At 32.9% G+C, this 144,179-nt stretch overlaps 2 protein-coding genes across 3 annotated transcripts; one reads left to right on the plus strand and one right to left on the minus strand.

The window, feature by feature from the left end:
• Positions 1-5,261: 5,261 nt before the first annotated feature.
• MS3_00007613 (uncharacterized protein) lies at positions 5,262-49,576 on the plus strand. Its single transcript, XM_051215931.1, has 16 exons — positions 5,262-5,563; positions 12,564-13,107; positions 14,430-14,503; positions 18,281-18,355; positions 27,686-27,780; positions 28,883-28,994; positions 29,483-29,583; positions 31,032-31,251; positions 32,318-32,425; positions 33,262-33,511; positions 37,347-37,438; positions 38,968-39,096; positions 39,994-40,464; positions 46,946-47,052; positions 47,094-47,238; positions 48,774-49,576. Exons 1-16 carry the CDS (start codon positions 5,512-5,514, stop codon positions 49,034-49,036), a joined length of 2,838 nt encoding a protein of 945 aa, XP_051066475.1. The 5' UTR covers positions 5,262-5,511; the 3' UTR covers positions 49,037-49,576.
• A 3,872-nt stretch (positions 49,577-53,448) lies between these two features.
• ARIH2_4 (E3 ubiquitin-protein ligase arih2) lies at positions 53,449-74,714 on the minus strand. 2 transcript variants are annotated; one of them, XM_051215933.1, is made up of 8 exons: positions 74,428-74,714; positions 74,278-74,389; positions 70,770-71,004; positions 68,916-69,457; positions 62,480-62,761; positions 60,040-60,085; positions 56,838-56,965; positions 53,449-54,627 (listed from the first exon to the last, which is right to left on the minus strand). In XM_051215933.1, the coding sequence occupies exons 1-8, from the start codon at positions 74,517-74,519 to the stop codon at positions 54,259-54,261; spliced, it is 1,806 nt and encodes a 601-aa protein (XP_051066477.1). In that variant the 5' UTR covers positions 74,520-74,714; the 3' UTR covers positions 53,449-54,258. The 2 variants fall into 2 exon arrangements, with proteins under 2 accessions (XP_051066477.1, XP_051066476.1); XM_051215932.1 differs by lacking the exons at positions 68,916-69,457; positions 70,770-71,004; positions 74,278-74,389; positions 74,428-74,714 and having other exon boundaries at positions 53,449-56,965; positions 62,480-67,430.
• Positions 74,715-144,179: the final 69,465 nt, after the last annotated feature.

A 144,179-nucleotide genomic window follows, 5' to 3' on the forward strand; every position in this document is an offset into this window, starting at 1 on the left:
AAAAAAGGAAATAACTGAAACTGGTCTACATGTTTTTTCCCTCAGTTAAAAGTAAATATAGATAAAGAGCGTTTTAGAATTGAATAGTTTTAAATTATGATATAAACATTGGGATATTCACTTGTTGTTTTGTTTGGTACTAACAAAAAGCGTTGAGATTTTATAGATAAATGTTTAGACTGGAAAGTTATTAAATAACATGTTATGCAGTATGTTAAGTTGAAAATAATAATGTTGCTTCAAAGTTTACATACCTAATCGTTATGTAATTATTCCTGTAAAAAAATAACTGTTAGTTATAATAAACAAATGCAGCCAATTAAAGTACAAGAAGTATTTGATATGACGCAGAAATAAAGAAAAAAATACGATGAAAAACGTTTAACAAATCAAAAATTGTAACATTCATTAACAGGTTTCAGTTGTTTGACTAAGGAAGAGTAGGTTCTAAATAAATAAAAACATTCTTTGATACAGTTCAAGCATATCTTCTATGCAATAGTTGTCTATCTTTAAACAGTATTAAAATTTTAAGCAGTGGAATCCAGGATTCATAATTCATCCTATTTGAGATTCATCAACTGGATGTACTTGCATCCAGAGTTGATATTTACTCCGCATGCCATTGTTATTCACTATCCAACTTTGCATATAATGATTGCGACTTAAGGCGATATCGAGGCAATCTGCGCTGGATGCACATATGTCAATAAGAGACTGATTAATTGCGGCCCTAAACACCAATGAGAAGATACAAATCAACAATACAAACTGAATTAAGTATTTCCATTTGACCTTATGTTTTCTCAAGAACGACATGATTTACAGTCAGTTGTTCTTCAGTAATTGATTTTGTTATATTGATGCTAATGATCTGCATCTTATCCATAAATGACACAGTAAGTGAATTGATTCCTTTTGTATTCATTCTATCAACTATTATTTAGTTGAATATACACACGAACAGAAACCATCAAAGACTGTTTCCAAGTTATTTATTCATATAGCCTAATCCAGGCAAGTTTTGTGCCTTATATGCCTGAACATATTTTAGTTAAGGAAAAAGCTTGATAGTCTTGATGAATTCTAATAAATTAAAAAAAAGATTTATGAAAGTAATAAATGTTTGTTCAGCACATTAAAAGTCGTAATCTCTGTAATAACATGGGAAAATGAAGCATTCACAAACTTCTCAGTTGTATTAAACAATTGAGATCAAATTAGAAATATTGATAAATTCCTTATCTCAATGGTCCTTTGAAATTTGATATTGTTCACTTTAAAAAATACATTTATGAGCACATAAAAATGGGTGTTTCTTTTTTCATGGTAACTCAGTTCATATACTACTGAACAGAAAGAGATAATTTCAAAAAAGTTATCGATCCTTATAAATAGTTGAGCAATCACTTTTTAATATATATGATAACATCTTATCTGTTATTTGGTCAATTAACCAATATTTTGCTTCTAGAATGTATCTTTTCCAAAGTTCTTTGGATTTTTCTCTTTGACAATGCACGTATTAGGTTTACTGTTGTTACTCAGTCACGAAAATCTAACAAATAGTGTCATTATTGTTTATATTCGTGCTGAAATATCAGCCATCGAATTTAAAACTCATTTTGTAAGCTACTATATTTGATATCATAGGATGTTTCGCTTATCAGACTCATTGTAATAATGAGAAAACACTTATTATTCTGAAAGTGAAGAATTTTCTTCGTAATTGTATAGACAACTGATGACAGATTTGTTTTTAAGGTAAAAATACTTGCGTTATATCCATGGTTGTATTTATCACAAATTGATATCGTCTGGTGAACCACTGAATAACAAGGCACAATAGATGTCTGTTAATTATTTGTATTTGATTTATTGAAAGATCTTAACTGTAACCACTTGTTCGATAAAATCCTAAATTTTTACTTCTTGAAATGCTTAATGAAGAGCTGGTCATCCATTTTTTCAGTAACTATTAAGTCGATATTCTTCAAGTTCTTTTCGCAATTCTACTTGAAAGTTTTCCTCCTTAGAGAAGGGACATAACTTAGAAGCTCCACGACGAAATTTAAGAGTTTTCGAAAGCCAGTAGGTTGATGTCCTCCTGATAACCAGAGCAACCGTTTATATTACGTATGTTGAAGGTTTGGACAATTTAGGTGCCCTGAAGGGTCATGAAAACAGCAGGAAGAATTCGGGATATGTATGTGTGGAGTTAGCGAAACCTATTGAATAACAACTGTACTAAAACGACTGACTTCAAGATGTCTGTTATTGATTCTGATTACTGTGAAATAAATGACCCCACCCCCTCAACACACAAGGAGTAGCTCTGACGCTATCCAAAAAGCATGAAAATCGCCTATGGGATGCGGAATCTGTGACGCTAGGGACCTAAAACCACTCTTCAAAGAAAATAAGAAGAGAACACGTGAATCTCATCCGGTTCAATACACCTACCGGTGATACAAAAAAAGATGATAAAGATTAGTTATAGGGAAGATTGTGGCATTATGAAGGCTTAAGAAGAGACAGAATAAAGAGTAGATTCCTGTAGACAGTCTGCAGAAATAAAGAATAACAAGATAGCAATTAATAACTCATAAATAAGAACAGAATAAACGAAGCCACAAATGGAAATATATAAAAGACCTGACAGAGACAGTAAACTAAGTTATAAGAAAAGGAAACATTTACGAATTAAGTGATGCAGCCAAAAGGGTAGGAAAGGGACGCGAAATCCACCAGAGATAAGAGCAGCACACGCAGACCTGCCGTATATGTCACTTCACCGACGATCGAGGAGATTGGGTTGGCCACCAGGCAAATCAAGAGTGGGAAAGCAACATGACCTGACAGTACACCAGCCGAGGTACTAAACTCAGACATTGAAGTAATTGCAAACATGATTCACACTATTCAGGATGATTTGGAAGAAAGAACAAGTGCTGATGGACTGGAAAGAAGGATATCTCATCAAGATACCAAAGAAAGGTGATCTGATCAAATGTGACAAGTACAGAGGCATCACATTACCATCGATACCAAGAAATTTCCTCAACAGAGTGTTGTTGAACTGGATGAAAGATTCAATAGACATCCAACGTTGAAACCAACCATCTGGTTTCCGTAAGCGTAAACCACAAAATGAATAAATCGTGATACTTTAGACCATTGTACATCAATCATTTGAATAGAAATCTTCGTCCTTCATTATGAGAAAGCATTTGACAACAGGGATAAGGTAATCTTCTTCGGCACTATGGTGTACCTGAGAAGATCTTCAAAATCATATGCAATGCTTATGACGAACAACACTTGAAATTCGTGGATAAAGATCAAACAAGGCTTCTTTCTTTTTCCCCGGTGATCGACTGAATTATGAAAACGTCCACGCTGAATACAATGGACAGCTTGCAATGAAATAAAAGATTCAGACTTCGCAGATGACCTGGACCTTCGATCCTGAAGACATCAGCAAATGTAGATGAAGACGACTAGTGTAGCATTCTCTACATCAGTAGGCCTCAACATACACATGGGAAAAACCAAGATTCTGAAGTACAAAACGAAGAACATAAACCCAATTAAACTTGATGGAGAAGCTCTGGACGAGGTGAAAAGATCTGCGTAACTAGCCAGCACCATCTATACACAAGGAGGACCTGATGCAAATGTGAAAGTAAGGATTGACAAAGCAAGGACAGGATTCCAACATTTGAAGAACGTATAGAAATTAAAACAACCATCAGCTGACATCAAGGTCCAATCTTCAATACGATCGTTAATACAGTTCTACTGTATGAAGCTGAAACATGGAGAACGACCACAACTATCATCGAAAAAGTACAATTATTTATAAACAATTGTCTAAGCAAGATACCATCAACAACAACCTACTGCAGAAGAGAACAAACCAGCTTCCAACTGAAGAGGAAATTATAAAAAAGACTCTGACGTTGGGTAGGTCATCACATAAATCGCTAAACTCCATTGAGAAGCAAGCCCTGACTTGGAATTCGCAAATCAAAAGGTAAGAGTCGAACCAAAAGACATATTGCGACGGGAATGAGAAACAGATATCAAAATATTGAAGCGTAATAGAAAACAACTAGAAAGTCGAGCCTGGGAAAGAGTTGGTTGGGGATCCCTGGTCAGAGGCCTAAGACCCTCATGACGAACAGATTTAATAGGTCAAGTACTTTTTATATTTATTATTTCTTAAGGAAACATTTGTACGAAACGTAAGAAAACTACTATATACAAATACATTACTTACTAGAAATCATTTATAAATATATAACTCAAGTATACGAAGATTATTTGTTAGACTGAACGGTTTGTGATATAAACAGAAGGCCAATTATATTAAACAGAATTATTATTAAAATAAGAACAGTTAAGCTAATCATTAAGATAAAGTAACATTATATGTACTACTGTTTTATTTAAAGTAAAAGTTATCATCAGAAGGGGTTTTGTGGAGATTTTAGAAATTTCACAGGTTGAAATCGTGAGTCAATTGAAGCTAGACCACTATGGAAAACTTGGAAGCACTGGACGGCCGTTTCGTCCTAATATGGCACTCCCCAGCACTGCGCATCCACGATCCCGTCCCTCGAGAGATTCAAACCCAGGACCTATCAGCGCTTTACCACTAAACCACTGAGCTGGCATGCAACGGTTTTAATGTCTAACTTCAACCAATCCACAAATCTCGCAGAAAGAGTGGGATCGTGGATGCGCACTGTTGAGTCCCATACTATAACGAAACAGCCATTCATTGCTTCCAGGTTTTCCGTGGAGGTCCAACTTCAATTGACTCATCATTTCAATTATTGTAACAACTATCTATTGACAAGTCTCAATAAACCAAGTACAATGGACCAATTTTATTTTATTTTATCAATTCATGTATATCAGTTTTATTCTGATGTTTCAGATTATTATTACTAATTTTGTCTAAATATTATTATTTATTCTAAAAATAGAAATGACTTAATTTGCTTTTCTTCTCCGTTTTTTTCTCTTTTTCTTAATTTTTTTTTCTTTTGGTTTCTTATAAACCTACAAACTTTGAAAAAATATACACAGTGTGTCTACCTTATTATAGTTGATTTTTATATTATTTGTTACATGTGTATAAAAGTGAACAATTACAAGTTTTTTGATTGGATAAATTTAGATAGTTTTATTTATTTTTTACTTTTTCTCTATTTCATCTATATTACTTAAATGTGTTTGTAAGTGTATGTGTTGAAAATTTCTACTTCAAGTTTGATGTCAACTAGTCATAAAAGAATTTCTTAAAAGAATCTATAAATTCTTAGAAAAATTACGTAGGAATCAACAGTTGTCAACGAAATATTGAACATTTTAATGACAATAAATTTATAAATAAATCATTTCTTATGGATCAGTTTTTGATATGATACTGATGATTAGAATGAAGTTCAATTTGGACTAAATAAGAAATATTAGAAATATATATCAAAGATTATTTTCATTATGAATATATTACATTACACAACATTGACTAGTTTCATATATGTTTATTCCAGTAAGTTTGTTTTTTTATATGTGATTAACCAAATCTACTCAATTTTCACTAACATTGTTGCTTTAATTATAAACATTATGTTTACTATTTACTGACAATAAAATAACAACGATGTATTACAATTGAAATGTCTACATTCTAATAACTTATATGTTTATTATACTGAAAAAAATCTATTTAATGATGTTATTTAGTTATCAGTTTACAAATATTGGCTTTCTCTATTGATAGCCTCTATTTATAGTTATAAGATGTCAAACGAAACAGCTTTCATGGATGGTAATTAATAACCCCTAAAAAATTGATTGCGATCTTATAACACATAAATTTTTGAGTTCATTGATGAGAAAAATGTTTTTAATTTTTGGAAATTAGTTACTGCGTAGCGCAAATATTTTCTCAAGTGAGAATACAATTTATGGATGACCCTCCAGTGACCTTGAGAATGAGGGTTATAAACTAGTATGAGGAATTATGATCAATATTTACAATTGATAGTTAGGGTTAAGAATTAGATTTAGGTTAATCATCAGGAACCGATTTCAATTCTAATGCCAAAACTCTATTCAGTCAAATGAATCGATTAATATTGCGCGAAAATTCAAGACCTGTTATCGTAAATCTGATTGTTTCGTCCATAAGTTATAGCTTCGTCTTTTCTCATCAGCTTATTCTTATGACCGTATAGTCAAATGTTCAACCAATAATAAATATTCGTTAATTGTGCATGAATGGTTAAATGTTGAGAGGCAAAAAAGATTTTGAAACTTGCGTTTTCACTTAGATATTAAGTGTCAACCTAATAGAACAAGTGTCAAAAATGAATTGTACTAAACTATTGATATTTCCTGCTCAATCTGAATTATTCATCCTATTGATGCAAATGATGATTTGAATACTAGTTATTCTTTCTAGAGTTTACCTTTCTTTCTAATACACAGAAAGCAGATAAACACGCATAAAAAGCATATTTTAATAGTCTGACAAATGATTTATATTGCCATTTAAGTCTACTAAAACGGAATAGTTAAACGTTACATAATTTTACTGACTTTCTGATAGATAAAATTATAGCCATTTCTAGTCTATAATGTATAAGATTTGTTGATAAATAAAGATGTTTGAAAAATATGATCATTATGCCACTATTTATCAATTTGCCAAATAGACTTTCAAATGAAGAAATAAAATTTGTGAATTAATTTGATTTGATTGAAAAAAGATTTTACAAAATCTACTCATCAGAGGTTTGAAAAGGTGTTGAGCTAAACTGAAATACAAAATCTGAGTGGGATCCATTGTTTTTATTACAAATAGTTCTTTAGGTATTCTAATAAAGTTTTTAGTTATAAGGAATATAGAATTATGCACATTTATTTTACAAATTATGTTTCTAAGAGAAACAAAATTTGGTCTATTCATGATCAATGTCTATTAATACGAGTCTACTTCAAGGTTACTTTTTCAATGCTTCACCTGATTTGTACATAGCATGTTGAACATGTCACTTATTGACATGTTAAATCTTACCGGTTACTACCAAAATAAACGTAGTATATCCTAAAGTACACTGGTTATGCATAATCTCAAATATCTTTCTCAAATAATTTTATTAGATGTTTTACAAACACCACATTGTTTTCCACTTGAAGTCTTTATAAGTCAAATCATTTCACTATAGTTCAATGTTAGGCATGTTGAAATCTCTACGTAGAAAAAATCATCTTCCACAAACAGAATTAGACAGTTGTTTTATGACAATTAATATGAACAACCTAGCAACCAACTTTCTCTTATCACGTGTGATTGGGTTATATGATGTTTACATACGAAATTGTAAAAATGAATCACAAGGTTTTTTTTCTTCATCACTCTAACAATTCCGGCATGACGTAGGAAGTTTTATTATTGAGGTGGGACTTTATCAACAATATCAAAAGTCATTTAACTGGATTTATTTTCACGCAAACTTTTTTTAATTCCATTGGGTATACTGAAACCAATAATATCAAACTGATGGAATATGAGCAATATGCTTGTATTGAAAATGCAAAATTATCTCGATAGACATACTATTTCAGAGCAAACAATGAATAAACAGTTGGCATATATACATATATAATATTAAGAATTAAATAATAAAGATTTTCTAAAAATTTATGGTATAAGTATAATATACTGGCGACCTTGAATGACTTGTCAACCAATGAGGAAACGTTGCGCAGTTAGAAACTAATGAACAATAAAAAGCAATAAACCGACGGCGGAATAATAGCTTTGATCTGAATAGTTAATCTTCACATGACAAATTATTTTATATGGTAAAGGAAGAAGGTCAAAAGTACATATTGGGAGTCAGGATACCATTCTGAATTCGGGTTAGGTATTGATAAGTTTAAATGTTGATGGTTAACGCAGCAAGATACGATTTAGTAACTTGTGTACACATAATTCATACTTGACACTTAATCCTCTAATTACAGAGTCAGGGGTATGTGCTTTGATTTTTATTTGAAAAACAATAATTTATGATTGAATTTTACCTTAGAGACTAAAAAGTAAAATACCTAAAACCATTCACTACGGTATTTATTTGTTTATATTTTCACAATATTTGAAAAAAAATTAAAATGCATTACACAACGAAATACATAAAATTGCAAAACGAAACGGGACGCATTATTTGTTTTCAACTAATAATGCTTATGTTCTAGTATTTATCCATACCTGATTAACTTTACAGTCACAACTAGACATCATGTCTTTATGTATGAAGATAACTTATTAATCTTGAAAATGATTTATTATCATCTTGAATAGTTTGACAAGTACTTTTTGACGCTCTATGTTTCATTTTCCATTTTTCAAAGATTATAATTAGATTTTTACTTACATTGTTTCTATAAAACAAATTTTATTAAATGTTACACTGGTGGTTTCATATTAAAATGTATTATTGTATGATCGAATGCGGATAATTTCATTATTCCTTTCTTAGATAATTACTTTCAAACTAACATTCATGGAATGACTTGTGTGAGATTTTTCAAAACTTTTAGATTATTTTAACCACATAAATGACCTTTGACTATTTTATCTAACATAGTTCTAATGTATGGTTGAAGTCATTTTTCATTTTCCGTTTGTTCGTTAATAACATAGTGGAGGTAGCATAAGTTTAAGTGGCTGAGAACTCGTTATTATAAGCTTTCGATGCTAGCCCCCAAATGCCCTGGTACGGTCAAGAGTGAGGAGGGTCCGCTCTTCCTTTTGAAATGCTCTCACATGACCACGCGTATATAGCCTCTGCTAGGGAAGTCCTACTCACTATCTTCTCGTGGCTGGGAGGGTTGTTTACGAAATTGAGAGCACGAAAAGCGAATGTCTGGCGCTTTAACCGGGTTGGTGGACATGAAGAGTCCACCTAGGGGAGTTGGAAAACCCTGATTCTAAACCAATGGTGCACACGGGGTCCAAGATCCTGCGGGAACAAATGGCGTATGAACCAATTGTTGGTCACCGGCTACCATCAGACTGCATCTCCCGACGTTGCTCCATTGCCTTGTGGATCAGACCTTTGGGCCGAAGGCTCCGGGTATGGCCCCCTAAGAAAACCACCTGCTTCGGTCTGGGCACCCGGGCAGTATCACAGCCCTCGCACATATCAAATGAGATTTGTGTGGCGCATACATATTTGGTCCCTCCCTGTACCAATATCAATGTGTTAAAATAAATAAATAAATTTCGATGCTATTGATTATATTCACGAGAACCACAAGTTAAATAATATAGCTTCAAACAACTCACAATAATATCTCATTGATAGTTATAAATTTTTATACATTTATTAGACGGCCTACCACAGTAGAACTATACGTTTTAATGAGAAAGTATGTGATCTTGATCAATAAATTATTTCTTTAATTATTTCATTGTAACAGAATAATTTTGTTTCGTCTATAGTTAGTTCATATAATCACAGATGTTTAGTCATTCATAAGGATGGAGTGTATAACTTATTAAAAACTAAAGATTGAAATAACTGTCTTTTTATACGTGAGATACTAAGAACTAGTTAGTGAGTAGTTTGTGATGAATCTTTAGATATGAAGGTTTCATTTGCTATTTGGGTTTATTTTTTTTCATTACTTTATACTCTCATTTGTGCTTCAGTCCATTTTAACTATGCATGAACCTAATTTCCACACGCCTTCACATAAATGTACGATATAGCTGCATATTTATATATTTGTATAATATACATACATATATGATTATTACCCTTTTGTTTATATCCGGCAACGCCCATTTATAAGAAAAGAATAGAAATTTGCTTCTAGAGACAAGATTATAACAAACAAAACTAACTTTATCTATGTAATAAACAATTACAGAGCCAAGTTAGTTAAATAAAACATTTCATGAAATAAATATAACTACATATTGTGTATGTAAAATTGACCGGAAATCATTGAAATTAAATAGATATATTTTATGTTAACACTAAGAATTGATTAAAACTGTATAATGATGAGGTGAAAAATAAGTTCAAATGTGATTGAATTTAGAAATAAATTAGGTTATTGAATAAATAAATAATCTTGTTTTACAATTAAGTATATACAAAAGGTTATTGATAAGGTGTTTCCGAATAATTCAACAACAACAAAAATACCCTTCTCACAATAGATGGCTAAAAAATGGTTGCTGTTTTACTATAGTACAGGCCAGAATAACTAAAAAGAAATAGAGAGATGAAATAAATTCTTAATGGTTATGATCATGAGTCAGTTGAAGCTAGACCACCATGGAAAACCTGGAAGCGCTGGACGGCCGTTTCGTCCTATTGTGAGGCCCCTCAGCAGCGCGCATCCACGATCTCGCCCTCTGCGAGATTCGAACCCGGGACATACTGGTTTCGCGCGCGAGCACTTAACCACTAGACCACTGAGCCGGCATCCAACGGTGTTAATGTCTAACTTCAACTAATCCACGAAATTGAGCGACACATCCACCAATGTCTTCAGTGAGTTACTATCTCACAACAGACCTGGTTGAACTTCACTGGTCACTACTTCTCATTAGGACTCCAGGATATACCTGGTGAAGCCAGTCACTGAGTTCGAATCTCGCAGGGGGCGAGGTCGTGGATGCGCACTGCTGAGGGGCCTCACAATAGGACGAAACGGCCGTCCAGTGCTTCCAGGTTTTCTATGGTGGTCTAGCTTCAACTGACTCATGATCTTAACCATTGAAATTACTACAATCTCCACAAAACCCATCTGAAATAAATTCATTTAATAATCCAATTTTCTAGTATGTAATAAGTATATATGAATTCATCTGTTACTATTAACAGTAATTTTGCTATAAAATTATATAAGTATGCATAATGAATTTCGACAGTCATTCGATTCAAAACTATGAAATTAAACCTTATATGAATTATACTCAATGCTTCTACTTATCTATTTCCAATAAAAAAGAGCCTGTATCAAGTATCGAATTTCTTGACGAGACTATAATTTATGAACGAACCAATCAGATTTAAAATAACAGATCTTAGATTTTGGCGCGAGATTCATTCATCCATTTATCAAAATAGCGTTTTGGCATTTTAGCTTATATCAGTTAGTGTTGAAAACCACAAAACTAATTCCTAACCCTGACCATCAATTGTAAATTATAATCCTTATCATTCAAACTGTTTTATAGACCACATTTAGCACTATTCAGTAGGTGGACATAATCAGGGTCACATTGGCGTCGCTCAAGTGTCATCCATAAATTATAGTCTTAACAAGTTCTTCTTTTACATTTAAAATTATTGTATTTAAATGGTGTAATTACAGAGTTCTCGAAAATGCTTTATAAATTAGTCACAGTAAAAGTTAACAATGCAAACTTATTAAAGTAGATCCATCACTACCAACAAAAGATATTAAGTTTACTTAAATTAAATCTGTTTGTTAATACAAGCAACACAGTGAATACTGAACTGCACTACACAACTTTGGATTAATTTAATTTATATTATAAAATATCTTACAGTATTTAAGCTGTATTGTGTGGTATAAAGCAATTAAGTATTATGTTTTGTTTAGAAATCTTCTAACAGATAAGAAACTGTTTATTCGGGTTTTTTTACCGTTGTCACTGCCTTTGTATTCCAATCCAATGGTATATTTAGATTATTCCATGTTGACGGCTGAAATAAATTATAAACCTGTTTTTCTGATGTTCGACTTAATACAATCAAAAAGCGATCATATGTTCAAATTTTGAAAAGCTTCATTTATACCATACTTTAGTTTATTTAAACAAATTGATAAAATTACTATCATTAATATGAAATTCAACTAACCATAACTTAACTAGACAATGTCAACATGGAAAATTATCAATCAAAAGAATGATTTTAATGATTTTTGACTGAAGATTACTTTAAGCTATCGCTTACATTTAAAATGATTACGTTTACAACATAAACCAAAAAGGAAATACTGATATTGTGAGGCTTAATGTAAGTGTTATTGAACAATTAGAGAATTGAGTCCATCAGTCATAATTTCTAGTATTTGTGTTAGCATTCCTAAATAAAAGTACATTATCGCTCAGTAAGTCACTTATATATGCTAGAATTCTATCAGTTATTTCTCAAAATTAACAGAATTTTGGACCACAAATGTATGTTTGAATCACAAAAACAAATATTAATGTACTATTCTGTTAGATGTCTAAACACTTGGTATCAGATCACTTGATTGTTTTACTTCGCTACAGAGACTGAAAAGAAAATCGTTTCTAACCTGGTTTATTCACCTTTGAATAGACGGAATAGCAGTGGATGGCGTATATAAGTTGAAATTACTAAATTCTTAGTAACTGTGGGATTCTTGAAGTTAAAGTTCAATTTATTCACAGGTAAATGCTATTTTAGCAAAAAGATATTAAATAACTTATATTACGGTAGATTATTTTTTAATTTTTTTTTCTTCAGTGCATTTCACTTTTCTTTTCCACAAAATTCAACTAAATGAAGCAAAATGCCAGTTTTCTGAATATTCAGTTCTTAAACCAAATCAACTTTGGTGGACACATGATGGTCAACGTTTACCACCTGTTTCATTTAATCTTAACGATTACTTACGTAAATTTGTTGTAAAACAGGGTTTTGATTTAACCGCTGCCGCCGAAGGATGGAATCAAATGCTTGTATCATCAAATACTGATTTATTGTGGGTACAGCAACTGTGTTTACATCCATATCAACGTTTGACTGTTAAACAGAATGGATCTTCCTCATCATCATCTCTATTAATAGGAAGAAGATTTATTCAACTGTCACCACTATTTAATGGTTTGATTGCATTTGATGAAGATGACTGGTGTAGTCGTAATACAGTATTATGGGATTCAGATGAAGAATCTGATAAAACGAATGACACTTTTGTTCATCTCATACATTATAGCATTAAATGTGAAAAGATTATTTATCGTAAACATTATAAATTTATAGTACAGTTAGATCTAACAAATTCAGGGTGAGTTTAATAATTCTTTTCGTATTATTCTTATCATTAAAATTTGATCAAAAATAGGTTGATTTGGATTTATTTCATATTTTTTCACTGTTCTTCATAAGTCTTGGGAGTTTATTGGCAGTTTTGAAACTAATGCTTCTTTTTTCATCAGGTTCTTTCGTCAGCAGAAAGATTCCATGTGCAGTTTTATAAAAATACTCCGATCATTCGGAGATACGTTGAGAAATAGTTCAAAATGCAAAATTTACTATGATGGTGATATTTCTTCAATAAAATATCACAATAGAGCGTAGTCATGTAATTATGATAACGGACAATGTACATAAGCTAAATGCCATCTAATATGCATTTCAGACTTTTCGATACCTTCGGATCGAGTCTTGAGAAGTACATCATCATGTTATATGTGATCAATAACGATTCGAAACATTCCCTTTCCAAAGTGATTATCAGAAAGTAAACTTGAATGAGGATCTTCTATTCTCGTTCAAGACCTAACAATATTTAATCTACTTTTATCAACTACTTCTTGCATATGGTAAGTTAAAATATCTAGTTACGCATTGCAGTGCTTAATTGGACAAAACCGTGTCAGTATGCAATGAAAACTTGTTGTTACTCATGGATTTGATAAACAGGATTACCTAATATTTACAATAATAACATATTGTTGCGAATTTAAAATGAGACAGATGAATGTAATGCTAAAATAATCTATGTGGAAAGCATATTTATTGCAGTACCAAATATATCATGTATGTTTCGTCTCATATTTTACGTACATCCAGCAAGTAGCTTACATGTTTTCATATATATTCAGGCATCATACTTATTCATATTTGTTTTGTCGTTCTTAAACGTAGATGAAAATATTATAAGTTTACTTATCTGAGAGCCCTGAAAGTACATGAATTAATGTAAAACTACGGTTAGTAATTGCTTAAGCTTATTTTTCTACCACTCCTTATAATATACTATTACGGTTTAATTGAATAAATTAAGAGTTAAAATACTTTCTTTAATGTAACAATCCGTTAGAAAGCATTAATCGCACGATATGCACCCCTTCTTAATGTATAATACATTATTGTAATGACATTTCTTTATGGTGTTTAGACTGTTTTCATAAATAACTAGGATATCCTTCCTAGCAACTATTTGTATGGACGGTATTGAATGAAGATCTAGCTTAAGTAACAATTCTTATTCTTGTAACTCTATCATTTATTGTAAATATGATTGATATTATTGTTAACAATGCAAATCACATTGTATTCTTACTGTAATGTTATTTTTTTTCAAAAATCAAAATTACATTTCAGTCCAGTTTATCAATGTTTGTATTTTCAACTGCTTAACAAAAATGATCCAATAAAAATTATCAACATTCTACAAAGTAAGTATTTCTATACTTGATGCTTTCATCAAGTTTTTATCATTTGGCTATTAAGAATACTGATATGATATAGACATCAATTTTCAAGTCAGGTATACAGTAATCATATAAATACATCCATTATGAAGTTGAACAACAGAAGAACAACAATTGAAGCAGAATATTCTAAATTCATTAAATATCGTAAATTTTTTCTTGAGCAATTGACCAATTTATTAAAACTAAAATATAACAATTTGCAATTAATTAATCACTAGGCGGTGATCAATGTCATGTGTATCAGGTCCTTCTGAGTGCAGATCGAATCATATCAGCCAAGTTTCAATGTGGCCACCAATCTAAGTGACTTGACATTGCATGCGCTGTGTTGAGATAAGATGAGGGTTAGAGGTAGTCAGCAGGAAACCCTGGAACCAGTTTTCGTTCTACTTGACACTCGTCAGCAATTTTTATATGATCACCACTAGTGACCATGAAAAAATTAAACAATGAATATTATCGGTGATTTTGTACAAAATTTCACAAAAATTTAACTGAGGATATAGTTGAAAAAATCTAAACAGTGTGAGATAGGTTGTGTAATATTTATTAAAAAGATACAAGTAGGTTTTAAGATTTTAATGATTTCACATTGTATCATGAATTAAAAAATTCTTTTGAGAATTGATGGAATAATAAACAACTACGTAAAAATACCGTAAATAATGATGACTATAACTGGGAGGTAATCAAAACGTTTTAATTTACGTTGTTGATGGTAAATATTTTTCAAACTAACAATTGATTACACATAACGGGTAGATATCTCGTCATAACAAATGATGTTTGTTGGAAGAACACATAACCAACATAAATAACTAGTAATCTAAATTTAATTATTAGTCACATCGACTATTTAAATCAATTGTCTTCCAACTACAATTTACAACAAACGATATTTTTTAACAGAATAATAAATTATCTTCTATTTACATTGACCAAACACAAATTTTTCAATCAACTTTGATGAAAATTTGAACAGTGAGAGTTATTTATTTAGGCCTGTTGCCCTTCGTAACCAGGATTCTCCTGTCAACTTTGTTTTGTGTTCTACTTCCTAGTTGTTTCAAATTCCTGTACATACTTTTTGAATGATAGGACTTTAAGATGTATTCATTAACAAAATTAAGAACTTTCTGGCTTTTCAGATGGTACCTGCTTTTTGAATCAATGACATGTGATCATATTTAACACATTTACATCTTCAACTAATTCACTCTGATATTACCAATGTTCCACATTTTGATATTATTCAACGATGCATAGTGAGTCCAGTTAAACTTCACAAGTTATCCAATTAAACGAAAAAGATTACTCAATATACAGTCACTAGTATACTAAACAATTCTTATAATGAATTCACTTGGTATTGTTTACTTGAAACTTTCCATTGATGTTTAGGACTGAAATTGATCAGTCTCTTATTGCCATATGTGCATACTGTGCGTATTGTCTCGATATTGCCTTAATTCACAAGAAGGATAGTGCCTAGCAGTAGAATCTAGGACGTACGTTTCGACCTATTTGGGACTCGTCAGCCGGATGTACCTGCATCTCTTATAATCTGAGAAAATTTTATTAATATAATATATTGAACCGAAGCTTCTTGTAATGGTTTTTTCAAAATTTAAAAACAATCCATTGTTTCCATGTTTTCGTATAACGTAACATGTATATGAAATTGTTTTCTTTTCTATCATACTAGATAGTTGAACACATTAGATAAAATATAGAAGTAATAAATTAATATTATGTAAACAGTTTCATCATTGACAATATGTTTATTATGTTAAAAGGATAAATTTGATAATTTTATTTATATCTGCCCTTTATTCTATGAAATAAAGATTTTTCAACAGAACAAGAACAACAAGATTTGTAGAACATAAAATGAATTCATTCTATTTCATGATCTCTCATAAGTTAGAGACAACTTAATGTAGTAATTATTAATATAAATATGGTTGTTAATAAATGTTTAGTATACATTAGGTTGTGAAGTTCAGATAAATGTTCCCAATATATGAATATACATCGATCTTAACCATAATAATTTGTACACTATATAGACCTATTCGTTCGAATTATTATAATATTGTTTACGTTTTGAACATTGATCTTAACTTCACAACCTATAGTATGTTCAAAATATGTTAATCATTATATTTACATTAATGATTGTAATTTTTGGTTGTTATGCAGATGATAAGGAAGCATGAAAGAGAATGAATTCATAATGTGTTCTACAAATCTTGTTTTCCATACTTTTTCACGCCTGTTACCCACAATAGAGTATAAGCCACCAACCAGCATTCTCCAACACACTCTGTCCTGGGCATTCCTTTCCAGTCCTATCCAATTGCTATTCATTCTTCTCATGTCTGTCTCCGTTTCTCGGTATATCAAGTTTTTTGATCTTCTTTTTTGCATTCGGCCTAGAAGATTTCATGTGAGGGCTTGCCTTGTGACGTAGTTGGGTGCTTTCCTCATTATGTGTCCTATCCACTTCCAGCACTTCTACCTGATTTCTTCCTCCACTGGGATCTGGTTTGTTCTCTTCCACTGTAGGTTGTTGCTGATAGTGTCCGGCCAACGGATCTGAAGTATTTTGCGTAGACAATTGTTGATAAACACTTGTATCTTCTGAATGATAGCTTTCATAGTTCTCCAAATTCCCGCCTCATACAGCAGAACTGTCCTGATATTTGTATTGGAACTTCTGACCTTGGTGTTGGTTGACGGTTGTTTTGAGTTCCAGACGTCCCTTAGTTGTAAATATGCTGCTCTTGCTTTACCGATCCGTGCCTTCACATCTGTATCAGATCCACCATGTTCATCAATGATGCTGCCCAAAGATGTAATGGTTTTTACATCTCACAAAGCTTCTCCGTCATGTGTGATTTGATTAGTGTGCGTTGTGCTGCATCGGAGAATCTTGCTTTTCCCTTTGTGTATGTTGAGACCTACTGCTAATGAGGCTGCTGCTACGCTGGTTGTTTTCTCTAGCATTTTTTGTTGCGTGTGTGATAGAAGGGCCCGATCATCTGCAATGCCTAGATCTTCCAGCAGCATCCTAGCTGTTCACTGTATCCCGTGTTTCCCCTCAGATGTTGACGTCTTCATGGTCCAGTCGATCCTCAGGAGAAAGAGTGAGAGTAAGCAACCTTGCCTGACACCAGTCTTTAGCTCGAACGACTCTGTCAATTGTCCTCCATGCACAATTTTGCGGTTTAATCCATGTTAAAAATTCTGTATGATATTGACTATCTTCTCAGGCACTCTGTAGTGTTGAATAAACTTGCATAGTGTTTTTCTTGCTCTGATTAAATTTGTCAAGGAATTTTATTAAAACTTCATTCTTACTGAGAAGAGCTGTTTGACTGATCACAGAAATATATAATTTGTTTTCACATTGGTACGTAAACGTCTAAGGAATTTGTAGAAAATTCAAGGGGATTCTCCTAGCTAATGGAAAATTAAGAGAAATTTAACCACTTGTTTCGACAATGATAGAATTGTTGGTCTAAATGTAATATGAACAATAAATTTTATAGGTTCATAATGCAATTACATATCTCGACCATTTTAGGGAACAATTTTTAATTTATTATATTCGTAAGTTGCTTCAACCAGAACGTATACATCAAAATACCGTTTATAAGATATAAAGAATAAAATAATTTTCATTTCCTTAATTTTCATTTAGTGATCTTACGAGAATGTTGTTCTTTTACCTAGGTAGACATGTCAGTCTACATCCTGATGAATCACTATGCGATGACAGAGCTGAATTTGATTCGATTCTCTGGATACGTAAGTAAATATTTCTCATAACTAGTATCCCATCGTTTCAATCAAGTTCATTTGTTTTAAATCACTTAAACTTGTCAATGAAAATCATATAAAAGTTAACGAACGTAAATTGGATCTGTATCGTGCTAATCCTTAACTATATCTTACATTGAAAACTTGTCACTTCAAAGAATCGTATAAACTCATATTTAAACTCTACTATTCATTTTTAATTCACTTTGAAATGAAAGTCCAACACGAATTATCAATTCATAGATCGAACCTTTTATTATTATTTTTTATTGATTGAATAATGTTAAACATTAACATCAATGGATTCCAACTCAGTAGTTTAGAGTCGAAGCATTTGCATGTGAGACCGAAGGTCCTGAGTTCAAGTCCCATATACAAACTACTGAGGAGTCCCATACTAAAAGAAAACAGTCGTCCAGTGCTTCCAGGTCTTCAATGATATTTTAGCTTAGAGTGACTCATGATTTCAACTATTAAGATAAAAATAATAAGTACCAAAATCTAACTTTAATCATTGTAATTAAATCTCAGTACATTACGTTTGTATATTTTTATGATTATCTAAAAGTGTAACATTTTTTATTTTCATTATTCAAAGCTTTTCCCTATACACAAAATTAATTTATATACTTAACATTTTTTTGGATAAAAAGATGAAAATATTTCTTTTTCGAGGTGAGGGTGAGGTGGGGAACAATCAGATTTTTCTTCAATTACTTGTTATCATTTTGAAGGGAAACAATTTAGGTTAAATAAATGTTAGACCAATTTAAATTATTTCAATCATTTCAATTTCACACACACACACATTGATATTTCAAAATGTTTATTTGATTTGAAAAAAAATAGTCAGGTGAACTGTAAAAATAATTTGAAATTTTTTGTAGTCTAGACAAGTGTAAGAGAAAAGAAAAAAATTCGTTAAAACAATTTCTGGGTTATTACATTTTTTGTTGTTGTTGTTGAGGAGGAGGAGGAAGAAGAAGAAAACATGATAAGGATTTTCATTCTTTGATTATAGACTTAATGAAATACGCATTTATTTACTCCTATCAATACACAGTCAATGTTTGTTGGATATCATATAATATTATTATTTGTAATATAATATATAGACTTAAGTATTCTATGATAGTTGTTCACTTTATTGAATATTAGTTTATTAAAAGTTTTAAAGAATTCACAATGAATTAAAACCAAAATTCAACAAGATATTAATTCCAGTCAGTTTTAAAAAAATGTCTGTCATGGAATAAGATCTGTGCAGTAACATTAAATAAACAAAGAATGTTAATATTTAATTCAAATAATTTGTATTAACTTATCAATGAGTCCAGGAGTCCCAGAGTCCCCGAGTCCCAGAGTGAACATCGATTCTGGGATGCAGGTACGTTCAGCTGACGAGCCTCAAATGGGACGAAACGCGCGTCCTGGATTCCACTGATAGCCACTATCCATCATTACTTACTTTTTACTTACTTATGCCTGTTACTCCTAATGGAGCATAGGCCGCCGACCAGCATTCTCCAACCCACTCTGTCCTGGGCCTTCTTTTCTAGTTCCATCCAATTCTTGTTCATTTTTCTCATGTCTATTTCCGTTTCCCGGCGTAATGTGTTCACTATCCATCATTGCTTACAGAATATCATAATCGTTTTGTCAAATACATTGTTATAGTCTATAATTAACTTAGAAAAACCGGTAAACGGATTTCGTGGTTGTTGTTTTCCGGCAAATCTTTGAAATATTGACCCGTAATGTTGTACACATAGAGATATGGAAATAAAACCAGAAATATATTCAAGAACTTGAGTATTAAGAAATCATAATATTTGTTATAAATAATAAATCACAAAGATTAATGTACTAACATTGTACACAGCACAAATAATTGTCTAGACATATCCGTTTATCACTTACTGGTCAGTATATCTTATCATCAAATTGTATTGAATCTATTCTAATAATATCGGTTCAATTTTAACATCTAGAGTAATGAGGCCAATATTGTTTTCCATCATTATCTTTATCTTGTCCTAACTCCTAATGCATTTAGTTTTATTTGTATTTCTCACGAAATAAACTTAACAAATTAATGTGTCATAAAAATGTTCACATTATATTAAGCTAATATATCAAATAACCCTGACAATTATTGCATAATCTATAAAGTCTTAATCAGCCTTCTTCATTTTCATTTGAAATAATAATACTAGGAATAACTGGGAGTTCCCAATTTAATACAGTTTGAATAGCGGATAGAAAAAGTAATAAGAAAGAAACACAATGTAACAAGATTATTGAATCATTTTGTAAGAATTACAGTCTCAATTACAATTATTTTCAAAATAGTCAGTCTGTTCATTGGAAACTTAATGCTGATATTTTTATAGTTTTAACAGATAACAAACTGATCAGAGGAGAGTTTTATTGTTGCAAAAGTCTGCTTAATCATTCGAGAATTCAAGAATATTAATTGAATAAAAAACATCATTGAATAGAAGATTTATGTTTTGTTCTTATGTATACTAGGATAATCATTTTAAGACTTTATATGCAGTTAGACTATAATCTTTTATATGATTACCTTTAAATGAAAATTTGTATTTACTATGAAACATTATTTAAGTAATAAAGTATCAAAACTAAGTCTTTAGATGGACTGACAGTATTTAAGAATATTTACATAATTAGCTTCAAGAAGATTTTCCTTGAATGTAAAGATTGTTCATAATATAAAGTATAATCCATTTTACTTTCACTAATTTTAATAAACAGTCAAGCTCAATTCATTTATTAAGACCACGTGACAATACATGTAAATGTAAATATTTTATTGAAAATAAGTTTGTTGACCACCAAATAATTTTGCAAAAATTATCTTATTAGATCATGGTCTCATTTTGAAAATTGTTGAAGCATCTTTTGTAGATTGTTTCATAGTTATTTCTCCTTTCATATATTCTATTTACTTAGCTAAATATCTCAATAAGCTTTAACAAACTACTCATCGTAAAAACACATTTCAAGTTTAACCTGCTTATGTACTATTGGTGTATTGACTTATATGATTGACTCATATATTTGTGAATAGGATATATAAGTGTCTCTCTATATATAAATCGGTATGAGCGTCACAATAGTTAGCGATCCAAGCATTTCGATTTTTTTTATAAAACAGTAAAATAGCTTAATTAGTATTGTAGTGAACGAGAACACAAGTGGGGGACAATTGAATGTATGTGAACGCGAAATTACAGAACATCTTACTAAAATCTGAGAATCATACAGTAAATACCTAATTTGGAAAATGTCAATCACTTGTCTCAAACTTGACTGTTCCTTTTATAAAAATTATTCAATCGTCTCAGAGTTCATTGTTCCTGCATTTTCATACCACTTGCTTTATGTTCCAGTTCTTTCCTTCTCGACCTTTCTTGCCAGATATCTTAATCCTGACTATCGTTATATACTACTCATATCGATATATGAGTGGCACACATCACAGTGTGTGAACTAAGAGATAACTTTAAATTGATTCTCTAAAAAGAAAGTATCCTGTTTGTAAGTTAAAGTTTAAATTCCTTATCCAACTAGTAAATACTTCCACATAACTTTATTTAGTTTGTAGATATAAAATGACTTATTTTAAAAAATAAAACAATAAACATGCTATTTGTTTAACAGTTATTACATAATCATTTATATTTTACTAATAATTCTGTATTTCAAACCAGTGCAAATTAAAATAATATGATATTCAATAGGTTTATATCTTTGAAATCAACTACTTCATCATTTTTCTAATAAATAGTTTAATGAAGATTAAAACGTTTTCAAAGTGTAAACGATTAGTCACATTTACATAAATAGAAGAGTCAGTTGAATTAATGATCTTTTTTTATATATCTATATCGACATCTAAGTACCATCTGTGTTACTTTGACAAGTCTTGAATACAAAAAATACATGTTTCTTTTCTGGAGTTATATATTATAAAAACACTAGAATCAATTGTAGATGATTCGTGAATATAACATGCTTATTTTTATTTATTTCAATGAATTCATTGAAGAGATATTCAAATGATAAAGTTGATACTACTGATCAGATTTATCAAAATGTTTAGAAAATATGAATAGGAAAAGAAAAGAAAACTCATAAAATTTAGACAATTATGACTATTTACTTGGTTAATAAATAATGTTAATAATGTTCATGTGATCGTCTATAATCTGGAACAGTTTTCTAAATGTATTCCATTGAATAATACGCTTGAATGGATTCAATCCAAAAGAAATAAGGAAAAAAATAAACCTATTCGCTTAGAAAATTTATTCTTCTCAGTTATCAAGTTGCATCTTTCTATTTTGTTGGACAAAGTCTAAAATTATATCCTAATGAGTTGATTCCCAATAAACTTCGAAAACAAAACTCAAAAATAATAAAACGTTCAATTAACTAATTTTCTTGTGTGCAATATTCTTGTATTTAACACTCCTAAACAATAAATAAATAGAACTTATATGGTGTGTGCTACTTAGATTGACATAAGTAGTATATGATGTTAGTCAGGAACAGAATGTCTGGCAGCAGAGAGACAAGAGGATCGATTAGTAAAGAATGGGAACAGAATGCAATTTGTATGAAAATGCAAGAACAATGAAGTCTGAGTCATTATGAGATAATAGATAGAAATTTTGCAAATTACGTATTTACTATTTGATTGTTAGATTTTATTAACAAGTTCTGTAATTTTGTGTTAAATACATTTGATTGTCCCCACTGGTGTTCGTGTTCACTACACTTAGACAGAAAAAACAAAGAATTTAAAAACTGACTATAAACATCTACAACATCATAAGAGTCCCTCAGTATCTTGTTATTTATAGCGTTATTTATTGATCTATGGTGCTAACACTTAAACTGGATAATGTGTATTCCATTTCACTTGATACAAATGTTGAAAGATAATTATTATGAATCCTTAGAGGCACTTGTTCTTTTAAAGAAAAAAATACTATTGTCCTAACCATCTATTGGATCATTTCTTTAAACATTGGAAACATATAACATTCGTCTTCATTGACTTCATGTTACCGAAATATATCAATTCATTTTGTTTCTTTTACATTGAAGTACAAAAAGCAAAAGCTAATTTAAATAACAACGAAATCATATATTATATAAACATAACCTATAAACTATCACAAATAGCCCTGTTATATATAATCATTACAACAATGATACCGTAAATTATCAAGTTGCTAATGAGAAAATGAATAAATCATGTGCTTCATCCATTAATTTAGACTATTAGACCAGTCAAAAATTTTCTTTTTTTTACATGGGTAATTTGATGTTTATTACTTAAGTAAGCAAACAACAAAACTAATGAAATTTCGCATCATTTAATACCATTTCATATCATAATAAATATAGTTTTTCTTATATTCTAATGAGTAGAAAATTGTATTTCTGATATTTCGTAATTTTATCTAAGTTACCAGGTCAGAGTGAATAGCTGAAGTCATTTTAGTTATTTATTTATTATGAAGTGATGACTTACACTAAGTCATAGAATGTCAGAAATATAATTTTCTACTCATTACAACTACCCAATGCTCAATTTATTTGAAACTATCAAGTTCAACCTTGGCATTGATACCTACTTTTCATATTATGTAAAACTTATGAAGAATAGTTCTAATAATATCATAAGTGAATAATAACTACTTATCGTTCTTAATCTGTCGTGAAATTATACTTTAAGGTAGAAAAATGTATTTGGAGAGTATTTTGTCAAGAACTATAATAATTACTTAAAACTGATATAAATAAACTGGTAATGTATTATATTTAACGAAAGTTAATCACACGTATATATCAATTTCATAGGTGATACTGCTAATCATGAATGCTGCATCAAGAAACATAATGGAAAGATAAAAATCTTAGATAAGTGTATTTCAGCAATGATTTGAGATATGATTACAAGATGACATGGAAATGTAAGAAAAATGATACAAGAGGTGGAGAGAAAGTTAATAAAGTAATTAATAATAATATATTTTATTCATATTTATGTTTCTATTAGTAACAGATACTTGTTATTTGCAAATAAATACCAGATTTACATGTGATAAACAATCACAGATATATAGTTAAAAGTAATCACACCATAGGCTACACGTAATGTGGATTGTAGGTAGGAAACTTGTATGGAATAACTAGTATTTGCAACAAATCAGCGTATTTACTTCTGTTGAACTTTAAATAAAAGGACTATCGTCTGTGCCCCACATTTTTAAAAAGAATTACTCTAGATGTAGTATATATATATATATTCTATGGAGGGTCTAACTCTATTCTTGTAATTTACAATTGATTGATCGCCAAGAAGGACCTGATACACATGACATTGATCATCACTCAGTGATCAATCAATTGTAAGTACATCTCAGTCTTACAAGAGGTCGTTCATGGCCCAGATAGCCCAGTGTTAACGTCTATGACTGTGAAGCTTTATGACACAGCATCAAATCCGTCAGGAAGCACCAGTTCCCACAAGATTACAGGTACACCTTGCTGACAAGCGCCAAATAGCACAAAACCACTATCTATTCTAGTAAGTTTCGCTTTTCATCTGAAGATTTATCTGTAACAGTCTAAGCATAACTTACAAGAATAAAACTTTTGTGAACTTTTCATTATGATTTGTTCGTTCCTGTTGCAAAACATATTTCATACAAATATTGCAGTGATAAGTCTCAAAAATTAAAATATTTAGGAAATCTAATACCTAAACATTTCGCAATCTACGTTTAAATGTTTTAGAGTTCTAGTTTTAAATAAACCTTACGCACTTCAACGTAACCCAATGAAAAATACAAATATGTAAAACAAAAAACAGAAAACCTTTTATTTTATCACAATCACTATCTGACAAAACAAGTTAGCAACCACCCAGACTATTTTAATTGAGGAATTAGGTGGCAAACTCATAAACGTAGTGATATTCACTTTAATTGCTGCTACCCAGCTCACTTATTCAACTATTACTTTAAATCACTATAACATTATTGGTGGGAAACTTAATAACATTACTCCAGAGTTTTAAGATAAGAGGTAAAGCTAAGCTAGTATATTTTGTATATAAAACATAACTGATTAAGTATTAGTCCCTTTTATTTGAAATTTAATTTAGATCTCATTTAACTTGACAATAAAGCAAAGTGAGACCAGGAATGTTTTTGGTATTTTTATAAACTGAGATATTTGTATGGTGGCATCTAGTATATCCAGAGATCCTTTATAGAATTCAAAATATTAAACGAAATTATAAACTAGACTCCACTGAGAACTCAATGTCTTTTTGTGTACCTAAATAATACTTTTGTTATACAAATTTTACTTTTAATCTCCAACATTTAAATGTTCACGTTTAACAGAGAAATCATAGAAAAACTAGTAGAGCATAACTACTATTCAGATTATGTGCTGAAGTTTCACTGAATAGATGTTTGAACCTACAGTTTGAATCTTAATTGTGAAATACATTCTAGTTGATATCCATAATACTTTTACTGAATTTAGAGGAAACAACTGTATGATATTTCTTTAGAAGTTTTCTCTTAAAGTAAACATTAACTGAATCATTGGTTCGTAAACTGACTAGAATTACTAGACACCATATTATTTGAAAGGAGTAAAACAGAGTGATGTACTTTTGTAAGTAAAAACGAAATCACGAGTTAACATAACAACATATCATAATAGCTCATTCTAGAAGAAATTATCAGTCATATTTTCATGAAAAGAAACATAAACGGTAATTTAGAGTTTTATTGTATTTTCTTACCCTAGATATCAATATATATATATATATATATATAATGGACGGAAACTCAGGTAGGGGAACCAATTCAATATGATAAGCAAAATTACACAGCACGTTTTGTAAAATATAAAGACCATACATTAAATGCATTATATGCATTTAATTCAGTTGCCTTGTATGTAAATCTTCATTCTTAGAATTCGGTTATTATTCCAATTCCTCTTTCTTTTGCTTTCCGTTTAAATCGATCTTCTTAATCTTCTGCTGATAGGTATTCCATTTCTAATGGGTGCTACATACCACTTATATCTATCAACATAAGTAGCATACACCATATATACATAAGAAACTGTTAGTAGTAAAAGTAGCCAGCATACTCTTATTTATTCTCGCTGGAAAACTTACGAATATTCTGCACCAATCTTCGTTCTTTCTCTCTTTGAGATAATAAAGGGAACTATGTGTAATAATAAAATTTTCCTAGATAAAAATATATAAACCGTATATAAGTAATTATGATGTACACTGCCAAATATAAATGTTCAGATTCGATTAAGATATAGACTTATGTTATTAAGCTTATGTCTATAGATCTAAGATGATTTTTTTTCCAAATTAGATCAATGCCGGAGGACATAAATATAGAGCATCGAAATTACTTATGCTTTTCTACTTTTATCAAAATAGTGTTTAAATTAATACTTTTAGCTTATGTACAAATTACTCAACTCGACTGATGAAGTCATGAACTGCTTAACTGTTGATTGAGTTGATCAACTGATTGTTATCTCAATCTGCATTTGATCTGTATTTGATAATAAGGTATCAACTAATATCATTTTTTCGAAATCTAAATATATTTCAGACAACCTTTTGTTTTACAAGCAAAGATGGATAGTGACTAGAAGTCCCAAATAACAATGAGAAGATACCAAATGAATATAACCTGTTATTTTTTGTGGAATATTGTGAAAGTTAATGGTATTAGCCTTCAAGGGTCTAGTATGAAACATTTAAGTTACTATGATTAGAAGTGGAACTCATTTGATGTACACTTGATAACTTTCTTAAGATTGAAACAAAAAAGTATTCAAACATTTAATGAGGTCATAAACTTAAAAATCAGTTAAACCAATGCGCTATTGATGACTTTAATGTACTGAAACTGTTATAACAATTCAGCAGTCTATTATATTTTTCATCAGTGGATATAAACAACAAGGGAAAGAAATCATATAAAATATACATCCCTCTAAATTAAAAAAGTTAGTAAGTTGATTGAAGCAGTTCTACAATCTCATCATCTTAGTTCTCTTTTGGTATTTCTTCTAATATTTGCAACATATTACAGCTGATGGTATTCTTTTCTTTCTATTATCATAAATTTTTCGATGGTCAAATTTTTTTAAAGATTTTTCAGTATTACATTGATTCTATCTATTATATACTGTTTTGTTTGTATTGGCATCTATTTACAGCTTCACTCTCTAAAAATCTGAATGATTTATTCATTCCATGTCCTTTTGTTGGTGGATTCCAAATTACAAGTTTAAGTAGAGTTACTTCTGAAAAAGTGAGTTTGTTTAAAATAAATATTAAAAAATTCAAATGACAGAAAACCATATTTGATTTCATATCCATAATTACGTAAACATGTTAGTATCCATATTCGTTTGTGTATATCATGTTGAAAAAAAATCTTACTAAATATTGTAAAACTGTGAATAACTGTGTGTCTTTTTTTTACACAATCTGACCTTACCAATCTGTTGAGAAACACATCCATAATAGTTAAAGGCAGGTAAATAATAAAAACCAAATGAAGACAGCCTATTTAAAATGTCACAGAGAAATTATTTCTATTAAAAACTAAATACTAACTGTAAACAAGACGTTTAGCTAAAGAAATCTGACTTACTAATTAAAAAATCTCACCTCAATATGCATAAAAAATTAATTGATTTAATATGTTGAGTAACTCAAGGATACAGAAAACGGTAGTGTAGAAAGGATAGAGAATATTAAATTGAAAGAGATGCCACTACATAGAATAAATACACGCCTTTATACAGTAGGTTAGCTTAATGACAAGGTATCATGTCTTAATCATTAAAACAAGAAAGATAACCTTAAAATTGAGAAATTTAAGCCAGTGAAATTTCTAAAAATCTCCACAAGACCCATCCTGATAATAATAATCACCTGCTCAATAGTGACTGACTTCAGGAGACACTCCTGAAGTTCTAGTGAGAATTCGTTACTAATGGAGTTCAACCGGGTCAGTTTTGTGGTAGTAACTCACTGAAGACAATGGTGTACGGTGGCACGATTCCGTGGATTGGTCGAAATTAGACATTAACACCGTTATATGCCGGCTCAGTGGTGTAGTTGGTTAAGCGCCTGGCGCAAGACTGATAGGTCCTGGGTTCGAATCTCATGGGGCACGGGATCGTGGAGGAGTCCCATACTAGGACGAAACGGCCGTCCAGTGCTTCCAGGTTTTCCATGGTGGTCTAGCTTCAATTGACTCATGATTTCAACTAGTGAAATTTAAACAATATAAATGTAGTGGTAAGGCATAATATTAAAGTAATAAAGAAAATCATTAAGCAATGTAAAATGTCAACTCACAAATTATTCATTCATAATTACTTTTCTAATTTATTTACATGCAGCCTGTTTGTGAATATCAGACATTCGCAACATTGGAAAGTGATTGTGTTATAAATGAAGGGATTGAGTGGACGTTTGATGACCCAAAGTGTAATATATTTGAGGTCAACAGCAGTAAGTACATTATTTCCTATATCTTTTATTACAGCTAATCATTAAAAAAAACATCTAACTGATCATATGTCAAGTGAATCAGACAATTTTATGAAGTTCATTGAAAGGAGGTTAGGTTAAAACTAGTGATCGCGTTATCTACCTACCTAGTCATAAGATTTAATGTTTAATTATCTGCCATTCTATAACTGAAGAAGGAATAAAGAATATTTGCTAAAATAGCATAACTTTCAAGCTTACATTTTGATGCTCAAAAGAGCTTAATTGTTTAGATTTGGATCAGAAATCAAACCAGTTGTTTAGTTTCGTTATTAGAAGTAACAACTCACATGGTTATCTAACATAATTTTATACAGTAAAACATGACAAATTATGGTAATTAAACTCAATTCCTTAAAACTTAAGTTTTATTTCAAATAAATAAACAAAGAGTATCCATTCATTATTCTTAAAAAGCTTTGATTTTATGTCTTTTTTTAATAAACCAGTCAGTCATCATAATTGTTACGCTTCTTGGAAAAAGGATGGTTTGACCTATACACTCTTGCACCAAGATCGAAAAGATGATGGGTTTAGTATCTTTACAATGGTAAGAAATGAGTTTTTTCATGGGTACAAAGTAGAAATTACCTATTTAAAAGTTTGTTATTTTATACCTTACACTTATTAATACTTTCAGTAATTCTTTCAAAGTAATCCATTGTGGAAAATGGTAAATTCTCAATAGAACTACCGAACAATAAATTTTCTTACATCTCTATTGTCCGTTATTATATGCTGCATTTTTTCTTAAAAAAACTCGACGTAATATTTTGTTTAGGACTAATTGAAAGCTAATAAGAATGAAAATATTCTAGTATTTTGTTGTATTTAAACGGTTTGCTTATATATTATACGTCATTATTTATAGACCTATATGGGGGTTAATAGAGTAACTCTTACTTAAAGTTGTAGACATCGCATCCAATTACCTCTAATCCTAGACCTCATCACTTCATTTAAATGGTCAATCGAAATGGTACTAACTGAGTAGTGGTTTTAGAATATCGAGGGTAAACACAATATTTGTATTATGTATAGAATGAGGACGGCCTACAGGTGAACTCGGAGAAACTCCAAAGAGCTCAGAAAGAGCCAAAGATATTCCATCTAATCATCGTTTGGAGTAATAATCCGGAATCTCTATCTGTATCTTCCCTATCGGACAAATGCTAAGAACCCCCTGTATGCGGATTGGATGACTATAGTGATGATTTCGTTCTTACTAAAAATTATAAGTACCTGAATGTTTTGTAACATATTTAACACTGTTCGGAACAGCACTCCTTTCACTTGTCTTCTGTCCTCTCATTTGCGACTTGGAAGGTTCTAGTTTTCGAGTGCACAAGTTATACGCGGTATATTGAATATCTAAACTTTAGATATAACATGTAGAATGTGATTTATCACCTGAATTTATATGGAGTATGTTCGACTGATACTTGCTCATCTACTCTGAATTACTGGAGGAGTATTTTTACATGAAAGGATATCAGTAATCAACCAACAAAAAGCCATTTTTTTAGTTCAATTATGAATATAGGGAACGCTATGTTAAATAAAAGATGACTTAAAATCATTTCGAATATAAGTTATTATAAAGTATGAGTTTTGTAGATAACTTATTAGTTAATGAAATTTTGCTTGTGCATTAAAATTAACTGTTGTTTGTCAAACAATATGGTCTACTGGTTGAATAATCCGACTTCACTCGACGTTATTACACCATTTCAAATAACTTACTTTAACAAGCTGTGTAGTATTATTAGTAAATAAACGCACGAGCAACATAAACACCTTAAAATAGTAATTGAAATATTTTGGTTACACGGTTTGTCAGTTTTAACTTAAGTATTAAAAAATCCGTGAGGTTTATATCACCTACATCTCCACAACATAGATAATTGTCTTGATAGAAAAAGTTCGAACAGCCTATGTTGTGTAGTAATGTACGAAATCATTAAACTATTTTTCTGTCTGTTTACCTGACGTGTACAGGTGTTCTCAGATATTCCAGAACCTTTAAACCCATCAGACTACACTTATGGTCAAAGTAAGCCACTTTGGATATACCCAGGCTTATCCTCAAAATATTATCAATATAGCACTCTGTTACTGGATTCACATCGTTCACATATTGATACAATAATCACTAAAAATTGGAATGATCCAAGGACCTACGAAAGTCCTGCTTACCAACTACAAATACGTCGTGCATGTAAGCTAAATGAATCTTTTTCAAATGTTATTATTATTGCCATTTACTGATCTACCTTGTGGGCTGTTCTACGAGCATTTGAAAACAATAAATATATTAAGCATTACTAACATCTTAATTCACTGATGGTATATTTATTTTCTTAACTATAAAAGAACCTTGGTACGTCTGTATGTTGTCCTTCCACGATATGAGTTTATATAGACTGATTAATCATTAAAGTGTATTTGCTGATCGAACTAATTTTTAGAAAAAACTAAGCTAACAGGACCTTTTTATGGTCAAAGTATTATCAATCATATTTAAACTAAATTAGTGTATTTTTAACCTAATAAGCCTGTTAAATGACTTTATAGTTTACCAGAGATCATTCAACGTTTTATATCTGTCGTAAAATGACATTTTAAAAGTTATAAATCTCGTCCAAATATGTATTTTTGGAAAATTTCCAAGTAGTTTGCCTGCGAGTTTATTTTTTCACTGTACAGACTGGTACTTTCAGTCTAACTTTGCGAGAGCGATCACGGAATTATTAGTTTTTGTTAATAATATTAAGGTTTTACTAGAAATGATGACTTCAAATACTCTTTGCTAATTCAGTTTTTCCCATGACCTTCATCTCCATTTTACTGGTTGCCATTCTTTTTAGCTCACTATTTTTCTCTTTGCTTGAAGGTTATGCTTTCATTACAATATATACGAACCTGTGCCATTTTGTTTTGTTATGCTTGTTCTACTATGAATATTAAGTTTTTTCCTATACTGCGTCTTCTTTCTGCGTTAACGACCAACCGTTAAAGCGTTGTATGCCAGCTGACGTTAGTCATTTACTCAATAGAACTGTCTAATCGTTTTTAAACGACCAAATATTAAGATTTCATAGGCCTACATGATCTTTTTTCAAAACTCAAAAATCAGGAATGCTAAATTTGTGAGCACTTTATTTCGCAAGTAGGTATTAAGTTTCCAATAAGTATCTGTGAAAACATATTGTAGTGTTCTATTTCAATATTCTCGTTATAATGAGATTATATATTTCTAATGTCGTACATTTTTAAATTTTTAGTTGGAATATGTGATGATGAGCCAACCAGCTGTACAAAAGGATGCGATCATGATATACGAAATCGATTATTTTGTTATAAAAGCTGCCCGGTGGACGACAAAAAGTGTAGTAAGTGCTTTAGACAAATTTTCGTGTACTTTAAACAAATATCCAGTCATTCATTTCACTTAAATATCTATTAAAGTAATACACAGTAGTAAAGAGAAATTTACAAGGTCTAAAACATCATTATTACCAGTCAAAACTGAATGAAAACATTTTTCAAAATATCCATTTGAGAGTTATGTAAATGTTTACAAACAATTAAAATTATTCATGTGATGACTTAAATTTAAAGTGAACTAAATATTTTATCAAATATTTGTTTATTTTGATTGAAGAGATTGCACCACATAAAGATAGATTGAAGACAGCTACTATTATAATTTAGAAATACTTTTCTTCAAATATTTTTGTTAAAAAAAGACAGTTAAGTGACGTGACATCAACCGTTGTAGTCTAGTCATCCACGATGACATAACATGTAAGCTGAGAACAATCCTCCCAAACTTATAGGACACGTTCTTATATGTTATAAAAAAGGTAGTTTATTTAAGTACGACCTATGCAATCTTTTTGCCTATGCTATTTAGAAAAACCAGTCGGTGATTAATTGGCATTGATTGATAACAATAATTCTCAAGTAATCAAAAGCCCTTTCCAAACCATGTAGTTTCACTAAAAACGTTGTATAACGATGATACTTCCACTTCAATACCCATAATAATTATGATTGGAAGGTGTATCAAAAGCTTAATAAATATAAACAGTAAATCCTCCAAAAAAGCACTTTCAATAATACAATTCATTTGAATAAAACAGAAAGTTATGGGATCATGCTATATCATTTTGATGCAAGGACTCTTTGCTGTTATTGATTACGTCCCATTTTCTTTTTCTTATAGAATCTTCACAGTGGGATTCATGTACATTTAAACAAAACTATCAAGGTCATTGGAATTTCATCGAGTCAACATCAAACAAAAACTATCCTCCCTCTGAATCACATAAATCTAAATGGGTTAGTCTAATCTTTGGTGAGAACTATCTTATTTTCATGGGTGAAACAAATGAATCTTATTTGTGTATACGAGAAGTACGTGAAGTTATCCAAGACTGGTTTATAATTAGATCAAGAAAACAAGCTAATGGATGGTAAGTCAATTTTATAATATATCATCGTTTTGTCGTCATTGTATTCATGTTTATAGGTAATCTATATATCAAAATTTATTATAATAGAAGCACACCATCTAAAGGATTTAGGTTAATCAGTAAACAAATATCCAACCTTACTATTGTTTACCCAGTCAAATCATACCACAAACAATCTGCAACAAAGTTTTCATCAATTGTGGAAACGTTTCGATCTTAGTTTGATTGAAAGATTACTATATTGAAATATGTTTCACTGTATGCAGTATTTAAATTACGATCTACTTTCATCTTTAATGGCGATCACTAGTTGAGTTGAATGAAATAATAAACATGGCTAAGTAATATTGATATCAGAAGATATGTTTTATAAATCGTTATAAACTCCCTTACTAATAGGTTTACAACTTCATTTAAGGGGAACAATCACTTATTTAGTAATGTAGACACAAAGGTCCAAAGAAATTCATATTTTTCAAAATCACACTGAACAATACAAAATAACTGAATTTAATTTTGAAACTATTCAAGTACCTCTAAGTGTTCTGAACTAATGTTATAGCTCAAAATGTCTCTAATATATTCATAATTGTACAATTGGATTAAAATAAAAACTCAGTACATTTGTAAATTAGCTAATTCACTAAAATAATATTTTCATGGTTTTCTATTGTAACATAAATATTTCAACTTTCAAATGATTAATTAATATAAAGTAAAGGGTAATTGTATAAATAATTGTGGTGAATTTAGTCGACTTAGTTTTATATTTCAATAATATGCAATGTTGTTCATCTAATAAGAAGTGGTAATATTGTGGTGTGTGCTACTTATATTGATATAAGTAGTATATGATGTTAGCCGTGAACAGAAGGTCTGACAACAGAGAGACAAGAGGATCGATTAGTAAAGAATGAAAACAGAATGCAATTTGTATGAAAATACAAGGACAATGAAGTCTGAGTCATTATGAGACAATTGGTAGGCATTTTGCAAATTAAGCACTTACTTTATGATTGTTAGATTTTATTAACAAGTCCTGTAATTTTGTATCAAATATATTCGATTGTTCCCACTGGTGTTCTGTTCACTATAATATGACTGAAATTATTTAAGGTACATGAGAAATTTTCGTAATTAACTCAATCAACTATGACAATAAAGCAAAAAGTGTACTTACTAGCATATGAAAAATGAATTCACCTGTTCATCTTGAATCCACATTTTTTGGGTCCATTTTGAGGATAGTTGTTGATCTTCTGCTAAATAATTATTTTGTTGTACATGATGAAGACGCAAATATGTATTTTCATGTAATTACTCATTACAGTAATAAAACAAAAGGTATTTTATTATATTTTGTTTATTTTTCTTCCGAACCTGATGTAACTCAATTGTAAGATTGACCCGATTGCGATCTTAAATTGATCTCATGATTTGAAAACCAATTATTAGCCAATAAAGAGAAATTCTATAACGCAATTGACAATATTTTACCAAAGAATGAATAAGACTTGTAAGAGTATAGTGGTTTTCGAAAGCTTGTTAGTTTCTCAATGCTTATTATGAATTATCTTATCCTAATATTAGAAATCTTTAGCTATAAAGTCTTATTTAACATTGTGAATTCCTTTTATGATCACAAATACAACATTGCTGGACACTTTAAAAACGGTTATTTATAAAAATCAGTGGACGTCAGGGAAAATCTAAGTTTTGAAAGAAAGATATGAGAAAGTTGAGGATATAAAAAATTGACCCATTTCAGCACTCCTACGCCATATTTAAGCCTATCATTCAGTAAGTTGGGAATAAAGTGGTTAGTTTGATTGTTTATATTGTGCAACAAATATCTGAATAGAATGTTATCGATCTACAAGAGAACCAAATGATTGCTATGTTCCTCCATACCAGTCAACATAAAAGATGTTCTTATCAATCATGAGCATTCTAAACAGGACATTAAAACATTTTTACGAGGTTTTTCATATGGTGTGAGATAAAAGCCGTTTTTCTTTTAAAAATTTCGTATAGAAACCTGAAAATCTTTCTCGTTAGATTGATTGTCTCGAACATATTCCACAGTTATGCATGAAATGTTTGATGTTAGTAAATGTATACTTTTATTTAATCTTAAACAAATTTTACTGGCAAATATTTCCCAATAGTAATTGAACCTGTTAACTTACTATAAATAATCATAGAATAAAAGTAGTATGGAATTTAATTCATTAGATTTAAAGCAAAGCATTGTGTTTTTTTAAAAAAAGAAGAATCAGTCAATCAATCACTTAGAAGAAGAAGAAGAAGTTAGTATCAAATAGTGATTTTTAAGGAAATAAAACAAGCTCAAACTTCAAACCGGCTTGAAATTTCATGATTGACAGCCATCACTATATCCATCAATTAATATTAAACTTTAAAATTTTATTTTTTCCATTGGTCTTATAGGATTGTTTTTTCTATTATCGTTATAAATAACATTACAACAAATGATCAATTCAAAGTGTTGTGACAATAATTAAAGTAACCACTTTAGTAATTAATAGTTAGGATAACTAGATGTGACCTCATTCTGTACTTGTCCAAATATGTTGAATATTTATTCAACAAAAAAAATAATAGAGTATAAAACAGAAATCTCTAATGATTATATGATTGAAAATTTGATGGAACAAAGACTCAATTCTTAATTGTTATCATTTATTTAATGATGGTTTATAATGATTCCCACAACAGATTGACATAATCATATCATTCAATTTAAAATATTATTTATGTCATTTCATGGTTTTTTCTGTATACAATTTATCTTGATTCAATCATAATACTTATGAATCATTGAATCATATACAACCTAATTGTTTTATATAATGTTAAGCAAATCATGTTAAACCAGTTCTGATGTCTACTTTTAAATATCTATCTGTCATTATTAACACCATCAAGATAACTCAAACTGTAATAGATAACTCCACGTAGACATGTATATAAACACTGTGTATGTTTATCTTGTTTGCGTACAAAAAGAAAGTGAAAGTTTTGACAAGAAACCTGTTAACTCATCACTTTTATGTTGTAAATTATTTATTGTTGTGTTACTTTTTTTTGGATAAAAGAGAAAAAACTAACATTCTTCCTTATTCTTGTCTAAACCTGGACTTAATACGTTTCTCAACAAAAACGAATACTTTTGGATGTAGAATAAAGAAAATCAATTAAATAGTCTTATATAAACGAAAAAATGATAGTAACTAAGCCGTGATTGTCAATAGGGAAATATTTTAACTGAAGTTTATTGAATTATTATCTGTATTTTATTTTTCTTTAAATTATTTCACTAAAATCTGTTCAGTTATCATCATCATTATAAATCATACGTTGATGTAATTACATATGATAAATGTTCAGATCATTATACCGTTGATAGACCATTTATCAAAGAATAATTATAAATATACCATAAATCATTATTTTTCGGATTAAAATGTCTTCATATCTGATTTTTCCTTTTAAACTAGTCATATCTGTGACTATCTCGTCATATTAGGTTACTTGTTCATGTTTAATGACAACAATGATAGGCAATTTAATATGATTATTACCTGGGAGTGACTTTCATCGATATCTCATCTCATATGAAATAATATTGAATAACAGGAAGCCCTGGGCGGCTATTTCTTGTTAAATTTATACTGACAACTTTACCTGTTCAAGTAAATTTTTAAAAATAGACAAACAATAAGCGATAAGATATGTCGTTTCATTTCTACTTTCACAATTGAGTTTCTCTTCTTTTTTAATGAATAAAACAAAATATGTTTTATTTTGCTAGTCAACCAAGAGATATTTGTCTAGAGTTATTTCAGAGTGGCATTCGCCGTTCACTTGATTTGCATAACACCAACGCAATGGAATTTCGATTATGTAAGTTTATTTAATCATTATGTTCTTTTTCCTAAATGTAGTTTAAAAATAGCTCAGTAAGAAAAAGTAGACTTAAAATTGTTGACACCATTTTTCAAGTCAGCTAAAAATGTTACTATTATAAAATACCTTTTGTTGTTTTCTCAGTACTCAAAAGTTAACTGCGGTACAATTCGTACAAAATAATGAAGCCGCGAAGTTACATGTTTGAAATTAAATTTACGAAAAAAATTAGTAACTTATTTGAATAATTGCTGATTGGTAAATAAATCTAAAACGGACCATTAAACGTTTTCAACTAACGACTAGTCCGTATGGGTAAAGTTAGTTTTTATCAAGGACTCACTTCGCTTAAAGAGCTACTGGATATCAGAGATTAGTTGACGGCTGTTCTGGTTAGCCTTATAACATTTTACCATTTTTCTATCCACGATTGCTCTAATATTAGAACCAATAACCTTAATATAATAACTTAACACCAGCGGTTCGTAACCAAATAGTACATATTTCAATAGCTTTGTAGCTGTCACTAATGATATCTACAAGTTGAACAAATTATACAGATCATGTACTTTAATGCTAATCTGTAAACTTCTGTCCAACTATCCTTTTTACCGGTTGTTTCAGATACACCTATAATATCTTATATGATGCCTACATTTAATTCTAACTATTTGAAATCAATTGGGTTGAAACAAATAAAATATATCTCGATTACTCGTATTCTTCAAAAATAGTTATAACAAGTCCCTATAATTCATGTAAGGTCATAAATATACTTGATTGAAAGGGACTGATACCAACAAATATGAACGGTATGTTCTTTGCTAAAACTCAACCATAAGCTAAACTTTTATATGACTTTTAGACATCATAATATATTTTATTTTAGAAATTATAATTCTGAAAATTTAGTATTCTACTTTACAGTCCGGTGAAATTTCATATATCTAAAAGCACTACTAAGACCTATTTCTAGTATAAGGTAGTAACAGTTATTTTGTTTAGTAGTATGAGACTCCACACAGTAGGATATTTGCAGCATAAAATAACCCAGTTTGTTCTTCAACATTTTAACTACTAAATTTCAAATGTTAACAAATGTCGTTCGCAAAACTGCTTTAATAACAGTGATTAAACGAGCGTAAGTCGTTGATCGAAACGTTTTTGAGTTGGCTTCTCCATATAATTTGTTAAGACGTCTAAATGAATTAGGTAACTTGCTTCATATTCATGAATTCTGATTCTTTTGTTTATTTCTACCGAAAAAATTTATTACTACACCGAAGAAACTAAGGGTGTATTCAATTACTTCACATCAGTCATTCGTTTTGTCATGTACACATTCTGTATTTAATTTCTTCGTACTGTTAAAAATGAAATTAATTTTCTTTCTAAAACAATGAACAATGACATGAACAACATCCAGCAAGTTCCTATCAACCCTAGAATAATGAACATAAATATTCAGCTAAAACGTTTCCATTAATTCCAGTAAACATGTTCCCATTGTCTGTCTTTTTTTAAAGCTCAAAGTAAAAAATATGGATCAAATGTTAAAACATTGTGCAGTTTTGAATCTCAGTCATTCAGTTTAAATAACAAAGCAAAAGAATCATCTACGGCACTCATATTAGTCAGAAATATTGAACCATTTCGTAAGTTAGAACGATTTTTTCTAATTATAAATTATCAAATTGAAATCCCCTTATTAAATTGTAGTGCTCTACAGAAAGCATATTCTATTCTTCGTTTTCCAATAGTTCGGATAATAGTTACCACGATAGCTACAAACCATATATAATTTTCAAAAGGTGAAACACAATAGTAGCAATTATTTACATCTGACACAACTCAAATGATGTGACGAGCAAGCAAGAAAAAAAAGGATAATCAACTAATCAATTGTTGCTATGATAGCATATAAGTGAATTATTAAATATCAAAATAACACTTTCTGTATATAAGCTACTATAGGAGGTTGAGTCAGTTTGAACATGTACAAGCTAATATATAGGTAAGAACATCAAAAATGGAATTGAGAACTAATAATACTTTCGTTATGATCAGTATAACTGTCAGTGGAATAAACGAACACATATTTTATATCGATTCTTCCACACAATTTTAAAATATCCAATACTCTTTTCCAGACATTCATTCAAGTTTTCTAATTCAAGTATAACTGACGTTCTCAAACATTTAAAATAACTAAGCGATTTCAGAAATATTCTCATACAGGCGAAATCTAGTTTCATTGAAAAAAAATTTGTTCTTTACTGCATATAATTTAAAGTACAAAATAAAACCGACTAGTTAAAAGACTTTCATAAGACTGTTGTGTTTCATCAATGGCTTATTAATAGAAATATTAAACAAGCCAGATATCGGTACTAGTCAACATAATTCAATTATTATTAGAAAAACGCCTATTTTATTTAATATTATATGTGGTTTAAATATAGATAAAATCATATATATGAGATTATTTTATTACTCAGAATTTTAGATTAAACTATATTCTGTCAACTTAAATTACTTTTATCATACCTCAGAAATGTCAAATCCATACAGTGATCCTCCTGTAAAATGTGGATTATATCAAATGCGACTTGTTGGAACAATGAATATAAATGCTGATTATTTAATAAATAAATGGAAATTAACTGGAATTATTCCATCAGACAAAATACATCATGAACAGTTTCAAATACTTAACAGTAATAATAAATCTCAATATATTCAATCTGTAAATATGCATCAGTTATCTACAAAAATGAAATATGATTATTTAGGATATAGAATAAATCGTTATAAAAAGTCGCCATCATATAATTTAGTCAAAAATACAGATTTTATGTATACTAATCCTTTGATTCATAGTAAAATCACGAAGACGTTTATTTCATGCCATATCGAACTAAGTGACTTCAATAGGACTCATGGTTCAACAGGAGAATTTGGAAATAGAATTTGGATTCATAATGATTGTTTATATCAGCAAATTCAAAGTTCCTTTAATACAAGTGAGTTATTACGTTCTTATACAAAATAATAGCTTGTTTTTTAAATGGTGGTTACATTTCTACATTATAATCAAATGCAAACAGTGTCAATTTATTTTGTTATTATATAATTACTGAATAAAACAAGCATGTTTTTTATTACTTAATTCCGTTTTAATTGGAATAATTACAATTGTTTTACTTTTACTATCTTTCATTAAGAAAATAATTAATGCGACAGATGGTCTCCGTTTCAATTAAACCAATTATGTTGATTGACTCATGATCTCAACTACTAAAATTTTTTAGAAAATTACTATCATATCCACTAAACCCCTTCTGATACTAATCAACATATGTTTATTAGCAACTTGCTTCAAGAGGTATTTCATGGAGTTCTAGTCAGAAGCAGTGATCAGTGGAGTTCAACCGAGTCTGTTGTGAGATAATAACTCACTGATGACAATGGTGGATGTGTCGCTCAATTTCGTGGATTACTTAAAGTTAAACATTGATACCACCGGATGCCGGCTCAGTGGTCTAGAAGTGAAACGTTCGCGCGCGAGACTTATACGTCCTGGATTCGAATCTAGCGGGCCGGAATCGTGGATGCGCACTGTTGAAGAGTCCCACACTAGGATGAAATGGCCGTTCATTGCTTCCAGGTTTTCCATGGTAGTCTAGCTACAATTGACTCATGATTTCAATTATTAAAATTCCTATAATATCCACAAAACTCCTTCTGATAATTATGTTTACTTAATCACTAAAGAGACTTATTACTCACCATATTTCAGTGATTAGAAATAGATATTCTGAGATAAATTAATCTACTCATAAGTTTTTATAAAAGCTTTTACTTATAGAGTTTCACACTACTATACAAAAGAATACATGATTTATAATTAATTACATCTGATAATTTGTTTTTGAATTTCACCTATTGACTATTGTTGTTAAAACATACTTTAAATGTCTATTTTTGACAGTTGACAACTTAAATGACCTATGTAACAAGTTTATTAACATTGAATGTGTTTCTTGTGTTTAACATTCACAGTGTTAGCTCCTGATCTAAGTTCAAAGGATGTTTTGTCATAACATACTTAAACTTATGTACGAAAGTTATAATTTAGCAAAGCTACTGTACGATAGTGTAGTGTGTCCATTTTTTGAAATCAAAGTATTCATACAATAAACTGTGTTTAACGTTGAAAGAAACTACTTATGCGGCGAGACTCTAATTTAAGGACGACCTTTGAACGAATCTTAAGTGACCTTGACAATTATTAGCCAATCAGAAGAAAGTTAGTATAAAGTGAAAATATATTATATGAAAGTAATGAATTACAGTGGATATTCTTCTTTTACATGATTTAAAAACTTGTTAAGGTTCGATTAAGATTCAGAGGTTCTGAATTCACAATGCATATGGAATAGAAACTCGTCTATTGGGTTAGAGTTAGGTTTACGGGTTAGGTTAGGGTTAGTTGAGGGTTAAGGTTTAAGGTTAGGGGTTAGGGTTAGTTAGGGTTGGGGTTAGGTGAGGGTTTAGGGTTAGGGTTAGTTGAGGGTTAAGGGTTAGGGTTAGGTGAGGGTTAAGGTTAGGGTTAGGATGCTAACATACGAGTTTTTAAATCATGTCAAAGAAGAATATCCACTGTAACTTATTACTTTCTTTTAATATATTTTTACTTTATGCTGTCTTCTGATTGACTACTAATTGAAATTGCTCAAACGCTTCTGATTGGCTCGTCCCTAAATTAGAGTCTCGACGTCCTATCTGTTGTAACCTCTCATTAATCACCTACTCTCTAAAATCCGCTGTGAACCGATCGTATGTTAGCAGCGCGTGTTGAACTTGGCTCCGTGACCTTTAAATTGCTCAAACACTTCTGATTGGCTCGTCCCTAAATTAGAGTCTCGCCACTTATGCTAGTCATTGTTAGTCCACCAGTTGAATGTAAGTAGTTCATCAAGTGTTTTAGATTATAGATAGATTTCATATACTTATCGATCAAGAGGTGAAATCGAGTACTTCATACAGCAGGATGAATTTTCATTGGAATAATACATCAAGTTAATTTGAATAATGCTTTTAAAGTTATTCACCGTATTCCATTAAATTTACGGCAACATTGACGCGCTCATCTTTTGTATTATTGTGGAGCTATCTGGATCCACATTTAAGAAACTTAGTCTCTCTGCCAAAGAAGAGTTTGAATAACTCTTGTCTCTATTTTGATGACTGATAGACGATATCCCATCGTTTTTAAAAAGTTTTCTAAAGTTCGCTTAATCTCGTGCTGTTACATAACTTTAAGAATCATTTTTTTCCTACGTAACTACCGTTAGCTCGACTTGTTGTAAAAATATTTGACTAGTCCTGTCACTAGATTTAATGTATACTCCTAACCATCAATCTCAACGCCTTCAATATTTACAAATAATTACATAACTGTTATAATTACTTTATCTTTCAATTACTTAGTTAATCATTCAACACTATTTTAATGATCATCTATGAAATTTTTGTATAATTATGCAACGCTAATGCTAGATTAACTATTGTGTTAATTATTATTGCTACTATAATGAACCATATAAGTATTAGTGTAGAGCCATGAACAAAAACTGCTGAAATAGAAGTAATTCTGCGTATTATTTTTCCTTTTGTTAAATGTATGAATAAGAATTTTTACGTTACATAAAATATTATGACATATTAATGCTTTCTCTAACTTTAATATACGTTCAAATTGTGATTATTCAGAAACATAATTTTCAATGTCTTCCAGTGGTCCGTTTCTGCCACTTATATTCATTTGTTACGATTTTCTTTCAGTTCAGTTGAAACATATATATGATGAGTGAATTCTACTGTACCTTTCCCTTGTTACTCCAAAGGACAGATAACTGCAATGTTTCCGGTTTCATTTTCTAGTATGTGTCATTTCAATAATTTCCAAGTCTTTAAAGGGAGTAGTCCCATAGTAGGACGAAATGGCCATCCAGTGCTTCCAGGTTTTCCATGGTGGTCTAGCTTCAATTGACTCATGAATTTTAACAATAATAACCTGAATAAGTTAATTTTATATAATAAATAAGCATTCGTTACATTTGTAAGTTCATTTTTTTCAGTATATATGACTGGTTAGTTTACGTAAGATAAATATGATACATTAAGAACTGATTATGCACGTTCAAATACAATATATACATATATGTATAATGATGAAACACAATAGGTTAAGTGAAAATTTTTTATTCAGGTTTAAAAAAAACAATATAAAATAACATTATGGTCAAGTACGTCACCAAAAAATCCCCAATTATGGAAATACTGACTGTATTTTTTTCTATTTAGTTGGTCTGGTACACAGTTACCAATTTTTTACAGACGCTCAGTTGTTTTATAACCATAAACATTTGGTAATTTACATAAGTTATTTATATTATGTTTAAAGAAGTTTACCTAAAGCTGTCTTAAACATCGTTGTCAATATATTCATTACGTAATTGGAAAATTTAAAGATGTAAATAACGAAAATAATAAACAGAATATTTTGTAGAAAATGTACCTTTTTTCAGTCGGTTAATCACTTCAAACGTTTCTAATAAGTTATATCCATGACAAAATGATAGAAAAAGGCAAATATTTGTGTTACATGACGTTTCATTAGCTATATTCAATATTATATTTCTGGGAAAATATAGAATTCTCAGTACAAATTATTTCAACAAGTTTCCATTTCTTACTCCTTGGTCGATCCTGACAACAAATATTGAGTGATTGTCAGTTAGAAGTTAGCAGTCCTGCTAATCGACATCTAAATAATGTACATTCTTTTCGCTGCATATTGTCAGCAACCACGACGTCTCTGATTGGGCTTTTTTTGTAACTTGGACAGAGGAAGGTTGTAAACTTTTCATAAACGCATCTTAATAGGTTGTTCGATTAATAAACATAACGATGTGTTAAAACAATCAAAAACAGATCACTTGTTGAAATATCTAGAGGGCAGAAATAGGTAGCCCAGATGTTCAAGCAGACCGCCAATTATACAATAGTACATAGAACTGGTCAAGTAAAATTGTTTTATTATCCAATGTACAATAGGAAAACATGAAATTATAACACTTGTAAACTAATTATAGGACTATGTACTAAATTTATATAATAATACAAGATATTTAATTATTAATGAGTAAATCAAATGAAACTTTACTTAATTATTAGCAAAGATATCATCTGAATAGTCTATTTTGATTTTATTAGTACTGATTAAGATTTGTTACTAATAATATCTCTTCAAGTTTACAATTATTCTCTTATGATCATATTGTTGTTAGCCTGGTAACTACGTGTAATAATATCTTTGATAGATGTGAAAGTTTCTCATTTTTTACATTTAAACCATTTTATGGAATTTATAAACGAAATGGTAATCATGTAATATAATTTTAATATAAGAACACTAAACAATTGCATTCATGAGTCAATTGAAGCTAGACCACCCTGGAAAACCTGGAAGCACTGGACGGCCTAAATGTGGTCCAAAGGTCAAGCGTTCGCGCGCGGGACCAATAGTCCCTGGGTTCGAATCCCGCCAGTCAGGATCATGAGTGCGCACCGCTGAGGAGTCCTATACTAGGATGAAACGGTCGTCTAGTGCTTCCAAGTTGCTACTAATAAAGACCAATAAGGATAGGACATATAGTTATGCATGTACTATCACGTATTCATTTAATATAATTGCAGAAAGCAAAGAATGTATCACAAATTACTATTTCAATTTTTAATGTTTGGAATTATCTCGCTGTTGAGATTTCTGATTGCATTCTGACTAGTCTTAGTTGGCATATGTAAATCCTGGGTGGATTGCTTCAATTTGGCGATTATATCATGTTTTTATATAATCAATGGGTTGGGGATAGCAGTGAAGTTCTAGGCATGTGTTTCATCTTATTTGAAATTCGTTAGCTGAATTTATATCAGACTTGAAATCAATGCTCTTTGTCACAAACCCCTAACGAGTTGTCCAGCCAGCTGCCAGCTTGTGTAGAGGGTATGAATTTTAATTTAGTTCATAAAGGTTTTGATTATCCTCTTTGTTGTATTGTGTCGTCGCAATTGTTATGCCGGAAAAAAGAACGCTGATCACTTATACTCGAAACGAGGGACCATGCAATCCCCGCGATGCGAAAGCAAGAACACAAAGACCGGTATAAGTGAAGATTTATTAGCCCCAAAACACGACGACGAACGATGATCTAAATAGTCTAAAATACACTGGTTTATATATTGATTTTACACCCATTTTGATTAATAATTAGGATTAAATCACATACTCAGTTATAACAAATCACAGACTGAGTATAGTTCGAGTCTAGTGAATACAAGAATATCGTATATTATACAGAAGAAAATATCATACTGGGAAAACAACCAAATACTACACTGAATGATCCTCACGTTGAATCAAAACGGATGTAATGTTGAATAAAATTCATAATGAGTAAATCAATGGAAAACTGACTTTATTTCCATCATAACATAATTATACAATAAAAATATACGTTTAGTATTGGTCCATAAAAGGATCCCAAAATAACCATTCATTATGTTTCTCGGGTCCTAACACACCTTCCCTTTTTTGAAGATCCGGAGTTGATATCCGGATTTTAAATTTTCCGAGTTCATCCTCCCCCACGAAACAGTATTAGATCCTCATATGCCCAAGTTATAATTAATTTGAATTTATTTAAGACATGTTTGTCACACTGAGCAGAGAACCGACTGAAAGTGACTGAGTGGTGAGGCTGAACGACGCTTGACATGAGGTCATCAAAGTTTGGTTCTTCGGATATATTGTGACCAAATTTATGTGGAACCTCATTTGTAGATAATAGATCATCAAGGTAATTAGCATCTATCAAAATTGTATTAGATTTCTGATCATCATTTGATACATATGATGATTTGATTGATAATTTTATTTGAATTTTGATCAGTTTAAATGACATACAGTTATGCAAAAAGTTATAAGTGACCGATATTATTTGTCAGTGTTATTTTGTATATATACGATAAATGTAAACGTAGCTTCACATAACGTTTAGGAAAGTAATCAGATAAATGAAATTCTGGTGATTACTTAGGGGTCATATCCATGTTACGCAAATGATTTGCTGTTTTGTTTCATTTCATGAGTCGAACCGTCTTTTTTATGTTACATTTTACAGAGATCATTATCAACTGAGTTAAATGGTTTATTTGTTATTCTTTACTCCTCTGTTTTTGTCTTGGAGGTTTAAAGGTTTGATTGATATGAAAAGTTGTTCAATCATCTAAATAATTTGTTAAATCACTTATTTTTTTTAAAAAAACGAAGCTTGATAACAGATACATCCTACTGTATGATACAATGAATAATTGTACTACTTTCATAAAATAAACAAATCATTCTTAATTTATTTCTTTCATTATTTTAATCAATAGGTCATGTATGCCTATCAGCGTATAATATCATACCAGTTGGATTTAATGACAAGAGACAATTAATCTTGATAACTTATCATATTATAACGAAAACATACTATTGTTGGGTAATTTCTAATTAAATATAGCATGAATTTTATTCTGATAGATATTTAAAGAAATTAAACAGAATAATATTCAAAGGTATTTAGTTTTTCTATTCGATACACCACAATGTCAATATCATCGACTTCCTTCAGGTGATATACAAATCAATGAAGAAGAAGCGATAGCTCATATCAGTTTAACATCAGGTAAGAAAATAAGTATTTGGGACTTTAGTTAACTAATCAGTTGGTTTTAGAAATTGAAGAAAAATAATTTATTTACTAGTTGAAATTATTTTTTATTAATAACTCATTACGCTTGAAGAAACAATGTACATGACACTGAGCTTTTGGCTTATCATAGTTTATAAACGATCATTAGTACTCAAACCTCAGAGTTTTGTTTTTGTAAGCCCTACTTCTTAGATCAGTTTTCTGGTTTCTATATTGCATTTTGGCAATTTTCTATTCGATCTGAAGGAATTTTCAAAATACATAGTTGATCTGTTTCTAATTGAAATCCAAGAGTTTTTGAGTTGTGTTTGTTTTATACAAATGTTTCACTTAATGTAGTCACTATGCCATGATTATTATCTTCCAATTGACAGCGTAATAATTCTCGGTTAATACTTAGCCTTATGTAAGTATTTTCATAAGAATATGGTTACATGTTGCAAACTTGTAGCTTTTAAATCCTATTGAACTTTATTCTACTGTAACTGTGTATATTGTTTTATTGTTCATATCCATTAAACTTATAAGTTTTCAAATGTATATTAACAGAAAGAATTCAACGATTGATTTGTTAGTTGATCTGTTAATATCATTAGTTATTTATCGAATGGTATAACCAACTTGATGCATTAATATTATGCAATACAGGTAGATATACAATTGAAAATGTCATATATTTTGATTTAGAAACATTAGCTAAAGCTTCGTTTACATTATTCTTAGTCTTAGGTTCAATTTTCCTTTTTTTGAGCCTTGTTTTCTTTTACACAAATCATAATTAAGAACATTATTTACTACTTATAAACGCTGACTATTTAGACTTTATTTACAATTAAACAAACACCTTATAAGAATCTCATCTTTCAACCCTTAAAAAAAACACTGAAAAACATGAAAATTTGATTAATATAAATAAGTGGTTTAATGTAAATGTACATAAATAGATTTTTCTCAGCATAAATTCAATCAAATAAATAAACAACAACCTAAATTTAAATGAAATTAAGCTAATCATATGGAAATATCTTTCTTGTGTAAACGACAAATTTTCGATAAGTTTTCTCGCTTTAATATATTCAAATTCTTTCGATAACATAAACTATCAACATAACTTTAAGAAGGGATGGATGGTGGATAGCAATGGGACTCGTCAGCCGGGTTTCTTTGCATCCCAGAATGGATGTTCACTCTGAAACTCGAACCAAGCACAGTTCACTTCAAACAATATCGTGTTACTCACTTAGCTGATACGTACAACTGTCGAGTGCTGAACTCTACTGCTAGCCACTATTCATCCCTACTTGTAATGAATATGACTTAAGGCAATATCGAAGCAATCCAGACAGAATGTACATATGCCAATAAGAGATTAATCAATTGCAATCCTTAACATCAAGGAGAAGAATCAAATAACCAAAATAAAAACACATTATCAATATAAATGTTTTCAATGAATAATTCAATGATCTAAATCGTAATTTAATTCTTAATCTTCTTTTTTTTATCAGCTACTTGTATTAATTGCGCATTTAAATCTGATCAAAATTCTAAAGAATATTCTCATAGTAAAAATTTAAAAAGACCTAATGTATTACGTATTCAAACGAATCAATTAAAACAACAACGTCAATCACAACGTGCTCTACGTCAAAGTATACAATTCAATTTGAAAAATATTAATTGGAGAAATCAAATAGATTTATGTACATTTCAAATATTGATTTGTTTATCATTTATGATTTATTTTGTAAATACATTTATTTATTTATAATATTAAACAAGAAATAAATAGTTAGTTGCTATGTGTAAATAGAAAAAAATTTTAGTTACCTACTATTAATATTTTTTATTATTCTTAGTTTTGGATACAAATAATTTTAAAAAAAGACACAACCACACATATACACACATTTTTATTGTCTTACATATTTTTTTTTCTTGATTAAAGTGTTCAGTGAAATATGATGAACCAGTAGTACTTTGACAAATAAATAATTTCATGAAGGAATTTTCAAATTATAAACATGAAAGAATACTGATTTATTACCATTATACAATGATACAATGTAGCTGAGTAATCGCTATTCGCGTGACTGAGGACTTCATAGATGAGATTAATATATTCCAGTGTATTTTCACTCAAGAAGTATGTTATCGGCAATTCTATTTTATGTACCATTGTTTATATATTAACTTCTGAACTTTGAATGTATAAATAACATGTTGACTGAATAAGTTATTAATTGGATTCTTTGTTTGATTTGTTAACGTCATTTAATGTAAAAGAAATAATAAAGGTTTTATTGAGGGGTACTTTGTAACTGAAAAACAAAGCCTAGAGATTGCATGGTCATGATTGACTTTTTAATGTAAACTGTTTACTATTCAAAAACTGATATTGAGACTAAATAATTACTCACTTTGTCTACTGTAGTTAAATAAATAACAGATGATAATAAAAGATGAATAAATCAATTTAACTAAGAATTATAAATGAAGGGTAAAAGAAGTTCGATTAGAATAACAATTAAAATCTAAAAAACTGTGAAAGAAGTTTACAGTATCAATGAAAAAAAAACTTTATTCCTTATGATTTTATTATAGTCCTTGACTGGATGAAAAAGGTCTATCATATATACTATAGTCATTCAATCCTATTGTAAATCTGTATAAAAACCTGGCCATCTAGGTTAAACTGTTGTAATCTGTTTTTCATCATAAATCATGAACACCATATCATCTCCTTATTGAATGTCATTAAGCAATACAATTCAAGATAAAGTGTCTGATATTACAAGCATGAATTAGGCCCGACGACTAGTTATTAATTGGTTGGAGAATGAGTCACTTACAAACTGATTTCCTACAAACATCAATGCCATTTTCTGTTAACATAATGTCATTTTATAACACATGAAAGCCCTATTCTTCAGGCTTGTGGTCGCGTCACTGATCTTAAATCATTCAGAGGGTTACGTCAATAACTCAGTCACGTGAGTAGCGATTACTAGGCTACATCATATCATTGTATAACAGTTATCAATCAGTATTCTTCCATTTTCATAATTAGAAATTCCTTCATGAAATTATTAGAACTCTCCTTTATAATAATATCAGATAGATGAACTGGTCAATTGTTACCTCATTTTCATCGTAAATTTTACTATCCGGGTTACACGAACCTGGTTATAGTAACCAATACATTTAAGGTGAAATAATTACATTTAAATGCAGATTTGTGAGGATTGAATAGAAATTGAATAGAACATTCAACCTAAATAAGATTGTCATACGAGTACAGCTATACATGGAAACCATTAACGAAAGAACAGACTTTAGTGTCAAAGATACAATCAATCTGTTATGCTAGTTAATTTTGTGTTTTCTGAAGTTTTAAACTGTTTTACGATCATGCAAAATGACGGAAGCTGATAGTTAACACTAAGACCGAAGGCATTTAAACTGATATAGTAACAAACAAAATTCACATTAGGCAACGACTCCTTTCCCAATATCTTAGATCTTACTGAGAAGTAAATACAACAGAATACAACACCCGATTTATAGTAAAAAACGATTGATTTCGTAACAGAAATACAAACCTGTTTACATTTTTAAAACGCTCAAAATTATAACAAAAAACGATTTGGTGATTTACGCACAAAAAAACTACCACAGTGAGCTATTAGATACTACATTGGTATAATAAAAGCGTTTCAAATCAACAAAGCTTCACCTTACTAGACAATCGACAAATCTGTTATATAGCTACTCATCTACGTGCCATCAAAAATCAACTTATTTCATGGGATAGCCTCGATATTGAATATTCGCTACTTTATTTTTGTAGTGAAACCATAATCCACCAAGTAGCTTAACATGGCAATATCCACCGATCGTTTACTCACCAAACTGCCTAACTTTAGTCTACAACATCAAGCGGCACCCACAAACTACATTCAAAATAGACTCAGTAACTAAATTCTGCAAATATACAACTATGAGAACTTCAAATTTTAAATAAGTTCGCCGACACTGAATTATGTACCAGAAAAAGGGTTATTTTTAAGTTCTGACAACCCATGTATATTTTTTGACGCTCAACTTCATAATACGTACGTATTAAGGTGTGTACATAACTCTACGTGTTCATTTCACTTATCTGTCTAAACATCAACTGCAAACTAAATACAAACATGGCTGACAGTCACTTATGCGCACATTTGCATAGTAGAAACTAATTGATTCACTTTCTCTTACTCTGTCGCTTACGAACCATGTATTTAAAATCTATTGTCACAGTTACTTTTTTTCAATTTCTGGATCATATACAATGTTAAAAGTTATACCAACAGAAAAGTGGACAACGGATGAAGGAAGGGAAAAATAAGCATGCTGTTAGTTGTCACTTTCAAATAACTAGTCAGATAACGACATGTAAAATGATCCAGTGGCAAGATTTATGAATATGTAAATTATGTTGAAGTTAGTTTTAAAAACTCTCTATTATCTTATAACGAGTGCATTCATTGTCCAAATGAAAAAAACACTATGAAGTGCAGTAATTAATTATTATTATTATTATTATATTATATATTATCATATTATTATATTATTTTACAACTAGAAATATAGCAATTTTAAGTATCCGTAGACATCTCCACGCTGGAGCAAATAAAGTAAAACTTCCATCTTATCTCACACATTTGTGGTTAAATATAAAATAGTTGCTCACTTGAAGATCTAAATTGCTTTTCAGAATTCTCACTCAAAAACAAAGGAAACATATTTGGCTACTTATGAGTAGTGTAAATATCTGGATTGAAAAGTTGCCCAAGAAAACATTCAACAAGAATGTTAACGCATCGGAAGCACAACGTAATCTTGGGTAGATCAACCAAGTTTATGGCGTTTATTATCCTGTTTCTTGGAACAGGAAAGGTCAATTTATCGACTTAGAATACGCAGATGATATAGTCCTGTTTGATGAAGACGCTGACAAAATGCAGATTCTTTTGGTAGCACTGGGCAACAATGCCAGAATGTTCGGGATGCGCTTCTCTCCCTCGAAATGCAAACTGCTGCTTCAGGACTGGTCTGCATCAACACCTGAACTAAGGATAGGGAGTGAAGTAGTCGAACGCGTTGACAACTTCACTTATCTTGGAAGTCTGATCAGCCCTAATGGGTTGGTGTCTGACGAAATCTCAGCACGGATTCGAAAAGCTCGTTTGGCATTTGCCAACTTACGTCACCTTTGGCGAAGGCGAGATATCCGTCTATCAATAAAAGGACGAGTAGACTGCGCGGCAGTCCGTTCTGTTTTAATTTATGGCAGCGAAACATGGCCATTAAGAGTAGAAGACATTCGTAAGCTACTAGTATTTGACCACAGATGCCTTAGAAATATTGCTGGCGTCTGCTGGGATCACCGGGTAAGTAATAGTGAGGTTAGACGCACGGTATTAGGGAATGATGGTAAATCGGCTGAGGAGGTTGTGAATCTTCATCGACTGATATGGTTGGGCCACGTGTTACGTATGCCTGAACACCGATTACCACGACGTGTAATGCTAACCGGTGTCGGGAATGGTTGGAAGAAGGTTAGGGGCGGCCAAACCAAAACGTGGCATCAGTACTTGAAGACACTAACTTCTAGTTTGAGCCATGTTGGTAGATGCAGACTACTTGGTCGGGGTCCACGTGACTATCGTAACCAATGGTTGGAGACTCTTGGTGACATGGCTCAGAATCGATCACGATGGTGTAGGTGTATACACTCTGTCTTCTCTTAAACTAAGAGATTAAAATCGTTTCATATCTTTCTTTCTACGAACTAATTCTTTCCTCCTGTACTTTGTCGTGATATGCAATCTTTCTTTTATATATTACCACCTCTGCATTAACTACTTTTATGAATCCGGTGTCCATCCTGTTGTGTTAATGAGGTATGGCAACCTGGACCGATGCATATATGTGCCTGGTCCTACGTTGCAGCTGACTGACTGACTGATAACCAGTCCGATAAACTTAAAGAGGATTCCTAGCTTTCATTAAATTAAGTAGTTTATTCTATGTACAAAACGAGTTCCTAGAATTTGTAACATGATCAAACTCACTAACCACGTTCGACATCTTAGAACTGAAGAACGTTAACCATATAAACGTGGAAGTATTAAAAATCGCGGCAATTGTACATATTGATACAGTCTATAACGTATTCATATGAGATAAAAAATCTTTATCGAAAATCTAAGTGACGACTAGGAACTCCATTCATTTTGCAATAACTTTGTGAATCACAGTTTATCACTAAAATAGGAAGATACCATGAACAAAACTCGATAGTTATCCAGCACAAATTAGGACAAATCATCCCTAAAACAAATAGATGGTGACTTATCTTAACGAAATATAAAGGCTACAAAAAAGCACTATAACGATTACCCAAATATTTATACGAAAGAATGTGATGAACGGATATCAAAGAGCAAGATTTACAATAAGTAGATCTTAAAAGAATAATCAAAGTTAATGATTAGAATGACACAGTCAGCAAAGCTGGTAAAGGATAAATTATCATTTATAATAAAAGACAAAGACATAGACAAAATTGGCAAATAGCACACACAATGAAATCAGAAGCCAAGATTCAATGTGTTTCAATGAGTCTATTTGCACTCAACAGTGAAGATAAGTAGAGAAAGGACACTGTCATGAAGACTAATGAATATTGTTCTAGAAACATTAACAGAAGAGTGACTGGGTGTAATTAAAAGGATAAGACTAAAATTTTAAACAAAAAAAACGATGCTATGTAGTCGTTAACACCGTTATTGTGTGTCATTGTTTTGTCTAAGTAAGTCGATAAGTAAGTAACAGAAGAAAAAAGAGATGAAGGTAAATGAAATCTTATAGATCACTAACACAAAAAATAATAAATAAATAGTTTTTCTGAGTTAGAAAAAAAAACAAAAGAAATGAGAACATGATTTAATTAGTTAGAAATTCTTGTAACAAAGTTAAACGATGCTTCTCACAAATATCCATTTTATTTTGTAAATCTGCTCGATCTGTTATTTCAGCATGTTCTATTTTCCATGATAAATCTTCTACTTCCGCTTCTAATAAAGCTTGCTGATATTCAAATAACTCTTTACGTTCCAATTTTTCACCATAAAATGCATGAGGATAAGTATACTTTAAAGTATATCGACAATTTCTTAATGTATCTGCAGCAAGTAACAAATATTGCCAATCAATCCATGTACCTTCTTTTTTCAAAACTTTTTCATTAATACGCGTTTGAATACGTGCTCGTTGATCATGTTCTAATCGTAGACTACGTTCATGATTTTCCCACTATCATATAGAATAAACAGTTGAGAAATAAAATCGGAATTATCAAAAACAAATTAATGAAGGCATTGGTGTCCAGTGAATCGAAATGGAGATTTATGAATACATTTGATTTAAAATGAATGTTATTACATTTCCGGAAATGATCACGACAATAAGTAAAATTTAGATCGATAAGTAAACTAAATTGGAAAGGTCAGTTTTAAAATATTTACTACTGGTTAGTAATTAGTTTAGCTGAAATCGTTTTTATCAGACAACTAATTTACTAATATAGTTAATCTGATTTCAGAAAAAAAAGCAGTCGAGTATGATCAACGATTTACGATTACTTTCAAAACGACTACATTATAACTTATGAGTGGCAGATAGGAAGTTATTTAATGAAAAAGAATCTTACGAGAAATATCAGTTGTTTAAAATTCTAGATATACATGCTACAGAATGCTAATTAGCACAAAATCTAAGAGCTACTGGTTTCTTGCTTCCTGCTAAATAAGATTAAAATCACGAAATAATATATGACAGGAACAATGATAATTAGCTGAACCTGACATGAGAAGCAGCATCTTACTACTTCGTACGTATATACGCTTCGATTAGGCTTAACACACTCCTAACAACTATCCATTTGACAAATGAGAGTGGGTTCGTGAGAGAACCTTGTTGGAGAGTCCATCTGCCTGATGTCTCCTAGGTTACAGTGATTTTTCAGCTGACTTTAGACCTCGATTTTATTCTTTTTGTCATTACTCATAATTATCAAATATCAGTAAAAACCAAGAAAGTTAGTCAAAAACAACGTAGAACCTGCCACATGTGTACGTCGGTTAAAGTTCCCATATCAGATTAGCACAGAGAGAAGAAATTTTCACGACAAATACCAGAATGGTAGAGGTAGTAACAGTATGAGTAATGATTGAAAAGATTAGGCGTCAAAGATACAATTCAGAAAAATATGAATTAATGAGATTTAAAAAGTATGTGAGAAATCTATAAACTTATGATCTAAGAGAAGACAAAGATTGAGGGCATCTGGGCCATTGAGAACGATTCTGAGCCATGTCAACCGAAGTCTCTAACCATGAAAAATCAAGAACATACCTTACAACAGAGTGACTAAGGTGAACTAGTTGGACTAAACTTTGAAACATGTGATAATCAGTTTAGAAACTATTTTCTAAAATATTGTATAATGACATTTCACCAAAGTGTTAAACAAGTTGCAGAAAGCCAACTAATTAGTTAACCTCCCCTCCTTTAGTTTAAATGGCCATGATTGGAACATCATAGATTAAATAAAGTCAACAACAAGGACTAGTTATCGTGAAATTGATTATTATAAAGAGAATGACTATGGCGATTTCTCAAACTGAATTAACTGAGATGTACCAGGAATTCAGAAATATTTCAAACTGTTTACACACAACAGCGGATATAAACGGAGTAAGATTTTTATGACATTTTCTTAAAGCTTTGGTCTGTTAGAATTTGAAAAACAACATTTCCACTGTTTTTATTATTATCACTACTACTTATACCACTTTCATGCAAATAATGTTAGTATGTAGGGGATGATACTGTGTCAAGCTCACACAGATTATTCTACCCTCTGGACAGATCAATCTATTCATTCTTCGTAAGCCACATTTTTACCCTATCACTTATTCGTTTATCAACCTTGACTACTTTTTATGTAAGCGTGTGTGCACTTCATATCTTACTCACCACATCTCTGTAACTTATTTTTGTCTGACTATATCGATTAACGCTGGATTAAATGAAGTTGGGTCACTCGCATTCATCGCGCGTCATTTCGCTTTGCTTCACTTTCCGATCAACGATTGTATGAAATATACGTATTCAAACCTCATTCTCGTATTTGACTTATCTGATTCCGTTAATCACCAACGCGATTTGAGTTGATGATGATGACATGTGTATTTCGATAGCAATCAGAAACAATCCAATTAGAGTCAGATAATCCAGGGCTACCAAAAGTACAATAGACACATAAATAGATATTGAAAACTATTCAATAAATAAGTACATCTAAGTCGATAATGTTATTTAAAAGTTTTATTTACAGAGACAAACAAACAAATATATTGTACAAGCCTAGATATTAATACAGTTAGTGTATCTAAAATGTACACACAAAAAGGCAACATAAAGGATCTAATTTTTAAAAAAAACTGCACAAACGAACTTACTCGTTCATAATAAAACATATAGCGTTCCAGAGATTCACGTGCACGCGTTCGTACGGATTCTTTTGCAGAATCTGGATTCTCTTGATATTTGCTGCAAAAGTAGTATTCTGCATCGTGTGATTTCCAAACTTTTTAGACATGGAAATGGAAAAAACTTATATTACTACTATGTTAAAGAGAGTTGAGGCGTATATTTTTTACTTATATATGAAAGGGTTTTATAAAATACTCCTCCTTAATACTAAATCCCTTACCATAAAAGTAGTAATTAACAGAAAGCGTATGATGAAGGTTTCTACTTAGTATTTCTTTTTAAGTTTGTGTTGAGGTGATTTATGAATGTAGTGACAAATGTACAGTTAACGGCAGAGATTAAATTAGGCGACACCTCAGCGAAACATTTTTGCCACCATATTGCATCGTACTTGCAAACACGAACAAGACTTTTAGTAATATGCCAACGGACACTGCCTCTGTTTGTTGCTTAAAAGTACCAAGCAAACATTCCACTAGAACTATACACTGTACAATGATTTTGTAGATCACACTTTAAATGTTCGCTTATTATATTACAACAGCAAATTATCTATACTCGGTAACGAAAACAGAATTTCTTAAATGGAGAGAACATTTGAATTTACTTAAATTCTTGTGGCTTGGTGGAGTACCAAAAGTCCCACAGCTAGAAACAACATATTTTGTCTACCAAAAATGCTTTCCTAAACCCGATAACCTGAATCTTGGGAATAGAAATAACATTATAAACAAGTCAATTATTAAAAGGGATCCAAAACAAAGTGAATTTGGTCCCCTGTCTTTCAAAATTACTACGTTGACTGGCGATACCCGATTCACCTTCAGTACAATGGGAAACAAATTTAACTTGATAAAAAGACAGCTAAGGTTCTATTGTTCTTCTGTATCATAGTTTAAGGAAAAATGCAGACAAATTATATAGTTTTACATGACAATTTGGATTCTTTTTGTAAAAAAAAGACGTGTTCTGCATGACTATTTGTTGAAATTGTGTTTTGAAGTGTTTCTCTTCTACATCTTCTTGTTCTTTCTTTTTATTCAGAATTTGACATACACATAGTCAGACACATTGATCACAGTTTTTGTTATGGAATTTTCCCTCATTCTTGGAAACGAATGAATTCTTAAGAAAAGTTTGAAAACCAGGTTTTCTTAAAAGCTCCCCTTCCTGATGTTCTCCATGTTCGACCAGTTTTATTTTTAAACGAAGTGAGTAACTGTGTAAACTTCTTGAGTCCTATCTTATCGGTGATTTGATCGATACCAAACAATTCCACTTTGACAATATAAGATGTCAACATATTGTTGTATCTGAACAAGGTTTAATTTTACGATCTATTGGAACCCTAAGTTCATGATTTCCAGCTCAACGGTCATACTGCTATTTGCCACTGACTAGTTGGGAATTTTAACTTGTGTTCTTTCAATAACACTACTAATAGTTATAGTTGAAAGTACCTCAGCTTATGAAAGCAGCTATCTACTCTACCAGATGCCAAGAATTTGTTATAGACCACCCACCCCCTCTTAATAAATAACCAATAGATAACAAGCACTAGGCAGCATACTTAAGTACAATGAATAACAGACATCCTATTGATTGAGATTAAATGATTTACTACCTTATGTACCAAAAAAATTCTCTCTATTCCTTGGTTTCTCATCCGTACAAATTTTTCTTTATTCGTTAACCTTCTCACATTGGTTTATATTTATTTAGTAGCTAAAATTATTATCAATATTATACTTAAGACTTAAGGTTTTCATTAACAAAAATAACTATGAAGCAGCTAGAAATACGTCGCAAATAAACAGGTGACTAACTACCACTTTTAATATCCCCAAAACACAAGTAGCAGAATATGTTCACTCAAAAACATGTAGACTATGAATTCGGTCCCATTAAAGTATACTTTATGAAACTACAACGAAACGATAATACAGTGTATCGTTATTTCCAATTATTCAAGGTAAGATTTCATTTCAACGCGGTAATTAAATTTAGTTCCCTGAAAGGTTCGTAGTTCAGTTTTACCATTCATCATTTACAGTACTAGTGTACGAGGGCACATTGAGGTAATATTAATTTCTGATACTTAACAAATACTATTTAATGCAGTTTGTATTTGTACAACAAAGTACAAAATAAATATATATTACTCACAGTTAAAGGTTATTTGTGTAATCTATTTTCTTTATACTGATGGAAAAATATGAAGTGGTTACAATGGCTTACAGTCAGTCAGGTTGATGTAAAATAATATTCTAATCCACCAGTAACATAACAAAGTAATATCTTGTTTCGTACTATGAATATAACTCGTTTATTAAGTCCAAGTTAATGTATCCGGCGTTGAGTTACACTGTTTGTTTGAGAGATAATGACATTATACCTGAATCCCCAAACTGAAGTGTTACGAGGTTCGAACTTACAACTTATTGAACAGAAAGTGAGTGTTTTAACCACTAAGCTACAGCCCCTTTTTTGAAATTTGTTATGAATCATTGAGTTAGACGAAAATCATATATGTTCACTGTATATATTAACCCGATGTCCCTTGAAGTTTTATTTACCATAATATCCAGTTAACTGACGTATTTCCTATTCCATAGTTGCCGTATCAATTTTCGTCATATTCACTAGCTAAAAGACTATTTACTTAACTTCCATGTTTTAAAAGCTTTTTTCCTGATTTCGTTACATTAACTTACAAAAGAAAGTTTCAATGTTTGTCAGTAAACAATGTGGGGTCTGATGAATTATTTCTATTTACTATAGTCATCAATACCAAGTTGAAATAGACTAAAGAATTCATAGATTAACATTAAAAAAAAAGTATAAAAAAGAGATGGTTGTCATTCTGAAAAATCTACTTGAAATTATACAAGAAATCAGTTGAACAATGATGAAGCGTATCAATTAGACGTGACTGAGTACAAGCTAAATAAGTATGGTGTTCTTAATAGCCTGTTTTAAAATAATTCTGATTAAATATTTCTAGTGTCTGGAAAGCGCATACACACATCGCAATACATATAACGGTAATAAATCACATGAATGGAGATACATTATTATATGTTAAAATGATACAAAACTGAAAAACATAACAATGGTTTAAAAAAATCTACGATTACTACCACTATTAACAGTATTACAATTACTTACCGCCTAAACACACCCAGCAGAATTCGTAGTGACAAATTGAGCATTTCTAAATGGTAGAAAAAGGTTAAACATTATAAAATTATTTCTGAAGAAAATACTTCTATAGTTAATGAATATGGACAGTTTTACATATATTTTAATCTCAAACCTTAATCCTTAATAATAAACTCTAGTGGTTAAAAGCCTACAGGCAACCTAGAAAAGTTCATCAATTACGCAAAAGTGAAATATATTTGGCAAATTTTACATTGTATAAAATCTAAATAATCATATGTTCAACTTTTTGCTTTCTAATTATTTGGGCGGGAAAAATTTTTTAAGATCATTTGAAGATGTATTCAAGTTCGTAGGTAGTCTTTAAAATAATTTGAAATTTTATAGCTTCGTTTTGTTCTTTTATAGTTCATTGACATGAAACGAAGTCCTGAAATGCTATAGAAGTGTGGTATACTAATTAATCAAGTCTAAACAACGACTCATATTACAGTAAACTAATATGAACACAAATAAAGTTACATATGAATTTTAATTTCTGAAAGCATCGATAATTCAGTATGATTTATATATACACGAAGTGTTACATATGAAAATGTAGCTCAAGCACACATGTACAAAAGGGTAAATAATCGGACAAATTAACAAAATATTGAGGGAAAATTCATGTTCAACTTATATGAATTCGAAGTGAAAAGAATACAATAAGTATATCACTGAAAAACCTATAAACAGACCACAGCACAACTTTGAGAATGTACATTAGCTTAAACGTAAAAACTGGAATATTTTAGTTAATTACGCTGACAATGTGAGTGTTTGAATATAAAACTTATCTTTTTAAAAATATTAAACAGTATACTGAGGTACTGACTAAGCAATTTTACTGATGACGTATGAACGTGTGATCGCTATGTAAATAAGAATAGTAGCTAAACCGTCAGACAAATGACTAGAGATCTTATAATTAAGTTATAATTAAGCTAATAAAAATAAGGAATGACTCAACAATTTGAGGATCTTCTTTCCTATTAATGAAGTATAAGCCACAACCATTATCTGAGGACCGACTGTATTAGTTCATCATTCACATCTTGACGGGCGCAAAAAAGGTTTAAGTCTGTAACTTATAGGTATAGTGAAGCAGATGAACTAACGAGCCACACCTTAACAGAATACATTTCCAAATCCGCTTCGTAGTATTCTACTTAAAATATACATCCCAAAATTAATTCCATATATATTCAACGATCGAATCCGATTTATAAAAATGTGAACTCTAAAAGTCAAAATACTAATTACATAGAGGATACATCGATTTCAAGCAACTATATATATATGGGCAGATAAGGTAGAATAATTATGCCAACGAAAATAATTACAATAGGCCTGTAATAACAGTTATGAAGAAATGTATTTGGATACACGGTCATGAAATATTTGGTCGAATCGGAATGGTACACTCTACTGTCTAGAAAAAACCAGGTTGCATAAAAGTGTGATAATAATTCCCAAAGTATATACACTAACAACACATTATTACAAGCTCCTAACCTAATACATTGTTAAATTTATTAATAATAATGTATGAAAGTGCCCGAAATTAGACCATATATATTACAATAATGTTTAAACTATCTAACATTTGTTCTTCTTTCCAATTTCCAAATAGAAAACATTTTACTTTTTTAAATGGCTCTGTTTACAAACAACTAACTGATAAGCCTTTGTCATGAGTTTGAGCATGCCAAATATACGTTTCAAAATATTATTTGGTTTAAGGAATCAATCCTGTGATATATAATCTCCTACTTATATTCACTTCTGATTTTTATCAACCTTATAGCTAATCACGGAATGTTTTCTAAATTTTGATTATCAAACTGTGTTGTTTAACCTCTTTTTTTTATTTTCGCATAAATAAAATTATCAACTGATGTATGATCACATTTTATAAAAAATCAAACTTTTTACTACTTTTTACTGTTGTTTTAGATAAACGAAGTGGTTTGAACTTGATAAGTTTTCAAATTGAACGTTAGGTTCGGTTTCTAAGCTCTTCTAGTAACTACCAGGCTAAATCTACACAGTGACTTGAGCATAAGCGAAAAGGCGCGAAATATGGAAGAAATGATTTACTCCAAAGGTTCTTTTATGTACAGAAAATCTAAGGTTTTTAAGGTATTTTAGATGACCTTGGGTTTCCGGAAAATTCTAGAACGCTACTAAACATAATAGCAGTATAGGTAATCATCCAACCAGAAACCCGACGTGTGACTTTTAATTTTCTAGATGTTTCTGGAAAAACTTCTGGTGAGTGCTGATTGGATAGGACGCTTAGCGTTTTCAGAGCCTTTTTTGGCTTTTTTTCGAGTGTTATTCTGGATCCCCAGAACAGAACTTTAATTGTCATGAAATAATAAAAGAGTAATATAAATTCACCTACCATATGATTGCAACCTTCATTTTTCTCGATACACACATGACACGATGGACAATCTTTTGTATGAGCTGTCATATAATTTGCTGTTCCTGAATCATCTCGACACTTAACAAGCCAGTGCTTTAGAGTTGCACAACTAGTTGGAGCATGATACGCTTCCGAGCACATAAAACAGAACTCTGCATGGCACCGCTCGCACTGAACACGCCGTGCTTTTGGTTCTTCAAGCGCACAAATCAAAACAGGACAACTCAAACCGACACAAAAACGTAATGATGGATGACTCTAAAATCATTGAGAAAAACGAAACGTTAAGTCATTCAACCTGAAAATTAGAAATCTAAATAAAATGAATAAGCATTGGTTTGTAGTACTGCAAGCTCGATGACTTGTATTTATAACTACAACGAAAAGCTAAACGTCCTATGCAGTTTGTAGTTATGATAACCAGAAAATCCGGATTGTAGCTGTTACCTTGGCGTGATGTTCAGACTAACCTACAGCACTGACCCAGTCAAGCTACATTGACTAGAACATCTATTTCTTTAGGTCCTACCACATCAAGTAGTTTAGTGGAGGAGGCGGTAACCCAAGTTCCGAGGGAGAAGTCGTACTGCGGACTATATGGAAGTATGAAGGCAGTAAGGAAGTCCCTACAGATAACCAGCATCCCCATCTGCTGCCTCCTTGCAATGGAAGGGTTGGAAAAGATTGACCCTAAATACGTCATACTTCATTTAATCCAATGAATTTTTTATCTCCGATAGTAAAGCCTTTTTCAATGACGGAGCTGATATAACCAAAAATCTGCAAAAAGTTCGCCCTCGATCGGCCTTAAGCAGTTGTACCTTGGGCTCTGTTACGCTCCTAGATCACTAAGACCACTACTAATTCAGTTTCATTTTCACGTCCTGAAAATATAAACCATCCTTCCATGGTGAAGTCAACAGGGAAGTGATAACCACCCTAATACTTTTAACCGCACTCGAGATCACCTTGTTCACGAAAAAATCACTTCATTATTTCTCAGTACTTCTCCTATTCCCGTTATTAACCCTTCCCCTATTACTTTACCGCCATGTACCACCAGTGTTAAGGAGATGAGTTCAAGAGATGTTATTCCTCGTCTCCTGAAACTGCACTACAAATTATATTTTGGAGTGTCCAACGTTCAAGCCTTGTGTCAGATAGACCAATAGGCTTCCTTGGCTAGTGCTCCATAATCTCGTCCTATCGATATGTTATCTCCAAAAGATGCACACATGATCCAAGTACGATTATTCACTTGAACTCACCTAATTAATACATAGAACCAGCCAAATCTATACACCATATTTCTGAGGATTTGACTTCCATTTCTTGTCGCATCGCAGGCGTAAGCATAGCAGTAGGTCTAAAAGTAGAACAGGCTCTCCTGGAGTATTAATAGCAGGTTACCCACCATTCTAAAACAATCGGGATGAGATTGAAATAAACTCTTCTTTCCTTAATGAAGTTGAAAAGTTTATAGCTAATCTAACACTAAGGACAGCAGAAAGTCCTGAAGAATTAACCTCGAAGTACTTTAAGTATGGTGATCCAGTTTTTGCAGTTAGATTACCTGAAATCTTAGCTAAAACCTGGAAACTAGACGTAATCCTATCTGATTAGTTTCCATCACTGGTTGTCCCGATATATAAGAAAGGAGAAATAACCCTTTGTGGTAACCGTAGAGGAATCAGTTTAACTAATATAGTACACAAAATATTTGCTTCAATAATCATCGGACACTAAAGTAAGGCTTGTGTAGAGTAAACTCAAGAAAACCAGGCTGGTTTCAGATCTGAATGTGGATGTATCGTCCGAATCTTCACTCTTCATTAGGTCTCAGAACACAGATATACTTTTCCAAATTCGACCTTGTGGCAGAGTTTGACTGTTGATCGAGTCAGCCAGTCACAACGTAGAACCTGTACGTATGTATATCGGTCCAAGTTGCCATATCCCATTAGCACGAGATGAAGTTATCAGACCAAATCCCAAAATAGCAGGAGTAGCAGCAATATCAGTGGTAAGAAGAAATATTAAGCATCGGCGATGCAACTCAAAAAGAAAATATAAACTGGCGAAATAAAAAAAGTTGTGAGGAATTTAGAATCTCATGATCTGCGGAAAGGCAAGGAGTGGATGCACCTGCGCCAGTGCAAATGATTTCGAGCTATGCCACTCAAAGTCTCAACCCATTGGTTACAGCAAATACGCGGACCCCGACCTAGTGGTCCGTACCTATTAATATGGCTAAGTCTATGTCTGTCAACATAAGTAGCACACACCATAACACATTTCCCAACCACATCAGTTGATGATGATTTACTACCTATCTCATCAATCGTCTAACCATCCTTACCTATTACTCTATTCCTAACCCAGACACTTCTTACTCCGTGATCCCAAAATGTATGAACAATGCCTTGAAGACACCTATTATCGAATACCAGAAACATACAAATATCCCCTACTCTTAATGGCCATGTTTCACATCCATAAAGGAGGATGGAGCGAACGGCTGCGCGGTAAACTCACCCTATGGTTGGAAGACAGATATCTCCTGTACGCCACAAGTGACGCAAGTTGGCAAAAGCCAATAGAGCTTTCTGAATCCGCGCTGAGATTCCGTCAGACACCAAACTATTGGCATTGATGAGACTCTCAAAATAAGTGAGGCGTCAGATGCTTTCAATTACTTCGCTCCCTATCACTAATTCAGGCGATGATGCAAGCCAATCCTGAAGTAACATTTTACATTTGAAACAGCCGTTTTATTGCTGGAGGCGATCAGGAGATTGCATTTTGTCAGCGTCTTCACCAAAGAGAAATACATCATCCGCGTATTCGAAATCAACAAGTGAACCTCCTGGTAGACGAACAATCCCTGAAAAGTCAGACGACGGAAGTGTCATCTCCAAAAGCATGTCTATGACAAGGTTAAATAAAAATGGAGGAAGTGGACAACCATGACAAACAGTACTTAAAGTAACCAATTGCGATGGCAGTTCTCCATAAGCTCTGGCCGGACAGGAATTGTTCGAGTAGAGAGCCTGTACAATGTTAATGTACTTCATTGCTACACCTTTCAATGACAAAAACTGCCACAATCTCCTGCAGGCTTTACCGTTAGAGACAAGAATCCGCCGGGTAAGGTGAGGTGTGACATTTTCAGGGCAAATTTTTTCGAACCCCTTCCTTCTGTTGTGAGAAGGGAGAATCGATGCAGGTGATGGTTGTTCGAGGAAGACACCTTACTGCCGCCACACATCTGTACAGCCAGTAGTACATCGTCCTCGAGCCTTCGGATGGTGCTTTTAGTTTCACCGTTCTTCAACCGACCTGCCTAACATGGTAGGGCCCAAATGAAAATGTGTTTTAGCCAATATAGTTCGGTTAAGCCATCATGATAGGCAAGCCTTACCACCACATCAAGGTAGCAGGTACGATCGCGTGTTGATCGAGAAGTTCTGTAGTAACGCCTATCGCTAAAAAGGATACCAAATTACATCAAATTTGTACAGGCCATAATCAGTCACTACTGGCCGAGTTGAACCTTGCAATGAACTCTCATCAGAATAGTCAACCCTGAGTGTTCGTCAGGGTAGTCCGCTCTCTCCATTCTTATTCAACCTCATCATGGACATTGTCTCAGGGAATTGTTCTACCAAAAAACTGACTAGCCAACTTGGAATACGCAAACGACAGTTATACTGTGTGAAGATGCTGACAAAATACAAAATCTGATCGTATTGAGCAACAATGTATGTTAATGTTGGGGAGATCCAGAATATTCCTCGAAAAAAGTTCGGAGAGGCTCTGAAAACGCTGGGAAATATTTTATCTAACCAGCGTCGAGTAAGTTTCTCAGAAACACATGGAAAAAGAAGTTACGTGTCATATTTTTGATTGGATGATTACCTACCCTGTTACTATGTTTAGTATGGTTCCAGAACCTTCCAGAAGTCTAAGGCCGTCTGAAAGGATATAAATACCCTCGATTTTTCGTAAATAAATGAAAATTGAAGTAAAGCGTTCTTTCCACATCTCGCGCCTCTTTTGTCCTGTTCAACAGTCAGTCAGTTAGCTAGCTACAACGTAGGACCAGGCATATATATGCATCGGTCCAAGTTGTCATACCGCATTGGCACAGCAAGATGAACATCGGATTCATAAAAGTAGTTAATGCAGAGGTGGTAATATATAAAAGAAAGATTGCATATCACGACAAAGTACAGGAAGAAAGACTTAGTAGATAAAAAGAAAGATATGAAACGATTTTATTCTCTTAGTTTAAGAGAAGACAGAGTGTATACACCTACGCCATCGTGATCGATCCTGAGCCATGTCACCAAGAGTCTCCAACCATTGGTTACGATAGTCACGTGGACCCCGACCAAGTAGTCTGCATCTACCAACATGGCTCAGACCAGAAGTTAGTGTCTTCAAGCACTGATGCCACGTTTTGGTTTGGCCGGTCGTGTAGATTTAGCCTGGGGGTAAGAAAAGCTTGAGAAACCTATTGAAGCATTTAAACAGAAGATTTATCAGTTCGGTATCGGTTTGCCCTCCTAAATATTGCCTGAAGACTGGTTTGTATCAACGCCTGAACTAATAATAGGGAATGAAATAGTTGAAAACATCAACCACTTTACTTGTTTCAAAAGTCTCACCAACCCTGACATGTTGGTGTCTAATGAAATCTTGACAGATTCAGAAGACTCGGTTACCTTTTACCGATTTGAGTCAAAGGTAACGTAGACCAGATGTCCATCTGTTAACCAAAGGTCAGTCAGTCAGCAACAACGTAGAACTTCGTACGTACGTACATCAGTTCGAGTTGCCATACTGTGGTGTGTGCTACTTATATTGACATAAGTAGTATATGATGCTAGTCGTGAACAGAAGGTCTGACAGCAGAGAGACAAGAGGATCGAACAGTAAAGAATGGGAACAGGATTCAATTTGTATGAAAATGCAAGAACAATGAAGTTTGAGTCATTTTGAGACAATTGGTGGACATTTTGCAAATTAAGCATTTACTTTATGATTGTTAGATTTTATTAACAAGTCCTGTAATTTTGTGTTAAATACATTCGATTGTCTCCACTGGTGTTCTTGTTCACTACAATATCACATTAGCACAGAGATGCAATTGTCGATCCAAGTCCCATAGTGGTAGAGGTAGTAAAAGTATGAGCATTAATCTGAAGCATTAGGGTTAAAATGTGTTTTTCAAGGAGTATAATCCAATGAAATAAATTTGGAAAGAGAAAAAAGAAAGGGACATGAAGAATTCAGAAGATTAGGACTTGGGAGAACACAAAGATTGGATGCACCTTCACCATTGCAAACGATTTTTAGCCATGTCATTCAAGGTCTCTAACCATCGGTTGCTGTCATCTCGTGGATACCAACCAGGTAGTCTACACCTACCAACATGGCTCAGTCCAATTGTCAATGACTTCATGGATTTTTGCCATATATATATATATATATATATATATATATATATATATATATATATATATATATAACCAGGCGATATAACAGGAAACTAGAAAATAAAGGACCTGAATAAAATAACGCAGAATCCTGAGAATATGCTTACTGACCTTTAAACACCAAAGAAGCAGAAAGGTCAAGAGAACCAGGTAAACGTATACAAACGAAAAGACACATATAAATGAAAGAGGCCACTAAAGCAACTGACATAACGAAGGTCTGACAATGTTGTTTAGGACAATAAGGAAAACTCTGCAATTAAACCAACCAGATCATCGAACTCAATAACACCACAGACCGATAAATAATTAAAGCAATGAGATGTCTGAATTGTGCAGCAAAATGAAGAATGACAGCATCACAGATAAGACTTGTTTTTAGTCATGTTACTCAACCCGACCGTTGCTGCTACCCTGAAGTGGTGATCGGGCTTGCCTATCGTGATGAACTAATCGGGCTACACTGGTCGGAACAATCATTTCTCAAGGTCCTATCATGTCAGGCAGATCGGTTGAAGAACGGTAAAACTAAAAGCAGTAAACCCAAGATCCGAGAGCGAAGTCGTATTGCTGACTGTACAAAGGTGTGACGGCAGTAAGGTGTTTCCTTCGGAAAATCAGAATAACAACGATGCTACCTTCCCACAAAGGAAGAGTGGAGTTAGAAAAGGTAGACCCTAAAAATGCACATCCTGCCTTATCCAACGGATATCCATCTCCGGTGGTGAGGTCTCAACAAGTAGGCAGTTAACACAGAAATTACCCACCAAAAGGTCGTGTGTGACCGACCGTAAGCAGTTGTCTATTTAGGCACTGAGGTCACGCTCACAGGTCACTAAGATCAACTCTAACCCAATTTCTTTCCCAGGTGTCATGTTGACAGTTAAGAATAATAGAATAAAATGCCTTACCTCAACCATACGTTGAAACAGTAGATTCAAATATTTGTCTTTTACAGTCGGATTTTTCAACAGTGTTAAAAGGAAATCTTCGATCACTAAAACATTACATCCAACCGACATACATTTAATTTCAATACTAGAACCTTCTTCTATTTTAATTGTTAAATATGAACGCCAGCAATCTGGACAAAATCTATGTCCACAAGAGAGACCGTAGAGACCATTCATTTTATTACTGGTCAGGAAGTCACAACTTTTATCATGAGGGTTATCTGACCAAACATCTAAGACAGTGTTGTAGATATTATTATTAGTAGTAGTAGTAGTTGTTGTTGTTGTTGTTGCTGTCGTTGTGGAAGAAGAGGAAGAAGAAGAATGGGAAGAGGAGAAATGAGTTACGCCGGAGGGGAAAGACGAAGTGCAATTTTTTGAATTCCCTTGTTTCAAAGGAGTTGGACTATGAAGCAGTTGTAAATCTGATTCATTGAATATATTAACTGGATTGTCCGTCTTATTTGATGGAACTGTATAACATATTTCACAACAGGAGTCTAGAGGATTATAACGTATAAAGAATAAAACTGTATAAATAACCAATAACGGTAATAGAAAACCAATGAAGTACTTTGATGAACCAAAACTTAACCAAATATATTTCCAACATTAGTTGAATATCAGGCAACAATTAGCAACCTTGAGCACACTAATACACCATATTAATCAAGATTTGAAATGTAGTAATCAACCTGAAAGACTGTAGTTTGGATTCTAGTATATCAGCTCAAAGTTGCAAATGTAGGCTTAGTGCTTCACATGAATCGTAAGTAAAACGTATGTATGACCTCAAGAAAACTCATGCTACGATTGAAACCTAAACTTTTTACCTTCATGGTTAAAGAAAGCGAGTTTACCCCTTGTCCAAAAAACCTATTCATCTGGTAGAGGAGAAGCATATGCAGTACTTATAACAATAATCATAATTACAGCATTACAGATACATATATTAAGTTTTGAGCAACACTTCCCATGAGAGATTTTATTGAGAGTCTCGGATCCAAGTTACTCTAACAAGATTCAAACCTAAGGCTCAACGATTAAAAAATCACTTAGTGATTCCTACATACTGGCCTCTAATACTTAATAGTCACATTTTCAGATAAAGTGGCCATCTTGGTCATTTTAGACTGTTAGGTACATTATAAGGTATGTTAAAAGACAGTGCGTTAGTATTAACTGCCTCATAAAAGTAGGTTACAACCACACATGGCCCTCGTCCGGAAATGGGAGAATTTAATTTAAATTCTTCCGGACAAGCCGATTTTTACAAACCTTTCCACCAACACCGGAATTTTGTACAGTACGAATGTTTTATCTACGGTCATGCCTTCCACATCCGCCTTTTTAGGCAGCTTGATGGCAGTAATTTGTTAATGGTAACTGTCAATTTTCAATAAATTTGAGTCTAGTTTTCAAGAATACGTTTCGTTCATTATTTCAACTCAATTTGACTCGATAAAAGTATAACACTCTCCTTGTACCAATCCTTAGAGTGAACGATAGAGTGATAAAACAACAATTTATCATAATTATGCAAACGAAGTAATGAAATAACTTAATCACGTAAAGTTTCAGTTCAGCAAAAACACTCGTTTGAACACTAACATTGAGACAGAAGGGCAGAGAGCTAGACCTCAGTTAAAAAGTTCTGGAACATATCTTTAAGGAAGAGGCATGATGGATAGAAACACTTAATAGTGAGGTCAAACATAGCCTTCATCTTAACAATTATATTTAGCAAGCGAAAAAATTCCTGGACAACAATAAAAAAGTCAGTCATAAATTAAGTACAAAAATATAAATAACCTGGAGTGATTTTCGGAGGAAGTATGTATGAGACTACTTGAAAATTGAAGTTTTGAATCGCGTGAATAGTAGCCATTACTGCTTGACTATCACTGGAGCTGGATTGTATATTAAGACTTGGGAGTATATTGTGACTAATTAACGTGAGTAAAGGATGGGTCAAGAACTTTTTCTTGATTGCCTCCACGTCCCATCTATTATTATGTAACAGCAAACGAGCTATGGCTGGTGGCACCTGAAATCATTCAACAAGATTTATGTTTGGTTTTACTTTTTTATAATACAAAGGAAGTGGTATAATGGGGTACTGAAGAATGCGCTACATGGAAATAAGTAAGTGTTGTACAGAAGAATAATAATGATAATAAGAATGAGTATAAAAAACAGGCTTAGAATAAGAGCACTGGCACAATATATATTCCTGATAAGTATATTTACTACTTACTCACTTAACAGAATAAAACTGTAAAATGATTACCTCTGGTTCCTATTTCGAAGCATACATTTCAAGTTACATATAGCCCAGGAAAAGGTGTGCTGACAGACAATAACACAAGGGTTATTCTTTAGTGAAGAAGAACATCGAACGGACAAGTGATTCAACTCATAAAAATTAAGTATTTACATTCAGACAAGTGAACTTGCAGGTATATAGTACAATTCATCAAAAGAAATTGTAAAACTACGCTTTTAAGCCAGAATTCACAGACAGTAACAAAGATGTCTGTAGCTGGCATAAACCTTTCTATGTAAGAAAATTAAATTCCTCAAAAGAAGCTCCGATTACTGTGTATTACGAAGCAAAAGCAATCAAGCTCTTTGAGTGACTAGATGTCAAGAATGAGCCGTCTGTTTCTGCGATTTTTTAAAAGTGCTTTACACTTAAACACTAAAGGAAAACGATAGTAAAAATCAATCTGCGAATTATGTAACCTGAATGGTGCCAGGCTATAACGAAACACCGATCTTAAACTTCACGTAGAAAAACCTTTTTCCAGGTACTGTACTACTGGGTACATTTTTCAGAACCGTACTAGAAGTCTCACTACGACGTTATACGTCTTTCCTGAGTTATTTTTGAGTAAGTCACTTATTTCCATCAGAGCAAACCACTTCAGAAAAACATGAACTCAAAAATTCTGAAACTATGCAATATATGCGTTTACGCATTTAATTACATAAAATATTAAATTAGTAAATGATCACGTCAGAACTATTAATTTCTTAAAAGTCAACTCTGTTTAGACTTTAAAATTCTAATGGTATCTCAAGACCCGATGCTGATGAGGTACAAGACACTGAATAACGTCTATCTTCACACATTATTATTTGGACTCTTATTGAGACGACATGGACTGACTAGGAGAAAGGAACGGAAATGATGATAGATTTGCAAACTTATGTGAATTCGACAAAATGGTTATAGATAGCACAATATCCCCACACAAACGCATACACAAAGCTACATAGATCACACCGGATCACACCACGGAGAACCAGACAGACTGTATTTGTATCAATAAAAAATTCCGAAGGATAATAGATGTGAGAACCAGGAGAGGCGCTGACATGGCTTCAGATCACCACTTAGTTGTAGCCAAGAGAAGCAAAAGAAACAGTGGACAACTGGGGAAACAGCATTACAAAGGTTCAATGCAGCCTTCCTTCGAGATACTGACAAACTCAACTGATTTAAGATAGCTCTCAACAAGAGGTTCCAAGCCTTACAGGATATACTGAAAGAAACTACTATGGAGGACAACTGAAAAGGGATCAAAAAAGCGTTAACTCCAAAGTGTCAGCAGGTTCTGGGCAACAAGAAGCATCATCACGAGGAGTGGATCTCTAGGGAAACCTTGGACAAGATTCAAGAAAGGAAGAACAAGAAGACAGCAATTAACACCAACTGAGCAAGAACAGAGAACGTCAAAGCACAAGCTGAGTACACAGAAGCAAACAAGCAAGCGAAGAAGAGCATTAGAGCCGACAAGCAGAAATACTAGCAACGACGGCAGAAAAAAGCTCCAAGAGAAGGAAATATGAAACAACTATATGATACAACGAAGAAACTAGCAGGGAAATGTGGAATCCCTCACGTACCTGGGTAGCATCATCGATGAACAAGGAGGATCCGATGCAGACGTAAAGGCGGGGATCGGCAAACCAAGAGCCGCATTCCTACAATTGAAGAACATATGGGACTAGGAACAACCAATACCAAACTCACAATCTTCAATACAAGTGTCAAGACAGTTCTACTGGACAGAGCTGAAACTTGGAGAACTACCACAACCATCATCAAAAAGGTAGAAGTATTTATAAACAATTGTCTATGTAAGATACTGAATGTCCGTTGATCGGATACCATCAGGAATAGTCTACTGTGGGGGAGAACAAAGCGGCTTCTGACTGAAGAGGAGATATGGAAAAGACGTTGGAAGTGGATAGGACACACATTGAAGAAGTCATTAACCTGCATCACGAGGCAAGCGCTAACTTTTAATCCTGAAAGGAAACGGAAAAGAGGAAAGCCGAAGAACACATTGTGCCGAGAATTGAAAGCAGACATGAATAGTATGAATATCAACTAGAAACAATTAGAAGAGATTACCCAGGACAGAGTTGGATGGAGAATGCTGGTGAGCGGTCTATGCTTCTCTATGACAAGTAACAGGTGTAAGTCTTATTAAAGATGGTCGAGGTGGTCTAACAATGAACATTTCGCGACATTCCGATTAGTTTAATTAAACTTGATAAGCTATCAAACAGTAAACCATCTAAATTGGATTTTTTATTTCAGATTTCTGTTTTGTCAAAAGAGTTTGGATAATCCGATCGTGAGGACGAAAGAACAGTCGACTTTAGTACTGAAGTATGTTACAGTGCTGTCATCCACCTTGTATCCTGTTACACATCCAAAACTACCGACCTCTATTCCAAAGCAACTTATAAAACTAATTGAGGCTATCATAACGTTTTATTCCGTTTGTGTATAAAGTTACAGTCATAGGACCATGGATAATTTCATAATTCTAACTGTGGGACTGGTGAGGTTAAAATATTGTTGATACAAAACAGGTCCATGTAACTGAAAAATCGACATTTTCGATTGACACAACGTAAGCCTATAATAAACATGACACAGTCGAAAGCAACCATATTACTATGGATTAATAAAGTTCAGGCAAACAGATCGACTTATGACAAGACTCAGTAAAATAAATCGTGTGCCAGATTACTGTGGTATGCTATTCACTGATGAAAGCTACGAAATTTGAAATAGACCACGTAACTAGGATACCCAGAGGAAGTTCTATTGTCTTCTAAGGATTTCACAATGACGAGCTGTTGTATATCAGAAGCATAGCATTACTCTGGAATTATACCATCTGTAAGATTAAAATTCTGTAAATTATGTTGTTAATGATTTCCAAAGACCATTCAACACTACTGGATCATATTTTTGACAACCTTTCTATGTTTGAGCAACGCGCAAAACGAAACATACGTTGATTAAGTTACACAGGGTATCAACTGTGCTGTTCAGGAAAATTTCAACTTCATTCCTTTCAAAGGCTTTGTACAGAAAAGACTCAGGATGAAGTCTGTCGGAACAAAACCTGAATGTAATAACATAAACAATGAAATTTACCCATACCTGTCACCCTCCACATCATATTCCGGCTCCATATAATTGTAATCGTCTGATTCATCTGAATCATATGACTGGTCATTGTTTTCCTCCTCCATTCTAAAGACGGAGCATTAAACATTGAGGACTACCATTTCGACCTAGATTTTAGAAAGAACCGCTTCTTCTACAACAACCTTCGAACACTAACTTTCAGACGTCAAACTTATATGGACAGAAATAGACGATCTATTGCTTTTTAAGATCTGTGTTTGGGTTAAAGAAGGTAGACCTTGGTAACAGTTGAGTATAACTCGTGTTTAATTTCTTTACTGCCTAAAGAGTGAAGACAATTATTATTGTGAGGAGTAATCGAGTAGTATTCCTTGATCTGTATTCAACTAAAGAAAACGTCAAGAATTTGTGTAAATCCGGCGAATGGCAGCACCAACGTAACTTGTAGGAAGTTCCACAACTTATAGATATTAATCACGATTAGATTTACACAAATTCATATATGTGCTCTTTCGTGTTCAAAGCTTAGGCTTATTCTTAAGTAAGCTTTTAAGACAAAGAGGATTGTGAATAATATAAAACATCATGGCGGTAATCTCGATATCTTTCTGTGCTGAGTATGGTACAAGTTTAACACACTTAAAGTTGTTAACAGTTAGTAAGTTTCTGATGGTCCGATCATTTGTTCCACTCATGTCTTCTAGATGTAAGAAATATTAGAGGCTTCGTATCTTATTCTAAATTTGAATATCGTTTGAACATAGCAGAGTCTGGAAACTCATGGTGCTAAGCAATTCATTGCTAAAAAAATTAAAAAGATCAACTGAGATTATGAACCAACCAGCATAAGACCATCATTGAAAACCTGGAAACACTGAACGTTCATTTCGTTCTACCATGAGATTCTTCTGAAGTGCACACCCATGACTATAAAAGCCGGACTCGAACTCTTAACTTATAATAAAAAAGGAAGTGGCTCAAACGAAACATAAAGCAGTACTTTGGTCTTGACTGTAAGCCAGAAAGATGAACCAGGGGTACCTCTGGTATTTTTTAATCTTCTGATTAATTAGTTCCATAGCCACTTCATTAACCACACACTGATACCTACCGATGTCATTTTAAGACAAAGAATTCTATAAAAAACTTTCAAACGGGTTGAAAAAATCCTGACAGCCTGAATTAACAGTATGATTGTTCGCCACCAAGGGTTTTCGGCTATGAAAGTAGTCAGTAAGTTCGCCCTATAAGTTCTACTTGTAGGACAATCATGTTCATAGTCGGAAAGAACACGTTCGTTTGGAGGATGGTCTCGTAACATTTTATACAGGACCTTCGTTACTGAGAGTGTAAGCAGAAGCTACCGCCCAGTTGCTCCGTAAGAATACGAGTAAAACCATACCTCTCTTGTAGTCAGAATATAGTTTACTCCCAACTTGACACTTAAAGAACAGAAGGGGGGTAAGAAGGATGTATGCAAACAAGTGGAAAGCAAATTATGCATTTACAGTCAATTCTTTTCAGAATAAAAACGAATTTGTCACATTATACGACGACGCACCAGTAAAACTGATAATCACTTGCTGCAAACGCGAAGTACGATCAGTATTAACCTTCAAACATCTTTCGACCCTAGCATTTTTATAACGGCCACCCAACATTAAATAACCATCCTGTAATTCAAAGGCCCAATACTCTAAATCCACTAATCCGATCCATCCTAACTCTGAGATTGGTATGCTCAATCGTCTCGGATTGACAGTGGTGAGCCTCAGGGAAGTAAGTAAATCGGTGCATCGAGTGACACGGTGTCACGGCTATCCAACTGACGCTTCGGAGAATCTATAAAGTTTGCAGAACTATGGGTTTCAGAAAGAACATTCTTATGAGGACCAGAAAACTATGGAAACAGTTAGAGTGCCCCATAGCTTGTTCGATAGTCATTTCCAGAACGTTTGACCCTTTAAAATTCGGAGACCCTAGTTACAGACTTGCTAAGAAACATATACGCATGAGTTGGAGCATTTGAAGGGAAGGTTACGGGGGAATAAGACTTATATACTGCAAGTACATTTTGAGAACGGTTTGGTAGTACTTGTATGTGATATATTACTTTGCCAGTTTTCTACTGAATTCGAGGTGTAGCGAGAAAAGTTTCATGTCTCGGCCAATCGTCGAAATCCACTAACTGTGCATTATACGAGATTGAGTAGACCTGAACAAACCACTCCATAGTTGGGGCATATCCACGAATTTGTGGTGGAATAGCACGAACAAATAAATTTGTACAACAATTCCAGCTAGCCTTTCTTACTAATCATATTAGTAAGTTTTAGCAACAATACGTTCTGCAAAATCCCTCAAGGAACGATGTGACGTTTTTCATTTATTCAAGTACTAAGGGTTATTACTCTAGGTTGTACTTCAGGGTAATCCCGACTAAATAAGTAATCGAAAGCCCGCAGACACATCACTCCTCATGATGTTAAGCATCAGTTCACCGATAGTGGATGGCCAAACAAGTTTATTTACTGATGACCCTAAGGTGTTACATGTATCCCACCTTATTCCCAGTCTCAACATTTTACTTACTTACTTGCTTACGACTGTTACTCACAATGGAGCATGGGCCGCCGACCAGCATTCTCCAGCCCACTCTGTCCTGGGTGTTCCTTCCTAGTTCTATCTGCTTGTTTTTCATTCTCCTCATGTCTGTTCTTTGTTCTTCACCTTCACCTTTGGCCTTGGGGATTCTATGTGAGGGCTTGTCTTGTTACGCTGTTGGGTGCTTTCCTCAATGTGTGTCCATTGTAGAATTATGGTCTACAACAAGGAAGTCACATCATTGTCTACACTGACTCATAGTACCGTAATAATTACCAATATGTGATGGAGAACACATTCAGGTTGGAGACAGAACAATATATTTGATATGAGTAAAAGTTGTGCAGAGAGATCACGCCTGCGAGGCTGACTTATGCCATCCGATCAATTCGAATTAATTCAACTAATTGTTCCCGCCTTATCCATTGTCAGATTTTTCTCCGCGTTAAATTTTGAATATCTATTTCCCCAATTGTCTCGTGTTCAGCTTTGAGGATTGTGCAGTTAGGGCCCAATGCCACTACACGATCCACTTCTAGGGCTTCTTCCTAATTTCTTCCTCCGTTAGGATATGCTTTGTTCTCTCCCACAGTTGGCTGTTGCTGATAATGTCTGACCAATGGACTCAAAGTATTTTGTGTAGACAACTGTTAGTAAACACTTGTACCTTCTGGATGATGGCTTTCATAGTTCGCCGAGTTTCCACCTCATACAGTGGAACTGTCTTGACATTTGTATTGAAAATTCTGACCTTGGTGTTGGTTGACAATTGTTTTGAGTTCCAGATGTTCTTCAGTTGTAAATATGCTTCTCATGCATTGCTGATCCTCGCCTTCACATCTGCATCAGATCCACAGTGTTCGTCAATGATGCTGCCCAGATATGTAAGTGTTTTTATACCCTTCAAAGGTTCCCCGTGAAGTGTGATTTGACTGGTGAGTGTTGTGTTGTCTCAGAGAATCTTGCTTTTCCCTTTGTGTATGTTGAAACCTACTGCTGCTACACTGGTCTTCTTCTGCATTTGTTGTTGGGTATGCGATGGAAGAGCCGAATCATCTGTGAGGTCACCTGCTGATCTCTTCAATTGCTGGCAGGCCAACATCGATTGGAAGGTTCGTGGGTGCTACTTCGATGTTTGGTGGGTTCCGTGGAACTGGTCAATTCAAGGGTCCCTCGAAGTGCTCTGCCCACTTGTTCCACTGTTCTTTGATGTTGGTGATTAATTTGCCCTCCTTGATTTTCACTGGTCATTCTGGTTTACGATAATTTCCACCGAGTTTTTATGTTGTATCATACAACCGTCTCATGCTTTCTTCTCTTGCAACCTTTTCCGCCGTCATTGCTAAGTCTTCCACATATTTACGTTTGTCGGTTCTGATACTCCTCTTCACTTGTTTGTTTACTTCTGCATATTCGGCTTGTGCCTTGGCTTTTTCTGCTCTTGTTCGACTGGTATTGATTGCTACCTCCTTGTTCCTCCTTTCATGAATCTTATCCAGTGTATCAACAGTGATCCATTCCTTGTGATGATGCTTCTTGTGGCCCAGAACCTCACGACATGTTGAAGTGATTGCTTCTTTGATCCCCTTCCAGTTGCTCTCCATAGTAGTTCCTTCTCCACTGAGTAGATCATGAAAGGTCTGGAACTTATTGCTGAGGATTATCTTGAATTTGTTGAGTTTGCCAGTATCCTGAAGAAAGGCCGTATTGAACTTCTGTGATATTGTCCGACCCGTTGTACAGTGCCTCTTGAGTTTCAATTTCATCTTGCCGACCAGCAAGTGATGATCTGATGCTATATCAGCTCCTCTCTTGGTTCTCACGTCTTCCATCGTCCTCCTGAACGTTTTGTTGATGCAGGTATGGTCGATTTGGTTTTGTGTAGTGTTTTCCGGTGAAGTCCATGTGCTTTTGTGAATGCGCTTATGTGGGAATATGGTGCCGCCTATGACCAGTTTTACGAAGTCACATAGATTTGCAAATCCCCCACCATTTTCGTTCCTTCCTCCTGGTCCATGTCGTCCCATGATGTCTTCATATCCAGTGTTGTCCATTCCAACCTTTGCATTTATGTCTCCCATCAGAATAGTCAAGTCCCTTGTTGGACATTTTCAGCGATTTACTGCAGCTTATCGTAGAACTGATCTTCAACGTCCTCATTGTAATCGCTGGTAGACGCATAGAATTGGATGACGTTCATTGTAATACCCACTTGCCCGTAGACATATTGGGTTTATCAATCGTAACTTCTATTTAAATGAATCCAAAATGACTCTACACACTGTATGTGTTCAGCTCCACTAGAATACTGCTCAGTTATATTCCCTAGGCCGACAGAAAACTGAGAATGTACATATCCTTTAACAGGACTTACCACTCCAAAGCTATCATATGAAGATAGGTGGGAAGCATGGAAACTGGATCCCTAATGGCCGAGACAAATTATACGTGACCTCCTCTCACTTTTCAAAACCACAAATAACAAAGCTAAGGCACACCATGACACTAAAATATACCAAAAACACTGATTTTAACCTTCGGAATCAGAAGTTTATACTGAAAATATCGATAAACCTGAACAAATTAAACTCAAAATTTTTGTCACACGCTAAGCAAGCCTCTAGAATACTTGAACAAATGGTGAACAAACGGTTGACTCAAACGCTCACTCAGTTTAAATCTTCCTAAACTGCTTTAAGGAGATTGGATGAAACTTGTAATTTAATCTCACCGTGATCTCTGATATTCGTATATTCTTTTTAACCAGGGAACTAGGGAACCGGAAATTAGGCGACCGGTGCCTGGGTCAAAATATTTTAAGGAAATTTTGTACCGGAAAAAATAACGTTTAAAATAAACAAATAAGGAGACAAATTTAGAATCGATAGCCAGTCGAGTTTTAATGTCTGTAAGTGCGTGACCTACATATTAACACGCGTTTATGTTTTTTATGTCTATACTCATCAGTGTTTTATATTTCAACAAACATGTTACATAGGAGAATTTAAGTGCTGATAATCCTTGTTAAAGTTCTATGACAATCGACCATGTTCGCAGTTGATCATCTACTTTTTTCAGTCAAGCTAATCAGCTAAGTATGACTACTAATCAAGATTAAATAGTCGCAGTAGTCGGCAGAAGGTGGTATAAATGGAAAACGAAGGCGCCAAGTGACGTTTTATGAACGATATACATGGAATAGTCAACCTTCCCTGTGATGACAGACTAGCTAAACTGAATTTAGAAAATTCAGGGAAAAAATATTTTTCGATGATGTCATCTACTAGAGCTGAATAATCTCGTCCCGGCCTAATGTACAAATAAAATAGTCTATTGAGAGATATGAAGATGCTTACGTCGCATCACGTGTCAAAGAAAGTTGTTTCATGGTCGAAAACTAAATAGAGATAATAGTATGAAGTTTATCTGAACATTGAGTTAAAAGGAAATACTTCAGCAGAAATTTTCAAGGATCATCAAACGAAATCTCTGGGTGAAACGTCTTGTGCCGTCAAGCTTTGTGTCGTCCTTTCCAGCCTCCCTATCGTTCGTGGAAGTATCAAGGCCAAACCTAAAGCTGACTTGGTCGCAGTTCTTAAACTGATTAATATATTCGAGATTGACGTCTTTATTTTTCTTGAATTTAAAACGTAGAACATACTAGTACACTCCAGAATATTCACAGTCCTTGCACTAATTCTTTGTGAACTGAGTATATATTTTCCTCTCGAACCGCTAATCATTGGGATCTTTTTATCTTAACATGTGGTTGAAGCTTCATTTGTCGACGAGGCAACTGACTGACTTGCATTGTCAAGGTCAATACAAGTAGTATCAAAACCCAAGCTGAAGCGGTTTGTTCAACGTGTTTGCAACAAGAATGAAATTCGGTCACTTGAACTATCGCCGAGGTGTTATAACGTACTCACTATCACCTTACGAACAAAAAGCCTTTGCAGGATTCTTTACACATGGGTTCCCAAACCTAATGAGGAGATTTAGGGAGAAAGTACTTGTTGTTGGTACTCGTAAGTCATCGATTCAATTAAAATGTTCTTTTTGTAGCTTTTGTTTTATGCTATATGGTGATTGAATGGGCTAACGAGGAAAATAGGCGGTCAAAGAGAAAAGGTGCTCATGTTCACGAATAAAATACTTTTGGTGTTCCATATGGAATGATACTACATACTAGGACGACCGTGGAGTAAATAGATATTGTTGTAACAGTCATTTGAAAAAGTTAGTTAAATACATATCTACTATAGAAGTCCTGGAAACGTTCTCTTGATGATAGAACTGGGTTCCACGACCAGTATTTAATCGAGTTGATGATAATCCTTAGTGTTCACCGTTTGACTCTCGTTTTCCACCATTTCAGGTCTTATTCGGACACTTAAGTGGCGTGGTTAAATAAGTCTGGAATAGCACACAACATGAGTGCAAATGACAGGCATATTCATCGTCACCTGACAGAATTTCTAGTTTCCATAAAACACCGTTTGTGAAAAGGCATGTAGTTTATTTATTTATTTTTTTAAACACATAAACATCGGTACAACAGGGCACCGAATAGATATTCGTCACATAAATCACTTGATTTGTGTGAGGGCTGGTATACTGCCCGAGCGCCCAAACCGAAGCAGGTGGTTTTCTTAAGAGGCCACACATCGAGCTTTTGACCTGAAGGTGGGGTAATGTAAGGAGATACAGTCCCATGGTAGCCAGTGACCAACAATAGGTTCATACGCCATCTGTTTCCTTAGAATACTGTAGCTCATGTGCACCATTGGTTTGGAATCAGGGTTTTCTAACTCCCCTAGGTGGATCCTCTGTATCCACCAATCCGGTTAGAGCGCCGGACATTCGCTTTTTGCCCTCTCGATTTCTTAAACAACACTACCGCTGCAAGAAGGCAGTGAGTAGGACTTCCATGGCAGTGGTTGTATGCACGTGGCCGTGTGAGAGCATTTCGAGAGGGAGAACTGACTCTCCCTATTCTCGGCCGTGCCAGGTGTTTGGGGGCTATAGGCGACCGAGCCTACCATGTAGTTGTTTGTTGGCTACTGAGAAGATGAAAATGGACCTCACTTTGTTATCGAGTATGTCTTTTAAGGAGTTTGTTCAGTAATGATAGTCTGTTGATTAAATGAAGACCAGAACTTCCAGTCGTTTTACTGTCTGTTTTTTGACTTGGTTATTTGTTGGACATCTTTTTCGGCAAACCACTGTCTCTAGGTGATAGTCTTTTGTCTACTTGCTCTTAAGTAGTAGTTTGCTTATGTTGAGGACAAGTGATAAACTGTGATGTAGTTTTACATTATGTCAAACCACACGTTTGACGATTGTCCGTACATACTGCAAGATATTCAGTTGACTGTTGAAGAGTATGCTACAGTAAGTACCATTGTGTGTCACTTTACACCTTCATCAAATGACGACATCGTTTGAGATGTTTAATTTCTGGTGTCGCATCTACATAAATCGTCTGGACATCCTCACTGAAGATTTGATGTGAATTTGTAAGAAACATGAGTCGGTTCTGTCAGCTGGTCTAAGTAATGTATGTTTTACATCTAGGTTATTATCTTACTATGCGTTCACTTTTATCACATACTAAGAAAGGTCATCACACCATGCGGTATACAAAAGTTAAAACTACTAGAATTTTTATGTCCAGTTCTTTAGCCTTCGGCTTGATTTTGAATCTCTTTTTAGGATAAAGGTGACCAAAAAGTACAGTTAGGTAGCTTTGATTTAGAAAACTAGGGAATTGGGGTTTAAGTTGGTTGCGTTGAATCCTGCGGCAATTCACTGATTTTTCAGGAAAATTAGATGTTTTATATACTTCGATAAGAATAATCGGACTCACTAATGCTCATTTACATGAAAAATAAATTACGATAACTGTGAACCACATTGAAAACTCTATGCTACGAACTTATCTTTCGACATTGCACAGACCTTTCACTACATCTGCATTTATCTACACCTACGAGACTTTTACTGTGTAGTAAACATTTAGTGATTAATTGTTTAAGACCATTTTGAACAGATTGGCATGAGCAAGTGTCCGGCACAATTTGGAACTCGTTGAGACGCAAAGTAGTTTTGGTAACTAGAAGTTTGTGTGAATGGTAGTCGCGAAAATATATTAGTGTCAGGTCAAATTACGTTATAAAATGCTATTCTCATAGAAAAACATGTGTTCCTCATGATCGATGTCATTTGGTTCTATGGGTTATGTCAAGTTATTTTAACAGACGTTTGGGGAGCAGACAGATAGCTCCTTAAAGAGGTGCATAAACTGTTGACTCGTTTCCACAAGTCGCACCAACGCGCATTCAGACCAACAGGAAGGTAAATACATTTAAGGGAAATCTTGCATAAGCCAACATTTTCCTCAGTTCTAATAACATGGTGTACCAACAGTCAAGCATCTGCAATATTCCCGTGTTTTTTAGTCTTGCAGGTCTTGTCTAAGGTTCGAAAAACTGTAGACGATTGTCAATTGCCCTCTTGGCTCATATGTACGATAATAATCTGATGGCAAGTAGTTTTTATGTATTGTTATAATTTTGTCATTAGCGGGCTAATGAGTACCGATATAACCCTAAAAATAAGGTCGATAAGCTCATGCCTAATATAAGTTGACTATCCTTATGTTGACAGGTTGGAAACATATACATCTATCAATGTTAATTATACTTCTCAGTGTTTTTATGTAACAGAAATAGATTACCTGCATGTTTTAGATCCATCAGCAGAATTAATGAAAAAATACTCTTCGCTAACTGTCAGAAGAGCACCATCCCCATCAATACATTTATGATTAATGTTGCATACTACTATCCTTATCTTGTCTAGTAAATCAAAATGACTGTAATCCGAAAGCATGGTTGTTCTTCATAAAGATTATGTGAGGAATTCAATAAGTAATTCGATGCTCTTTGTGTAGTGCTGCAAAGAGTTCGTATCTGAAGTGTTTTCCCAGAGTCGAATTATTGGCTAATGAAGATACGAGATTAAAGCTGTTTGACCTTTGTTATTCCTTTATTACGCATGTTCGGGCAATATTTGTTTCCAGCTAGTTCCGTTCAGGAAAGCAAATATAATTTTACTTTATCATATCACAGTAGTTGGGTAGTTAAAAACAATAACATCAATTAAGCCGGACGCCTTAGTGTTCACAGGTAGCAGAAGCGTTATAGGCTGAGTAATTGCGTTGAGGTATGATGCGTTTTTGATTGATCAGTCAATCCTATATGGAAGATCGATCCGAGGATTACGATAAGCCAAATCAGATGAAAAATAAGGCAACGTATATAAAGAAGTACGTGAATTGTAAAATGATAGTATCATTAAAAGCACAATCAGCAGGACAAACCTCTTCAGCGACCAATAGAACTTATGTGCCTTCAATCCCCCCCAATAACCCAAATGGGGAATTAATACAACTCATTGAAAACAGTCTGGTGGTTTTATTTAACCTTTAATAAAGTGTTATGACGCATTTTGCTCCTAAATATTTTCATATTTAGACCAACTAAAATATCAGCTCATAAGTGAATATATCTTCAGGCGCGCCTAATAACGTTAAATCTTTATCCTTCAGGTTTCGAGTTGGTTGTTTTGAAATCTTTGGAAAAGGATTATAATCTAAGAGCTTGAGGATCTATCGCTGAGTAGTATTCTGGGAGATATTAGTCAGTCAAACGTAACGTGCAACCTGCCACATGTGTACATCGGTTTAAGTCGTCATAACTCATTAACACAGCCAGATGAATTCGTCAGGGGGAATCCCAAAGTAATAGATATAACAATATTAATGCTTGTGGAGATTAGTTATTGAAGATACAATTCGAGAAAACAAATTAGTCAGATAATAAAGGGGATTTAGGAACTTAAGATCTAAGAGAAAACAGAGTAAACGCACTGGCTATATAGTCACAACAACGCTATCAGTTCTTAGTATCTACTAATGGAAGTGAACGCAAAAGTCTCCTAAAGAGAGGTTTACATGAGTATCTTCATCTATGTGACTGCAGTTCTACGTAACCTATGTTATCAAAGCGTTGCTTCACACACTGAGTGATTTATAGTTTAGATGTTTGGTCCTCGATTAGAAAGGTAAGCTAATGACAGGTTATGCACCAACACTAGCCATTATAAGCGCAGTCATCACATATTTTAAAGAAAGATCGCTAGGAACTGCATGGGGTCTTATGCAAAAAGCAACGACAGTAGGTGCCCCCAAATGCCCTGGTACTCCCGAGAGTGGGAAGGGCCCGCCCTCTCACTTGAAATGCTCTCGCACGGCCACGCGTATACAGCCTCTGACAGGGAAGTCCCACTAACTGCCTTCTCGTGGTGGGGGTGTTGTTTACGAATTTTAGGGGACGAAAAGCGAATGTCCAACGCTAACCTAGCCGATGGACACGGTAAGTTTACCTAGGGAAGTTGGAAAACCCTGATTCCAAACCAATGGTGCACATGGGCTCCAGTATCCTGAGGGAACAAATGGCGTATGGACCAATTGTTGGTCACCGGCTACCATGAGACTGCATTTCACGTTTCTCAACTGCCTTTAGGTCGAAGGCTCGATGTGTGGTCACCTAAGGAAACCACCTGCTTCGGTCTGGGCACCCAGGCAGTATCATAGCCCTCACACAATGAGAATGAAATGACACTGATTATTGGATATTCTGCTATCACTCCTATTACAATGAAAACAGCCCATACCTTTTGATAACATTCACTTTAATTTTTTTGTACTACGTCACTTATCTACCCTCTTCCATTGTCATTTTGCGTATCCTTACTTTTCAATTTATACAGCAGCTCTCTTATGGTGGAAATTCTGTCCTATCTAAACGATCTCGAGTTACTGACTGGTCGAAAACTGAATGCTACCACCGAATACGAATACTGTAACAGTCTTTCTGAAACCACGTATGCCATTTAAACTGGCTTCCTTCAACGTTCGCACACTAATGCAGATCGGACAACAGATATGGCTGGAAATGTCTTTAGAAAGTCTTAATATCGACGTCTGTTGTCTATCCGAGACCCGTATTCAAGACTCTGGTGAAGCGCTACAAATTCGATCTCCATCTGTCGCTTCAAAAGGCTTGTCTTACGTGCGTTTATCCGGGGACCCCGTGGTATCTTCGTCTGGTCTTGCTGGTGTTGGTGTCGCACTAAGCAATAGAGCTGAGGCAGCACTAGTCGATTGGATCCCCATTAACAGTCGGTTATGTGCTGTTAGATTAGAAAGTTCCATCAAAGTGAGAAGAAATCGGTGTGAGAAACGATGTTTCTTCGTCGTCTTTGCCTATGCCCCGACAGATAGCACCCTGGATGCGATCAAGGATGAATTTTACCACCAGTTAACTGTTCTCCAGAAAGTGCGTTCGACAGATATTGTATTACTAGCCGGAGACTTGAATGCTCAGGTCGGGCGTCTAGGCACAGAAGAGAGTCATTTAGGTGGCCGATGGGGACTTGTTGGCCGCAGGACAGATAACGGGGACCGTCTACTGCAACTGTGCACAGACCACAGCCTGTTTCTGGCTAGCACTAACTTTCGGCACAGTCGTCGCCGATGTGCCACCTGGCGTCCTCCCTCTGCATCTCAATCCTGGACTCAAATCGATCACATCGCAATCAGCTACTGCTGGTATGGATATGTGAAAAACTGCCGCTCCTTTTCGAGTACCTATTTGCGATAATCTTACCTTGCTTTTCAGTGGCCAACAAATTCATCGTCCTAAACGGATTGATGTCAGTAAATTGGTTGCAACTAAATATCAAACCGAGATGGGTTCAATAAAAGGATGAGTATACTGCGCGGCAGTCCGTTCTGTTTTAATTTATGGCAGCGAAACATGGCCATTAAGAGTAGAAGACACTCGTAAGCTACTAGTATTTGACCACAGATGCCTTAGAAATATTGCTGGCGTCTGCTGGGATCACCGAGTAAGTAATAGTGAGGTTAGACGCACGGTATTAGGGAATGATGGTAAATCGGCTGAGGAGGTTGTGAATCTTCATCGACTGATATGGTTGGGCCACGTGTTACGTATGCCTGAACACCGATTACCACGACGTGTAATGCTAACCGGTGTCGGGAATGGTTGGAAGAAAGTTAGGGGCGGCCAAACCAAAACGTGGCATCAGTACTTGAAGACACTAACTTCTAGTTTGAGCCATGTTGGTAGATGCAGACTACTTGGTCGGGGTCCACGTGACTATCGTAACCAATGGTTGGAGCCTCTTGGTGACATGGCTCAGAATCGATCACGATGGCGTAGGTGTATACACTCTGTCTTCTCTTAAACTAAGAGAATAAAATCGTTTCATATCTTTCTTTTTATCTACTAAGTCTTTCTTCCTGTACTTTGTCGTGATATGCAATCTTTCTTTTATATATTACCACCTCTGCATTAACTACTTTTATGAATCCGATGTTCATCTTGCTGTGCCAATGCGGTATGACAACTTGGACCGACGCATATATGTGCCTGGTCCTACGTTGTAGCTGACTGACTGCTGGGTTCAAGGTTAGCCACTATCCCACCGAAAAGCATGGGTCAGCAGTGATTGCAATTGCATGACGCCATAAAATGGCGAGTAAAGCCGCTTTCGGCTTCGCGAAACGTCCCGATTATAAGTACTTGGTTTCTTCAGGCTTCTTACAACTCATCGAATCCCGTCGGTCAACTCCGGGTGACCGTGCATGAATATGATGCTAGATACTGAGTGTTTATAACGTAGGATAACTGATAAAATTAAATTCAGTTATCAGTCCTTATGTAGGGTTCGTACACTATCTATTCAGAACTATCTACTTATTAATCTAAACGATTTTCAAGTCAAGTACATAAGCGGTATTATGTATAGAGGTCTGCTATCAAAAACAACTACAATTTACTAGGGCAACTAATTTTATGAGGGCGTAAAGTTTGCGATATTTGGTCCTAGATCTTATTCGGGATGAAAAATGTTTCTTATTAGTAGATATTTTATTTTCATGAATGTATGTAAACCTAGCGTAAATTGTGTGCACTTCCTCGAAAAAAGCTGAAAATTTAAGAAAAAAACTAAAATAGTGGGAATAACACGTTTCTGGTGCCGCATTATCACTGGAATTCGTCAAAAGATTCACGTATCATAGAGGAAAATACATAGCTTTAGATTGGTGATATCAAACGAAGATGAGGAGTGTATTTAAAATAATTTCAGAAGCATTGAAATGAACAATATGTGAACACATCAATAGATCATATATTTATTTACCACTACAATTACCTGATAAGATCGTCAACATTATCCGGAATTCATACCACGGACTACAGTCCAACTAAGAAACGGAGTCAGGCAAAGCTGCCTATTCTCCCCCTTTTCTTTTTCTTCTGATGGTCGGCTGGGTTCTGAAGACCTCGACATCTGACGGGAGTCACAGAATACAATAGACAGCTCGGAATCATTTAGAAGAATTGGACTTCGCAGATGACCTAGCCCTTCGATCACATCCTCACGAACAAATGCAGTTCATGACAAACAGCGAAGCAGCAGCCTCTGCATCAGTATGCCTCAACATACACAAAAGATAAAGCAAGATCCTCAAATACAACACGAAGAACATAAACCCTGGAAGATGTGGAATCCTTCACATACCTGGGTAGCATCATCGATGAACAAGGAGGATCCGATGCAGACGTAAAGGCGGGGATCGGCAAACCAAGAGCCGCATTCCTACAATTGAAGAACATATGGGACTAGGAACAACCAATACCAAACTCACAATCTTCAATACAAGTGTCAAGACAGTTCTACTGGACAGAGCTGAAACTTGGAGAACTACCACAACCATCATCAAAAAGGTAGAAGTATTTATAAACAATTGTCTATGTAAGATACTGAATGTCCGTTGATCGGATACCATCAGGAATAGTCTACTGTGGGGGAGAACAAAGCGGCTTCTGACTGAAGAGGAGATATGGAAAAGACGTTGGAAGTGGATAGGACACACATTGAAGAAGTCATTAACCTGCATCACGAGGCAAGCGCTAACTTTTAATCCTGAAAGGAAACGGAAAAGAGGAAAGCCGAAGAACACATTGTGCCGAGAATTGAAAGCAGACATGAATAGTATGAATATCAACTAGAAACAATTAGAAGAGATTACCCAGGACAGAGTTGGATGGAGAATGCCGGTGGGCGGCCCACGCTCGTCCATGTGGGGTAACAGACATAAGTAGGTACAATTACCACGACTGTACTGTTGCTATTATTATAAAGTCGATTATTACAAATACTAATATTACTTTCAATATTTTTACTACAAAACTACGACTGCTATTAATACGAGTACTGCTATACTTATTTCTACTAATACTTTGGAAACTTCTATTTTTACTAGTAATAAGATTAATACACTAGCCCCAATTATAGTATTATATATTGCGCTACTAATACTGTAGTGAACGAGAACACAAGTGGGACAACCAATTGTTTTTAAACGCTAAATTACTGAATCTTTTAGTAAAATCTGAGAACCATACAGTAAATTCTTCATTTGTGAAATATCAGTCATTGTTCTTTTGTTTCCACGCTAATCATTCTTTGGTCTCTTTCTTTCGATATTCTTAACCTTCTGCCGTCAGACATTTCAATTCTGATTGATAATATATACTACTTATATCTGTCGACACCAGTAACACACACCGCAATACTACTACTAATATTACTACGACTGCTACTGCTACTGAATATACTACTTCTTCCACTATTACCAATACTAATACTACTAATAATAATCAAAATACTACTTCTATGAGTAGTAATACTACTGATACTACCACTGCTACTAATAATTCTGCCCTTACTAGAGATGGAGAAGACTTGCAATTCAGATGGATGATTTAGGTGGAGTTTTTTTCCCTGAGATCGATGGCTTAGTGATGGAGCATTCATCGTTCGTTTGTACAGCATCATCAGTAAAACGTTAGCTAGATGTGAAGCATTCGAATTTCTTCGCATATGACTTACAGCTCCACGTCCGAACTCTCCAGCTCAGAGTACAAAGCTCTATCTAGATCATCCACTACTACTAATACTACTAGTATTGCCGGCGCGGATACTTCGTTTACCTTTATTAAAGCTACTTCAACTAATAACTCTACTAGTACTAATATTACGACTGATAATATTACCACAAATACTATTATTATTACCACGACCATGAATAATACTACTGCTACGACCAACATTACAACAATAACGAATGCTATTGCCAATAATACTGCTGCTATTGCCATTACAACAAATGATCCTAAAACTTCTACTATTACTAAGTTTACTATTAGGACTACTACTACTTATTCTTCTCCTTTCACTATTATTCTGACATTCGCGAAAATACTACTGTTACAACTTTTAGTACTATTATTAGCAATACTAAAATTACGTCAATTTCTGCTCCTACTACCAACTGGATAATCTCGACTACTAATTTTAATACTACGGTTAGTAGTAATAAGAATATTAATGGTCATAATACTACTATTAATACCACGACTATTACCATTAATAATTATGCTACTACCAATAATAATAGTACTACTACCATTTAGATGGTGGTTAGAGGTAGTCAACAGGAAACCCTGGACCCGGGTTTCGTGCTACTTGGCACTCGTCAGCAAGGTGTACCTGTAATCTTGAGGGAAGTGGTGCTCCCTGTCGGATTCGATCTCGTGTCACCCAGTTCCACAGTCAGAGACGTTACCACTGAGCTATCCGAGTCGTGACTAACCTCCTGTAGGACTGAGATGTAATCACAATTGATTGATCACTGGGTGGTGATCAATGTCATGCTTGTCTAGTCCCTATTAGTGCAGATCGAATGCTATCGATCATGTTGCAATGTGGCCACCAGTCTAGGTGACTCAACACGCGGGCACTATATATTGAGATTTAGATGGTGGTTGGAGGTAGTCAACAGGAAACCCTGGACCCGGGTTTCGTGCTACTTGGCACTCGTCAGCAGGTGTACCTGTAATCTTGAGGAAGTGGTGCTCCCTGTCGGATTCGATCTCGTGTCACCCAGCTTCACAGTCAGAGACGTTACCACTGAGCTATCCGAGTCTCTGACTGTGAAGCTGGGTGACACGAGATCGAATCCGACAGGGAGCACCACTTCCCTCAAGATTACAGGTACACCTTGCTGACGAGTGCCAAGTAGCACGAAACCCGGGTCCAGGGTTTCCTGTTGACTACCTCCAACCACCATCTAAATCTCAATATATAGTGCCCGCGGTGTTGAGTCACCTAGACTGGTGGCCACATTGCAACATGATCGATAGCATTCGATCTGCACTAATAGGGACTAGACAAGCATGACATTGATCACCACCCAGTGATCAATCAATTGTGAGTACTACTACCATTCCTACTACTGATATCCAATCTTTCTTTTAGTAAACATGCATCATATCTTTATTTTGCTTTGTTTCACCTAATTTTTATATTCCCAAGAAAGCAAATCATTCCTGACAACGTGGAAAGCAGTTGACACTGAAATTCCTTATTTTTATTATATTATTATTGTTTTTAAATCTACCACAAATAATTATGGATTTTTTTATGTGGCTGTTACAGAACATATACTTCAATGTTGAGCATAAACTTTATTAAAATTAACCTTTGACTTTTGATTATTATTAGACTGGTTTCCTATGGTTATTTAGTACCGAGATTCACAAACGTGTGGGTGTTGATAAGGCTAGTAAAAAATGGTAGAAAACAGTTTTAAATTTAGGAGAAATAAGCATTGTTGTAAAATAACTTGTACCAAGTATTTGACAAGTTAATCACAGACACTGTCAACCTAAAACAAGAGATATAAAACAAATCAAACTAGGAGAAATACACGGCATATATGATGACTACAACTTTCCGCCTAGCACAAATATGCATAGCGACACCACACAACCATGAAGAGATAAAATTAGAAAGACAATATAGCAATGGAATAGGACTGATGTAGCAGCAGTGATAATGTAAAAGACAAACGTTGAGAATATGGTTCGAAAAGACAGAAAAAAGTTGTATATGGAAAAGTTCTGAAACTCAAGCAAGATTAAAAGGGACATAAAGAGCAAATGGACTTGTGCCACTGTTACTGATCCTGAGAAATTCTACTCAACATCTCCAACCATCGATTTCGGTTATCACGTGGACACCAATCAGTTAGTCTGTACCTATCAACGTAGGATATACAGACTGATAACACTTCTTAATTTGGACGTCATATCATAATCAACGTAAAATAATTCATGAGATTCTAAACAGATACTGAGTGAAATTTAGAAGGAAAAGGAAATTGGTGTACTGAAATGATCGGAATCCGAACTTAATAAATTGACTAGCTACTTCACATACACAAAAATTAAAAGGTATCTTGCGATGATTCACCATTTCAATTCAGCTGCATGTAAAATTTTATCTGATTCATAGGGTCGGTTAATTCATATTTTTGTGGTAAACGTGGATTCCCTCGCACTGGTAACTTGTAGAGTAGTGATTTGAACCACTGCTTTTTTCTGTTAAATCACAGATTAGTTTTACCTTCCAAACACGATCGATTGATTGGTATTCACAAATGAATATAGTAGAAGAAGTAGTTTTAGGTAAAAATGTATGTTCTGGTTGTTCATTGATCAATCTTCATGACTTATTGGGATTTTTTCCAGAAGGTACAAATGACCGTAAGTAAAAGAATACTAGCTGTATTTAGGAAAGAAATTCAAACACAACAATAACTTGAATGAGTTAGGTATCGTTACATGCAATCATGAACACAAACCAAATACACAGAATTTCAAAAGATAAACCGTAGCGAGTGGGAACGAGGACAAAATCACAAAATTTCACATTAATTTGATCACTTCTACAATCGGTAATAATTTAAATAATTGAAACCAGTAACCAAGTACAGGTTGAAATATTCATGTTTTGAATAGATTGCTGCATGTGAAAGTATGTGAAGGCTAGTGACACTGTGTATTTGTATTAAAGAAGTAGACTGAATGGAGTTTGTACTAACGTCTTAATTGTTGAAAATTAATAATTAATTAATATTGAACACATTAAGTACAATTCTTGGATTATCGCAAGTAAATTATCGACTATCACAAACTATCTGCTGTAATCTGTCAGAAAAATCAATCCAGAACTAATGTATTTACGATAAATCTAAAATATTCGCCATTATGAAAAATCCTTGAATTGACAATTAGATGATAGTCCACTAATGAAATTATAGGGATATTAAATTTGTAACCTCTGTTATAATTATGTCTGCTGATTAAACGTCCCTGCATACTGTTACTTCACACTCTTACTTTATTACAGACAGATGTTAAATTACTTCCGTTATATCTTGTCAATCAGAATATTTAGCCAAATTATTTAATTCGTTTCGTTGTATATATATAATCAATTTTTTCTCAGTATAATGTACGTCGAAAATCACATGTTCGTAAATATCTCTCGCATCATACTAAATGAATCTGAGAAAGAAATATCATACTCAAATGGATCGTTAAATACAGCAGAATGTAACTATAGTTAGATTGAAAAGGAAACGCTGTCGATTATCTTCGTTGTAGAGAAATTTCACAAGATTTCGGATGTCAGTTCATTCTCTTAACCAACAATTAGCCATCGCTGGCCATATTTGTGTCGAAGAAAAAAGGGATTTCGGTACACACAGTTAAATGACTGCAACGATGGGCAAATACACTCTTGGGTTGCAACTTCAAGAATAAATACCATCCCACTACTGACTTCTGACAAGCTTGTCTAGACTGACTGGTACGCAAATAAGCATGAAGAAGATACTCTGGTGACAGTAATTAAAACAGAAACAGAGGTTCATCAAGTGTTGAAAGACTTCTATTTGAAGTTTGTGCTGATGATGTCGTTCAGAAGGACGATGAAAGCTCCACGACCAAACCATCCAGCTCAGAGAACAAAACTCCACCAAACTCAGGAAGTTGTTCTGATGCTGTCCAAAAATGCACGAAATGAGATATTGAGTGGGAATCTGATGGATCCTGGATCATCAAAGCATCATTCAAAACAAAGAAGGTTGGAATTACGATCAGTGTTGTCCATTGTTATGCACCCACCAACTATAGCAACAAGATCAGTTATATGAGAGGCTACAATCAATCATAGCGAAGTGCCCAAGGAAGAACCTGATCATCCAGATAGGAGAGTTAGACGCCGAAGTCGGAATGGACAACAACGGTTATGAAGATATCATGGGACGACATGAACTGGCAGAACGAAACGAAAATGGGGAGAGATTAGCAAATCTGTGTGCATTCAACAAACTGATTATAGGCGGTACAATATTCCCACACAAAGCTACAAGGGTCTCACCGGATCACACCACAGAGAACCAGATAGATCATATTTGTATCAGTAAAAAAGCTACAAGAGAAGGAACTATGAGACAACTATATGAAGCGAAGAAAAAACTGGTAGGGAAATATAGTAAACCAGAGAGACCGGTAAAGGACAAAGAAGACAGTCAAATCACTGAAATTCAAGGACAGGAAGATATGAAGACCTCGAAATCTGACGGGAGTCACAGAATACAATGGACAGCTCGGAATCATTTAGAAGGATTGGACTTCGCAGATGACCTAGCTCTTCGATTACATACTCACGAACAAATGCAGGTCAAGACAAACAGCGGAGAACACAAACCTTGGAAGATGTGGAATCCTTCACGTACCTGGGTAGCATCATCGATGAACAAGGAGGATCCGATGCAGACGTAAAGGCGGGGATCGGCAAACCAAGAGCCGCATTCCTACAATTGAAGAACATATGGGACTAGGAACAACCAATACCAAACTCACAATCTTCAATACAAGTGTCAAGACAGTTCTACTGGACAGAGCTGAAACTTGGAGAACTACCACAACCATCATCAAAAAGGTAGAAGTATTTATAAACAATTGTCTATGTAAGATACTGAATGTCCGTTGATCGGATACCATCAGGAATAGTCTACTGTGGGGGAGAACAAAGCGGCTTCTGACTGAAGAGGAGATATGGAAAAGACGTTGGAAGTGGATAGGACACACATTGAAGAAGTCATTAACCTGCATCACGAGGCAAGCGCTAACTTTTAATCCTGAAAGGAAACGGAAAGGAGGAATACCGACGAACACATTGCGTCGGGAATCGGGAGTAGACATGAATAGGATGAATAACAACTGGAAAAGGTTACCCAGGACATAGTTGGATACAGAATGCTGGTATGTATGGGATTTAAGGGCCAGGTCATCTTTGAAGTTCAAATCGTCTATTAGCACCCAAACCTGTGGCTCCTCTAGGGTTACTGCCGGCCTCAAGCCTAGGTAACGGAGGACGATTGAACATAGGTTCAGCAACACCATCCCGTAGAAAACAGCCTTGCTAAAAAAAAAAAACGCTAACCGGAATAAAGAAACAACAACATATGGAAACATTATAATCAAAGATGGATAGTGTCTAGCAGTGGAATCCAGGACGTGCGCTTCGTCCTGTTTGGGACTCGTCAAATGGATGTGCCTGCATCTCAGAGTTGGTGTTCACTGTGGGACTCGAACTCAGTACCGTTCGCTTCAAACGCCATCGCGTTATCCACTTATCTACTGAGTCCTGATAGCCACTTGCTTGTGTGAAACAATACCAATTGAATTAAACTTCACCCCATTGCACAAGCAAGTGGCTATCAGGACTCAGTAGATAAGTGGATAACGCGATTTGTAAAATTTGCAATGCTTTTGAAGTAAGTAAATTTTAGAGATTGGATCCCGATGAAGTACACAGAAGTTAACTTAAGATGTTCGTTTCGGCATTTATCTTGAAAAGAACTCAATTATAATGTTATACTTTTCAACCAATGTTCAAAATATTCCTAATACTAAAATAGCTTTTAACATACTACACAACATTATTAATGTTAACTAATATAGCGCATACTTCAGGTAACTAATCAATTAATAATATAAATAAAGCAAGAACAAATATTGGTGCAGAATAGTATGAACTCATATTATTTCGAGGTTTCTCGTCAGCTGCTTTCAAACCAAAAATGTGATAGAATTTTCACATTGAGATAGAGTGAAAACAATTGACATAAATGAGTGTAAATAACTGGGTTACAATAATAACTATATATATATGAACAGGTCAGAGGTCAAAAGGAATTAATTCGAGTTGGGTGGTGGATGGAATTGAATAATCATAAGATAGGTTACGTAATAATAATTAAATAGAATTTGAAAAGTTAAGATAATTTAAGAGGATCAGGTGGTGGAAATGTGTGAATAATAATGTGGTTTAAGAATTATGTAATAGGGGAGGAGTACAAATATTTTAAAATAAATAAATGAATAAAATAACCCAAATAACCGAAACACACACACAAAAAGGGCGGTTACCAGGGTAGTGATAAGTTAATTAAAGTCTCTTTTTGAATGCATAAGTCCGGTTTAAGTTTTTTGATCATAATGGCTTCAGCAAAACGGAGGGTGGTCGCACTTCTTTGTCTATTGATAATTTTGAAAGCATGCGGAATGTCGACGGTGTGCCAGGTGTCAAGTAGATGTCGAGCTATTGCGCTGTTGAAAGCCTTAGTCCCAGTTATTTACACTCATCTATGTCAATTGTTTTCACTCTATCTCAATGTAAAAATTCTATCACATTTTTGGCTTGTAAGCAGCTGACGAGAAACCTCGAAATAATATGAGTTCATACTATTCTGCACCAATATTTGTTCTTGCTTTATTTAAATTCATAAAGGGAACCAATCGCATGCAATTAATAATACTTATTGTTACGTAATAAGTAATTTAAAGAAAAAAACTTGGCAACGTGTGTTAATTTGCCAAGTATCTACCTACCGTCTAATCATATTTTTTTTTCCTAAACAGAAAAATATACAATCAGGTCCAAAATAATAAATTATGAGCTACTATGACAAATGTATTATTACTTAGGATATTAATTATATTACAGAATATTAATTATTTAATCAAGTTCTTGGCTGGTATCCTACAAAATAACAACGTGTGTAAATTAGAGTTTATAAAAGTAAAGTAAGAAGATGTTAGATAATTATGCACGTTTAGTCTTGTACTTAAATTCAACAAGTAATTATCGAAGTCATTAGCAGTCGTATGTACATTAATTATCAAAACATGTTATGAAAATGGTTTGTCATGTTTGAATTAACTCAACAGGCGGTTAAATATACTAATTTCTAATGATTTAAACAACTCTTGTTTGCAATTTAATATAAGTATGCTTTTTTAACAGAAAAAACTGAAGGCTCATAAAGTATTTATCTTACAAGATAAATTGTACATTGTGATTACTTTCGAGATTATTTAAATGTAGTCCAACAAGCAAACATCATCTTAATTGCCTATTATGATGCAATATGCTGAACAGTCTCTGAATTGAATCAGTTATAAATTGCACGAATGTCTTAAAACACTAATTAAATATGTTATTGTGAGCTTTTGAGAACAGTTAGTTTAGTGAGTTTATTTCTAAAATCCACTTAATACAATGATTCCCAACTCAATTTGATATTCAAAGTATAACCTAATGGATTTCAAAAGGATAAACAGTGAAGAATTAAAATTTAACATCATTAATAACCAACGAAGCAATTAGTTTGGATAAAACGACGGTGAATCAAATAAAAATTAATTTAGCGGGATGATATATTTCATAATTTTCCCATGATATATTACTTTTCGTTCGTTTGCTGTATTGAATATCTACTGAAAATATCCTGATAATTCTATTCTCTCAATTTTGCTATTTGAATACTTGAAACTGTTGAGCCAGAATTACAGCATATAGTGTTAATGGTCTTTGATGGTGATTGCTCTTCTATTTCTTTCACCTATTTCAGCACGTTGTTTCGCCTCATATTATCTAGTCTCGTTTAAAAGTTAACAGCTTTAGATTACTTGTATAGCAATATTATTATTCGTAGAGAAAATAATTCTTCGTTTTCTTCTTTGTGTTACTTCGGCAGGTTATGAGCAGTTGAAATAGTACTATCCACAAATATATAGACCATATGTAGCCATAGTAAATTGTTGAGATATACTACTTATCCTTATCTTGTTACCTTGGAAGCATACTAGCCTTAATAAATAATATTTGTAGGAGCTAAATAAGTGGCATATGCTACTTATGTTAATGTGCATAAGTAGTATGTAACACCAATCAGAAGTGGAAGGCCTGGAAACAGAAGGTTGAGAGGATTGAGTCGAATAAAATGGGAACAAATTAATTTAATAGCAATGAAGAAACGATGAAGTTTAAAACAATTTGAGGAGGATTCGCAAGTAAAGTGTTTAGTGTATGGTTTCCGCATTTTATAAAAGAACTCTCTAATTTCATAGTCAACAGCAAAAGCTGGTTTTCTCCGCCTGAGTTTTTGTTCACTACAAATATAGTAAGTTTTTTTAAAAAAAAGACAGTAAACAACCGTGAAACTATGAAAACAACCAAGAATTCCAGACTGATTAAATTGCAGTTTAATAGTTTTCTGCAATTAGAGTTACGAAATTTTGCATATTAGTTTATCAAACCTTGTATAATTCATTCATTGAATATATTCTTTTTGAGTAGTTATTTGGCTATCTTTTGGCTTATGCTTGAAGTTTTTTCACTTATTTTCAAGATATCATACAATTTGTTTACTTACAGTATCGAAAACTTATCATGTATAATCTAAACTTGTAGATGTCCAACGTAGATGATCTATGTCGAATGACTGTGGATCTACTCGAGTTGGACGGAAATGGTGTGACTAGAAGATAATTTCTGAGTCACATCTCGCAGCCAGCACCTAACGTGGAGTACCCCTTTGTCTTATCAAAGTACTATAACTGCTTTGAAGACCGCATAACTCGTTATTACAGAAATGTATTAGCAAAAGTAGGTACAAGAGAGAAATCGCGACCACCAGTCCATAGCGTGCAATTAACTAATGCGCGTTGTCTGTCCTTGACCTTGACGGGGATAGATGAAAGGTGGAACATTCATTGACACAACTGCCAGATGATTTGACTAGGGCTTAGTGACATAACGCTAGCCCTAAAAACTCAATGCTCGTTATCTTACCTTAAACTGTTACTATTAATTTATTCTTTTGTATTTCACTACGTCAAGTTGTCTAAATAACATTTACCGAATATTTATACTGATTTTTTCCTTCTTTTATATCTGTCATTCAGTAAATTAAATAAGTCATTAATTATAAATAATAATCTTTTGAATGCTTCTACTATCTGTCTGTTCTAATTACTTTCATATCTAAATATTTTTTAAACTGTTCAGTACATAAATGCTTAACTTTGATGAGTTTAAAATTAGAAAGGGCTAAAAATGTTATGCAAACACATACAATAACTTGCAGTATTAGTGGAGTATAGTATATTAATCATTCCATTGTTGAAGTGTTAATCTTTCTATTTCGTATGATGGATGTCGATTGCTTTTAGTTAAATGAAGAATTTTTATTTGAACTGAAGCCGTTACTGTCAGTTTCAATAAAGTATATTCATAGTTTATCAATAGAAATTTATTGACATGAACTTTTGTTCACATTACACTTGGTATAAATGTATGTAACAAAGTTAAACTGTTTAAGCATAGTAACTGTCTGTATGTATATGTTATTACAAATCCAAGCTGAATAGGAAACTAACAAGTTTGAACCATAAACAGTCTAGGCTTTTTAAAATAACGTTGGTTGTCATACAGTATTGGGTTTAATACAGCATGCAACGTTAATTAACTAGTAAGCAAAAACGTTTGGTAATGATATCAGTGTTCTTTCTTTACCTGGTGGACTGCTAATATAAAATAACCTAAAATATTTTCATTCAAATCTATTGAATTAAATTCTCTCCTTAAATAGGTGGCGTAACTTACTATTTCAAAAGTCTGTTAGATCGTAGAGATTAAAAAAAATTGAGTTGGGAGAGCTGAATCGAGTATCTACCTTTACCTGCTAAAATATGGTAGATGTTACGTAGCCATACATATTGATACATGTGTGCATAAAGATGACTGTAAGTAATGTGCCGTATATTTTATATATTATATGTTAATACCAAAATTATCGAAAACCTGTTCTATTCAGTTTTTCTTACTTAAATTTTTGCATTTAAAAACTAGGATTATGCAACGAGTTTAGGACTTGTTTTACTTATAAGGACAACGGTTACCTCGTATTTCAATATTTTATTGTTCTTTACATATTTCAAGTTCGTTCAAAATATGATGTATACTGATCAGCTCTATAATGTAAATACCTCTATGAGTAAATTGGAAGCCATCTTGTCTAAAGATATATCTTATTCTTTTCCTAGTTCAGATATATGAAAGTAGTTTGAAATGCTGTTGCTTACATATCTTCAGGAGCGGAAGACCTGTATAAAATATAGAAGTAGAGCTTGTCTTCATGATGTGTGAAAAAGGTCGATCCTCAAGTAAAACTTACTTCCATGGATTTGAACTTACAACAGAATTAACATCATACTTAGGTCGAATATATAGAATAGGGGGATCGCGGTTAGTAGCAAAACCAAGGATACTCATTTCGTCTTATTTCGGACTGATCGGCTGGTTTACCTGTATCCCACTTTTAATATACACTCCCGGATTTGAATCTAGTGCATTTCACTTCGAATACCAAAAGCGCTAACCACTCAAATCTTCACTAACAGTTACATTAAGTCAAATGATCATTTTATAGTTTTATTTAAAGGTCAGTTTACGGTGCATGCTACTTATGCTGACAGACATAAGTAGTATATAGCAACAATCGGAAATCGAATGCCTGACAACAGAACATTGAATTGAAAAGAACAGGAAGGGAAATGGAGAGCAGTTGAAATAACAACAGAACTGGAAAAATCATAAAGTATGTAAAAGACAAATGAAGGGAAATGCGCAAATATTGTATTGAATACATGGTTTTCACATTTTATGATGGCTCTGTGTAATTTCGCATTGAACAATAATTTGATTTTCCCCACCTAAATTTTTGGCCACTACAATTGTACTAAATTGTTTTATCAAATTGTGACGTATCTATTTTCATGGATAAATTCAAATAAAAAAATGAGTAGATGACTTATCTTCTGCCTGAACGCTTGAATCGGTTTCTTAAGCTCTGCTAATAATTCCAAACTAAATCTATATGACAACTTAAATAAGACAGAAAAGAACGCTTTACCCCAACGTTCATTTATTCACGAAAAATCGAGGGTGCTTATAAAATTTCAAATGGCATTAGGCTTCTGGAATGTTCTAGAACTACAGTGAACATATCACCATGATGGGTTATCATCCAATCAGAAATGTGACACATGACTCTGCACTTTCTATATGTTTCTGAGAAGCTTCTGTTGCATGCTGATTAGATAAACCTTATCCCAACGTTTTCATTGCCCCTCTGGGATTTTTTAAATGAATCCTCTGAGTTTCACAAACAGTAAAACTCTGAAATAAACGTCATCTGTCACTCACAAATAAAATATTAGTTCAGTTCCAGCTGAACATATCTTTATTTGATATCATACTGAATGATGAGATAGGGTGAAGGATCAAATATATCTTTTAATAGAAACATTTAATCCAAATAATTAATTTTTTAAGCTTTATATTACTTCAAAAATAAAAGAGTAATCCTATCTATCTAACAAGTTAATAAGTTTCGTTAAGATAATAATAAATCTTCATAAAAATTTGTAACAAAATTATCCGACAAATACATTTTTATCAGATGGGTTTTGTGGATATTATAGTAATTTCAATGGTTAATTTCATGAGTCAGTTGAAGCTAGACCACCATGGAAAACCTTGAAGCACTGGACGACAGTTTCGTCCTGTTTTGAGACTCCTCAGCAGTGCACATCCACGACCTCGCAAGGGGCGTGGTCTGGTTTCAACTAACTCACGATCATCACCATTGAAAATGCATTTTTGTTAATATGATCATGTAAATACTAAAATAATCCAAAAGCTGTTCTATTCAGTTTTTCCTACTCATATTTTTGCACCTAACAATCAGGATTCTACAACGAGTTCAGGACTTGTTTTGCAATGGTACTTATAATGGTTACCTCGTATTTCAAACAAACAATATCAGATGAATTTAATACGTTTTAATTGTGTTTGTTCTATACTTTTGTAGTGTTCTGTTCCCATCCAAATATTTTTTTCTTATGTCGTGTTGACAAAAATAAAAGCCAAAATAAATAATCATCGAGATTTGTACATTTATAATCAGTCCAATTATTATTATCATTATTATTGGCTTTATTCAATATTATATTTTTGTTACAATGTAGAGTTCTCAGCACAAAGTGTTTCAACAAGTTCGCATTTCATATTTATTTATTGATTCTGATGATAAATATTGGGTGGTCACCAGTTAGATGTTAACTGTCCAAGAATCGACATCTGAATAATGCATATTCTCAGTTTAGGGGTTGTGGAGATGATTAAATTTTTGATTGAGATCATGAACCGATTGATGTTAGACCACCTTTGGAAACCTGAAATCACTGGACAGCCGTTTCGTCCTATTGTGGGACTCCTCAGTAGTGCGCATCCACGATCCCACTCGCACGATTCGAACCCAGGGCCTTCAGCCTCGCGCGCAAACGCTTAACCTACTGGACCACTGTACCGGCATCCAACGGTGTTAATGTCTAACCTCAACCAATATATTCTTTTTGATGCATACTGCCAGCAACCACGATGTCTCTGATTTGGGCTCTTTTGTAACTTTCATAGAGAATATACATAATGATGTGTTAAATCAAACAAGAAAACAGATTTTTTTTTAAAAATATCTAAATGATAGAAACAGGTAGCCCAGATATTCAAATAGGCCGCCTTAAGTTTAATTACGTAAGCACAAAGCAGTATACTGATGTTTTAGATATTTCTTACCAAGATTTCACCTTTAATATGTTTATTCAAACGTTTATTCAGTTCTAAATTATTTTTATTATGAAAAATTATTTTGATTTCTACGACCTTCATTTTTGTTAATTTAATGTTATATCGATTTGTGTTATATTCGGTAAGTAATTAATTCTGTATTTGTACAGTTTATATTGTTAATCAGTAAGAATTGTTTTAAGAATTATAGATCATGGTATCATGTGTATCTAACCATTCTAAAGTTAGACAAAACAATTCAGTGACCCTTTATTTTTCAATGATTCTTCAGCAATTATCAATTCGTGTAAAGAAAAGAAAATATTTTCAACTTGTATGAATCATTAGAACTGATAATTGTATGTATCAAATGTGAATGTTCAACTTAAACATTCTGTAATAAACAGTATTTAGTTCAGTGGTTAAAATAATTGTATATTACTTATGTCGTCAAATACTTTTGATATCCTAATTGTAACTACCAATCATTGTTTGAATAAATAAACCCGTTTTATTTTCTGATGAAAGTGTACAAGTTTCTTTACTTTATATCTGTTGAGACATGGATAAAATAAGTGAACAAGAACTTGATTTATTTCAATATATTTAAATATACTTATATCAATAAATTGTTAAAATTAAGAAGTATGTTATGTTCTGAATAAGTGAAATTTTAAATATTCTAAACTGGATATAATATTTAATTGAATTTAAGATAAAAGTAAGTAAGAAATTATGAACATGTCATCACAAAATCAGTCTGATAGTATCCTATAATCAAGTAAAATGTAAAGATACACTGTTACGTCCCTGATCTGTCTACTCGTTTTTGTGCAGAAGATAACTTGTCTAATCTAGATTAAGAGCTTGACACGATAACCTGACTAGCCTAACCTTGAGGTTTGTATGCGTGAGTTCGAAGTGAGACCAGCTGCTTAGGGCAGAGAGACGAAAACTACTCTATCAGCTGATTGACTAATAAGCACGCGAGTGGGAGAAGACAACTCAACTGGAACACTAATCAACTTATTTCCAATTCCGATCTGGTTCATGATTTCAGATTAGTGTAAAAAGATGCATTAGTAAATAGATGACTAACCAGACCACAATGCACAAAAATTAGGGAAATACAATTATGTCCAAAGTTGGGCATTAAAGTAGAAAATAAAGTACAAAATATTACGTTTAAATTACAATAACTTTGGAACAGAAAAGGCTATGGCAGTGAATCATACATCAAACGAAAGCTTATGATCTGTAGAGTAGGCTAGGGACAAATATAAATGTTACTGTATTACAAGCTTTGAATTAAACGAAATAACGTTCCGGAAAACAGCTTTCCTAGTTTATCAAGGCTTCTTGTTTCTCTGTTTACATCAGTACCTTGTTTTTTTTAGAAAAAAATTGGATGAATATAGATTTTTAAATATTTACTTATTGGTTTTAATGTTGGACAGGTTATTTGTGATCGATTATTGCTGTAGACATACTCCTTGTACGGTCACTGGTTAGATCTTATGTTGATATATATATATATATATATATATATATATATATATATATATATATGCAATGAAAGTTATCTAAGACAAACATAATACCGTTATTTACCAATTATTTATCGTTTCATTCAAAAAACAAACGATATGTTTCAAGGAAGAGTATCAAAGATAAGAATAACATATTTTAAACGCAACCATATATTTCATGACAAAATGATTTTCTAATTCTTGTAGTCAAGACTAGGAAATGTGTTAGGCAAAGCTCATATTATTAATAAATATTTTAATATGAATTCACAATGTCGTTTAATAACATAGAATTATATCTTTCCCGTAGATTTATTTACCTTACAACTCCAACTGTTTGTAATTTTACTAAATAGTTTCAATGTTATATTAGTTTCTTGGTGTTTAAATCATATCCTACATTCTGAAGTTCCTATCCTAGAAATTAAATACTCGTAAGCTCTAATAGGGCTATACTTCTTGTTACTAAAATAAATACAGCAGTTTTCAACCTTAAAGTAAATACGCAAAGATGGATAGTGGCCAGAAGTGGAATCAAGGACGCGCGTTTTATCCTATTTAGGACTCCTCAGCTGAATGTACCTTCATCTCAGAGTTGACGTTCACTCCGAGACTCGAACCCAGTACCATTATCCATATTTGCTTATAAAACTTGTGAATTATGGCAATATCAAGGCAGACCGCACAGGATGCACATATGCCAATAAGAGACTGATCATTTGCAGTCCTAAATAACAATATGAAGATACAAATAAACAACATCAAGTGAACTTAAAGTAAATATGAACTTTTTCGACCTTTTCTGATCCCCTTTTGAATGAATAACATTGCGTACTTGTTTGACCTTGAATCATTATGTGGGTCATATAAATTTTTAGGTTAACTGTGTCAAAAATAAGTCACAAAATTGTGCCAATCAAAATGAAAAAAATCGTCTAAGCATTAAGACGTTTCATTTCTTTATCTGTATGTTATCTAATATGGCACAGTAAGATGAATTATATATCAAACTACTTGTGATCCATTGATATGAAGAAACTATAGTTAATTTTTGAATGGATACTATTGAAACGTTAACATTTGACAATAATTTAGAAAATACGTTATAATTCCGTCACTCTGTAGTACCTTTACATAAAATAAAACTTTCAGTTGAAAAAAAGTGACTATTTTACAAATACGTTTCTAAACAGTTTTAAATGTCATCTTAGAAAAATCCAGTAAAATTTTACGGAGCATATAACCATATCTTATTGAATGAAATTTCAAAATGGAATATATGCATTAGCAGTGATATATTCATATGGAAGTCTAGTTCTTTTTTCCTAATGAAACTGTCGAATAAAAATATTTTCTTAGGATTTTAAATTAATGGTAATTTATTTCTAGAACAAAATGAACCTTAATAAACGGATAGAAAAAACCCTTTAATAAATGGAAGGTAATTGTGTTTTACGTCATTATCACTAGTCACAAAAAGCATTTACATCATACATACACTATGTTGGAGTTCGATTTTCCTATCTCTGGGTAAGTTTTTTTCATTAGAGCATTAATCCTACGTAATAACGAATTTAATTAAATATTGGTTGGGTAGTAATGCAGCGTATCTGTTGTCAGTTCAATGATATAGTATTGAAATGTTTTGTATTCATGTCTGAAATTACCTATAGTCAAAAGATAAGTTATTTATGTACACAGTGTATGTTATCACAGAAACATCAATATGGTTTGATGTGCTCAAGTTTAAATAATGAGAAAGCATAAGTAGGTGGGAGCTATTCGCTTATGAATATCTACTGTTCCATTTTTGTGATTTTCGCTATTCATTTTGAAACAGAACATTTACCATTTTATCAGATTGTTCCAATTAAGCGTTTAACATTTATTAGACATGACTAACCTTGATAAAATAAGATGTCATGTTAAAATGGATTCGATTTAAGTTGACAAGTTTTATTTAGATTATGACACAGATCCAACCATACAATTTACCTGTTGCGATATATATTTATCATAAATATTTCTTCTTAACCTTAAAAATACATCTAAAAGTTAAATGAAACTTACAAATATTCAAAAAACGGGTTTAATAGATGATAATCACGTTCAACACTTACCTTAGACTTTACAGAGAAAATATGTCATCACTGTTCAATATCTCTTAGCTTTGAACAAGAAGATGAAGAATGATTCTCATTTTTTACAAAACGTTTGCTGAAACTAAAGCAGGAATCAAAGTGACAAGTTAAAAGTTTTGGTTTAAATCTATGGGGTTACATGTTTTCATAACGGCCTAAAACTAAACTACCCTGTAGAATAAACGTAAAATGAATTATCAGTGTAAGGTTGTGGAGATTGTTGAGGTTTGCTTAAGATCGTGAATCGACCAATGTGAGACCACTATTGAAAACCTGGAAGCATTGTACAGCTGGTTTGTCCTGGAATGGGATTTCTCGACAGTGTGCATCCATGATTCCGCGGGCAGTATCCAAACCCAGGAGCTTTGGCCTGGCGTACTAACAGTTAACCTGTAGAACATTGAACCGGCGTCCAACAGTGTTTGACTCCAACCAATCCACGACATTATGCGACCATCATCCATTGTCTTCATTAAGTAACTGCCGGCTCAGTGGTCTAGAGGTTAAATGAGACCGAAGGTTCTGGGTCCGAGTCCGGCGTGCGTGTTCATGGAAGCACACTGTCGAGGAGACCCATACTAGGACGAAACGGCCTTCTAGCGCCTCTTGGTTTTCAATAGTGGTCTCACATCGATCGGTTCATGATCTCAGGCAAAATGAATTATTAAATTATTCGACTTCTGTATTATTATAAAAAAATATTGAACAAATTACTCAAATTATTTGCTTAATTTTGATTCGTATTATTATTAATAATGACTTTATTTACTGGTCTTTTGGATTTTCCCGTTGGCGTCTACAACCGCTATTGATCAGTCTCTTTCGGCATGTCTGCATTCTGTGGGGACTACCTGAATATTGTCAGTAAATCATAAACATCATATGTGGAGTTGAATAGTAGCTAGAAGTGAAACTCGTCAACTAGATATACCTACATTCCAGTGTTAATATTCACTGCTCATTTGGAGTTCTAAACATCAATGATAATATCCGAAAAACCAATATGTATGAATTAAAATTTACCACATTGCACAAACCAGTGGTTGTATGAACTCAGTAGCGAAGTGGATAATGTGATGGCGTTTAAAGTGAAAGTTACTGGGTCCGAGTATCAGCGTGAATGTCAACTCCGGGAACCAGGTGCATCTAGTTGTAAATCTCAAAAAGGATGAAACATACGTGTTAGATTCCACTCTAAGCCACCACCCATCTATGCTCAAACATTTAGTTGATTGCTTTAACCGACTATGAAATTGCAAGAGACTCTAATCACTAGATTTATTTCGTTCTAATATAGGAATGTGATGAGGTCTCTAGTACTTAAACAAAAAAACGATTCAACTACTAGACTATTGTTAAATAACTAGCTTCGAAACTATCTCTGAAGTTTACATAAAATAATTTAAATATGGATATATGAAAATAATGTCTCACCTCACTCGTGAACTTAAACTTAAATGTGAAGTCTTCATGTTGTACATTTTTTTGAACACATGTCATTCTTCACAGGGATAACAAGTTCTTAATATCCTGAGAAGACAGATGAATCGCTGACACTTCTCTGCTACGTCTGCATAAGGTGCAATAATGTAGGTTGTTTATACTGAACTTTATACGATTTGCACATTATATACGTAAAATTTACGCTTAGACAATGATTATGCATTGTGATCTGTTGTAAATAGTTCTTTAGACAAGTATGCTCAATTATTCAGATGATATTGTTGTCTTAAAACCATGTATTATATCTATTTTGTCCATGTGTATCCAAGCTATTTTATTCTCTTGATGATGAAATCGTAAATGAATTTTTCTTAAATTTCCCATTTTTATGATTCCAAACATAATCTATAGAATCCAATGGGTACACTCAACTTAGTTTTCGTCAGGCCTAAATATTTACTGAATTATGGTCAATAGTCTTACAAAGTTTAGGCTTTCGAAATCTTGAATTACCCTTACTTCACAACTTTATTTCACTATATTGCTTGTTAGTTATGGCATAGCTTTATTAACGAAACTGTAAGGAATGTAGGTGTGAAACTGTAATACTAAGTATCCAAAATTAAATAGATTTTAGCGGACTTAACAATTGTAAAAATAAATTTGACTTAATCCAACCTAGAATGACTCCAGATCATTTGGTGAAAGTTGGAAAGTGACCATTGATAGCAAAACCTAACTAAAAGACAAATATCATTTGTGATTCTTTTATTGGTGATATGGTATTTTTTACAATGTATAGTACCATTGACGTAAAATAACCTAGAGTACAAGGCGAAAATACTATTTCGCTTATCTATAAATAAATCAAAGCTGTATCAAGATAGTAGAGTAAAATTGTACTATTTCAATAATTCCGTTTATAGATGATAGGCTGACAATTAAGTGCGTAGAGTAGCAAAGCCAAGAACATGATTTTTAAAAGTTTGCTTTGGTAACCTGCATTACTACTTAATTCATCAAGTGTAAAACCGTTGACAAACAGTTAAGTTAAATATAGGCTAAATGTAGGAGAACTTTTCTGTGCAGATGTTTACAATGCATGCCAGAAAATGTTGATTATTCTATAGGAAATTCATAAAGTATTCTAAAGGAGTCGGAACTGAGAGAACTTTGGTTATCAGATCATTTTGATTTCATTCTTTAAGTGATAAAATGTATTACCTTATTCTATACAGTTTACTTTTGCCAATACAATCTAAAACTAAATAAGCTGATAGGAGAAAAACCCAAATTCATAAAGATTTTAAAATTCCATTGGACAAACTTTTATTTAGCAATTATATATTATAGATGAAGTAAACAGGAACCCTATTTAAATATGGATTTAGAATAATCATTTTCATTGGAATATATGTTTTCTAAACAGAGTCACTGAAATTTTTGTCCGCAGTTATCGATCTCTGATGAAAAAGTGTTCAAGAGGTTTGTAGTATCGGTTGTTACGTTAAGCCCACGTTGATTATTCTAGCTTCCAGACAGGCCAATTTATTTATTCTTCTTCACTCAACCTTCACTATTTTTATGTAAGCGTATATGTGTGCACCTCTTATCTTACTCATCACATCTCTGTAACTTATTTTTGTCTGACTAGAAATATCGATTAACTCTTGATAAAATGGAGTTGGCTCACTCTCCTTCTCTACTGCATGTCATTTCATTTCACTTCTCTCTCTTCTCTTCTCTTCACTTCGCTTCGCTTCCTTTGCTTCGTTCCTCTGATTGTTTGTGCAGATCAATGAGTGTATAAAATATATGTATTCAAAAATCCATTCTCGTATTTGACTTATTTAATTCCGTTATTCACTGACGCAATTTGAGTTGATGATTATGTAGGAGGATTGGAGACATGTATATTTCAATAGCAATCATTCATACGATAAAAATTGGAGTCAGATATAAGTCCATTAAAGGTTACAGAGATAAGCGATAACTAACGTGTATGTTTGACAGTTAATTTTAGCAACTGAATTGTGAGCTGTGTAATGAGATAAATAAATATTATAAAAACTAATCAATACAGTCTGTATGATCTTCTTCTGGTAAGAACTCATGACATGTTTTGTCATTTAGTTTACTACAGATGTTCAGTATACACTTATTTATTAACTTTGATATTTTTAAGATGATTTGACAAAATGTCATTCATAGAATATCTTAAAAATAGCACTGATTAGATTAAATTTCAGTTAGCGTTTGTAAAACGTCTTTGAAACAAATAAATACCGTAGCTATCTATCTATTATTTGTCGGAGATCGCTTTAGGCTTTATTCCCTGACTCATGTTAACAATAATCAACGTCCTAAAGGTCTTACAAAGCTCATGGCGCGAAATATTTTAGATTCCTAAATGAATATTGAGTTTTTTAGTTTATTTACCTATATGAAGTAAATCACAGGGAAATGTGGGGGGAATAATTTTAGTCAGTGATAGGAACGTTATGAACTTGAGTGTTTAAAATCTGGTGCAAAATTCCTGCTGTCGCTATTGATTGGTCTCTCTCACTTATTATTCTAGTGGTGAAGCAAAGGAGCATTTTGTGAACACTAAAGCTTGGAAGATAAGTTTCAGTTTAAGATTCATGAGTATATCTTGAAATAAATGCCATCTTTGGAAGAAAATGATTGGTTTTAAAAAGTTGGATGTTTCGTGATCAAATCAATCCATTATCGCATGTATTCAATACAATATTTGCATATCTTCCTTCAGTTATCTTTTACATACTTCATGATTTTTCCAGTTCTGTCGTCATTTCAACTGCTCTCTATTTCCCTTCCTGTTCTCTTCAATTCAATGTTCTGTTGTCATGCATTCGATTTCCGATTGTTGATATATACTACTTATATCTGTCAGTAGAAGCAACCTACACCACACTATTGTACTTCAGTATTTAGGTCTTGAAGCATCAGTTTTCAGTTTTTAGTTTTATGTGAAAAGAAGAGTCTTTGTATCATATGTCTCATCTTATTTACCAAAGATAATATTATTTTAATATCAAATTACTTGTCATTAGTAAATTAAAATTGTAAATGTACCTTAAAAACTTCAACTAGTTTATGAAATAAGGAAATTTTCTGTTTAAAACAAATATACATTCATGTTTATTTGTTTTATAGTTTTTATCAACAGAAGTAACCGTCCCATTGAGAATATATAATTCGAAAATATGGTATAATGATAAATGTCAATTTCTGTCAACGTACACTTTTTCTGATTAGTACATCATTCGGATTTTGTCTAACTGGCTATAAAAAATATAACAGAAGAAATTTGAAAATTAAAATAATATGTATTATTAGAGAGTTCACTTAAAGGTTGTTTGAAACCTTTAAGGTGTAAAACTTGTGTCACTGGGTATCTTCAGTTTCAGAAAAGCATAACATTAATAAATGTCTAGTTAGAAATTTTCTTATGGATTACAATAATCGTTCAAATGATTTATATCATAAAAAGAATAAAATTAAAAATGAATAGTGGCTAGTAGTGGGATCCAGGACTCACGTTTCATCCTATTTGTGACTCGTTATCTGCATGTACCTGTATCTCAGGATTGATGTTCACTCTGTGACTCAAACCTAATACCGTTCGCTTCAAATTCCATTGCGTTATCCACTTAGCTACTAAGTTGTCATAGCTATTTTCAGTGGCAACGTGCTTCCTGGATTTCACTGCTACGCACTGTCCATTTTTGATATAGAGGCACATATCCCAATAACAAACTGGTCAATTGCAGTCATAAACATCAATCAGAAGATTCAAGTAAACAATACCAAGTTAGTTTAAAAGGCTAAACAGTTTTTTTAAATGTTTAGTTGCAAGTAAGTTTATATAAAATAACTTGATTTATTTCTGTATTTAAATGACATGAAATAAGCCCTTGACTTATGTAAACTTGGAATGAATTAAATAAAGAAAATATTAGTGTACTCTTTCTTTTTACTTATTTAGTTGTTTGATTAATTTATGTGAAAAATATTATTAAATCTTATTTTCCAATTTATATAAATCAAAAATCTAAAGAAGAAAAAGCGTGGTAAATTAATTACAAAATACGAGGTTTGGGATACAAACAATTACAGTTTAATTAATGTTTGTATTAGTTACTAAGGGGAATACAGAATTTCGTCTATTATTATTATTATTACTACTACTACTATTATTGTAATCCTGTTTCTGACTCGTCCACTACACGCAAGAAAAAGAAAACAGACAATACTTTTTTTGACAGACAAAATATTTACAATAGTTCGCAATATTCTAATATTCCAAGGGTTCTTTAGCTCTATATTTATACAACAATCTTGTATAATTGGCAATTATCGTTAAATAAACAGTAGAACTATTCAACATTTGTTCTAGTAAGATATTAAATATGATTCAATCAGTAAACGGATTAATAATCTAGATAACTGCGGTATAATTTATCTTAGTTGTTGTCTTGTTACCGCTACTATTTGATTTACAATAAGGTGAAATCTCTTTTTTTAAAGAAAAAGTTAATCTGAAGTTTTTATCATTTTTGTTTAGTGATTTTCAACCAGAATTAATGTCTATTAATGAAAAAAAAACTGGAAAAGAATGACAGATACGACAACTAACTGTATTACATGAGCTCTGTTAATGTAATGTAATTTGTATTGATCATGATAATTGATTAAAACAACAATATTTTCTATGTTTAAAGTAAACAACTTGATTTATACACAATATCTTCAATGATAATATAAATGATGGTTATTAAATGGAATACTTAATGAATAAAACAAAACAAAACAAACATATATTGATTAGAAATGCTGAAGATTCTGTTAAATAAACAATCAGTTATGAATAATAAGTTTTTCACTAATCAACAAACTATAATGTTTTAGAATTACTGAACTAGTTAGAAGGAAAAAATTGTTTTTTGATCCATTATTAACTTAAATAAAACAAGGATTATTTATTTGTGATACAAATTTATCATAATTATCATGATCATTAAGATTTTCGATGGCTAACTATATATATATATCACTTGTCCCATTTCAGTATCTATTTAGATGAACCATTTTATGGTAATGTAATGGTGGATGTATCGCTCAATTTCGTGGTTTGGTTAAAGTAAGACATTAACACCGTTGGATACCTATTCAGTGGTCTAGAGGTTAAGCGCTTGCGCGTGAGGCTGATAAGTCCTGGATTCTAATCTCGAGTGGCGGGATCGTGGATGTGCACTGTTGAGGAGTTCAACAGTAGGACGAAACGGCCATCTAGTGCTCCCAGGTTTCCCATGGTCGTCTAGCTTTATTTGACTCATGATCTCAACTATTAAAATTAATATAATATACACAAAACTCCTTCTGATAAATAATATGTTGGTCACTTATTATATTCGGGTCAGCAGCACAGTAATAACATTTACTACTATAATAATTGTGTAGCTGATTTTTTTTATTTAAGTTATCTATTAAAGTAGGAGGAATTAAGCCATCATATAATGAGGATAAAGATCACTTTAGTGTAGACACCCATTAAGCGAAACTCACTGTTTTTAATTTGATTCACCGTTACAATTGAACACTGTTCAGTTTTCAATGTTAAGTGCTTTCTGATGATATAGTACTGTTTTTGTAGTTCAATAGGTGTTAAATAGGCTTTAGGGTTAGTGAAATTTGACACAAAATTATCTCAGTACAGTAAAAAGGTTCTGCGTATCACAATTAAGCTAAAACACTTTAATGAATTTACTGATGCTCATGATCCCACAATTAGTTCTTCACAGTACAGGTCTTAAAACTAACCTTCAAGTCCCAACGTCTTATTGGTTGCATAATTCGTAACCTCGATAATAACGATTCATGTATTTTGATATATAAAGTATGCGTTCGACCACAAAACTGCATGTTTATTCTTAGTAGTCTTCATATCAAGGATAAGTTTAAGTTGAAATCCGTTCACAGACGATTTACATTTAGCATTTCTGGGGTTAGCTGTACCTTAAATTCCAGGTCCAGATGTAATAAACTTGAACTCGACCTTTTGTGGAAGAAGAGACTCAAATCAAATCTAATCTTTTTTTCATAATACTTGACAAACTTTCTTTTACATCCATTGAAGGAATTAAATATGCAAAAACTTTTAGTTACGGCATCCGTAACTCTTTGTTATTATCGAAATAATCATATTACAAATCTTCTCTTTATATTGACTACTTTATCAGTAAGTTTTCCAGGCTGAAATAATCACTTACATCCTTTGTTTGCTGCATCAATGCTTGCTGGTCGTCTGAAAATCGATTAAATGTTCTTGCACCTGTAGGTATATCCTATTCCACAAGTGAGATTATAGGGACTTTAAATGTTCAGACATTTTTATTGCCTCCTGCTACTTTACAATAACTCTATCCCTGGCAATATTTACTGATTCAACTTATATCTAACACCAACATTTTAACATAAAATAACCTGACATATGTATTATGGTAGACTTGAATGATCAATCGTAGTAATAATTGCTTTTGTTGTCCTGTGCTCTCTGCTTCCATTTTAGTTTCTCTACTTATAGATGGTTATAATCATTTCGTTATGGGGCAGGAAATAACCTTAAACGCACCGTTCATAAATCAACACGATGTACACCTAAGAAGAATTAAAAGTTCTTGGCCAATGCATTTCATTACTGTGAAAAGTACTACCTAAATAATTTTTGAACTAGAACACTGAAAATAGTCTACTATCACATATCTGTTCTCTTCATTTAATATTACTATCTATATCAAGCTGATCATGCCTGTATACTGGCATGAATTCTGTAATTGTTATTTTCAGAATACATTTTTATTATTATCCCTGGAGTAAACGGAGAAACCTGATAATTGAATCTGAGTTTTGGAAAACTCATTGAAAAGTTTCAATGTTCTATTCATTGTTACTGTTACAATTCCGTAGTTTTCTTGTAATCTAAGTGAATTATTTCAAGGAGCTATCAATAATTAAAAAGAAATACGTCCATCATTGTCATTTGTTTTAATTCAACTGACCATTGGAGATTGCTGTTTTTGAGAGGTAGTTTTAATATTCAAAATAATTCTGAGTTTAGAATTCAAATAATTAAAAACAATATAGGTGAAAAGCCATTATAATAAACAAAGCAGTCATTTAATCAAACATAGCTAATATTTACGATAGGTTAAAAGGGTAACATTGAAGTTGATTTTTACATTAAAACAGATTAATTTTGACATTTCTATGATAGGTGAAAAACGAAAACTAACCTAAATACCTCATTTACTTGGTAATATGTTCGTTGTAATAAACTAAAGTTTTCTATCATTTCCATGGTAACATTTGATTGTAAATAAATAGAAAATAACAGATATAATAGATTATGGAATGAATTATGTTCAGTTGAGCGGTGACAGTTTTCCCGGAAGTTAAAATATTTTCATTACTGAATGATGTTTTGAATTTCATGCGCAAATATTGAACAGTCGTTAAATATGTTGGTCATATTGTTTCTTCATCCCATTACTAGTCATTATATATTGCTTAATAATAATTAATGACATAATAATTGTGTCGAGACAATCACCACCGGGTTTACATATGTCAACAAATACTGATGAAAACTCAATCCTCACTATCAACAACGGGAAAGAGCAAACTGATATGCAGAGCCGATCATAAGTGACTTAAATGTCAAGTGCATTTCATCGGGGTAAATGGGTCAACTTCCCAAGGATAAGATAGTATATATATATGAATGAGTATTTGTGCATTACATTCGGCAGTCCAATGCACCTCGCTCACTCCTGTGTTCCCAATCAAGGAGTCAGTTGGGGGTTAGCTCTTAGCATACAGTGTATCACTATTAGATTTCGGACACCGCACGTCACAACACAAACCTTTACAAATAATTATGCAAACGTTTTACTTAATGAACAAGTCAATGGTTATATGAACTTAGTTGCTCAGCGGGCAAAACGCTGAGCATTTGAAGCGAAAACTAGTGGGTTCAAGTCCCAACGTGAATGTTACCACAGATACAACTTTATCCAGCCGACGAGTTTCAAACAGAACAAAAATATGAGCTGTGGATAACACTCTTGGCCACGATCCGCTTACATTTACTAGTTTGATTTATTACTAGGATCTGTTTTATTGTAATCTAAGTACTGATTTATATGAGTTTTCAGAAGGTTTTACTTTTTAACCTAATGGCTTCATATAATAATATAATAATTTACATTAATATATGATTCTAGAACAATGAATAATGCTGAGAGTTACATTTATCACAAATAAAATCAGGAAAGTAACAATGAACAAATTATTATGGCATTATTCTCAAGTTGAGCCTCGGTAAACACATTTTATTAATGAAACGTCAATTTTTTCTTAAAGCATTTAATCTAATGTCAATTTTTACAGACAGTAGAATGATTTCCAGATATGAAAAAATCCCCCCGGGAGTATAAAAGTAATGGTAACACTAATTACATTTTTATAAAAAGAAAAACAGTCAAAAAAATATAATTTTTCTACTTTTTTCCATTATAAAAGAATCATTATCACATGAGAATAGGGGCAATAAAGTCAAATGTATAAAATAATTAAATTGTCGATCAGAATTTTTTTCCAGTCAATTTTATATGTTCATCAAATATGTTTTGATCAGTTGTCGTTGAATGCTTTCATTGTCAACGTATAAACTGCATAGTACTACCTTAAAACGTGGATTAAAGTGTTGATCAGAGCACTACATTTCTTTCATACGTTATATTAAAGGTGACTGGATGAATTCACTATTCAAAACCTTTCAACCTCAAAACCAAAAGTTGTTCATTTCAAAATATCAGTCATTGAAATTAATTATACTTAACTTTCATTCACCAGTGTAATCTGAACTTCATAAGAAAAAAAAATAAACCAATAAAATCTCTATATATAAACTAGGTTACAAATCAACTGGTGACTAAATAACTGTTCAATAGTGTTACGATGTTGAACATAACTTTTAACATTTGAATTTCAGATAATAATCATCATCTGCTCACTAGTGACTGGCTTTAAGAGGTATTTCCTAGAGTTCTAGTGAGGAGATGTAACCAGTAAAGTTCAACCAGGTCTGTTGTGAGATAGTAACTCACTGAAGACAATGGTGGACGGTAGGGCGATTTCATGGATTTGAATTTCAGTCAATTAAAATAAAATGTTCATTACATTAAACAAGCTGTAAGTTTTCAAAAATAAGCCAGGTAACAGATTAATATATGAAAATAAATTACTAATCAAGCTTATTTGAAAACTGAAGATTTTAAAGGTCAGTAACCAACTTATCTTGGAGTCAAATACCCTATTTGATTGTTTTCAATATAGTTTAGAGTTGCATTTATTCCGGAAGTTACAAGTATATAACAGATTTCTATTATAAATTCGAAAACTGATTATTCAACTGTAACTCTGCTTAAACTCGTTCCTATCGATTCTAGCGAATGTAGTTTTGACTAATTTTTATGTAAACCAAGATCAATTTGAAATTATAATGATTACCTGAACGTTACTCATTACAATTATATTTTTACAAAATATACATTTTGTTTGATGGTGATTAAGGCCGCTGTTTGATTTGTTAGTAGAAATAAACCATTTTAAATTTTATCTTGAAAATGACAGATTCTTCATATTCTTTGAAATGTGTCCGTTTTAGCGTTATCGATCTTTAGTCCAGCTCGTCATGAATTTGTAAAGATAGGTTTATCTGTATACTGGTCCAACTTATTTTCTGATTTAAATTTGTCGACTTGCAGTGAACTTATAACTAATTAGGTTATAGTTTTAGCCATTAACAGGAATGATAAATGTTGCTGATCAATATATGTCAGATAAAATATTATACAATTTCCATTTACTACAAGTAATTGGTGTTACTAATCAATTTCAAAAAACACATAGCATAGTCTTAGTGATTCATGACGCTTGCTATGAACTATATAACATACATGTCAACTTAGACACTCTATATGATGTCAATTATAAATTCATATTTGTGAGATCCCAAATCCACATAGATGCATATTACAAATTGTACACAAACACTCACATTATCTATGATGAGTGTGTTTTACTAAATGGTTGCTATTATGTATTTTATTTACTGTGCGTTGTTATAGTTTTAAACTACGTATTTGCTTTGTTCTGATTTTTCAGATAAATGAATTGCATTATGATAGTAATGGAACTTCTATGGTTTTGAAGCTAAATGATGTTCTTGTTCTAAATTGAATGAACTGCATAAAATACTAGTAATCTCATTTGTTGAACGGTGCACTGAAGCGATACATGTTTACTGAACGTGATAATCGGTTTCTATGTATGTAAACAACTAAGCACAACGCTGGCAAAAATTGTCAAAATTATGCGAATTGATTTATCAGTTTATGCGATTGTCAACAGGATCGAATCTAATATTTTGAGAATTATACACTTTTAAATGGGTAATGTAGATCGAAATATAAAATAATCTACATAATGATGTCTAACGGCTTGGAGTCTGTTAGATATAGCCGTAAAGATCGAATCACTGAGCCTGCTGATGTATATCATTATGTATGTTGTAATTTCGACCACAAATAATAATCCGTTTATTGCTTTTAGTTATGCTTATCAACTATTTACCAGACTTAAAATATACCATGTGGATTACAATAAAGCATGACTATTAACGTTGTAGATTTCAATGTTGGGTACCTGATTTTACGATACATTAATTAGTTTGATAAAATAATGGAATGATTGAAGACGTTAAAATGATGGTTTTAAAATAATTCTTAACAAGCTGATTATCGGAATATATAATAAGTTAAAAATATTATTAAATGCTGGATAGAAATGTTTTGCTTATATAGAAGGATAAAATGAAAGTTATTGAATGAGCCAGTTATTATTCGCTTCTCCTCATCAAAACCAATAAAATGCCTCATTTCCAAATAATATAATTAATAAACATGATAGCACTTACTGTTCAGGAATTTTAGTTGCCTAAAATAGATACTATGTATTTAATAGGTGTTTTGTGATTTCACTTAGGACGTGCTCTCTTCGGAGCGTAAAAGTATGCTAGCGTTTCTTCTTAGAATTAGAGAATAGGTTGGAGTTGCTGGTACTATTTCAAGCCTACATAGGCTATTCCAGCTTCTGGACAGACCAATCTCAAGACACATTTTGACCTTGCCAATCATCCGCTTATTAACACTGTTTTTATATGGTCGTCTGTGTGTTAATTACTTACCCTATTCATTATGTGTATGTAATTTATTTGTCTGACTATAAATATTGAGTCACGCTTGATTAAATGAAGTTGGCTCACTCGCCTTCTTCACTGAATGTCATTTTGTTTCGCTTCGCTCTCTCCTCTTTGCTTCCTGTACTCCGTCTCTCTGATTCCCTGTCCAGATCAATGATTGTACGAAATATACGTATTCGAACATCATTCTCGCATTTCACTTATTTAATTCCATTATTTACTAACGCGATTTAATTCGATAATTATAAATGAGGATTGGTGTTATGACTTTAAGCCACGTAATTTATTCACCAATCGAAATACGACTTATTCACTCTTGTACTGTACTAAACCAATGACGTTCGACCGGTCCGATTAGCCTAGCGTCCGTATTGGTCCTTTGTCCGCCTAGCCCGTCCAACTGAGTACAGAACACCAATAACAGCTTCCGCTACGCGAATCACTTAGTTCAGACATACTTGGTTTATATACCAGCCAAACAGACCGCATCGCACCATAAAATAGGAAATGACATTTATACAAAATAAAGCCGAATATGGTTGTGAACTTGGGAGTTGGTAATCAAATAAGTGAGTATAACTTAAGAACAGTTAATCGTACAGTAATAATCTATAGGTCATAACGAAGCTTATAATACGAGGAATATAGATATACACAGTCAAAGTATTGAATAGTTATCCAATAAAAATATATATAAATTATTAGTTCATTAATAGTTCTCGGAAGTTACTCGTAATTTAATCGTTTTTACGGTATAGCAGGAGGCATGTATATTTCGATAGCAATCATCATATAGTCTAAATGGAGTTAGATAAAGGACCACTAAAAACTGATAATAAGTGGATATTCTCACGAACTGAAATTGAAATGAGACTGAATATAAATATTATTTGTTGTATAAAGTGAACATTTTATATTTCAGTTCATATATTTAGAATGGCTAGTAGTAAACAGATCTAAAATGATAATAAAATCTCAAATGAAATGAAGAACTATTATTAGATATTCAATAAAAACATAAATGAATACATTCGTTACAATATTATAAGTCATTCATCTGTAGTATAATAACTTTAATAGTTGGGTATCATTTACAGTAATATGTGACATATTGTATTAAATAAGTACGCATCTGAAATTATTCTTTTAATTCATATGAAATAGATGTACAATAATAAAATTTGTCGTTTCTTTAAATCGATTAAATTCTTAATTTCATTGTTAAAATGTTTTTAATCAGTGAATAATCTTTGATTCATTTATCTTTATTTTGAAAAGACTACATCATAGATTTTATTGTCCATGTATTTAGCCTCTTTTGGAACTGTTCATGTCCCACTTCTTCTTCTTCTTTACATAAGCCATGTCATGTAATAAAACTTTATTCCTACAAAATATCTGAATTATAAAGGAAGATAAGTTTCTAGACTGAAAAAAATAAAAAATAAAAATTAAATCAATCTTTCGTTCAAATTCACACCTTTGATCATTAATATTTTACAACAAAAAATATCCTAGAAACAAAATAATTTCTGTGTCTTTCTAAATGATTTATATTTACAACATGTAAATAAAATTTCATATAAAAAAAAGAATTGAGGTTTTTGATTGTTTTAATGTTTGTCATTTAAAATGAATATCGTTTCAGTTATTTTATGGTGATATTAAGATTTTTTTAAATTGTCAAACAAAATAAGAAAAATTATATTTAAGTAAATAGCTTACTTACTTACTTACATGCGCCTGTTACTCCTAATGGAGCATAGGCCGCCGACCAGCATTCTCCAACACACTCTGTCCTGGGCCTTCCATTCTTATTCCATCCAATTTTTGTTCATTTTTCTCATGTCTATCTCCATTTCTCGGCGTAATGTGTTCTTTGGTCTTCCTCTTTTCCTTTCGCCTTGAGGATTCCATGTGAGGGCTTGTCTTGTGACGCAGTTGTGTGCTTTCCTCAATGTGTGTCCTATCCACTTCCAGCTCTTCTTCCTAATTTCTTCCTCCGCTGGTATCTGGTTTGTTCTTTCCCATAGTAGGTTGTTACTAATAGTGTCCGGCTAACGGATCCAAAGTATTTTGTATAGACAACTGTTAATAAACACTTGTATTTTCCGGATGATGGTTTCCGTAGTTCTCCAGGTTTCCGCCCCATACAGTAGAACTGTCTTGACATTTGTACTGAAAATCCTGACCTTGGTATTGGTTGACATTTGCTTTGAGTTCCAGATGTTCTTCAGTTGTAAATATACTGCTCCACCTGGAGTCTTCTCGGGGGCTACTGTCGGTCCCAAGCCCGGATAAAGGAGGAGGGTTGGGTATGGGGTTAGCGACTCCACCCTGTAGAAAACTAACTCGCTAAAAACGCTAACTAGAAAAAATTATTCAAACCCTTTCAAATTTAAACAAATAGGTGAGACTATAATTTATGGATGATCTTTGAGTAATTCTAAAGTGACATTGAGAATGTTCATCAACTTACTAAAGTTAAATGAGGGTTACAACTTTATGTGAAGAATAAAGATTCTAATTTACAATTGATAGTAAGTGTTGGGGACGTTAGATCCCCAAAGCTCACTTGGAAAAGGTCCTAATTTTGTATTTTTACATTTTGAAAATTTGAACTTCTTTGTTTTCGCGCCATGAGCTCTCTTTTCACCTTCATGTCGTATTTCCCACTTGGGAGAATCTTAAACGCTATTGTGTCTTTTAGTATGCTATTTTTTATCGCTTCCCAAGGACGGATTCGTGCTCTATATATACGTTTTGATTTGTGTCTGTTGTAATACTTCCCCGTTCGAACTTCGACTTATTTCTCTAGTTAGCGGGGCTGGGACCCAACAGAATAGCTAGTTTATTGGTCTTTGATCACAAGTCTTTGTTCCGTTCTCAGACTAAGTGAACTCGTAATCTCTTCAAACCTGGCAGTGAGGGTTAAGAATTAGATTTAAGGTTTTCATCATAAACTGACATCAGCTAAAATGCTAAAATGCTATTTAGCCAAGTGTATAAATCAATTTCGTGCCAAAATCCAAGACTTGTCTTAAATCTGATTGGTTCATCCATAAATTATAGTCTCGTTACCTTGTGAAATTATAACTCTTCATTTATTCTAAAAATAATTTTCGGAGTTCAGATCATCAATCATACTAGTTGTTCATTTATTTGCAAAAATGTGAATATTCTACACTGTGCCGTAAAACATCTGTTTGTTAGCGATCAAAAGAAGTATTTACTAAATTAATTTCTATATATTTCCAGTTTTAGTATCATTTGAACAGATGACTGATGTGAAATGGTAAACCGTTTTATACATGAATAAGAACTTTCTATGCATTTTATGGAAGTTTACAACGAATTAGAGAACATTTTGTCTGATATTTGCTATATAAAACATAGGACTGCTAAAGCATTTCATGTACTTAGCTATTTTTTCATAAATCAGCTAAACAATTTGATGAGAATGATCTTGATGCAAATGATTTGTCTTTTTTGTCCAGATTGCATCTCATGAGTGTCGCTTATTTCGAAGAGAGATAGGTTGGATCTTTTCAACTTCTCAACCAACTGAATGATTCTTGTGGTCTCCTACATTGTCTGGACAGTCCATGTACCTATATTAATTGTTGCTTTGCTTTTCAAAAGACGGTTCGGCCTGGAGACTTTTGGAAAAGCTAAATTTAACCATTAGACTTTATAGCACTTCTAAATGCAAGACCTTATGCTCTAAGGCTAGAGTTTAAATGGTGAAAATGACTTTTTCTGCTTCTGGTTATTCGTAGTCTTTTTCTGTGAGATTGAGTTACAAACCCAACTCCCAACCCTCTTGCTTTAGCTAGATTAGGGACAGGGAGTAGTCCTAGAAGGGCTGCAGGCGAACTTAGAATATGTCTGTAACATCTATATAAGTTTATACTGAATATAACTATTTATGCGTGCAGTACGGAAACAAATGTAAATTCACGTTTAGAATGTTTATTACCATCGACAGCCTTTTATAAATTTTAAGAAATTATTGCAAGACAGATTGTATAAGTAAGTTTAATTGTTGTACTTGAAACGTTGGTGTTCATGAACGTCCATTTGTCCCAGTATGCAGTTTCCTAACAGCAGATAAGCCAAAAAGCCCATTTAATTGAACCGTTGTGTATGTACAGAAGCAGCAATGAATGTACACCGAATTCTTGTTGCTGTAATTATGTCATTATATTTGTTTTATCGAAAAAGCTAAAGTTTTCTAAACTCCTGTTTTAACAAAATGAATAATTTACTGAGATTGTAGCACTATGTTAAGCCCACATTGATTATTCTAGCTTCCAGACAGGCCAATTTATTTATTCTTCTTCACTCAACCTTCACTATTTTTATGTAAGCGTATATGTGTGCACCTCTTATCTTACTCATCACATCTCTGTAACTTATTTTTGTCTGACTAGAAATATCGATTAACTCTTGATAAAATGGAGTTGGCTCACTCTCCTTCTCTACTGCATGTCATTTCGTTTCACTTCTCTCTCTTCTCTTCTCTTCACTTCGCTTCGCTTCCTTTGCTTCGTTCCTCTGATTGTTTGTGCAGATCAATGAGTGTATAAAATATATGTATTCAAAAATCCATTCTCGTGTTTGACTTATTTAATTCCGTTATTCACTGACGCAATTTGAGTTGATGATTATGTAGGAGGATTGGAGACATGTATATTTCAATAACAATCAATCATACGATCGACCTGGTGTCAGAGACAGGGCGAGTAAAAGATAATTAATTGCACTGAAATTTTTGTTTCCGGAATTTTATAATATTTATACCATACCAATTTTGAATCGACGCCATCCGTCACCGTTGTGATAGATACGTTGAATATACATAAATGAGTGAATTAGATAAAAACAGTCAAGTTGTATTTCATTTTTCCTAAGAGTTAACGAAAGTTTAATACACAATCTGAATTATTCTGAAGATACAAAACATCAAAATTATGAAGGCAAACTTTTAGAAACACCTAAATATTTATTTTCAGTAAAGGTCAGACATAAGACTTAAGAATAAACAGTTTTAATACATTACTGAATTTAGTAGCATAAGTATTATAAAAATAAAATGTTTATCGTTAAAGATGGTTTACAGACTTCATTGAATGTTACTTAAATCACGAGCTGACCTAAGTAAGACAAACACTGTAAACCAGGGACCACTGAACAGATGTTTCATACTAACATGAGACTACTCAGAAGTACTCATCTAAGACCCCAATAGGGATAACAACTAGATCTTCCAAATCACATTTAGATCCCTAGCTTTCAAACTAATTAAGCTAAATCAAATAGACAAGACAGCTTTTCATTGCTTCCTGTTTTTGAACAGTGTCCTAACTTGGATCGGTTCGGAAATTCAATTACGAAATTTCTATTTAAATTTGATTAGTAGAAGGTTATTTTGAACTAAAAAAACGTTTTACCAAATAAAAAGCGTTTTGACGAACAAACTTTTAATTCTTAGATTTTGCCGGTTATATGTTTGATATTATCGACAGAATATAAAATTTACATTTTACAACAGTCCTAAAAACCAGTATTTTTAGGAATTTTGTTATGTTACACTTGTTTTCGGTTATAAAACTGAGATATAATATCGTTCACACGCTTCATCTAAAATTTAGTAAAATAATATTTTTATCTCATGATCCATAAGGTTTACGGTTTATAGCTGATTATTACAGCATGTAGTAATTTTAGAATGAAACAACTGTTTTCACATATCATTAGTTGTTTGACCTTGACAAGATGTGCTTGAAATGTAGACTTTAATTTCGTATTTTTTCAACGTTTTGCAATTTAGGTCTAGTTCTAGACATGCGCATATGGATATGACTAGTTTTCGGAATGAATTCTGTTTGATATAGATTAGGAATACGCTTCAAATGTCTTTTTGCCAAGTAATGGATTAGCTTTGAGATACTTCTCAAGGCTTCATATGTCAATCGCCCTTATAACCGCTATCAAATAAATTTTAATGGTGTTTGAATTCAAATGGTAACACGAAACGCCAACTACAATTTATTATTGAAAAGCCCAGATCACTTAGCCACAAGCACACCAAGCTAATTTCAGCAGAAAAGCTAATCCTCTCTCGAGAGTATATATATATGCATATGGGAAAGCGAATAATTTATGTTGCGATTTAAACGAATAACATTTAAGCTAAAGAGAGGTTATGTTCATAGGTATGTTCATACAGATATGATAATAATACCACGATATACAAATTGTTACTCTTTGAATAACATTGTTTATTAAATAATTTAATTGAAAGGCTTGACAAAACCGTAAACAAATCGAAGTGTAGGAGAACTGCTAAAGACATATTACCCTACTTCATATAATATCAAGTTTTAAATGAAGTACAGATTATGATGTATAATTATGCAGCAAACTACAAAATTCATTTTATTTTGCTTTGGTATATCAATATTGACTCGGTAGTTCTGTTGCCTAAATTAGAATACATCATACAAATGCCAGATGGAGATTAATCTTCAAACTTCCATAGTTTTATTGATTTTACTTGAAATTTGTTACTATGGATGAGAAATTCAGGATTGTTGTAAGATATAAATTGATTTTGTTGTTAAGCTTCAATTACATTCTAAACATAGGAAATGTATACAACCATATTTTTTTTCGAATAATGATATCAATAATTTTTGGAGATTTATGATCAGAAATATTCAATATCCGACTATTGATTGTATAACATAAATATACATAATATTAAATCTTATATCGAAATTATTCTCATGTGTGGATTTAATGAAAAGGAACAGTTGTCTACTTAATGATGACTATCTTTAAATATTTATCCATGAGTGTTGAACGGGACTTATTAGTAAGATGCATATTCATCATTCAATCGAGAGCTTTAGAAAAATTAAGCATCTAGTTGAACAACAACCTGTGGTGTTCGCATGTTGAAAATCAATATATATATATATATATATATATATATATATATATATACTCTATACCAAATTCAACTAATAATATTTCCAAGTTATTACTAAAGTATGTTTCATTGAAAAGTTAAGGGGTTGTGATTCCAAAAGCAAGAATTTTAAATAACCAGAGATTCAGGTAAATATAATAATTTTGGTGATTTTTGGATATTGTAGTATTTTCACAGTTGAACTTACGAGTCAATCTAAGCTAGATCACCATTAAAAAGCCTGGAAGAACTGGATGGCTGTTCTGTCCTAGTACGGGACTTCTCAGCATGATCCATTATTAGTTTAAATGATGCAACGTGAAATCCATACATCGTAACATTTTTCGTAACTGAAATATTTCTGCAGCGTTTAAATAGTAAAGCAGCATAAATTACAACTCACAGCTTTGTGAGGTGTTCCGGGGATAGTGGAAATTTTTCATAAACTAACGTGAGTGCTAGTTAGACATCGATTAAACTCCCCACTCTATTGTACATATGAATTACTTGTTAGGAGCTTTGATTTCTTCAATGATCTAAGTTCTCAAATCTTTATTAAATTTTTTTTTATTTTATTGTTCCAACAAGCTTTTGTACTTAGTTGGGTGGAATAAACAAAACAATTTTAAAATGAAAGCCCATTAATTACTCCAGCATAAATAATATTTCTCAAAAATAAGATTATCCTGAAGTAAAACTTTGACTAGTCTTAATCACTTTTATTTCTCACTAGTATTTTCCACATTCTTTGATCATCAGTAAATCTACTTATTATCTCAAATATCTGATGAACTGTCCTTTCTGGTTGTTACTACATTATTATGGTACAGTTTTAATTAAGGTTGAAAGTTCATTTCACTAAATCACTAAGTAATTTTAATAATGACTGTGTGCTTCACAAGTAATTTATCTTCTAAGAAATTTTCACCAAAATATTCTTCATGTTTGTTACGATTTTAACTTGGAATTAATATTACATTTCACAATCCTCTCCAATATTCAAGTCCATGAAAACATATATATAGTAAGAATTAATTGCAACACGTGAGTAAATATGGTTGAATCTATACTGTAACGAATAAATTTCAGTGATCTAATAAGATCGAATAATAAACACTCATATTCCTAGATTACAGAACACATAATTGAAACAGGACATTAAAGTAATCGTAGATTAGCCATCATGGCTCTTTGTACAAGTTGTCCGTTTTTTATTGAAGCTTTAGTTACAAAAACGTTCATCCTCACCCCTCTATGTATTCGAAAATAAAATGTATTTACGTTTCAGATACTAATGATAATGCTAAACTGATTAACAGAGTAGTATAATTCATACTGTTTGTCTTGATCATAATTCTTTTTCTTATGTTCCAGTTTGTCTGGTTTGACATTGACTTCTTATAAATAAACAACAAATAATAAAATTAAAACACGAATTTCAGCGAAGGGATCTCTTTTCAGAGAATTTATTATCAAGATGTACAGCCGTATATATATGAAATTTTTTTTGTAAAAGTACTAATTCCGTGAGGAAATGTGAACACAGTTAATAAAAAGGTTATAATACTAGCAGATTGTTTCATGGCAAAACTAGAAAACGACCAACTAAGCTCAATGATCAATCAGTTTCACCTATACGTCAGATATATGGACGACACGTTTATCGTTTGTGACAATAATATTGATTTAGAGGATATTTTACACACTTTTAACTCATGCCACCCTTCTATAGACTTCACGTTAGAAAGGGAACGGGACCAATCATTTCCTTTTTTCGATGTACGTCTGATGAGAAGGAATAATGGTTCTTTAAAAAGATCCATCTTTAGAAAACAAACATGGAATGGACAGCTAACCAACTTCTATAGTTGGGTTCCGTTAAGTAGAAAGAAAAACCTCATCCACTCTTTGTGTTATCGAATACATCAGATATGTAGTAAGGAATGCATTAACGAAGAACTCGAATTCCTCAAGAAAACCCTGACGGAAAATGGTTACCCAGAACGGTTCATAGAAAAGAATATGAATAGAAGTAGTTGTAACAAGAAACCTAGTTGCTCCGTTACGAAGAAAAACCTTTATATAAGTCTGGAAGTAATCAAAAATAGTCTAACAGCAACTATTAGAAGAACACTTAATGCAGCTGAACTGCGTATAACCTTCACGAGTAGGAATTTATTTTCTGTGTCCATAAAAGACAAGCTTCCGCGTCTGGTCGTCTCCATGTGCATCTACCAGTTCACCTGCTCTTGTGGAGCAAGGTACATCGGCCGTAGCCAGAGCTCGCTTTCAACTCGGATACGGGAACATATTCCAGCTTGGTTCTATAAGGGGGAAAGGAAAGCAGTTAGGAGTTCTATACTTGAACACCTAATCGACTGTAACCATTCTACAGATCCAAAAAATGAACTTAAGGTTGTTTATATGATTCGTTCAAATCCACCCAGATTTCTTCGCATAGAACTTTTAAAAATAGCCGAAGCTCTTACCATCCAGGAGCTTAAACCAGAACTATGCGTGAAAAAGAAGTACGCTTTATCGTTATCGTGGATATGCACTGCTGAGGAGTCCCATACTAGGACGAAACGGCCGTCCAGTGCTTCCAGGTTTTCCATGGTGGTCTAGCTTCAACTGACTCATGATTTCAACCTGTGAAATTTCCTAAAAATCTCCACAAAACTCATTCTGATAATATATATGTGATCAGATTGTTCGAAATGTTTTGCGCAAATATATCACATAATTCTGATAAACTTCGTCTTCTCACTGCATTATCGAAATTTATCTAAATTCACCACACGTACTGTTATATATTTCATAGCATTATAAGATTGTAAAATACTAACACTAGAAAATTCTTCATTTTCTGACTGTCAAATGACTTTGAAATAAATTCATGTCATTTAATAAAATCAAATCTGGTTAACTATAATTACACGACAATAAAATCAAGTCCAAACACTGATTGATATTAATTTTCTTCTCTGAAGAATCAATTTCATACAAACAAATTCATTTCAGAATATAAAAAAAAGTTTTAACCTCAGGCATTAGTTAAAAGTATAGACTTAGTACAATAGAATGATAGAACCACATTCATTCTATTTATAAAAGAAAAAGTAAAAGAGAAACTTAATTTATTTGACGAAATAAACTTATACAATTTGTATTATTTGGTTATTGTATATAATCAGGTCAATACCTTAGGGTTTTAGTTTATCATTATGTTGATGTTGTTTCAATTTCTACATATTTTCTTTGACATATTTTAGGACGATTGATAAATTACAGTATTTTTAATGGAAAGTAACATAAAGATCGTTGAAAAATGATGTGGGAATTAATTCTTGTAAAGTTGAAATGTTTAGAAATATAGATAATTTAAGTAGATAAATGGGTATCACTTAACCTCTTATTATATCATATGATATATAATCCACCCATTAAACTAGATACTTGGTATGAGCCACACCCTAACTGTGAGGCTTAATGATAATACCTAGTTCTTCAAATCAAAATAGATAAAGTGGTTTTTGAACCTGAAACATGGTTAAGAGTCTAACGCTTTAATCACCATTCCATGATTGTTATGTATCATTTAGTTAAGTCAAAATAAAAAATTGAGTTAGAATTTACAGTAATTTGGATATAAAAAGGTTAAGCAATCCCTTATATATTATAGGAGTTAAAGCAAGAATACCTATTTATCAGTCCACTATTTATCTATTATTATATGAATACATCAGTCTGAAGAATTAGTTCTAAGTGAACACTTTAAAGTCACTGGGGTTATATATTGTACAGGTTTTATATAAGAATCGTAGTTACTATATCAATCATTATGGTATTATTTCTTGCATTCATGTCAATTGATGTACTTCAATATTTCCTCCTACTTGGTACTTACTTGAATCTACACCAATTTCATTTAAATCGTATGTCCTCATTTGAAATATACTGAATATTTTTCATCCTACCTCATCATATAGATTATGATTACCAATACATTTGTTTAAAATGTTTTGTTCTACTATTAATAGAAACCGTTTTATTAAACAGATTGAATATACAGCATTTGGTTATTTATTCTCTGAAGAGGTGACTTGCAATAAGTCACGAAACGTCAGAAAATCTAATTTTCTACTGGTTGGGATATTACAAATATATTATTTATTTATAACAATCTACCCAATGCTCAATTTATTCTAAATGATCAAATCAAACCTTGGTAATGATACCTATAAACTACATCAGATTATTTTCCAATTACAATTTGTAATTGAGAGTTTAGAATTTGTAAAACTACTTTTTATTGTATCAAGTTTATATCTGAATTATTGTACTGAATTTTATGCATTAATACGTTAAATGTATTTTCTTCATGGAAAGAAAGAAATCAAAGTATAGAATCATGATGAATATCTTCTCGAAAATCAAAGTGTCTTTCCTCAACTTAGAATTTTATTCATGTATCGAATTATACTCATACTCATCACAAAATAAACGGAATAAATTATGACATCATAGCAATAATTGTTAAAAGCCCTTCATCAAAGATTTTAAGTGGTCAATATATATATATATATATATATATATATATATATATATATATATATAAACATAAGGTCAATGAAATTCGATCTGATCATTTCTGACCTTGACCATCAAAGGAAAAATAAATGTCCAAACGAATTATTCTGTAACATGCAATTCCAAGAAAAAATTTCCTTAAAATTCACTTTATTCTTTTTTTTTAGTTATTTCAATACTTTTAATGTCTCTGTCGATCTAATATGTATATAAATGTAGTTAGGATTATATTTATTGATCATGCAGAAAACAAAATACGTGATGAAGGATGGAAAAATGAAAGAGAATCTGTTTAGTTTTTTATCAATGACATCTACATTGTTATTTTCATTCGATATTCTAACTACAATATAAAAATATCAGAAAAGAACTATTTGATAAGTTATTATGTTAGTAATAAATTTGACTACAGTTTTGTATATACTTTATGGAGGCTGGTACTATGTCAAGCCCACACAGATCATTCTGATCAGGGCCAGATCAATCTATTCATTTTACTCAAGACACATTTTTACCCTGTCAATTATTTGGTTATGAACTTTAATTGTTTCTATGTAAGCATATGTGTGTGCACTTTTTATCTTACTCATCACATGTTTGTAACTTATTTCTGTCTGGCTATAAATTTCGATTAACTCTTAATTAATTGGAGTTGGCTCACTCGCCTTCTCCATTTCACGTTGCTTCGTTTTGCTTTTCTTTCTGATCATCGATGGTACTTAAAATAAACTTAACTTTCGGTTGGGTTTACAATGTAAACATTTCAAATCAGGCGATGAAAGTTCAAGTCAGTGCCCCAAGATATAAAATGAGGATTATTTTTTAAAAACATTCCATTTAAAATTTGTTGTCGAATCGTGATATCCTACTTCTCAGTTCCGAAATTTCGATTTTAATCACAATTCGGTTCGAGGAGAACCGATAGTTATGATCGACTATGTTATGAATAATAATCAGATTCAGTGAACAATCAAGTTTTCTTGTGAAAGCTCTTAGAGTGAAGCCAATTTTGAAATAAGTTCGCGGATACAAAACGTATAATGTCAGAAAACCGTCGAAACAATTGCCACTGTATTTAAGAAAGACATATAAGCAGCAGTTGTACAGTGAAAGTGCTTATGTTATCTGAACAAGAACTTTCCTATTTGAGATTAAATTAAATCTGTGGTTGTCGTATATATTGGTTGCAAAAAGGCAGTTGCTTGGCAAAACACTACACTCTGGGCGATTAAATATCTGTTTCGCTAACACGAAATTTTCCTTCTGCAGTCCGATTCAATCGCTTCTTAAATTATATATATTAATATTAATAATAAAAATACTTAAAAGTAAATGATCTTAGTGAAAAGGAACAATCTTTACAATAGTAAATAACAAATACGGATATTCAAGACCAACGGTTTAAATTTAGATCAAACCGTGAGATTTTTACTTTACATAGTATGAATACTATGTAATTTATCCTACAGCACTTGAATTTTTTATTTCATCTATTAATTCTAATGTACTGTGTTTTGTTCTGTCAGATTAAATGCATGGAAAAAATGTAAATGAGGTGTGTAGATCATATTAAATAAAGTAGTACGTGTCAGAGATTTACAAGAATGTCAGTGTCTATGTTTGACCATGCTCAGAATAATATCGAAACTGTTATAACTTATTTTACTTATAGCCTTCAACACAGTTTTCAACGCAACATAATATTTAAGATCGAAGAAAAACTACTGGTCACTAAAGGGTAATCGGATAAATATGAGTTTACAAACTGATGAAATGGATATTACGTCCGTTCAAAAGTATATAGCTTGTCAATACAGCAAGATATACGTTTTTCAGCATTTAAGAATTGCAGAAAAGAAAGAGATTAAAAGAGAAATTAACATCAAAGTGAATAAAATCTGTCATAGTCGTTACTACAGGATTTCCAGAAATCTACTGAAACTATACAATCACGGTAATGCAAATGTCTTTTTCATCTTTCTGAGGTCAATAATTTAGTATTTTTGAAGGATCAGGTGTAAAATCAGTCGTCTAAAATCAGGTAGGAACAAAGGAAGCTGATACAAATATTAAGACTGTGCCCACACTAAATAAGTCTTTTTGTAAAACAGGTCAGATCATGAATGAAAAGGTAGAAAGGGTGGAGAAGAAAGTAAATCTCTTCAAGATATACTGTTTTTGATTTAAAAAGTAATAGAAAACCTTACTTCAAATATAGTATACTGTTTTCTTTCAAAGAAATAAGCACACAACCCGTTAATAGTCCATCTTTCTGAGCTCACACAAGCAAACATACTCAATAGTAGAGGTAGTGGAACAGGATTAAAGAAGAAAGAATAATCTAGAAAGGGTCATACATAAAACCTTATTTATAATCTGAGTACTATATTATGATGGACGACAATAGTAATATCAAGAGTAATCTTTGTACATTTGGAAGCAAACTGATAGAGATCATTACTGTTCTTAAATGCAGGTTGAACTGCAATTAGTAATAGTTGCATGGTCATCTCAAGAAAAGAAGAGGATATTAATGCTGGTCTAAACTTGATATTTTTGTTTCCAGACAGTTTGTTTGTCACTGAAACATACTTAATTTTATTTCCAACTTTTGCTATAAAATTCAGTCCGGCAGATCCGTTAACGATTCTCATTGACAAAGTACACATATATTTCTTAATGAATGTTGAGGACGTATGTGCAGAATTTTCACGAGATTAGAAGTTTTGGTCAGACATTAAATATGATAGTTAAATTTACTGACTAATCACGTTCAACCAATTATTGCTCATTAAAATGATAACAAAAAATATGGTAAAGTTGGGAATACTGTTTGGTATGAACTTTTAATTTAAATAATGTAGGATTTTGTAGTTACCATGTTTCACACTTTGTTCCATAGTTTTTCTAGTTCAGTTTTCAAAAACTGTAATTCCATGTTCACATTTCCGAGCATGTTCTATAGAACATGAGACTGAGAGGTGCAATGACTTTTAACAGTAATAGCTCGGCAATTACTTGACACCAAGAACACGAATGACATTCCCCAAACCTTCAAAATTATTCGCAGACAAAGAAACGCAATGTCTCTTCGGTTTACTGCAGCAATGTCGATAAAAAATTCAAACCTGATTTATTTATCCCAAAAAGAGACAGAAACCAACCTATTACTACCATGGCCAATCATTTTTTTATTGTCTTTATTTTATTAGTGTTCATTTGGTTATGTGGTCTTCTTTTACCGAATTCATATTTTCTGCACAATGAAATCACTCCTTCATCCATACATTCCCATTCACTCTTCAAATCCTGTTCAGTTATTACGTAACTCATCTTATCAGGGTTTTTTTAATTCCAGGAATCTTATGTAAACCCTTCATCACCTCTAAAATTATCACACAGTTTATCTTATCTGTCTCTGAACCTCACTCAATTAATGCATCACCCAACCCTTATGCTTTTTTATCCCCAACCTGTTCCTGCACACATGTACAGAGTTATTATTGATAATTTTTGTTATTCCAATTCTTTTCATTCGTCTATGTCAATTGTTTCGCACTATCTCTTACCTCAATGTAAACTTTCAATACATATGTGGTTGTAAGTAGCCGATGAGAAACCATGACATAAAATGAATTCGTACTATTCTACATTCATGTTTGTTCTGACTTTATTTATATTCATAAATGGAACTAATTACATGAAATTCTATCACATCTAGGAATTGCATTACTATACTGTTATCGATTTATTCAAGCATTTTTTTCTCAATAAAATGTCATTTTCAGCTTCCACAACTGACTACTAACATTTCTGTTTATGACAGTGAATAAAAGCAAATTTGAATTCTAGATACGTTTTCTATGATAGATTACTGAAAAAACCAAACACCGTAATCTTCTTATGTATTATGTTCAACCTCGTAAAAAGTCATATATTCATTCATTCATTCATTCATTCATTGATCATTTTTGTAAATAACATAAAATGTCACAAAAAGATACATGATTTATTGTTAACAATAAGAATCAAGTAGTATTGAATTAGTCAATGAAAAGTTTAATTTTATGTTTTATAGTGTAACTAGTAATCAAGTTAAGTCGTTCTTATTGATAACAAGTAAATATAGCGCTAATTGTTTATTGCCTTCAACTTAAAACAAATGTCATTTGTTTTAAGATTGAAATAATTGTTGGAAATCTTCTACGATAAAAAGTAAACATAATCTTTTGCTAAACATTTGAACACTATATTGTCATATCATTTTATATATTACATCTATGCAAAAGTTATTGTGACATGTATATTCAATGATTTTTGTAATGACAAAATAAAAACCAGATTTTTTTTCCTATTTGTCACACTTTATATGTAACCACATTGATATTCAATATTTATTGTTTCTCTGTATCAATTCTAAGAAAACGGATATATATATATATATATATATATACTACAGCGATTGTTGAATTATAAACGCCATCTCCGCCGTTTGTTCTTCTGCATTATTGGCCACGGCTTCTGATAGAAGATTATAATAGTGTCATAAAATCTTTTTAGGCCTTCCCAAACTACATTGGAGTTTTGGCCCAGATAATTATTAAATAACACTATCGGATTTGATCTTTCTCATTACACAGTTGATGCCACCATATGTAGAGGAATCTTTGTTGATCACGTGAACTCATTTATGATTGTTATCTCAGAGAGCGGCTTACAAGTAACATTAATTTCATAACAACTGTTATCATTTTGTTGTTTAATATACCGTTTATATCGCAACTATAATTTGTTACATTTTGACTAGCTCATTGGCAGACACTTAGGGTTATAGTGCCAACACTTTTTTGGTATATTACAGGTAACTTCTTGAATAATGTTTCTTACTGGGATCCACCACAACGTTTCAATCAATGTAAGAGTAACAAGTAACAAATTGAAAACAACTCAAACCCCGATAGATAACTCGATACATTAGTCTGTGTCAAAATGACAACTAATAACTGAATGAATCTAATGATTATTATTATTAGGACTAATTGTAATCTATCTCTATTGCAATATATGGACGCTCATGTCTTGATATTGTTCATGGTTGTACAACTTAATGTACTTTTGGGTAGTACATAGGATTGAATTCCAGAATATAAATTTCATTTTGTTTAAAACACGTAAGAAAGAAATACATGGTTTTAGTGTTGATTTTCATGTAGAAACTCAAACCTAATACCTAGAGCTTTAAAGGTTGTCATCTGCTCGAGATGAACATATATCCATAGACATTGTTTAGAAATCGTCATTAACAAACCAGCTATAATTACAATCTCAACGTCGGTCACTGGTTATCCACATTAATTAGCACAGAGGACAACGTAGGATCATTTTAATTGAGTTATACTAGGTTAGAATTTCAATGTAAACAACAGCATTTGTATAATAAAATATTAGTTTGATCAATAATCAGAAAAAAACTTGTTTTGGTTTTAATTTCTAAAAAAATGGCATCAATCAGCAAGACGTAACTGTAATAGCATGAAACGTAAGTTCAGGGTTTTCCGTTTTCTATCTTCAACCACCATCCTACATCTTAATATAGTGTACGCGAAGTCAAGCCATTTAGACTAATGGTCATATTGCAAATGATTCGATAGAATTCGATCTATACGAAGAAGGAAGGGATACACAATATATTGATCACAACTCAGTGATCAATCGATTATAACAATCATGATATTTGACTATATAAAGCAACAGTTTACTATGGTAATATTTTAATATCAGATGGATTTTGTGGAAATTGTAGTAATTTCAATGGTTAAGATCATGAGTCAGTTGAAGCTAGACCACCATGGAAAACCTGGAATCACTGGATGGCTGTTTCATCCTATTGTGGGACTCCTCATCAGTGCGCATCCATGACCTCGCCCCCCGCGAGATTCGAACCCAGGACATACTGGTTTCGCGCGCGAGCAGTTAACCACTAGACCACTGAGCCGGCATCCAGCGGTGTTAATGCCTAACTTCAACTAATCGACGAAATTGAGCGACACATTCACCATTGTCTTCAGTAAGTTACTATCTCACAACAGACCTGGCTGAACTGACGCGCACTGCTGAAGAGTCCCACAATAGGACGAAACGGCCGACCAGTGCTTCCAGGTTTTCCATGATAATATTTTAAACATTTTTTAAAGATTACTGATAAAATTATTCTTGTAAGTGATTAGAACTTCTACTGGCAATATCTAGATACATAACATTAGATCATAAATAATAAATAGAAAATGGGTGGAGAAATTGAATATTCTAATTGAAAAAGAAACTCAGTGGTAATTTCAAATGTATCGTCCCTTAATCTTTTCGTCTACAAAATATTTATGAACAATTATAAAAGCACAAGAATAGTGTAATCATTTTATTCAACTTTTTAATAAGTTAATGGATGTACACATGTAACATAACAACACAATAGTTGAATGAATTTTCAAACAACCTTCATGTTTCATTATCATAAACAAATGATGATACATCAAAATAAAATTCATAATGAATTTTAATAGTGGATCTATTGTGTACCATCATGTTTAGTGTTTATTTTTATTATTAATATTATTACTACTATTAATTTACTTTTATGAACATGAAATCAATATGAAAACTGTAATAGTGTAATTGGATTAACGAAATAAATTGTTTTGATTATTCAAAGTACTAATTATCTTATATGGATGTAATTTGATTCTAAAGGTTAAGTTCTATCTATTCAGTATGTTATAATAAAGCAATTGATTAGCTTTTTTCAGTATATATGATCTTATTTGATTGACAGTGAAAATAACATGGTTTCTGTTTTATCTGTTTTTTAAAAAATATTTCATATGGCCAATAAAATATATCCAACTGATCGTGTTTCACTGGTTGAAATCATGAGTCAATTGAAGCTAAGACCACCATGGAAAACCTGGAAGCACTGGATGGCCGTTTCGTCCTAGTATGTGACTCCTCAGCTTCGACTGACTTATGATTTCAACCAGTGAAATTTCTAAAATCTCCACAAAACCCATTCTGATGATCGTGTTTATTTTGACAATATAATAATACGATTTCAGTAACTGCTATAAAAACAAATATTTCTATCGATCGGATATTATATGTCAAGTAATTGAATGCACTTTGAGCATACTTGAACTAAACTAACTTATTATTGAATATATCTTGCTTCTAATAGGTTCCTGTCTATTGAATATGTTAATTTTATGAATTTTAAGCTTACCTAATGAATTATTTATCATTGATAAAGCAAATACTAATAACATCATGAATGACATCTATTATCATTTATTTTCATCTTTAATATAAGTGTTTTCCGTTGTTGCTTTTTATTACCCTGGATTTTTGTTCTACGGATTAGATTTGAGAAGTAATTTGACATGTTTTAAGCTAATTTAACATTTTGATACCAATAAAACATACAAATAATATGCAGTCAGTTCAAGTATGTTTTATAATCTTGAAGAGAGGAAGAACAAAGATTGGTCCAGAATAATATGAATTTCGTTAGGTTTTCATCAGCTGCTTATAACCTAAAATATTTGAAAATCAATGTTATCACAGATATGGACATACTTATACATACGAGGGTGATTAAAGATGAATATGTGTGTCATGATGTAGTGAAGATTTCAATAGAGTTAATAAGGTCATAAAAATTGTTTGTTTCGGATAAATAAACTTTGGGAGAGAAAGTTCTAGAGCATTGAAATAGGGATTAGAACTCATGGAGTTAGCATACTTCAGAAAGAGTTGAAATAATGAATGATATCACAGGGTCAATCAATATGAGACTAAAAACTGCATTGACAAGAACTTATCCTGCAGCTAAACTGATTGTCCTATCCAAAGTAACATGTTTTTTAACAAGGATCGATAGGTATCCCTTTCATGTTACAACCAACTGTGTATACAAATCTACATGTATCTGCCAAAGTAATTAAATTGGTCGAACAGAACGAAGAGCCTATGTCCAATTCAAAGAACATTTTCCGAAAAGTGTAACGTCAAATGGATCAAAATCATTCAGCAGTGCCATCGCAAGACATCTTGATATAGGACATGAAGTCGATACACTGAAGTCCTTCAAGGTGATTAACAAACAATCAAACTCCAACCTTGTGAAATTTGCCAAAGCGATAGCAATCAAACGCCTAAAACCAGATCTGTGTATACAAAAAGAGGCAGTAATGAATCTTTCTTCGCCCTGGTAACATTAAACCCCATTTTTATTTATTACGTCATTCATTATTTCGACTTTTTCCGAAGTTTAAATTTATATTACATCATTGTTATTTTTCTTCGATCCATAACTGATTAATTTCAATCCATATCTTCAGTTGCTTCATTACTCGTCCCCTAATGGATAGACGGATATCTTGCCTTCGCCATAAGTGACGTAAGTTGGCGAAAGCCAAACGAGCTTTTCGAATCCATGCTGAGATTTCGTCAGACACCAACGCATTAGAGCTGATCAGAATCCTAAGATAAGTGAAGTTGTCAACGCGTTCGACTACTTCCCTCTCTATCCTTAATTCAGGTGTTGACACAGGCCAGTCCTGAAGCAACAACTTGCATTTAAATGGAGAGAAGCGCATCCCAAACATTCTGGCATTGTTGCTTAGTGCTACCAAGAGACTGCATTTTATCAGCGTCTTCATCAAACAGAATTATATCATCTGCGTATTTTAAGTCAAGGAATACTTTAGAAAACAGTAGGTTTTTCATATGTTCATAAACAATCTCAAGTTTTTCTAAAATTACAACCATTCTTATTAGTATACCAGTGATAAGCTGTGGAGGATGTCGAGCTTCGTCGAGATTATGAACCAACCAATGTTAGATCACTATTGACAACCTGGGTGTACTAGACGGTTGTTTCGTCCACGTGTAGGACTCCTCAGCACTGCTCATTCAACCGCGAGTGCGATATCGTTGGTTGGTTGAAGTTAAACATTAAGACCATTTGATGTCAGCACAGTGATTGAGAGGTCAAGTGTTTGCACGTGAGAGTGAAGGTCGTGTGTTTAATTCCCGCATGTGGAATAGTGAGTGCACACAGCTGAGTCCCATACTAGGATAAAACAGCCGTCCAATCCTTTCAGGCTTTTAGAAGTGGTCTAACATTAATTACTTCATGATCTCAATGAATTATATTTATAAAACTGGTGGGTAAACTATGCAAATGATTACTCTGCAGAATCAATTAACTATGAAAACTTTTTGAACTTTATGATATTTAAACTACAATAGCTCCAGGTTTTCAAGATTTCTAACAAAGAACATTTCTATTCATAGAATTATTTCATAAGTACTTTGATCAAATTTATTTGCGGAAGTTTAAAATCATATTCAAATATACTAGATGCATGATACTAACAGTTTTTAAAATTAAAAACTACCTTACGTTTACCAGGAACTATACACTGATATAACAGTCTAATGCCTAGCTTACTTAAATTAAGAATCGAATGCGTGATTCTACGGGAGTTCATTCGTGCAGTAAATTAGGGTTTACAAGTATATTTTCTGGAGAATGATGTGATTGACATAATAAAGTAGCTGATTGATTTTGACTACATTTAACCAGCTAGAAGTATAACAAGTAAGCCTGTATATATTTTTAATTGTTTACAATAGACTATTTTGCACCAGACATAATTTAGAAGTATCCAACCAGAGAAAATGATAGTAAACAACTCAAAACCGCCACCATTTTGACGTATGAAATAATGTATGGCTTTCGTAACAGATTTCAAGATCAATTGTGTTAACAGTCTAGTTGACCATTACATCTATGTACTGAATCTCAAGATAATCTCAAGCAACTGTTTATGATCCCATAACTTGTTGAATACTCTTCTAGAAATATACAATACTCATAAACTTCCCGTTCATTTATTTTGCTTATTTCCAAAGTAAATTCCACACTTTTAAGAAAACGTTTGAATAATATATTTTCACAAATATCCTCTTTTCTTTAATACTGATAGGTGTTATTATTCAGTATATAATAGGTTGTATATCACTGTAAATTGATTCCCTCAAAAACGAAGTAAGAAACATAAGTCAATATTTCTTTCATGAGAACTTCATAAGGTTTATTGAAAGTCAAAGTAATTTAAATGACTACATATTGAAATGAAGACTTAAAATGTGAAACAGATCAAGTGTAAATTAACAATAGACTTACAACTTAATATTATGAATAAAAAAATTATTTTATTAAAGTTGTTATGGATTTTATTGGATTGTTCCCATAGTTTGCAATCATTTTATTATATTTTACGTCCTATCAGTTGGTCTGATAAGTACACAAAATACATATATGTTGCCTATTCTATTAATAAGGTGAGGACATTTAAAAACCTGTAAAACTTTCTGGTCACAATATAAATTTAGAGTACATTTTCAAAATCCCAATGGATTACTAGATAGATTAGTTTTTGTCAAAATGACAACTAATAACTGAATGAAACTAATGATTATCTCTATTATATTCACTAGGAAATAAAAATTAAAAAAACAAATCAATAAATAAAGAGAGTTTCAAGAACATGAAAAATATTTGGTCAGTACAGAGTTGTGTAAATTTTTAGGGTTTGATTGAGATCATGAATCGATCGATGTGAGACTACTATTGAAAACAAGGAAACATATGATGGTCGTTTCGTCTTGGTATGGGACTCCTCAACAGTAATCATCCACGATTTCGCACTCGGGATCTGAACGCAGAACCCTCACTTCGCATGTGAACGCTTAACCTCTAGACCACTGAACCAGCATCCATTGGCGAGAATGGTTAACCTCAACGAGTCTATCATATTGCGCGACCATCCGTGTCGAGTGTGAGGCAGTTACCCAACGAAGACAATGGAAGATAGTGGTGGATTGGTTGAAGTTAGACATTAATACTGTTAGATGCCGATTCAGTTGTTTCAAGATCGAGCGGTCACATGAGACTGAAGATTCTGGGTTCAAATCCATGTACGAGATCGTGGACGTGGACTGCTGAATGGTTCCCATGCTAGGATGAAACGGCCGTCCACCGTTTCCAGGTTCTCAATGGTGGTTCATATTGATTGATTCGTGATCTTAATTAAATAATTGATCATTCACTGTAAAAAATTGTAACTAATTAAGAATTTGAATAAAGAAAAGATTTGTAATATAGTTTATTTCACTCAAAGTCCAAATCGTTTGGTTGCATCAAACCTGTCCCTTTTATTCCGTGCTTCCCGTCAGATATAGAGGTCTTCATAATCCATTCAACCACAAGAAGAATGAGAAAGGGGAGAGTAGACAACCTTGTCTGCCTCCGGTCCTCACTTAAAATGCGTCTGTCAGCTGATTTCCATGCACCGTGTTGCACTGTAGTCCGTCGTATGAATTCCGTATGATGTTGACGATTTTCTCAGGTACTCCATTTTGTCGAAGAAATCTCCGTAAGGTTCTTCTATCCACACTGTCAAATGCTTTCTCATAATCAAGGAAGTTGATAACTAGTGACGAGTTCAACGAGTATCCGTAGTGTTGCGATTTGGTCTGTGCACGAATGATATATACGAAATCTAGCCTGTTGATCTCGAAGCTGGACGTCTACTGAACGTTTCATCCGGTTGTGTGGAAATATTGTACCGCCTATAACCGCCTATAAAATATATTTGCGAAATCTCCCCCCATTTTCGTTTCTCTCTACCAATTCGTGTCGTCCCATGATATCTTCATAACCCTTGTTGTCCATTCCGAATTTGGCGTTTAAGTCTCCCATCAAAATGTTCAGGTCCTTTCTTGGGCACTTCCCTATGATTGATTTTAGCCTCTCATATGACTGATCTTTATCGTCGTCAATGCTATATTGGTGGATGCATAGCATTGGATAATATTCATTGTGATCCCCTCCTTCTTTGTTTTGAAGGATGCTTTGGTGATCCTAGATCCATCAGATCCCCACCCAATATCTCATTTCATGCTTTTTTGGACAGCATCAGAACAACTCCCCGAGTGTGTGGAGTATCGTTCTTTTTGTGACCGGAGTACAGCAGCATCTCTCCAGTATCTAGCATTTGCTGTCCAGCTTGAGTCCATTGGGTTCCGCTTGTTCCGAGAACCGCAAAATTGTAATTCTTCATTTCCGTTGCTATTTGACTGATCTTCCCAGTCTCTCATACTGTTCGAATATTCCGTGTACCTATACTATTTGTTGCTCTGGTTGTTAGGAAGGACATCGGCTTTGTGACGTCCGAAGAATCTCGCCTTTCACCATGAGGTGTCGTAGTTCTTCCTTCAACTCACTAGAATAGAGTTTAAATGGTTTAATTTCTTTAATCTGTTTAGCTTTTTCAGCAAGGTTGTTTTCTATGGGATGAGGTTGCCGACTACATGTCGGCTTGGAACCGGCAGTAGCCCTAGAAGAGCTACAGATGGAGTTGTAAGGAAATATTTCTATATTTTCAAAGCATTCCTACATTACTTTACTTGAATTTCAATAAATAATTCTTTTTTTATGTAATTCGTAGGTCTAGTACGGTCAACTTCAAATTGATTGACTGTTTGAAGTTAGATTAATTTTCAAATAAGGAAAACTTTTATACAGATTTCCAATTTGGTAATCAATTAATGATAACCTTAATTATTCAAGTTCTATCACATCATATTAAATTTTAGGTTTTTAACTATTCAGTAGAATAAATTGTTCAAACGCTTGAATGAATAAGGAAAGCAGAATAGTTCAATTTATTTTGTGCCTAACGTTTTTTTTCCTTTTACTCTAAAAAATATAGATATAAAAACTAAATTGATCAACTAGTTGAACAGTTCCAGAGGTCAGTCTGACTTCAAGAGATTGACTTCATTATTGGAAAACCGAGATTTCACTTGTCGTACAACCGACAATAAAACAAAAATTATCTAAAAAAAGGTGTTTTTGAATGTATTTATAATTTAGTTATCGGTTTCTTTACAGTGCAATGTTATAACTCATCACTAACTTTGCATGGCGAATAATGATTTAATTGATTGTTTTAACTAAACGT

Source organism: Schistosoma haematobium, chromosome 4, assembly GCF_000699445.3.
Source record: "Schistosoma haematobium chromosome 4, whole genome shotgun sequence".
Lineage (NCBI taxonomy): Eukaryota > Metazoa > Platyhelminthes > Trematoda > Strigeidida > Schistosomatidae > Schistosoma > Schistosoma haematobium.

Bases quoted from the DNA above. Each gene is read 5' to 3' on its own strand.
- ARIH2_4 (XM_051215933.1), bottom strand. From the start codon at position 74,519: ATGGAGGAGGAAAACAATGACCAGTCATATGATTCAGATGAATCAGAC. The intron at 69,458-70,769 runs GTTATTTATATT...ATAATCCTCTAG, and splicing joins TCCTCCGAAAATCACTCCAG to ACTCCTGTTGTGAAATATGT. The intron at 62,762-68,915 runs GTAAGGCATTTT...CAATGATTTTAG, and splicing joins TGTTTCAACGTATGGTTGAG to AGTCATCCATCATTACGTTT.
- MS3_00007613 (XM_051215931.1), top strand. From the start codon at position 5,512: ATGAATATATTACATTACACAACATTGACTAGTTTCATATATGTTTAT. The intron at 29,584-31,031 runs GTAAGAAATGAG...TGACGTGTACAG, and splicing joins GGTTTAGTATCTTTACAATG to GTGTTCTCAGATATTCCAGA. The intron at 47,053-47,093 runs GTAATTTCTAAT...TTATTCTGATAG, and splicing joins CGAAAACATACTATTGTTGG to ATATTTAAAGAAATTAAACA.